Here is a 144,179-nt window from a genome sequence, read left to right on the forward strand (position 1 = left end):
TGCATGAAGAACTCACTGATTGAGTTGATTTGATGGGGGGAAAATCCCTTTCCTTCCCCATCTTCCAAGTTGAAGACACTTCAGTTCTGCTTACTTAAGTCTGAAAATCTGCTGCCATAGATTAATTTTTTGGGATCAAGATTAGGCTCCCTATATAGATTCCAAATGTCATCATGAGCCACTTAGCCGTTTTTACTGTAGTTGGCATAGGTTGAATGCGTAAACTAAATTCTTACCTGAGAGCAAGTTTTGATGAGAAACATAGATGGAAATAGCAGGAGAATCTTCGGTCCTCCACAAGGAAGGATATTTGTGGAGTGGAGAAATGTGGGCTATTCCCTGACATTGTTTTGCTGAGGGCCACCTTCAGTTCTGTCTCCAGACTTCCTTTCCTTTCCACTAGGAGGTATAATTCAGGTTAGTAATAAGGAGTTTAGCTCAATGGCCAAATCAGACACTTCTGAGTTCAAATTTCAGTCTCATTTACCTTGAACTTATTGAGCCTCAGTTTATTCATCTTTACAATGGAAATAAGGCTATCTCATAAGATTATGTAAGGATTCAAGGAAACAGTGTATATCAAGTCCTGTGGATAGCACCTGGTATACAGTAAACATTCAAAAACGGTTGGCATCGTTATCATCACCATCTGGTCCCAGTAGGTAGGGTCTCTCTCAGCAGAAATCATTTGTAACTAGTTAGGTGCTACCCCACCAGATTCAGCTCTGCTCTGTTCTGGGTTGTCATTTGTCCTTTCTTGAGCTGTGAAAAGTGAGGCACATAAAGCACACCACCCTATTTGACCTTGGGGATAGGATCAGACTAATAGGGATACTAATAGGGATACGTGCACATTTCTAGAATTTCTACTGATCTTAAACACCTCTCTGAAATTGTATCAGCATCTTATTTAAGATCCCCAAATCTTGAATAAGAAGATATAAGTAGCCTCGAGGAATTGTGGATAGATTTGGATGGACCTAGACATCAGGGGTGGCTTTTCAGGAGTACTAACTATCCTCCCCGCTCTGTTTTATGTATGTAAGTATGTATTTATGAAAGAGAGAGAGAGAGAATCTCAAGCAGGCTCCACACTGTCAGCACAGAGCCCGATGTGGGGCTCAAACTCACAAAACCTTGAGATCATGACCTGAGCCAAAATCAAAAGCTGGCCACTTAATCGACTGAGCCACCCAGGTGCCCCCTCCCTTATCTGTTTTAAAGTTGTGGATGTGCAGGTTGCATGGGGGTTGGGGGAAGAAAGGGTAAGTAGCAAAGTTTTTGGCCTACTTTCATATCCTATGGAATCTCTGGGGCGGGGTGGGGGTTCTTCAAGGTTTACCCAGCATGTGATTCTGACCCCATGATATAACATTTGTGAACAGCCCTGTGCAAACAATGCAATATTGTTTCTCTCCTGCCTTCCAATTCTCTGTGGAATTTTCAGGGAGGAGCTGAGCCTTTTCATCCTGAAAGCAAGCAGGAAGAAGTTAGTATCTTCTTTTTGCTGTCTTTCCTCCCCCACCATTTCCAAAATCTTCATTTAAGGATTTGTGGAGTGAACAAGACAGGTCCTGATTTGTTTGTTGTGTGCAGAAGTTGAAAGGAGCCAGAAAGAAAATGAACCATCCCAAACCTCAAGAGCTCTGGAAAACATATTTTAATCAAAGAAATTCATTCAAAGTCACATCTTCTGAGTGTATGTAAAATGAACTATTTAAAAAAAACCCATTGCCCTTTCAAGAGCCTCTTTGAGATTTATTTATAAGACCATTGAGAGTCAGTCTGAAAATGCAAATTGTAAGCCAGGAAGCTCAAGACATCACACATGGGCCTCATTTGCACAAGAGCTTTGTAACTCAGATGACAACTTAAGATATGACTTAGGTAACTAAGATATGACTGACTTGATTTCCCCTTTTATGTCCTGTGGAAAGTCCAATGCCTTCCTAAGATTTCTGCAAATCCCCAGGGGATTCACATGCTCAGGCTCATCTTTGAGCCGAGCAGTTTACACTGCATTTCACCCCCACGAATCCCAAGCTGGCCCCATTCTGAACCAGCCATGGAACACAGCATCTTTCCCTAAGTTTTACACAAATCCATTCCCATGAGCCTCCGTGGAAGGTTGGTGAAAGCAGAGAAATAAATATAAACCAACATAAACAACTTAAATTGCTTATTTGCCATATTTGTCTTTAGAGAAGTCCTTTAGAAACCCTCCAATGTGGGCATCAGCCTCCTCCCATGCCGCTGGGCTCTCTCCACCCTCCTACCCGTCTTATTCATTCCTGGCGGATAATTTATTTATCAAGCTCTCTTTCTCTCTCTCTTTTTCTTTCATTCTTTTTCTTCCTTCTTCTTTGGATTGTCTCCTGCTTATCTATACCCACAGGGTGCCACACTTTCAACCTTTCAACCCCAGTGACTTACTAAGGTATTTTTCCATATAAAAGCAGTTCCTTCCCCAAGAAGAATTTTGGACACAGCTGCTAAGATAATAATGGTTTTGAAACCTTCACAAATATGTTCTGGAGGTTTATGAAAGTTCACTGAAAAATGACTCCAATCTTAAATTAACTTGAAGAAAGTGCACTATGTAGAGGACTGATATGTTGAATTCACAGGCAATGTGAAAAATTCTTAGTTTGGATTTCCAGATTATTTTAATAAAAGAATTCAGAGTTGTTCTTCTTTCCACTTGGCACCAAGATGGACGGAAAGGGCTCTGCGATATTTCTTTCCATAGTGAGAAGAGTTATGGCCACACTTTATTAGCTTCTGAAGGAAGATGCATACCACATGCTTTTAAGCTGTATTCTGTTGTCAAGCGGTGGTGTCTAGGCCTGTTCCCACATGGAATGTGCACATAAACACCCACACCCATCACACATCTGGAAGAATCCCTCTCTTATGCATGGCGGGAGAGGCAGACACTTATATTGGCATAATTTAGAAACCTGGGTGAAGAGCCCTTTTCTTCCCAAAATAACTCCTCCAGTTTCATTCTGACTCCTGAAATGCCTTTAACAGAAGATTAAAGTCCTCTCATCTACAATTTGATATAGGGCTTAAAATGTAGTCCAAGAGGGGGAACATGGTAGTGCATATCATACCAAGATGTGAATTAATAGAAGATCTTTTTTCCTGACAGCTATTTTTTTTTCTGATAGAGAAAAGAAACCCCAAGAGCCTTGAAGTAAGGGGAGTTGAAAAATGAACAGAATGGAAATGTTGTTATATAGACAGTCTATTTACAGAGGGAGAAGATTGGAAGGGAAAGGAAACTGATGTTTATTGAGCACCTGCCTTTTGCCAGGCAGTGTTCTGGGGTTTTCCCTATGTAACATATCTTATATAATTCCAATACACTCTGAAGGATAAGAAAGATTGCCTCTTATACTCAGCCACATCTGTCCAACTCTTAGTCATCCTGTCACATTCTCCAACTGTAATGCATAATTCAACAAACATCTATGGATGCCCCACCCCCATCTGCACACACATAAGCACAACTCTGTGCAAAGCATCTGGTACAGATCAGAAGGAACTAAAAAGCAGCACTTCCCAACACATACTTACTCCAGTATTCTCTTGTCTCTATTTCGATGTCTGCAAGGAGAACCACTCTTTTATATACCTGGGGGAAGAGAAAGGAGTTTGAAGATTAAGGGGATAGAATAATGCCCATTTTCTTCCTCGGAATAAGGCAAGGCTGTGTGCATGTCTGTGTATGTGTTTGTATCTGTGTGTGTGTGTGTGTGTGTGTGTGTGTGTGTGTGTGTGTTTTCAATATATGAAAAAGCCCGGTAAACATGGTTAACAACACTGGTCACCTTAAAAGCATGTGGTGTGAGTCCACCAGTAGATCTTAATAATGACTTGACCATGAACCTCCTGACTAGAGAAAGAAACTTGATAGAGCCTTTTCCTTCCTTTTCCTTCCTTCCTTCTTATGCCTCGTAGCAAGGACGAACAATTCACAGTGCTATTACTTAAAAAGTCTAGCAGAAATAAACCAAGGAATAATTAGTCACATTGCCAATAGATTCAGCATAGCAGCCTTCTCAAAAAGGAGCTTTCCCCTGATTCACTTTGGTTGGTTTTAAGCCTCATGTGGAGAAGAACCAAAAGAAGAAACTCACTTAACTGCTCAAGAGCAATTTTACCCTGCAGCTGAGTCAAGGACAGCTGTTGTGGGGCCTGGGCAATAAACTGTGACACAGAATTTGGAAGGAACTTCTCCTATCCCACTGTCACTACTGTCTTCCCCTGGTACAAGAAGCTTTGAGAGCACCTGGACAAAGCAGCCCAGATGTGGATACTGGCATTCTCGGTGGCCCATGGGTGTGGGAAGCCATCTCCCTGAGGCTCTTCCAGCAGCTGATGAGGAGAAATGGGAGCTGGAGCAGGAGAGAGAGGACTGAGCTGATGCCATGGGATGACCACAGCTATCAGACTCGCTTAAGGAAAGTGACAAAAACTTCTTCAGGGAATCTCAGCTCTTACTGTGGGATGGGAGGAAGGACTCTCTGGAGGCTGGCTGGGGTCCAGCTCAAGTGGGAACTCTCAGGCTTGTAAATATTTGGACTGTGCAGCCTTCCTTACCTTGGCGAGGTAAGCTTCCTTCAGTAGAGGAAATATCCATCAGACATCCAACTACAATACATAACTCATTTTCCCCAGGTCTCACCTGTCATGGGAGAAAACAAGTCTGCCTCAGGACCAAGGTAATAATTAAAGACACTCAGCTTCAGTCTTATGGGGTTTGTTACCTGTACTCTGGCTCAAAAATCTCCCTCAACCTCAGCATCTGGTGCCAGACAATTTTCTTGGGGATGAGGACAGTTATGAGAGAAGAGTGACCTCAGCCCCCAGGCCTCAGTGCTACATGGCACTGCCACACCTCAAGCCTCTGTGCCCCAGTGCCTTGCAAAGTGTTTGTGAATCAGCTCTTCTTAATTCCACTAGCATCTGATATCCCTCTTCCCCCACAGAATTTGGAAAGGAACTGTGGGAACTGGGCCAGGAAACAAATCCTTATTAGAAATATGGCCCTGTTTTTAGAATTGTCTCCCTTCTCCACCCCTACGGCTTTAGGTTTAGTTTGTCAGCCTGGCTTTCCCTTGGCTTAAGTTCTCTCATGGTGTCTAATGCAAATCGACTGTTGGTGGTGCCATCCACCTAACCTACCAAATACGCTCTAACATGTCTTAGTCTTAGCAGACACAGTTCACGTCAGGGTTAAGGAGTTAGTTAGATTAGATGCAACCTCACTAGTATCCAAGGACCTGTGTGTCAGTTCCACAGTGCTTAAGCCATGTTGCTTTCTCTCAAGTGCCCCAAGGACCACCATTTAAATGGTCTGCTTTGACTTCTCAGATTTCTTTAGGTGGGTATGCAGACTGTGTTTCTCTGCACCTGATCTTTAATACAGGACATAATTTAAAAAGTAGTGGTGGAACCAGTATAAACAATGGCCTGGGCATAGCAGCAATGTAGGAGCAATTTAATCCAACCTAGAGAATCAGATAAGATTTCCTAAATCAGGTTACATTTGGATTTAGGCCTTTCAAAAGATAAGCAGAAATTCAACAGATGCAGAAAGCAATAAAGCCATTCATTCATTCACTCATCCACTCCATAAGCATTTACTGATATTCCATTATGTATATGGCTCTGTTTTGGCCCCAGGGACACACATGAATAGGAAGAACATCACTTCTGCCCTCAAACAGCATGCAGTATTTTCCTCTCAGGCTGAAGAGACAACGTGAGCAAAGGCACAGGACCCCCGGAAGGTATGTGGCAAGTTCAGTGAACAGTGAGGCTGAGACCTAAGGCTCACTGTGCAAGAGGACAGGTAAAACCACACAGGGGAGGATGATCAGGAAAAGAGGCTAGGGACCAAACACAGAGGATTTTAATACTGCCGTAAGAGATTTTAAGTTTGATCTGTAGGCTATGCTAGGTCATTAATAGTTTTGAGCTGAAAAAGAGCATGGGCCATCTGTATTTGGGCTGAAAACACTCCAGTGGCTGGCTTCCTATTGCCTAAAAGACCTCAAGGCCTCCTCATTACTCATGAGATAAAGACCAAAACTCTAAGCATGGACTCCAAGCCCTTGCAGCGTCTCACCCCTGTGTATCTCTTGAGCCTTATCTTGAACCACTCTCCCCTCTACTTGCTGTTTGCCAGCCTCACTGATCTGTTATCACACCATGCCCACCACAGGGCCTTTGTACAGACTGTATCCTCTTCCAAAAAACCCTTCCCCCTTTGCTTCATTAACTGCTCCTCCTTTAGATCTCAGCTGAGTCATTACTTCTTTGAGAAAGCTTTTCCTGACCCCCCTCCACTCCACCCCTAACACCTATCAGACCTAATCCCTTAGTGTATACACAAGCCTATTTGTGACACCTTACTATTTTCTGTCCCCTTCACTAGGCTACAATCAAGGGAAAGCACTCTATTTTGTTTGTCATTTTATCTTTAGTTTCTACTATAGTGCCTGGCACATTATAGACATGCAGTAAACATTTATTAAAAACAAAGAAAACTAGAAAATATTTTTTTTTTCTGTAACAACGTAGAGAATGGTTTGGGATGGGGGCTGGGTTGTAGGCAGGATGATTATGGAGGAAGATTGCACCCAGCATGCACTATAGTCAAGCATATAGTTGTAAATGAATAATTTCTCCTTGTGGCAGCTGAGGGCTCATCAGAGTGGTAAGTCTTCCTCTAGCAGTTGATTAGGCTGAATTCAGGGGCTGATTAACCTCTCTCTCCAGGAATCATGTCAGCCCAGCTCCTGGGTGAAAGAAAGCTCTGTTGTTTTCCATTGGTTAAGTGCCGTGGCTGGCCACAGATCAGAAGGGTGAAGGTATCATCTTGAAAAGAATGTGCAGAGAGTGGAAATACAGTAAATTTAGTTATGTATGAATAAAAGGGTTAACACTCAAATTACAGGAAAGGAGAATTGCTTTATCACAACCATTGCCGAAATTGTGAAGGGCTGGAATAAGTGGGCTGATGAATCAGTACTTCTCTCTTCCTGCTGATGACTGTGTGAGAGAAAATGGGCTCAATCCACAGGGAAAGAAATTTGAACAAATCATTTTTCAAAAAATTTCCGGAGGGTTCTTATAAAGTCTTTGTCTCTGGAGAAAGAGTAAGGTGGAACAGTGAGCCACTGCCCTGTTGCGGAGCATCTTAAGGTTCTGCCTTAAGATGGTGTGAGTGGTTGTGGGCAGGGGGTAGGTGGGGGCCACGGAGTTCCCCTAACCGTGTTTTCCACCATTAGGATTAGTTGCCACACAGAGTTCTGAAGCTATGGAATGACCGCTCTGCATGATGTTTCTTGTTTTAATCTGGTAATGCTTTGCGAACCCCATGAATCATCAAATATGCCATGCTCGAGAGATTTTGACAAGTTTTATGAGTCCACCTAGTGCTATTTATTTTTGTTCTCTCTGATTCCTTCTCTACAGGGAGGAACATTTTCAAGGGCATCCTTCACAGAATTGGCCGGGTGCCATAGTGGCAAATCTAACTCCATCATCCTGGGGCAAGGAGAAGCATGTTTTCGTCTCGCCAACTCTCTGGTATGGTGTTAACATGACTGATGGAGTCAGCTATTTGCACAACCAGTAACCAGAACAGATTCCAGGAACGAGGCATGAGCAAGTGAGATTCTATTTTTTAATGTAAATAAGCCATTCTGGGATGTCCAGATCCATATGTTTGTTGAAGACCTATCTGGTAGAATTTAAGATTCACCCACAGGCTCTGTCCCTAATATTTTTGGCATGGCACCGTGCCTGATTGATTCTGCATGATAACCCCACCTTTAGGACATGGCATAATCAATCAATCAATAAGCAAAATTACTATATGGAAGTAGCAAAACAGTGCTATTTTGATCTTTCTAACTTATTAGTTGACTCAGTTACCTGAATCACTGTTTTCTAATACAGTGGCCACTGATCACTTTTGATGTGACTAGTGACTAAACCATCACAGTCCATTTAATTCAACTTCATGAGATTTTGATTAGTATCAAACTTCAAAACAAAGTGGGAATCCATGGTCAGTGAGTTGGAGAACTCTGGCTTCAATAAATTAACACTTGTTTTTACTGCACAATTTGTAAGAGTTTTCAACATGACAATGTTCATTATGTCTTTCTTAGAAGGGAATGCTGTGGGTCAATTTAACAACGGTATCTAGAAAACCATAAGAGACTCTTAAATACTGAGAACAAACTGAGGGTTGATGGGGGGTGGGGGAGAGGGGAAAGTGGGTGATGGGCATTGAGGAGCGCACTTGTTGGGATGAGCACTGGGTGTTGCATGGAAACCAATTTCACAATAAATTATATATATATATATATATATATATATATATATATATATATGCAACGGTATCTAACCAGAGGAGACATTTTGTTTCCATAGCTTAACTGGAGGAATACCATTTGAGAAATGACTCTACCAAAATAGGACCCAGAAGGAATATGCCAGGCAGAGATCACTATGCCTTTCATAAGTGAAGATGTGTCTTTGGACCATGAACTGCAGGGAGTTCTGCATCCTTGCTATGCATTTATTAATGCTGTTTTTGTGAACTTTGATATCCTGGAACTTTGCTTATTGTTTTTGCCTTATCTTGACTTTAGTGACACTTCTTGTCCTTTGAAAAAGAGGGGATTGACAAGATGAGCTAAATGAACATTTCTAAGTTTAAAATTCTATGGCCCATTCATTTTGATTCTAATCCTTGAAAGTTTTTACTTTTGTAATTCTTTCAAGCTCTAGTTGGCTTGTGCCTGAGTAAGTCAGAAAATAAGCTGTGGTCTTGTCCTGTGGACTTAGAGTTCTACTTCCTTGACTAGCTCCTAACTGCAAGGAAGGAAAGCTAGCCATGAAGAAAAGCATACAGTCCTGAGGGGTGTGCATGATACCGAACCAGGAAGGTGAATGCAGATGCTGAAGGAAAGGTAAAGCCTTTTTTTTTTTTTTAAAGTAAATTAAGTGGCCTGCAAGGGCTTTAGACGATAGGAGTTTATCTTGATGATAATTGCAAGTTTCTGAAGACAGAGCAGTGACATTGTCAATGACAGACAGGGAATCAAGAGTGGCTGGTCAGGTATCTGTGTGTAATGGAAAGTGATGTGACTAAAATCAGACATACCAACAGGAAATCATAGCAGGTATCCCAGTGAGAGATTCTGGCCAAAGATTATGCCCAGGCTTTTAACTTGGACAACCAGATAGATGGGGGTGTTCATTCTAGGATATGGGAAGTATTGAAGGATGGGCAGGTTTGGGGGGCAAGATAATGATGGCTTCAAGTTGGGACATGTAAACTTTGGATGGATGTGACACTGTCCAAGGGGTGATGCACAGTAGGATGTTGGAATATAGATCTGGATCTTAACAGAGTAGATGCAACCACAGACAGTCAAGAGTTAGGATCAATGGCTAATGAAGAAGTGCTATAAAATAATGTTTAATGGAGGGACCTCAGGAGGTCCAACACTTCTCGGCTGGGTAACTTTGGGCAAGTTTCTTTACTTCCCAACACCTCTGCTTCGTCATCTGTAAAATACGGATAACTATAGTTTCTACCTAGTGGAGTTGTGGGGATTCAGTGAGTTGATACATGTAAAACATGTAAAAGAATGCATGACATACTTAATCAATATTATTATTACTAATCTCTCTTCTTCGGAGATAAACTAAAGCTAAGAGTGGATACATAATTGGCTGAATATGACACAGACAAAGTGGTAATGTCAAGATTCAAACCTGTTTCTTCCTGAGCTATATCTGGTGTTCTTTCCATTATATTACTGTGGCCAAAAGCTTTAAACATTCAGGGCATTAGTTTCTCATTTGTAAAATGGAATAATAATAGTACAAACTTTATAGGATTATTATAATATTTGTAAAGCATTTAAAACAGGGCCTGATATGAAGTGCTATAAAAGGTTTGCCACTACTAAATATAATGATAATGATAATGATAACAACAATAACAATAAAATTTTCCCCATGCCCTTCTGTCTGGAAGAATAAAAGTGCCTCCTTTTAGAACTAACTCAGGCAAGATTTATTGAGGCCAGAAGGGGGTAGGTGGGTTGCGGGAGTCAGTAGGGGTATGTCAGATGCTCCCTTTGCATAAGAAGAGAATGATCTTAGGACATCTGTGAACACACTGAGTGGATGTGGCAAAGCCAAATCACTATTATTCTTGGACCTGGGCAAATGCGCTTGGGAGGGGGTGGGCAGAGTAGAAATTTTTCAAATATCCCTAGATCTCCAGTGACCATGGCCACATCTGGTGTCAACAGATTCAAAAGAAATAAACGCCTCTACAAAATGAAGACAGGCAAATAAATGGCAGAAAAAGAAGGCCCTGGGCACAGAAAGTGCCGGTCAAGATAAATCTTGACTCCTGGTTTCCTACACTCTGATCCATTCATGTAGCTTCAGGATTTGTTTATGATTATTTGCATACTTGAGAATCTCTGGGGCTTTTCGATTGCTTTTTTATTTCAAAATCCAACACAGCAGGATACAAGTTTTACGCTTCTATTCCTGTTTTCTCAGGAAAGAAAAGAGTGAAAACTTTGTAATCTCCCCCCACCCCCGCCCCCACTCCCAACATTGCTGAGATGATTTAATGCCTCATAACAGAAGTAATTTTGTGATAATGACACAAAAGTAGCAATTAAAAAATATTGCTTGTTTCAGGGTCTATAAATCGGTTGTTGGTAATTGACAACAGAATGTGTTTTCTAATCCACTGAAATGATATCTTATTGCAAGCTGGCATGGTAATTACTGTATTTGTACAGTACCAGAGGAGTTCCAGCCCGAGTTTGACAGGGAGTTGATTAAATCACCCAGGTGTAATTGAAGGTTTTGATTGCATTGCCTCCAAGCTGATCAGCATTAGTAATAGCCCAGCTTTCCACTGTCATGTGTTTTTAGAGCTGCGGGTATATCAACCCTTTCAATCTTCCTCCCAGCCCTCAGCCTCTGTTGTGCTGATGTCAGGGGAACCAAGAGAGTGCCTCAGAGCAGGAAAAAATGAGAACAGACAGCGGATCCCTCATGCTGGACCTAAATGACATCATTTGAAACAAAAAGGAACCTGTTTCTAACTGCCTGCTTTGTTTCTTTGGATGAAGAGGGCAGGACTATTGTACCCAAAGATGTGCTTGCACACAGCTTATATCAGTGCAGCATACAGACATGTGTCCACGTTATGCAGAAAAAAGGGTTTCTACCCATTCTTTGCTCATTTGGTGATTTCAACATTTTTTCAAAAGGGAAAATTTAACTTGTCAATATTAAATGTGGGATTTCAGTTATCCAGAAAGATTTTGTGATTCTGTATTGTGAAGAGACTTTGAATTTGTTGCTATTATTCCATTTATTTATGTGGTATTTTCTGAGTGACTGTTTTGCATAAAAGCACATTACAAAAGAGAAGGAAGATAAAATGCATGAATAAATTCCAATACAAAGCTGAACATGATAAAGCCCTTACAAATAATTTAAACTAATTAGGTAGAAGTTCAGAAAACACTCAGTATCCCACAAGCAGTTTTTGACCACCAGCTAGGATTATCTCTGGATGATAGAAGGATAACTAAGAACAGGGAACTTACAGTCTAATCAAGAAAGCAGCAGTAACAACAATAAAAGGTTAACAGCTAATATTTTTTACTTTGCATACATTATCTCTTTGAATTTTCATAAGAATTTCTGTGCAAGATGCAATCTTTATTCCCATTTTAGAGATGAATAAAATGGGTGTAGATGTTACATAACATTTCCAAGACAAACTGGAAACTCATACTTTGAGTCCAGGTCTTTCACAATAATCAAGCAAAATAAGACTTATCCCCATTTACAAATAAGAAAACTGAGGCAGAGAGATTAAGCAAATTGCCCATGTTCAGCTGCTAGAAAGTGGTAAAGTGTAACCATAAGTCCATAATCCAAAAACTGTAAGGTAAAGCAGAAATAAATGTCTCAGCATGTCTAAGAAAAGTGCTGTGTGAGCACCACAGAAGGAGGAAGTAATTCAGATCCGAATTGAATAAGGAATCCTTTATAGACGATTCAGCTTTGAGTTGAGAACTGAGAGTAAGAAACAAAGGTGGAAATATTAGAAGGGCTTTTCCCACTGGGGAGGTCAAGTTCAAATCAGTCAGTTTTGTTTTGCCATCTATCATCAGATCCAACAAAGAGTTGGATAAAAAGGAGACAAAAAATTTTAAGTTTATTTATTTTCAGTAATCTCTACACCCAACGCAGGGCTTGAACTCACAACCCCAAGATCAAGAGTTACATGCTCTTTTGGTGGAGCCATCCAGGTGCCCCCAAAAGGAGACAATTTGAAAAAGCAAATCTGCTGGCACAACTGGAAACTTTGGAGTATCCATGGAATTCCTTTCTCCACCCCTCTCCTTATCAGCGTATGACCTGATCACCACTTACAAAATCTGGATCTCTTCCTTCAAATAATTAAGTGTAGTGAACAGTTTCTGAGCCAGCTCCAGCCCTGTCTTTTTTTCTGGAATGGGTGGAACCTTGCAAAAAAAGAGCCTCCTTTCAGGGTTCTGTCATTTTTTAGCTTCAAGGGGGGAAAACGGAGCCTTGGCTACCCATGTTCACCTGATGGAGGCATATGCAGACCAGGAGACATTGGGTCATTTCCAGGGAGATTCAGAAGGGTTTAATGGAGGTTTCAGGTAGACATTCCTATGTGTTTGTTGCCTGAGAGGAACCCTACAGAGGTGAAGGCTTAGGAGGGGTCCTCCTTCATCGGATAGCACCTGTGGGCAGATTTGCCTCTACTCAGGCTCTAGAAGCCAACTTTGCACATTTAGTTGTCTGGATTTATCTCCTTAATGTTTAAACCAGTGAGGCCATTTTACATTATTTCCTCTGGACCATATCTGGCTCCATCTATAGGGATTAAGCAGAGTTTTGAAACCCAATAGGAGCGGAATAGAGTTCACTGAGGGTTTAACACATTGAGTGAAGAATGACCCCTAGATGGACTTTGTTTCCCATGCAAACTATGTGGTGAGGGTCAGTTCAAGAACATGTTTTTGGAACTCTGCCATTGTCTGTGCTAATGTGGCCCAAATCATTCTTAATCCTCTTGCAGAAAGGCAGGGTGGGGACTAGGGTGAGGCAAGTGAGGCACTAGCTTTGGGAACAAAATATAAAGGGCACCTTGATTCAAAATCTAGATTAATATCCACACAAATTTATGATGAACATAAATAAAGACAGAATTAGTATTACAAATTTTTTCCTTTTGCTTTAGGTTCCAATATGGTTTAGCAGGACATTGCAGAGGAGTGAACCTTTGGTAGTACCCTGATGTGCATCTGCTAAAGAGAGAGAATAGAATCCACAACAGCAGTTGAGATCCTAAGGATAAAGTCTGGCTCTGGGGAGACCTGATGGACTAAGGTTTGATTAGTAACGAAGGTCTTGTTCTAGTACCCAAGTCATTGAAAGGATTCCAGGGTATTGCAGGCTTAGGACCTATTGCCACACAACTGTGGTAGGTGATCCCACATTGGTTGCACTTTTGTACTGGCAAGTGCTGCCAGATTGTACATATGTAGTCACAGTACATGTGTACCAACAGATGTACGAATGAGCATAGTGACTAGTTCATTCTCATTGCAGAATAGAAAAACGGTGGAATAATTGAATGAATGGATGTAATAGGACAAAGATATAGGACATTCCAGGAAACTCTGATGGCATAAATGTTGCTTTAGGCTCATCTGTATGCGTGTAATGAAAGCACTCAGTTCTCTACAAGTCTTAAGACAGTGAAGACACTGTTACAGTATAACATTAATCCCACATTTATTCAGCAGCTACTATGCTTACCTCTATAATGGGCATTTAAATTTATTTTGCCATTTTTAGAAGTTAGGTTTCTCATCTGTTAAAATAGAGAAAATTAGACCTACTCCCAAGGTTGTAGTGAGGATTAGAAATAAATTATGGCCATTTTTATTATTATTGAATTAAATTAAAATAGGAGTATGAAAGAAATATAAAATATAGTATCTACATAGTATCTTGCCCTGAAATTAAATGGAAGCTAATCTTCTATTTTTGCAAGAGATAAACTTGAAGTAACACGGAGTTTGGCACATTGTTAGTATTCAATAAATGTTCAATATGTAAGAAAATGCAAGATAAAAAACATTACATTAATTTAATATCTTCTGAAGGAATCATAAATTCTTTTTCAAAAAATTTTAAGAAATACATTGCACCTAGTAATTATGTGCATTACCTTATCAAGTGACAAGTTTTAACTTTTAATCAGGGTGCCAATTGGAAATAAGATTATATGTGTGTGCAGCCTATGTATAATCATAATACAGTTATAAAAACCACGGTTTGATCAAATGTCAAATTGATCCAGTTGATCTGGGCTGGAAGGTGCCATTGTTGGGGGGAGGGGGATTCACTTAAAAGAGTGCAGAAAAAAAGCCTCAATTTCATGACATGGTTTATACTGTGACACACAATCAGGAAATAGATCACATGATAACCAGCAGAGCAAAGAGTTGCTCATGTTCTAGGAAACAGATCCAGATGGGTGAAGTATTTCCCAAAGGCTACGTAGCAAGCAAGCAGTATCAGGTTTTCAAAATGGATCTTCTAATTCCAAATCCCATGAACATGCCACAGCATCACTGCATGAATAGTCTCTCCTTGTCACTTCCAGATAATTTCCCAACTTGCCCACCTCACCCCACTGTTCTGTCTGCTTCTATCTCCACCTATGGCAGGTATTTCTATAAAGCCATTCATTACCTCCTAATTTTCAAATCCAATTATCTTGATAGAATCTTTATTTTCCTTTTCTCTTTAGTATTCTACAATGCACTACTCCATCCTCCTTGAAACTGTTTTTTTTTTCTTGACCTCAATTATAAACAAAATGACCCATCCAGTTTTTCAAATTAGAAACCTAGGAGCATCACTGTCGTTAATGCCCTGCCTTCTCCATCTTCTCTGTCATTCTCTCTTAAACACACACACACACACACACACACACACACACACACACACACCACTGAATTTTGGAAGCCAATTCCTAGCAAATAAGTTTTCTAATTATCTTTCCAGTCCTCTACTTTTGATCATACCTGTCTCTGCCTTTGTTTCTCTTCTGCTAACTTGAATCTATTACAATCATGTTTCTGAGCCATCTTTCTCCATGCACCCAACCATTCCATTCTTCACTAGATCTAAAACCATGACTCAATAGGAAAGGCAAGCAACAGGGGAAAGGTATTTTATTATGTGGCAGTGTTTCCAACACATCTTCAATGTATCAACAGCTGTTAGGGGAGATTTTAAAGTACAGAGGTACCTCCTCATTTCTGGGCACTTTACGTACTTTCTCCCCTCTCCCAAGACCCTTACAACCTGCTGGGAGGTCCAAAGGGCCTATTGAGCATGTAGAGCTATGTGGAGGATATGAAAGTGAGCTGTGGGTAACAGATGCAGCATAGGGTGGCAGAAATAACACCAAGCTTGAGTTCTGTCTCAACCACTTCCTAACCATGTGACCTTGAGCCAGTCTCTGAATTTCTCTGAATTTTAGTTTTAGGGTAACAATAATTATACTTGCCTATAAGGTTGTTATGAGAGCTCAAATAAATATTAAATGTAATACATATAAAATAACTTTGTCAAACTTATAAAAACTACATACATACTAGTTATTACTAGTTTATAAATGGAAAGAAATTTGGGAACTGTAGCTTAGAGAAAGCAAAGGGAAGACAATAGTGGCAGTGAAATCAAGAAGATGGATATAAATTGGGATGCAGGAGAAATGGCTTAATGCAGATGTTTGCACTCAAAATGAGACTAATTACAGCCTAGAATTCACAAGCATAATTTTAGACTGTCCTGGGTTGGAATTCTAATTCTTCACTTAAAAGTTGGGTACATGGGGCACCTGGGTGGCTCAGTCGGTTAAGCGTCCAACTTCGGCTTGGGTCATGATCTCGCAGTCAATGAGTTTGAGCCCCACATTGGGCTCTGTGCTGACAGCTCAGAGCCTGGAGCCTGCTTCCGGCTCTGTGTCTCCCTCTCTCTCTGCACCTCCCTGGCTCATGCTGTGTCTCTCTTTGTCTCTCAAAAATGAATAAACGTTAAAAAAAATTTTTTTAAAAGTTGGGTCCATCAGACAAGTTAACAACCCTAAAGTAATTTAATTCATAATATTCCCAAACCTTCATTAGTATGTGTGCTAGGCATTGTTCTAAATGCTTACATGATTATTTCTGAGTTTCAATTTCTTCATGTATAAGTGGCAACAGTAACTATTGTACTTTTCTCATAGGATTACTGTGAGAATGAAATAAATTAGCATGGTCTAGAGACAACTCAGAACATAGCAGTCATTATCATTATTATTAGCTATGGAAATATTAAGGGCAAAAACAAGTGAGTGGGTAGACACACATTTCTATTTCCCCTGCTAAGTATAGTTACCACTCTAGACATTATATATAAAACAAACACAAGACTCAAAGGTGGAGCAAAGAAGGCAGACTGGCTACAAACCTTGGGTAGGAGGTATAACACTCAGTGAGTGTTTTTGGTTCTCCTTTTGCCTCATATATACCAAACATAAAGCTAAAGAAGCCAGCCACCTGGCAATGCCAATAGGAACTGACAAGAAAAGCCCCAAGAAAAACCTGCTGTCTCTAGTGAAAGAAACAGGGCACTCTGGAAAAACAGAGAACTTTACACAAAAACTATCCTCCCCCAGGCAAACACCATGGACAAAACTTCCAGCCTCACTTCCAACAGCAAAGGCTGAGTGGGGAACCTAGACTTCATCCTTGCTTACCTATAACAAGACACTTTTTTACCTCACCTCCCACCCTGTGCTGTGAGAGAAGACAGAGTGGGGGCCAGGATTTTCATATCCATCTAGTGATAATAAGCCCTTTCCCATCCTAGGTATCAGTGGAAGCCACAGGAGGATCTCAGCCAGCAGTATCAAGGCACTGCTACGTGTCCCTCGTAGGCTGGTGGAAGAGAAGGCCAAGGGGGAAACTTGGACTTTCATTTCCACAAGGCAGTAATGATGCAGCACCTCCCACCATCTCCTGCCAGTGTCAGAAGTGTCAGAAGAAGCCTGCTAAACCAGAAGATTTAAATAAGATACAGAATTTTATGAAAAATACTCAAAATATCCAGGTTTCAAAAAACAGACACTTATCATACCAAAACCTAGGAGAATCTCAATTTGAGTGAGAAAAAGCAATCAACATACCCCAACACTGAGGTGACCCAGATGTTGGAATTACCTAGCTAAAATTTTAAAGAAGCCATCATAAAAGTGCTTCGGTGAACAATTATGAACATGTTTGAAACAAAGGAAGGAAAAGAAAGTCTCAGCAAAGGAACAGAAGATATGTAGGAGAACCAAATGGAAATTTTAGAACTGCAAAATACAATAATCAGAATAAAAAGTCGGTGGATGGGCTGAACAGCTGAAGGGAGAGGATGGATAAATGAACCAATAACCTAGAAGATAAGACAATAGAAACTGCTCAAAATGAACAACAGAAAGAAAATAAACCAAGGAAAAAATGAAAAAGGAAAACCTTAGGAACTTGAGGGACTAAGACGTTTATGGTACAAGAAAGGCAAGAAGAGGTAGGGATGAAAAGGTTTTCAAAGAAATAATGGCTGCACTATAGTGGTAATCATATTGCAATATGTAAGTATATCAAATCAACTTACTGTACACCTTAAGGTTATGAAATATTATGTCAATTATATCTCAATAAAGATGGGAAAAACACATTAAGAGCCAAACTCATGGGGAAAAACACTAAAAGGTTAACTTAACAAAATTAAGATATTAAAAAAAAAAGAAATAATGGCTGAAATTTTCCCAAATTTGGCAAAAGATATAAACTTATAGACTCAGAAGCTGAGCAAATGCAAACAAAACATATTAAAAGAAATCAACATGGGGTGCCTGGGTGGCTCAGTCGGTTAAGCGGCCGACTTTGGCTCAGGTCATGATCTCGCGGTCTGTGAGTTCGAGCCCCACGTTGGGCGCTGTGCTGACAGCTCAGAGCCTGGAGCCTGTTTCAGATTCTGTGTCTCCCTCTCTCTGACCCTCCCCCGTTCATGCTCTGTCTCTCTCTGTCTCAAAAATAAATAAAACGTTAAAAAAAAAAAAGAAATCAACATCAAGACACATCATATCATGATTCTGAAAACTAAAAACAAGGAAAGCATATTAAAAGCACCCAGAGAGAAACAACACATTACCTGTAGGGGTAAAAAAAACCCAATGACAGTGGATTTCTCATAAGAAACTATGGGAGTTGGAAGAAAGTGACATAAAATTTTCTCAAGTGCTGAAATAAAAAAAATTTTAACACAGAATTTTATATCTAGTGAAATGTTTCAGGAATGAAGGAGAAATCAGTACTTTTTCAGATAAAGGATATCCAAAGAATTTCTCACCACAGACCTATCCACCCCCCCTCCCCAAAATGACTAAAAGAAGTTCTTGAAACAGAAAGGAAAAGATTTTTTCTTAAATCTTCAAACATTTGGAGGAAAGAAGAAATAATTACCAAAATATTTTAAATATGGATAAATTCAGTAGGCTTCCTTGAGTTTTCTAAATTGTGTTTGATGATTGAAGCAAAAAATTATAACATCATTTGATGTGGTTTTCAGTGTATGTCAAGAAAATATTTAAGACAAGTACATTGTAAATGGGGGAAAGTAAAAGGACTTAAAAGGAAGTAATATTTCTACACTTTATCCAGACTGGTAAAATGTCGACATCAGTAGTCTGTGATAAGTTATACATGTATAATGTAATGCTTATGGCCACTACTATGAAATCTATACAAAGAAATACGTCAAAAAATGCTATTGATAAATAAAAATAGAATTCTAAAATCTGTCAAGTAACCCACAGGAAGGATAAAAACATAGAGAAATGAAAAACAGAGGACACAAACAAACAAAAATAAATAAAAATGGCACACTTAAGCCCTAATATGCCAATAATTGTGTTAAATGTAAATGGTCTATGATTTCATTTATATAACATTCTCACAAGGACAAAATGAAAGACATGGAGAACAGATTCATGGCTGTCAGCGTTCAGGGGAAGTAGAGGGAGCTTAGTGGAAGTGACCATAAAGGGGTAGCTTCAAGAAGGCCTTTAAGGTGATGGAATAGTTCTGCATCTTGTTCACAGTGGTGGTTGTGTGAATCTACCTATGTGGTAAAATGACATAGATGTATACACACATTGTTCCAATGTGTCAGTTTCCTGGTTTTAATACTGTAATACAGTTACGTAAGATGTAACCAGTGGGGGAAAGTGGATGAAGGGTACAAAGGACTACCCTGTACTATCTTTGCAACTTACTGTAAAACTATACTCATTTCAAGTAAAGTTTGTTGTTTTGTTTTAAGTGAGTGCAGAAAGCAGCAAGAGAGGGAGCTTGTCTTAATACACTTGCTCAAAATCCAAAGACAAGTAAGTCTTGAGAGTCAAAATTTGAGCAATTGTTATTCCTTCTATGTTTTATTACCATTTATTTTTAAGACCTTTCACGGAGAATGGGGGACTCAATACCTTCTGTTGACTACTAAGTTTTTGAAGTTACTTGTAGCAAAAAAACAAAAAATTTTCGGAGCCCAGCAGGCCGCCTCCAGATTCAGCTGGATTAAGCCTCAAAACATCATAGTGTACAAAGATATAGCCACCAGCCAAATGCATCATCATATGCTATTCAATGCTGGGGTGGGGGAGAGGATGAAAAGGGAGATTAAGAGTGTGACACATTTTTCACACAAGAAATGTTTCCTTTTCTTGTGACTGAGCATGTTCTTATGCTCTGCCAACAATAATATTCAGTTTTGAGATCCAGTTTTGGATGGTAAAACCTTCAGCACTTTACAAAGCTGGTTTTCTCTTCATGAGAACATGGAAATTCAATTACCTTCTGAGAGTGAAACAAGAACGGTCTCAACTCTTGGCTGAGATTTTTTGAGAACATCCATGTGTGAACATAGATTCTTGTGGGGGATGGGGCATACCTACAATGCAATCATATCAAATTAATTATACTTGTTTCTGCTGAAGAAAGTTTGCTAATGAAATAAAAGGAAAACAATATAAAAAGAAAGCCCAATCAGCACAAATTTGTCAGTGTTTTCCCAGAACCCTGTGAGGGGTGGAGATGTTGGGTCTCCACCCGCCCTACCCCTGCCTGGTTCCCTCTGGATCTCTAGTACATTACGGTTTTTAGCCGTGGGAGATGATTCTCCTATTCCCACGTGTCTGTGTTTCCTCTAACAAACTGTCAGTACCTCCAAGAGAGACCTCAAGCTGATTACATTCTTTCTTACCCAAGTACAGGTGATGTAGGCTTTCCTTTATGTTTTAGGGTAAAAGCTAGGTTTCTATAAAAAAAAAAATAAGGCCAAAAACCATAATGATTTAAATCAGCAAGAAGGTAAAAGTCCAGCAGTGAAGATCTGTTTCTTCCTTCTTGTTGTTCTGCCATCCTCAGGTATTGCTGTATCCATAGGGCTGAATTTGGGTCTTGCCAAGTTAGTGTTATAGCCCGTGAAAAGGGAAAGATGAATGAAGGAGTATATGCCCAATGTTCTAAATCCATATCAAAGCCCTAAAATGGTACAACTTCTGCTCACATCCTAAACACATGGATTCATCTAGCTATAAGGGAATCTGTCAAATACAGTGCTCTAGCTGGACAATCATATTTGAAGATTACACTGAGGGCAGACGTATGTTGTGTGTGTGGTAGGGAGGGGGGTCAGGTATGGGTTTCTTTCCCTACAGGAAAAAGGAGACAAAAAGTACTGGGAGACAGCTTGAAGTCTTCCTACATTTTCTATATTACTGCCATTCTCCTAGATGTTGAGTCCCAGACTGCAACTCAAAAGTTTCTTTGTATCCTGAGATGTTGAAAAAAGGTCTCCATATGAGTAACTCAGCAGAGACAGAGCAGAGTCTCAGGACATAGGTGATATCAACCAGTCAACTAGCAATGCTCTGGATACTATTGTAACCTTCACAAGGCATTAATGAGAATAGCAACCAATAAGAGAGCTGAGGGATGGATAGACTTCCATCAAGTGAGTGCTCATTTGTTGTTTATCCCAAGTTATTCAATTCTCCTGATGCCTCATTTTCACAAATATAAAAGCTATTTTCTTCCTCTCTATGTTTCAGCTCTGACCTTCCTTCCATGAGGTAAGGAAGGCAGACTGCCACATTGACTAAAGGAAGGGAGGGCCAGAATATAGAATTAAATTGACAATAAATTAAGGAACATATTCTTTTTTTTTTTTTTTTTCAACATTTTTTATTTATTTTTGGGACAGAGAGAGACAGAGCATGAACGGGGGAGGGGCAGAGAGAGAGGGAGACACAGAATCGGAAACAGGCTCCAGGCTCCGAGCCATCAGCCCAGAGCCTGACACGGGGCTCGAACTCACGGACCGCGAGATCGTGACCTGGCTGAAGTCGGACACTTAACCGACTGCGCCACCCAGGCACCCCAGGAACATATTCTTTATTTACCTTTATACTCTCAGAACCTAGAACAGTGCCTGATGTATACTAAGTCTTTTTTTAATATAATTTATCATCAAATTGGCTAATATACAGTGAGTACAGTGTGCTCCTGGTTTTGGTGGTAGATTCCTAGAATTCATTGCTTACATACAACACCCAGTGCTCCTCCCAACAAGTGCCCTCCTCAATGCCCATCACCCATTTCCCCTCTCCCCCCGCATCAACCCTCAGTTTGTTTTCTGTATTTAATCTCTTATGGTTTGCCTCCCTCTCTCTCTATTTGCAGCTATTTTTTCCCTTCCCTCCCCCCATGGTCTTCTGTTAAGTTTCTCAAGTTCCACATATGAGTAACAATATATGATATCTGTCTTTCTCTGACTGACTTATTTCACTTAGCATAATGCTCTCCAGTTTATCCATGTTGCTTCAAACGGCAGGATTTCATTCTTTCTCATTACCAAGTAGTATTCTATTGTATATATAAACCACATCTTCTTTATCCATTCATCGGTTGATGGACATTTAGGTTCTTTCCATAATTTGGCTATTGTTGAAAGTGCTGCTATAAACATTGGGGCACAAGTGCCCCTATGCATCAACACTCTTGTGTCCTTCGGATAAATTCCTAGTAGTGTTATTGCTGGATCATAGGGTAGTTCTATTTTTAAATTTTTGAGGAACCTCCAGGCTGTTTGCCAGAGTGGCTGCACCAGTTTGCATTCCCACCAACAGTGCAAGAGGGTTCCCTTTTCTCCACATCTTCTCCAGCATCTATACTCTCCTGAGTTGTTCATTTTAGCCACTCTGACCCACGTGAGGTGGTATCTCAGTGTGGTTTTGATTTGTATTTCCCTGATGAGGAGTGACTTTGAGCATCTTTTCATGTGGCTGTTGGCCATCTGGATGTCTTCTTTAGAAAAGTGTCTGTTCATGTCTTCTGCCCATTTCTTCACTGGATTATTCGTTTTTCAGATGTGGAGTGTGGTAAGTTCTTTATAGATTATGGATACTAACCCTTTTTGATATGTCATTTGCAAATATCTTTTCCCATTCTGTCAGTTGCCTTTTAGTTTTGTTGATTGTTTCCTTTGCAGTGCAGAAGTTTCTTATCTTGAGGAGGTCCCAATAGTTCATTTTTGCTTTTAATTCCCTTGCCTTTGGAGATGTGTTGAGCAAGAAATTTCTGCAGCTGAGGTCAAAGGGGTTGTTTTCTCTTTTTTCCTCTAGGGTTTTGATGGTTTCCTGTCTCACATTTAGGTCTTTCATCCATTTTGAGTTTATTTTTGTGTATGGTGTAAGAAAATGGTCTAGTTTCATTCTTCTGAATGTTGCTGTCCTGTTCTCTGTTCTCATCCTGTTCTTTTGAATGTTGCTGCCTTTTTCTTTTTCTATTGGATACTCTTTCCTGCTTTGTTAAAGATTAGTTGGTCATACATTTGTGGGTACAATACTGGGTTCTCTATTCTATTCCATTGGTGCATGTATCTATTTTTGTGCCAGTACCATGCTGTCTTGATGATTACAGCTTTGTAGTAGAGGCTAAAGTCTAGGATTGTGATGCCTCCCACTTTGGTTTTGTTTTTCAACATTACTATGGCTATTTGGGGTCTTTTGTGGTTCCGTACAAATTTTAGGATTGTTTGCTCTAGCTTTGAGAAGAATGCCAGTGCAATTTTGATTGGGATTGCATTGAATGTGTAGATTGCTTTGGGAAGTATTGACATTTTAACAATGTTTATTCTTCCAATCCATGAGCATGGAATGTTTTTCCATTTCTTTTTGTCTTCTTCAATTTCCTATTGTTTTCTATAGTTTTCTGCATACAGATCTTTTACATCTTTGGTTGGGTTTATTCCTATTTTATGGTTCTTGGTGCAATTGTAAATGTGACTGATTTCTTGATTTCTCTTTCTGTTGCTCTGTTATTGGTGTATAGAAATGCAACCGATTCCTGTACATTGATTTTGTATCCTGTGACTTTGCTGAATTCATGTATCAGTTCTAGCAGAACTTTGGTGGAGTCTTTTAGAATTTTCATGTAGAGTATCATGTCATCTGCGAAAAGTCAATCTTTGCCAATTTTGATGCTTTTGGTTTCATTTTGTTGTCTGATTGCTGAGGCTAGGACTTTGAACACTATGTTAAATAACAGTGGTGAGAGTGGACATCCCTCTTGTGTTCCTGATCTCAAGGGGAAGGCTCTCAGTTTTTCCCCATTGATGATAATATTAGCTGTGTGCTTTTCATATATGGCTTTTATGATGTTTACATATATTCCTTCTATCCTGGCTTTCTCAAAGGCTTTTATCAAGAAAAGATGCTGTATTTTGTCAAATGCTTTTTCTGCATCTATTGACAGGATCATATGGTTCTTATCCTTTCTTTTATTAATGTGATGTATCACATTAATTGATTTGAGAATATTGAACCAGCCCTGCAGCCCAGGAATTAATCCCACTTGATCATGGTGAATAATCCTTTTTATATGCTGTTGAATTCGATTTATTAGTATACTAAGTCTTAATAAATGTTTCTTGAACTGAATTATATTTCTTGAGAGCAAAGGTAACTCTGAACTTACCTTCTGAAATACCAACCAGGAGATTTTACTCCACCTTTTGATCCCTGGGCCCCACAGTGGGATTGTGCCAGGTATTTAGTAACAACGTTTTTGCTCCGGAAACCTCAAGTACAAATCAACCAGACACTGAAATAACACAGATCAGGATTCAGCTTGCTTCTCTGTTCCAAACAAAAGATAAGTTGTTCCTTTCAGACAAATAAACCACATTAAATTTACTATATTACTGTATCAACAGCAAATACCATGCTGATGGCCAACAAGAAACATGTAACTCTTTTATTTAATCTATCCACTTTGCACAGATTCCTGATAAAATGTGAGACCTTTCTTTTTTTTTTCTCAATTTTTTTCCCTTATACTCTCTTCTAAAAATGTGTGCCCATTTCTACTTTAAGAGAATCTGGTGAGTTTTTCATACTAACTCAGATCATTTTCACCACTCAAATGCCTTCTTCCTTTTAAGGCCCTGAGTATACCAGGCCTTCATTAGGTCAGGACTCATCAGAAACCCCCTTTTATCTCACAAAATGATTATATCTAAATAGTGAAAACTTTCCAGTAAACCTTTACATAGCTTTTCTGGGCATGTAATACACAGTATGAAATATTACACCATGAATCAAAGCTAACTTTTTTCACACTTTACATTTTATAAATCACCTTTTACCTTTATTATCTCACAATTTTCACAACCTTATTAGACAATTATTTTTATTATAAAAATTTTATAGATAAGAAAATTAAGGCTTAGAAATTTGCCTAAGGTGAAACAATCAAGATCTAATTCAGGTCCTCTGACTCTAGATATTTCCACTACGTACTCAAATTTCCCCACTTTGTGCTTTGTTTACAAAACCTCAATATTCGTCATTAAAAGTCAAGGTTGGTCATGGACATCCTACCATAAACTGTTGTTAATCATGGAAATATATCAAGAACAAGAGGAGAGTCTGGGAAGATGGTGGTATAGGAGGACCTTAAGTTCCCCTTGTCCCATGGATACAAGTAGATACATCAATGTCAATATCTCAGAAAATGACCCCAAAACCAGCAGAACAAACTTCACATCTAAAGGTAGAGAAGAGGCCACATCAAAGAAAGGTAGGAAAGGTGGAGATGCAGTGGTGAGCTAAGAGAGTTGTGGCCATCTGTGGTGTGGTGGGAGGGAGATGGGGGTGTGAAAAAGGGTGACAAACACATGATTACGCTGGGGAGTGCCCATAAGAAAGACAAATCCCCATCACATTTGGCTTTGGAAGTGAGAAGGACTGAATTTCATGAGTTCTTATAACTAATGGGACTTAAAGCCTGGAATTTTATTTTATTTTTTACTGTTTATTTCTTTTTGAGAGAGAGACAGAGAGTGAGTGCCAGTGGGGGAGGGGCAGAGAGAGAGAGAGAGAGAGAGGGAGACACAGAATCTAAAGCAGGTTCCAGGTTCATAACTGTCAGCACAGAGCCCAATGCAGGGCTTGAACCCACAAGCTGTGGGACCATGACATGAGCTGAAGTCTGATGCTCAACCGACTGAGCCACCCAGGCCCCCATTAAAACTTGAAATTTTAAATATTAGTAGGCTCACATCTAGGAGAGCCTGGAGGGTGATAGGAAACTAGTCCCCATCCTTAAAGAGAAAGCATGACAGACCACTGAGATCCAGCCTAGAAGCAACAGTGAGAAAAACGCTTTGGGAAAAGGGGAGGGAGAGTTATTTGCTCATCTCAGAGCTGTCCCAGCTGAAGACCTCTCCAAGAACAAAGGAACTGGCAGATGCCATCTCCCTCCCCCAACCTTCAGCCTCAGCAGAGACACACAGGCACCTGCGGGAACAAGCGTGGCACCAACACTCACCATCTAACCTGCTTACACCAAGCCCCAATTACCCATACTGTAGCGGATCTGCCATTTCCAGTCACACTTGCCTCAGTCATGGTGCTGTGAGTTCCTTACCCCAGAAGACAGTTTTAAGCCTCACCAACCTCCTTTAAGCTCCTTTAAGCCTTTAAGGCTCACCAAGCCTCATTGCACCTCCTGACCCTCACATTTTGCAGGGCCTCACCTGGTATCAAGGGCTGGTCACCTCCCTGGGAGGAATGCCACACTTTGTTAAAACTGCATCTCCTAAAAACAAAAACAAAAGCAAACAAAAACAAACTAAAAAACAAAAACAAAAACTGCATCTCCTGCCCATACATGCTTTGTGAAGTGGCCTGGCCAGGTTTGGCCCCAGTCTCCACAGTCTAGAGGAAGCAAGGAAACAAGTTAACAACCTGAAAGACAGATAAATGAAAGTAATCAAGCTGAGCAGGTGAGAGGAAAAAATAAATGCAAAATGAGAATAGACTTAGGGAACTCAGCAACTCCATCAAGCATAATAACATTTCCATAATAGAGATACCAGAAGAAGAAGAGAGAGAAAAGAGGGAAGAAAATTTATTCAAAGAAATAATAGCTGAAAACTTCCCTAATCTGGGGAAAGAAGCAGTTATCCAGATCCAGGAGGCACAGAGATTCCCCAACAAAATCAACCCAGGGAGATCTACACCAAGACACATGGTAATTAAAATGGCAAAAAGTACTAATAAAGAAAAAAATTTTAAAGTGCCAGAGAAAAGAGGAAAATGGACAGTTACATATAAGAAAAGAAACCTATAAGCCTCTCAGCAGATTTTTCAACAGAAATCTTGCAGGCCAGAAGGGAGTGGTGGGATATACTCAAAGTGCTGAAAGCAAAAAAAAAAAAAAATCTGCAGCTCAGAATTCCCTATCCAGCAAGGCTATCATTCAAAATAGAGGGAGAGAGGGATACCTGGGTGTCTCAGTTGGTTGAGCATCTGGTTTTTGATCTGAGCTCAGGTCATGATCTCATAGTTCATGGGATCAAGTCCTGCATCAGGCTCTGCACTGACTGTGTGGAGTCTGCTTGTGATTCCCTCTTTCCTCTCTCTTTGCCCTTCTCCTGCTCATGCTCTCACTCTCAAAATAAATAAATAAGAATAGAAGAAGAGATGAAGAGTTTCTCAGACAAACAAAAGCTAAAGGGGTTCATGACCACTAAACCAGCTCTACAAGAAATGTTAAAGGGGACTCTCTGGGTGGAAAGGAAAGACATTGAGTAAAAACGAGATAAGCAGGAAACACAAAAGCAGTAAAAATAAGTATATCTCTAAAAATCAGTCAAGGGATTCACAAAATAAAATAATACAAATAGCTCTATACAGAAGTTGTTGCATATAAATTGCCTGGCAACCACAGATCAAAAAGCAGCAATAGATATGCAAAAAATAAAGAGAAAGAAATCCAAGTGTATCACTAAAGCCAGAAAACCATGAAAGAGCAAGAGAAGAAAGGATCAGAGAAAAACTACAAAACAACTACAAAAACAACCACAAACAGATAAAAAAATGGCAATCAATACATATTTACCAATAATTATTTTGGACATAAATGGACAAAACTCTCCAATTAAAAGATATAGAGTGATGAAATAAATTAAAAAACCAAGATCCATTTATATACTGCCTACAAGAAACTCATTTCAGACCTAAAGACACCTACAGATTAAAAGTGAGGAGACAGAGAAAGATTTACCATGCAAATGGATGTCAAAAGAAAACCAGAATAGCATACTTATATTGGACAAAACAGACTTTATTTATTTATTTATTGGACAAAACAGACTTTAAAACAAAGACTGTAACAAGAGACAAAGGACGCTATATAATGATAATCACAAGGGGGACAATCCAACAAGAAGATATAACAATTGTAAATATTTATGCACTCAACATAGAAACACCCAAATACACAAAACAGCTAATAACCAACATAAAGGAAATAATCAATAGTAATACAAAAATAGTTGGGGACTTTAACACCCACTTACATCAATGGACAGATAATTCAAGTAGAAAATCACAAGAAAACAATGGCTTTAAATGACACACTGGACCAGATGGATCTAACAGATATATTCAGAACATTACATCCTAAAACACCAGAATAGACATTGTTTTCAAGTGCACATGGAACGTTCTTCAGAACAGATCACATGTTAGGCCACAAAACAAGTCTTAACAAATTCACAGATTAGAGTCATACCATGCATCTTTTCTGACCACAATGCTACGAAATTAGAAATCAACCACAAGAAAAAATCTGAAAAGACCACAAACACATGGAGGTTAAATAATGCTACTAAACAATGAAATGATCAACTAAGAAATCAAAGAAGAAATCAAAAAGTACCTAGAAACAAACACAAATAAATACACAATGGTCCAAAACTTTGGGATGCAGCAAAAGCAGTTCTAAGAGGGAAGTTTATAGCAATACAGTTCTACATCAAGAAGTAAGGAAAACCCCAAACAACCTAACCTTACTCCTAAAGGAGCAAAGAAAAAGAACAACAAACAAAACCCAAGATCAGCAGAAGGAAGGAAATAATAAATAATAATAAATATTAGAGTAGAAGTAAATGATACAGAAACTAAAAAACTAAAACTACTATAGAACAGATTAATGAAAATGAAACCAGGAGCTGGTTCTTTGAAAAGATCCACAAAATTGATAAACCTCTAGCCAAACTCACCAAAAAAAAAAAAAAAGAAAGAAAAAAAAGAAAAGAAAAAGAAAAAAGAAAGAAAAGGAGAGAGAGAACTCAAATAAACAAAATCACAAGTGAAAGAGGAGAAATAACAACTGACATCACAGAAATACAAATGATTTTAAGAGAATATTGTGAAAACTTACATTCCAAAGAATTCGATGACCTAGAAGTAGATAAATTTTTAGAAACATGTAACCTCCCAAAACTTGATCAGGAAGAAATAGAAAATTTGAACAGACTGATCACCAGCAAGGAAATAATTTAGTAATCAAAAAATTCCCAACGAACAGAAGTCCAGGACCCAACAGCTTAGCCAGCAAATTCTACCAATCTAACCAAAATAGTTGGGCAAGTTCTACAAAACTAAATTTAATAAGAGTTAATACCTATTCTTCTCAAACTTTTCCAAAAAATAGAAGAGGAAGGAAAACTTCCAAATTCATTCTATGAGGCCAGCACTACCTTGATACCAAAACTGATAAAGACTCCACAAAAAAAGAGAACCACAGGTCAGTATCTCTGATGAACATAGATGTAAAGATACTCAACAAGGGGCGCCTGGGTGGCTCAGTCAGTTAAGCATCTGACATCAGCTCAGGTCATGATCTTGTGGTTCATGGGTTCAAGCCCCACATCAGACTCTGTGCTGACAGTGCGGAGACTAAAGCCTGCTTCAGATTCTGTGTCTCCCTTTCTCTGACCCTCCCCCACTCTCACTCTGTCTCTCTCTCTCTCTCTCTCTCAAAAATAAATTAACAGTAAAACAAAAAAGGATCCTCAACAAAATACTAGCAAGCTGAATAGAATAATCCTTAAAAAAAATCATTTACCACCATCAGGTGATATTTATTCCCAGGATCCAAGGGTGGTTCATTATTCTCTAATCAATCAACATGATATATCACGTCAATAAGAGAAAGGATAAAAGCCATATGATCATTTCAATAGATGCAGAGAAAGCATTTGACAAAGTACAGTATCCCTTCATGAAAAAAATTCTCAACAAAGTAGGTTTAGAAGGAACATACCTTAAAATAATAAAGTTCTTATATGAAAAACCCATAGCTAACATCATAGTCAATGGGGAAAAACTGAGAGCTTTTCCCCTAAGGTCAGGAAAAAGATAAGGATGTCCAGTCTCATCATTTTATTCAACATGGTACTGGAAGTCCTAGCCACAGTAATCAGACAAGAAAAAGAAATAAAAGGCATTTAAATTGGTAAGGAAGTAGTAAAACTTTCACTATTTGCAGGCAACATGATTATACAGAAGACCTCAATGACTCCACCAAAAAAAAAAAAAAAAAAAAAAAAAAAAAAAACTACTAAAACTGATAAATAAATTCAATAATTTGCAGGACACAAAATCAATGTACATAAATCTATTGCATTCCTATACACTAATAATGAAGTAGGAGAAAGAGAAATTATGAAAATAATCCCATTTACAATTGCAACAAAAATAAAATACCTAGGAAGAAACTTAATGAAAGAGGTGTAAGACCTGTACTCTGAAAACTATAAAACACTGGTTAAAGAAATTGAAGATGACACAAAGAAATGGAAAAAAAACATTCCATGCTCATGGATTGGAAGAACAAATATTGTTAAAATGTTTATACTACCCAAAGCAATCTCCAGAATCAATGTAATCCCTATCAAAAATACTAACCACATTTTTCACAGAACTAGAACAAACAATCCTAAAATTTGTATGGAATCACAGATGATCCCAAATAGCCAAAACAATCTTGAAAAAGAAAAACAAAACTGGAGGCATCACAATCCTAGACTTCAAGTGATATTACCAAGCTGTAGTAATCAAAACAGTATGGCATTGGCACAAAAATACACACATAGATCAATGGAGCAGAATAGAAAGCACAGAAAGAAACCCACAGTTATATAGTTAATTAATCTTTGACAAATCAGGAAACAATATCCAATGGAAAACAGTTTCTTCAACGAATGATGCTGGGAAGACCAGATAGCTACATGCAAAAAAATGAAACTAAACCACTTTCTTATACCATACAGAAAAATAAACTCAAAATGGATTAAGGACATAAATGTGAGACATGAAACCATAAAAAATACTGGAAGAAAGCACAGGAAATAGATTCTCTGACATTGGCTATAGAAAATTTTTTTTCTAGATATGTCTAGATATGAGGTAAGGGAAACAAAAGCAAAAATAAACTATTGGGAATACATCAAAATAAAAATCTTCTGCACAGCAAACAATCAACAAAACTGAAAGGCAACCTAGGGAATGGGAGAAAATATTTACAAACGACCTGTCTGATAAGAGTTAGTATCCAAAATATATAAAGACCTTATACAACTCAACACAAAACCCCCCAAATAATCAAATTAAAAATGGGCAGAGGGCATGAATAGACATTTATCCAAAAAAGACATCCAAATAGCCAACAGACACATGAAAAGATGCTCAACATCACTCATCATCAAAGAAATGCAAATCCAAACTACAGTGAGATATTGTCTCACACCTGTCAGAATGGCTAAAATAAAAACACAAGAAACAAGTGTTGGAGAGGATGTGGAGGAAGAGGAACCCCCATGCACTGTTGGTGAGAATGCTAACTGGTGCAACCACTGTGAAGACAGCATGGAGGTTCCTCAAAAAGTTAAAAATAGAATTACCATATGATCTAGTAATCACACTCCTGGATACTTACCCAAAAAAATACAAAAACACTAATCCAAAGGGATACATGCACTCTTATGTTTATAGCAGCATTATTTACAATAGCCAAGATATAGAAGCAGCCCAGTGCTCATCAGTAGATGAATAGATAAAGAAGATGTGGTATACATGTATATATATATATATATATATACATATATATATGTATATATATAGACAAATACCATATGATTTCACTCATATGGAAAATTTAAGAAACAAAACAAATGGGCAAAGGGAAAGAGAGAGAGAGACAGAGAGGCAAACAAAGAAAGACTCTTAACTATATAGAACAGACTGATTGGTACCAGAGGGGAAGTGGGTGGGAGGATGGGTGAAATAGGTGATGGAGATTAACGAATACACCTGTTGTGATGGGCACAGGGTACTGTATGGAAGTGCTGAATCACTATACTGTATACCTGAAACTAATATAACACTGTATGTTAACCATACTGAAATTAAAAAAAAACCATAATTAAAAAAAGAACAAAAGGACTGTTCCAAAGCCAGTCCAGAGACAGTTGTGAATGTAAAATCCACAGAGCATTGTCAGCATAAAAGATAATAAGCTTCGCATGGTATGACAGGTAATAGGAACTATCATTAGTGAGAAGAGCTGAGTTTGGTCTTCTCCAGAGCGTGTCAGCCCCTGTTGCCAGATAAACAATGAAGCCATGCTTCTTTTTCATCTAAATCTCTGATTCCAGAGATATACACCATTACTGTGCTATCTCCCTAATTGCACTTACAGTCTTCAAAACTATGCTAACGTAATCACAGGTAGAGGTGATATTCCAAGAATTAAAAACTAAAAGACAAGAGTGACAGTTTATAATGGAGATTATGTCAGAATACAATCCAAACCTTTCATCCCCAACATTACAAATTGTTTGTTCCTACAATTCATAGTGATGGACAGGAAGAGGTTGCATGGTTAAAATTTCTAAAGATTTGAAAAATTCTTCATTAGGAAGGCCATGAATTTTATATACTGGCAGCTTTACAGGAATATTTTGATCTCTGTCAGACAGTTACAGAAGGAGGTATGGAAAGGTATGGAAAACATAATTTCCATAAGGAATTATCATGGAGAAGGGTTTTTTGTTTTCCAGGAGGTTTTTTTGTTTTGTTTTGTTTTGTTTCCTATTGGGTGGTCTTTGTCAAGAAATGCGTTCTTCCTTAGGAAATCATTGAAATATATGCCTTGTCCCTCCTGCCATTGTTCCATTTGTTTATTGATTTATCAAATATTTTTTTTTATCATCTCTTGTATGCTGGACTGTGTGCTACATGATGGGGATACAATGATAAATAAAATATGTCTCCTGCCCTCAAAGATTTTTGATCCCTGGGGGAATGTGGAGGGAATGATCACAGTCCCTGAGAGAGTGAGAGATGCAGGTTAAGACATAAAATTGAACAGGCAATTTCAGTATATTGTCATAATGGAAAGAATGTTGTTCACAGCCCCTATGGGAGGAAACCCACACAGGCTTTGAGGATCAGAAAAGACGTCTCAAAAAACTAACACTCAGAGTGGGTCCTGAATTAGGAATCAGGAAACTGAACAGATTGGATACATCAAACATATTTCCAGAGAATAGTGGGCTCACAGGAAGATGAGGAAACTCAAGGTCAGGACACCTAAATTGTACCGGCTTCTTCCAAGGTGGAGGGGTGGCTGTGGAGAGGTCCTCGAAATGTGTTCTGTGGTCATTTGACTTTGTAAAATTTTAGAAAGTAAGACATCATAGCTCCCACAGATTAAGAATCCTGTCCGTTTCCACTATGACTTCCCCTCCATCACGTGTCTCCTTCAGTTGAGTGCTGTGGGGTGTAGATTTCAGAGATCTCGTGTAGCATAGTTGGGAATACCTTTAGTTTGCATTTGGTGGGATAAATTTATATGATTTACAATCTCGTTCTTGTATCTTTTCTGCCCACATACTTCCATTATGTTTTACAGCAATATGACCTTGGGCTTTCCCAACTGCTTATTCCTTCCCTCCCAAACCATCCTAAGCAAACTCTGCTACAGGAGAGGCTGAGCTATTTTTCTATTATTTTTATAGAAAATAATATTACGCAATTGTTGTCTCATTAAGAGGCAGTTAGAGAGGATGTAGCCAAATATGTAAAAAATATATATACATGTATGTATATATGATGGAGGGTGTGTTCATAATATAATCATAAAACGAGTATGCTTTTTTATGTTTGATGCTCATATTTGTCAGTTTTTTTAAATTGCAAGTTGTTGTAGGTTTTGTCTTATTCTAAATAGATATTCACAAACTGTACCTAATTTTGTATTTGTAATCTTCTTTCCTTCTTTCTTTCTTTCTTGCTTGCTTGCTTTCTTGCTTTCTTGCTTTCCCTAAAGAGGACCCCTCAAATTCTATAATCTTTAGGCTGTACAAAATCTGGATCTGCCCACACTAGAAATAAAGCTTTCTGTATATGATCCAATAGGCTGATTAGAATAGGGGCACCATGTCATCAGGGGTTATGATGGCAGTCAACATGAGAGACAAAGAGGTATCCCTTAGGGTCTTTGATCCTAGTGAAAGACATCATAGGTTTGGGCCTTCAGTGTGTAATTTTCTCTTTTCCTCTTTATCTCTCACCTGAAGAGGTAACCAAACATGTAACTTTTGGGATTCTGGGACTGTAGCCAAAGCAGCCAGCCCCATGCCTTAAATTCCTTTGAAGGCAAATTCTCTTATCAGAGACCTTTGAGAAAATTCTGAGACTCTCCAACCTCATTGAATAACGACATGTTTTGTTTTGTTTTTATAAGAAAAAAATGAGGTCCATAGATTATAGCCATTGTCCTTAAGTAATTATACAAGAGAAACAATTTTTATATTAAAAATGTTAGTTTCTCCTTCACTTTTGTTCAGTATCCATCTACTTGGGAGGTTAGGATTTGCTAGAGTAGGAATACAAAAGATAAACATTAAGTTCATATTCAGTTTCTAACATTCAAAAATAGGACTGAACAGCAAAAGTAGAAAAACTTGGAAGCAAGCTGTTGAGAGATGACTTCCAAATTTCTTTAGCTTGAACTTTAAGCCATCAGAGCTCAATCCTGGAGGCATCAGTGCATAGAGTTTTCCTGGCCTGATTGCCACCAAAATCTTAGCCAGACAGATGAAAGCAGGAAGAGGGAAAATATAACTTTGTGGAAAATTCCTTCTGGAGGGATGATAGAAAGAGAGAAGGTAGAAGTCCAGTGGCATCTATATATGTCTTGTGGATGGAGGATGGTGGAGGAGAGGGAGTGCTATAGATAAGTGAGGGTAATACTGAGGGCAGTGCTGTTTATCACCAGCCTGGGTTACAGCCCCTTCAAAATCAAGTGGGTAGTGCAGGATGGTGAGGCAGAGAGAGGCCCTGAGGTTTCTTGGCCATCCATGGCTGTCTTTGAAGGAGCCTTGGGCAGACAGTAGCCAAGGGCTTTGATTTTTAGGGATTGCTCTGATAGGAGGGTAAGTGATGCTCACAAATCCTCAGATCAATCTCTGCAGGAGCCATGGAGAGGCCAAGGTAACCTTGGAGCACCACCTTTAGGAGAGAGACTTCAGACTAGAAGTTAATCCAATCCAGCCTCAGGCTCCATCCCCAGATGCCAGTAGCATAGGGAGTGCCAAGGTGGGTAAGAGACATCACTTTGGAGGCCAGAGAAGGGCCCTGGAGCATGAGATGTCAACTTTTCCCCATCACTGCATGGATCCTTGGGCATGTGAGGTAGAGGCTATTTTTGTTGCAGAAAGACTGAATACTATTGAAAGGTACTTCTTTAAATTATTGAATTAGACTAGACTTAAACCAGATTATATACTTAGCTAATAATTTTTCCCAGTCATCAATGATTGGGGGCTCAGGAAAAAGCCAAATTAATTACAGGCAAAATAAAGTTCTGTTTTCCCTGCACATCCAAGTCGGGGTTTATAGTTTGCTGCCCTAGAACATAAATTACTCCAAGATTTTGTGAACATGTAGAAACAATTTCTGATGCACTGCTCATACCTTTGGAACCTTTCCTGAAAGTCACAGGCAAACAGTCTCCAAGAATATGGACATCTTTTGTGTGTGTCTTTGAGCATACCAGCATGCTTAGTCTGAAAGAAGGACACGCCGAGCTGGTACCTCAGGAACAACCCTGAGGTAGTTAGGGACTAGAGTTGGTGTAAAATACCCCAGCTTTTTCTCCCTTCATGGGAAAATTCTGAATTATGTTCTTGTGGCAAGCATGAAAATATATCCCCTTGCATATCCTTTTTTGTGACAGAGACCCCTGGATGGGTGCTGTGCTCCATGGGTGTCCATGCCTATGGATCACGTGTTCCATAAGCCCTGGTTAGCAGCGCTAGCTGAGACTCTGGGTCAGAAAGACAAATCCATACTTAGAAAATGCATCTATCCCTGTGAGGAAGAACCACTGGTCCCTTCAGAATAAAAAGGTCCCATAGAATCATCTTGACACTAAGGTGGTCTCCTCAAGCAATAAGGCCATATCAGGAGCTCAGTGCTGTTTACTCTTGCTGGCAGGTTGCTCATTCAGAGGCAGTACAAGCTAATAGTCTCAGTGAGTATCCACATTGTTGGCTTCATATGTAGCTTTGTCTGCCTGACTGGGCACTCCATTCATGTGTACAAAGTGCCAGTTCTGGAGTGACTGATAGTGAAGGCTGGCTAATGTCAAATAGCTGGGTCATTTTATCAACTTGATTGTTCAGTACATCTTTCATAGTGGATGGTTTCTGGGAGAGGTCAACATGTAAAACAAAATCTTCATGCTGCTTGCCCACTGCATCTACCCAGACGTCCTTATCTCCAATCTTCCAGTCCTTTTTATTCCAGACCCCTGATCAAATGAGGAGGTCATTTATTACTGCCTAAAAATCTCTTCATGTTCTTACCTTTCACATGTCCTTTCACACAAAGTGGAAGACCAGATGTATTCCTCTCAGCTTCAACCACTGAGATTTTTCTGCCCTCCACTATCCTTCAAGGCCACCCCTGAATGGGGCTATAATGCAGCTTCCATTCATTTTTGGCTTGTACTTATGTGCCAAGCTGACCCTTCCATATACTAGATTTGGGATTTTTCCTCCTCAGAAGCTGATTGTATGGGATACCCCTGCTTCAATATGGACATAGGTGGGAGTTAATGCAATTGAGATCGGTGACATGGGAGTCTGCCCTACCTACTAATGTAGCCCCTCATGTCCCCTGATCTTGCTCAGGTTTAATTCTGTATGTATCAATTCCATTTTCCAATGAAATATTGCTGTGCCTATATCACTTTACCACTTGGTAGGTCCGGCCAAACTCAACTCATAATAGACAGTTCCAGTGGCATGGTCACTTGGCACCTCATAGTCATGTATTCTGTCTTTACCAGAGCAATATTCCAGACTCTGTTTCTCAAAAGGCCTATAATTCTCAGCTGCAGATGGCGTGGCCTTGCTCCAGAATCCCTGGGATCTGTGTTGTGATTCTTGCCCTGAGGCTGCCATAAGCTCATACTAGGCCTTTTCCCAACACAGACATCTCTACAACCATTAGGCCTACTTGATCATATGGCTGGAGTGGTGGGACCTCTGGAGCTGCAGTTGGGACTGGCTGCCGAGCCTCTTCTTACCCCAGGCCCCACTCAAAACTGGTACCCTCAGTAAGAGGGCTGGAGCAATATTCCAGGTGTGAAATGTGATGCCTCCAGATTTCAAAGAGATCTAACAGTGCCAAGCTGCCTTCTTTGTGGTAGAGAACAGGAGCATCGATTTACTTTTACTTTGGAGGTTACATACCTTACCCCTAGACCACTAAAAACTTTACTGAAGTTTGCCTGAATCTTCATAAGTTTTATCTCCTATCCTCTGGAGTTTGTGTCTTATAAGCAAATTAAGCATTTGCTCATCCTACTTGAACAATATGAGCTCATCAATATATTACACCAGTGATAATCTACAGGATGGATATTCAGATCATACAGCTCTCTTATGAATGTATCATGACAGAGGATGGCAGAGTTAACATAGCCCTGAGGCAAAAATCCTGCCCCTTCAGCCAGATGACCTAATAGACCTTTTGATTATTGCTGTCTGTCCTTCATGAATGCAAAGTCTTTCTAATCCTGTTTTCTAATTGGAATGGAAAATAATACATCTGCCAAATCAATCTTACATGCCATGGATTTGAAGGCTTATTAAATCTACTTTAGCTAATAACACATGCCTAGCAGAGCAGCAGCATTTGAGGCTACTACTTGGTTGTACCTTCAGTGAATTGGTTATGCCAATGAAACCATTCATTCTCCACAATCCATCTGTTTTCAGCAGGAGCCAGACAGGCATATTAAATAGAGATACGATTACCACCACCCCTGCATCCTGTACGTCTTTAATAGTGGCACAAATATCTACCATGCTACCAGGGATGCATTATCGCTTCTGATTTACTATCTTGGCCAATTTCAGAGGTATCTAGTTATTCTTCTCCATTTTAATAGCTCTTACCCTACAAGCTAAAGACCCAGTATAGGAGTTATTCCAACCATCAATTATATAACTTTTTTTTTAATTTTAATTTTTTATTTTTGAGAGCGAGAGAGACCAAGCACGAGCAGGGGAGGGCAGGCAGAAAGAGAGACACAGAATCTGAAGTAGGCTCCAGGCTCTGAGTTTGTCTGCACAGAACCTGATGAGGGGCTCAAACTCACTAACCACGAGATCATGACCTGAGCCGAAATTGGATGCTCAACCAACTGAGCCACCCAGGCACCCCTATATAACTTTCAATTACACACTCTAGGACTCAGAAAATGACCATTGGTTGGGTTCCTGAATCCATTGAGTCCACTGGGAGGAAGACTTTAGCCAGAGCTCCACATTACCTGGCTCTCATAAGCCCCCTTCCTAACAGAGGCATTAGGATGCACGTTGTGCCTCCAACTACAAATGTCAACTCAGACTCTGTGTCTAGTGGTTTTCAAAATGTCTGAGTATTTCCATTTCCCCAATGTATGGTCACTTAAGTAAATAACCATAAGTCTCTTTGGGAGCAGACTCAGAGAATCATCATAATTTATATTTGTCATGGTATAACAGGGTACTGCTTCCTGGGGACTCAGCCTCCTCTTCAACTAATGAGCTTCTGATATGAAAATTGGCTCAGCATTGGGAAAATAAATTTTGATTTGGGTGAACAACTTCAGTCTCCTTCCTTCCTTCCTTCCTTCCTTCCTTCCTTCCTTCCTTCCTTCCATGTTTTTGGTTGAAGATGTTTACCAGAATCTTTGTTGACTGCCCATGTATTTTGTCCCTAAGGATGCCAAGCTCTTTTAACCATCTCAACACTCCTTGTATATCAACCCCCCCTGGCTTGTCATTATGATATTTGTGGCCTCCTGGCTTCTGGTCATTAACCGCTACCACTTGGTCCTTATTAACCTGGGACCACATGATTTCCATAGCTCTTTAAACTCTGTGATTTCTTCTCCTACCATCAGCCCATACCTGCAAAGGACAGCCAGTACCAGTGACTGATGGCCCTCTCACCTGTGCATTCCTGATGGCCTTGGTGAAACATGTGTCTTCCAGGTCCTCATGTGAAGCATAATCCTTTGGTGGTTTTTCCAGCCTACCAAACATATCCAGACCAGGCTTCTCACTTTTCTTTATTCCTGTCTCTGCCCTTTACTAGGGCAAATCAAACACTTGTACTTCACTTAGCATTAGTCATCACTTTTTTTCTAAGCTTCTAAGAGTCATTGAAGAAGCAAGTTTGTCCCATTCTCTGAGGTCCTTGCCAGGTGTTAAATCCCATGTCCCAAGAAGGTGCCCCCAGATCAGTGAATTATTTTTCAGTCTTATATTCCATCCCTCTTAATCAAGTACTTTCAAAATTCTATCCTAGAGGTACTGCATTTGTTCCTGCTGCTACATACTAGCTAATTCAAGACACTTTTTGGGTAAAGAATTTCTGACCATCCTTATGAGCCCCAACATGTCCCCAGTTGGGTTATACTGGAATTTAATCCTAGATATATGTCTGACAGCCAGAATAGGAGGCAGGACCAACTCTTGAGGGGAGTGCCTATTGCCTTGCAAGGAAGAGGCCTTTGTAGCATCTTACGGTGCAGTGGAAATGACAGCTCTTGTTAGGGAAGAAGAAACTACCTCTGTAGGTTCTTAGGGCTTACAGGAGTCTGCAGAATGGATATCCTCAGGTACATTTATCCAGATATCCTTATTCCATGTTTCAGGCTCCCAACAGTGTCCTTAAACTAACAAAGGTGCTTGATTGAGCATACAGGTATTCTTTGAGCTCTGTGACTCTATCAGATCTTTACTCTGCTGCTCAGTTATGTCTACTTTTCTACTGCAGGAGATGAATGCTTCTTTCTGAGTTACCAAAGAGGCCCTCTGGATCTCACATTTGGCTTTTAACTGCTTGTCAATGACCTTCAGTTTCTCATTATCCTTCTCAATACAATTTAGCAGTAACCAGCCAACTCTTCTGTCTTTGCAAAAAATTTTCTCCAGAAAATACCTGAATCATTGTACCCACAATACTAACCTCTTCCACTAGAACATTCTCCCATGTCATCACTGGCGAAATTACTAGCTGCCACCTTGTGCCAGGTATCCATGGGGGATCCATGCCTTGCCTATCACTCAGGATGGCAGCTTTTGCCTGGTGAACAATGAATATGCCTATCTCAAATCCTCATTTTACTGCCTATTTTCTTTGACAACTCTCAGTACCACTTGTATTTACTTAGGTCCTTTAAGAAGCAAGCATTAAGACAAGATAAAACTTGTAAGAGATTTGCTGGGGGAAGTGAAAAGGCTGCATTCATGTTGAAATCACAATTCACACACAGTAGATCCCAGCCAATGACTAGGGAGATCAGGGATCCTAAAGCCAGGCTCCTTTCGGAGAGATATGGATCTCCTCTGATGGATGACTTTGACTTCAGAATCCCCATCGGCTGGCTGAAATTGTATATACTACAGTACTATAGTCTGAGATTCATCTTACCTAACACTCTTTTGTCTCATCTGTCCTTCACAAGGGTGAGAACTCCACTGTGGTTTGACAGCTGTCTCTACCTCTTCCAGCTCCCTCTCCTTTGTCCCTTTTAGGCATCATGTCCACTAAATCTCTTGCACATCTAATTCCATCATGGGATCTGCTTCTTACAAGACCAAACTAACACATAGTTTCTTAGAGTCTCCCCCAGTGGGTTTGAGTCCCAGAGGCCCTAATTGTAACTTGCTCATTGGCACACCCTTTCTTGACTTTTCTATCCTCACTGACTAGCTCTCTCTCTTAATGTTTCCTAGGATCTCCCTTGAGATAAACTATCTCGTTTTATTTAAAAAAAAAAAAATTTAACGTTTATTTATTTTTGAGAGAGAGACAGAGCATGAACAGGGGAGGGGCAGAGAGAGAGGGAGACACAGAATCTGAAACAGGCTCCAGGCTCTGAGCGGTCAGCACAGAGCCCTATGCGGGGCTCGAACTCATGGACCGTGAGATCATGACCTGAGCCGAAGTCGGATGCTTAACCAACCAAGCCACCCAGGCACCCTTATCTCCTTTTAAATAAACCACTAGCATCTAAATACTGGTGTAAAAGATGGCTTTGGAAGGAACCCAAACTAAGAAAATCTTTCTCTTAAAGGATAGCTACATAAAGAGAATAGATAACTTCTGCAAATGATTATTAAAATCCTTATTTTAGAGGGGCGCCTGGGTGGCTCGGTCGGTTAAACGTCCGACTTAGGCTCAGGTCATGATCTGACAGTCCATGAGTTCGAGCCCCGCATCGGGATATGTGCTGACCACTTAGAGCCTGGAGCCTGTTTCAGATTCTGTGTCTCCCTCTCTCTCTGTCCCTCCCCTGTTCATGCTCTGTCTCTCTCTGCCTCAAAAATAAATAAATGTTAAAAAAAAATAAAAAATAAAAAAAATAAAATCCTTATTTTAGAGATTACCTTTGTTTCCTGATTTGTGTCTTTGTTGGAGTTATGGTCATAAGCTATGACTGGATGTTAAGATGACCTCATCTGCATTATGAAAAGTTCAACAAGGGATTAGGATCCCTCTGTTCTTTAAAGCCATTGTCTAGTCATACCCATGGTGTTTGCGTGCCAGTTGTGGCAAACCCTTTCGAGCTCTTCCAAAGACCAAGGGAACTATCTCATCTCAGAACTTTGACTTCCAAAGAAATCCGACATTTGGTAAAGGGCAGAGTTGATTTGTATCCCTTGAGATCATGGAGCTTCTACTTTATTGTGAATAAAAGAACATAAATTGAGGTAGTTTGAAGATGCGGGGGATAAATGGTCTTTATTCTTCACAAGCGCTATTAACTTTCACATTTATTCTTTGAAATTCTTGAAAATCTTTCATCTTAACATATATTTTAATAAGAAGTACTATCCTCAAAATCATCAAAATTGACATGCCAAAAAATATGCCTTATTTTCATAAAACTTCATGTTTTTTCCTTGAACACTGCAGCATATTCCAGCTTGAGAATTGTGATTTCACACTGGGAAGATCCTCTGCCCCAGCACCTTTTCTTTGAGGTCCAAAGAGAAAATGGATTCTTGACAGTAGCTATAAGAATGTACATATAAATTTAAATATATGCATGATATAAACTCTGCTATGTTCAAGCACTTCCCAAAGATATACATATAAAAGCAAAATAGAAAAATTATAAAAAGAGAAAATAGGGGTAGCAAGATATAATAAAACCAGCAGTGAGGCTAGTCCATGAAATGTATATCCCCACGTTTTATGCACTGTCGTGAACAGCAATGGAAAAAGAGAGAACTTAATCAAACCCAGTGCAATGCAATACAATACATGAAAGGATAATAGGAAAATAGAGAAGAGATTCCAGTAACTGCAGCTTAGAGAAAAAGTACATCTATGAACAACAGCAACACCAAAAAACAGTCAAGAAATCTAAAAACTTTCCACAATTAAGAAAACAAATTCCATCTGATAAAATGCCTTAATGCTAAATACATGTAAGGGGCCCTGAAAGTCTGTATTAGTCAATCAGTCTAATGAAATCTCAATTAAAATACTACTTCCCACTACTGTCCTTAGAAGAAACATTTGAATCAGACTGAACCAATTAATCATCTGTTCTTTTATTGGTGCCTGATGTAAGATGGGTCCCTGATTGGAATAAGCATTTTCCAGTTTTGGATCTTGAAACTGTCATACTTGGTTGGTCTACTTGTCCCCCACCCATCAGGATGAGTAGTGGGAGACAGTTACATCTTGGTAGTTGAACAGCCAGCATTACAAAGAACTGGCACCTGTACAGGGATGCTGAGCTCATAGTAGTGCCAATTTTGCATGCCCCACTACCCTTGTCCCTAATTACACTTTGCCTTTAGCTACTCATTTATAATAAAGTGTCCTGGAACACTGAAGCATAACAAATGTGGGGAGAGATTCTGGCAGGAGTGCAGACTGGCTCTCCATGGTATATATAATACCACAGGGTATCAGGTGAGGCTGTTAGAAGGATGAAAAATCCAGCAGTGTCTCTGTCAGTCCTTCTGTCAGGAAAAGACAGTGGCTGCTCAAGGCGAAAGACATTTAATCATTTATATGAGTACTCAAATGCAGTCTTCTCATCTCAGAAAATGGCATCAGAACCCACCCAACTGCTCAGGATGAAAATGTAGGAGTCATGATTCTTTTTTATTTTTTCTCTTTCATATATACTGCATCTAAACTGCTAGCATGCCCTGCCTTTTGAATCTCCAAAATCATCCTGACCCCAAGCACTTGTCTTAATCTTTGCATATCTTATCATGGTCCAAACACCATCCTTTCATTCTGGGTTCCAGGAACGATAACCTCCTCGTTGGTTACTTTGATACATTCTTGCTCTCTTACAATACATCTTCCTCACAAAAGCTGGTTATCTTTTTGAAATGTAAATCAGATCAAGTCTTCTCTCTGCTTAAGACTCTTTAGTGATCTCCTCTTAACCTTCAAACAAAATCCAGAATTTTCACCATGACTTTAGAGTGGCCCTAGATAATTTCAGTTGGCCCTCTTCACTTATATCTCATCTTAGTCTCCAACTCCCGCCATATTCTAAGCATACTGGTCTTTTTTTTCTTTATGTTTGGCCCCACCTTCAGGCCTTTGCTCTTCCTATTGCTTCTGCCCAGACCTTCCCACTTGCGTCTTTACTCAGATACTGCCTCTTCATTCTTGGCTTCACTGATGATTATATCTCAAGTACCTCTCCCTACAGTCTACCCTTGCTGAGAATAATTTTCTATCACATTGCCCTCTTATATTATCTTCATAGAATGTATCACTAATTCAAATCATCTTATTTGTTTACATGTATTTTCTGTCTCCTCCTATCTAAAAAGTTGACTCCAAGAGACTAAGGCTTTTGGTCCCCACAGCCTGGGTCAGTGTTGTCCAAAACACTTTTGTTGAATGAATGAATGAATGAATGAATGAGTGAATGATTAAAAAGAAAACTACAGGCTCAAGGTGGAGTCACTTGCTCCTAGGACACCAAACCAAGGTTTAGTTGCAGTTTCAACCTCTCCGGGGATGGAACTTTAAGCCAACCAATCTGGAATTTTCTGGTCAGCACCAATGAGGTAATCTGTCACTGGGCCTTCTCCTTCCCTCCAAGGGAGATGAGGTAATCTGCATGATAAGACCCTTGCACTTCCCCAAATGGAAGATGACCTTGCCAGAAAGAATCCTGCCTTTTCTTTTGTTAATAAACTTGCCCCACCTTGCTTCTGATAAAAATCTTCCTTTTTGTACATCTCCTCAGAGCTTCCCTCTACTTATTAGATGGGATGCTGCATGATTCATGAATTACTTAATCAATTAGATTTTAAATTTACTCATTTGAATTGTTGTGGTTTTTTTTTAAGAAAATCAACCAACCAATGAATCAATCAATGGAAATGTTTTTATCCTGATTAAAAAGGAACCCTGCCATCTTTAATTTAGTAGGTCTAACAAGTACCTGATTATCTTTCTAGGAAATCTGCACAGTGACTGGGATGGCAGGGTAAAATTTGGAGGGAAAGTCTTTTAGGGTAAGATTTTCAGTGACAGATGGTATCATTCACATAATTTGATGTTAGGAATGATATTTCAGTCAAACTCCCCCAGTAGACTTGATAGGGAAAAATCTGCTATAAGATGGTCAACAGGACTGATAGGGGGACTCCAGTTCCTGCCTGAAGACTCCTCTTCCGGATTCTTCTTCCCACCCTGCTTGGAAGTAGCAGACTATATATTGTCCCCTCTTCTTATGCTCAAGACTCAGACCTCTGGAGAGTGATCTCCTCTGAGCCCACCAGTGTAAAGTAAATCTCCTGCCTTCCAAGATCTCCGAGTTCTTCTGCCATCGGGTGATCCAGACCAGTTTCTGTAATAGAATAGAGCCTTTAATAGGCCAATAGAAACAAGCTCATGTATTTCCAGGATCAGGGCCTGATGTGGGAAAAAATAATATAAATGAGTCCCTTTCTCCTTTCCCTTGACTTAACCTCTCCTGACTACACAAAAGAGGAGCGATGGGTGGATTCCCCAAGAAACAGATTCTGAGATGGAGGCTAGCCTGTGGGAAGGTTATTAGGGAATACTGTTGGGATCAACATCTAGGGGAGGGAAGAGGAGGAAGATCTGAATACAGGGAGAAATTGAGCTGTGATTCAGTCTCCTTGGAGGCTTCAGCCAATTCTAAAGGGAGTTGTGAAACTGGAACCACCCTTCATTTATCCCAGGTTGGATCAGGGAGGCTAAGCCTTTATATTCCCATTAGGATCTGTCATTGGATATGAGTTGCTCTAGAAGGGGAACAGCCTTCAGCCAGCCAGCCCTCCTGGACAGAGGTGATCCCCATAAGGGAACAAGGGACACAGGGCTCTAGTCATTCCCATTGGGGAATCTGGGTGATGCATCACAGCATCCACCACAGACCCCAAGTCCAAGAAGGACTGAAGTTAATTCTTCTCCATCAAGCAGAGAGAGAATGGAGAACTTATACTCCCTGCTTTGAACCAACTCCACAGAGAGGGCAGTCTGGGAAGTCCTTAGGCACAGCATTCAGCAGCTGCTTTTAAAAGAGAGGCTTTGTTTTTGTTCTTGGTTTTTTGTTTTTGTTTTTCTTTGTTTTAGTTTGTTTATTTCCCACTTAGGAAATGAAAAGTCTTTCCTCTTTGCTCAGAATCAGACTGTGGCTCAGCACTTTTCAATCTGAATTCCTGCCTTTACAATGGAGCCTCCTCATTTAAGTGACTCTCTTCAATCCATACAAGGATAGGTTATTCCAGGTTCTAGGACACAGAAGTGTGCATCTAAAAGAAATACTTTCTCTGACCCAAAACTAGTTGTAGAAGTTGACCTGAGAAAATCTATGATGAGTGTACTTGTAAAGTTCAGACAAGAAGGAAAAATTATGCCAAACTCACTTACTCATGTCCTTCGTTTTGTTTTCAATTCACTCTAACGTCCCTGGTGTTAATTTCTATTTCTTTGGACCTCAAACTCTAATGTGACTTAGAATAAACTGGTGTGATTAGGAAAGCTTGTTGGTTTCCATCCCCACAGACTCAGAAGATCCAAGTGGAATCCAAGAATCTAGATTTTAAAAAAGCATTCCATGGGGCTCCTGGGTGGCTCAGTCGGTTAGGCATCTGACTTCAGCTCAGGTCATGATCTCACATCTCTTGAGTCTAAGCCCCGCATCAGGCTCTGTGCTGACAGCTTGGAGCCTGGAGCCTGCTTCGGATTCTGTGTCTATCTCTTTCTCTCTCTGTCCCTCCCCCGCTCATTCTCTGTCTATCTCTCTCTCAAAAATAAATAAGCATTAAAAAAAAAAAAAGCATTCCAGATGATTTCTGATACAGGTGGCTCAGACACCACACTTTTAGAATTGCTAGTTCATTTCATGACAAACACCATTTAACTAAGAAAACAACACTCCCTGTGACTGATTCTTATGAGCAATACAAATAATGTAATTTGAGCAGGAGCCTAAAGACAGGCTGCTGCCTTGCACAACTCCAGGGAACTCTACTCACATAAAACAAAATAAAATTATGCTCCAAGGGCTCCATTCATGTTGTATTCTCCTCTCTGTCAAAGGTGCTTCCAGACTGGTATGAGAGATGGTTTTGTTAAAGAAAATGCAAACATCTCAGTCTAAGTGAGATACCTAGGTATACATTCAGCTGCCACAAACTTGGGTTCCTTTTACTTAGAAAACGGCAATAATGGTTCTCACTCATCAGTAAAGGTATGAGCCTTTCTCCGGGTCTAGTCATGTGTGCTTTCATCCATTCCCAAATACCATTCAGAGAAACAAAGTCTCTTCCTCCCACTGCGTCCACATCATGTTACCCAAAACACAAACTTCCTAATTTCTCTTGAAGCCACCTTGAATGCCTGCTGCCATCTCTTTCTCGTGATGTTCAACTTCCCCTTTACTTTATTTTCCCCTTAGTGTTGCTTTTCTCTTAAACCATTCATCAGCCTTCTCTCAGTTACAGAGTGTGTCCACTAATTGGTAACCTAGATTCTTTGATGGGTCAGACTCTTTTCTTTCTAATATTTTAAAACCACCCAACAAAACACAACATGTTATGAATAAGCTTATACAGATTTACTATAATTACAATCTGCCCAACCTAAAGAAGCTGTTTCCTGCCAAGAGTTAGGTCAGAAAAGGAATCAAATTCACATTTGCTATCAAAAACTCCCTTCTAAAGAGCAGTTGTGTAAATTAATCCCTCTTTAGGTCATACAAAGAGACTTCATATTTGTTTAAGCAGATTTTTGGAATGTATGATTGTGCACTTGAAACATACTAGATACTATACCAAATATGCTATCTATATTAACTCATTTAATCCTCATTAAAAACCCAAGATGAGAAATAGTATTAGTCTCCCTGTTTTATGGATGAGGAAGTTGAGGAACACCTACTTTCTGAAAATCACACAGTAAGAATTGTCAGAACCAAGGTTCTGTGCCCAGGTTTATGTGATTCTAGAATCACACTTAGTCACACACACACAAAAAATTCCTAGAACAGGGCTGCAGCTTATCTTATAAAATTTTGCAGGTATCACAAAGTCTTAACTGCACCTAAGGTATCTTTCCTTATTCCTATTATTAGATAAAATATTTAAATTGAGACCATATTTCCAGAAAATAATAATTAAAACAGGAATATAGCCTGAGAACAACAGGCTTTTCCCCACTGCCTTTACACACAAGTGCCACTAGAAAACATTCCCAGAATATTTTAGGAGATAAATCTGTTCTAATCCTAAAACACAGAGAACCAACCAGAGGCCTCAGGGAAGGGGATTTAGGACTGGTAAATTCTGAAGGGGGAGGGAATAAAAAGGAAGTTTTGGAGATTAAATCACTTACTAAATCTCATTGCATATCTCTGGGCAGCTATGATTACCAGATGTGCTTTAACAAGTAGAATTAAAGAGAAGGGGTAGATAAAATAAAGTCAGGAGATGTGCTGCCCAGGACAGATTTATCCAACTTTACCATTTTGTTTCAATTCTTCATAGTCTTCTAATTTGATATTCAGAAATGAACTTGCTGTGCACAGCTTCAAGGTTTCCAATGAATGGTCAGTGAACCTCTTTCACAATATCTGACAATAATGTGCTTATTGACCACTCACAGTAAGCTCCTACCCTCTGGCCCACCCTGCTACCCCATCACACTTTGTCCTTTATCCTGCTTATTTTTCAAAACTCACATCATAACCTGAAATGTTATGTTATATTTTGCTATATTAATGTTATATTATTTGCTTATCATCTGTGTTTCTGTCTAAATAGTAATGAGGGTTAATTTTGTCAATCTTATTCACCCCTGCATTACTAACATCTAAAATAGCTCCTGAAATACAGTAGGTACATAATAGATACTTCTTAAATTAATGAATTGATTGTGGTATAGACTGCTACAGGAGGTATTAAGTTGATATATAACATTCTTTAATGTTTACTATTTCCCAGGCCTGTTCCAAATCTTGCACATCTGATTCTCTCATTCTCTCCTTAAATACTCATGATACTTCCGTAAGGTAGATACTATTATTTCCTCATTTTATAAATAAGAAAAGTGAGGCACAGAAGATTAGGTTAAGTAGCTCAACATCATGCCTAGCAAGTGACAGAACCACATTGGAGTCCAGATTGTCTGTTCCACAGTTCCCCTAAACACCATACTAAAATAAAACAAGATACTACCAGTTTGTTTGGGAAGAAAAGTCTTGCCCACATGAAAAATAAGTTCATAGTGAATAACAAATGAAGATATAATCAAGTTTTCTAAGAGCCAAAAGGAAAGAAGGCTCCCAGAGGACTGCAGTGGTCAAGGAAAGTCTCACAAAGAATCTGAAATTTGGACTGGTTCTTGAGTAATGGTTTGGTTGGCAACAGAGGTCTCTGATCACTGAAGTCCCAGTGATTACAGTAAAAAAAGGCCTGCTCCAGTAAAGATGTAAAGGACCAATGATCACATGTCACACAGACTTTTTTTGTTTGAAGGGTCTGTTTGCTTTGGCAACCATTACTGTTGCTTATGTGGGAGCAGGGAAGAGGGAGAACAAAGGGTAAGGGACTGAAGATGTCAGTTCCTTGAGATGATTCTGAAGGAGAAAGAATTGCTTTTGGGACACTAGTGGTCCAGGAGTCAGGAAAAGAAGACAGTCATACTCACCCTCCTTACCCCACTCTGTCTTCTATTATTGCAACAAGAACTAGTATTATTTTTACCAGAGTGTTTAGAAAGTTAGACTTTTGTTAATAAGGACTTATCCATACCACTTGGTGATTTCCCAACTGAAGTAAAAATTTCTATACATTGATTCATCACTGATTGTGGTGGTGAGTATTGAGATGTCAAAAGATAGGCATTGCTGTCAAAGAGAAATGAGGCTGTTCATTTTCTTCTGGTGAGGATCTGAGAAAGAGTCCTTAAGCACTGCAGGGTTCCAGCAAGGTGGGGAATGTGTTAGAAAACAACATGCAAGACATAGCCCCCACGTTTTTACTTCCTCATCCAAGACTAGACCACAAGATTCCATTGGTGGCACTTTCAACTCCTTCTATTCATCAGGGCAGCAGGATTCACGATTCAATGAGCTAAGAATTAGAATCCTTTTCTTGAAAATTGGTTTTTGAAAGTGCCTGGTGGGTATGACTAAGGTTTTGTGCACTGGGGTTTTAGTTGATGTTTGTATTTTTTCTTATTATGACTTAAAGGAAAAAACCAAAATCTAAAATTAGCACTTGTTTTTTTCAACTGGGAACTTAGTAAACACACCAGCAATGGGGTGTGTGTGTGTGTGTGTGTGTGTGTGTGTGTGTTGCAATAAGCAATATTATAATTTCTTGACATTTTTATTGCTGTTTATGGACATATATAGGGAGGTTTTAAAGAGTTCTTCAGAGAGAGAGAGAGAAAAAGAAAGATGAAAAAAATGGCTGGCTTCCAAATCACCATATGTTTCCAATTGCAAATTCAAAAGCAGAAGACAGGACTTAAGCTGTACAGACTTTTGTGGGAGTTGTAGAACTAGGGAGGTTGGTCCTGTTTTTAAATTTACTTATTAGAATTTCAGTGTTATCCAATAACAAATGACTGGGAGGAGAAAAAAAAGCAAATATTTATTGAATATCATCTATGTGTAAGACGCCGAGTAGGGGAGAATATAAAAAGGCTTAGATAGGACATAGTTGGGGAAATAAGATAGTGAATACGTTCAGCCAGAAATTCTCCAGGTGATCAGAGTATAAAGCTGACCTGGTAAAAGAAGGATTTACAGAAGAGGTAAATTTGAACTGAGTCTTGAAGATGGACAGTAAGACATTCTAAGTGAAAGGAACCATAGAGCCAAAGACACAATGATGGCAGCTGTGCAAAGCACATTCAAATATGGTGACTGAGTCTATATGGATGGAACTGAGTTTGTATGGGTTGGGGAGAGGACAATGGAAAAAAGACTGGAAAAGTAAGTGAAAGTCAGATTATTGTGAATTTGAATGACAGGCTTGATACACTGTTGTCATCATTGTTGTTTAAATATTATTTAATACAAACAATTTCATGAATTGGGTATTGATTATTAGCTTCATTTTATGTGAGGTGAGGAAACTGAAGCTCACAGAGGCTAAGTAATTGTCCAATATCAAAAAACAAATATTTGGTGAAGCCAGACTTGAACTGAGGTCTGTTTGATTCCAAAGCCTCCTAATCTCTTTAGCTTCCATGGTTGAACAGACTGGAATGGTAACTGCCGTCAGCCAATGGGTGAGGCATTCCAGCAGGGATAGTGGTGTTTTATGGCAGGACCAGGAAATTAGAGACCTAGACCTATGGGGACCCACCACAGGGCATGGTAGAAGTAGCAGGACCAATCAAGCTACCTACCTATCAAGTGCTCTGGATGAATCTTCAAGAGGGACCCCATCATTTAAGATAGACTTTCTAGCTCAGAGTTGGACAATTCTCCTTCCATATGAGTGTGCCTGGAAAACATTTATTAAAAAGCATATGTAGGGTGGGGAGTCAGAGTGGTTAAGGGTATTTGGAGCCATGGCAGCCCAACATTTCCTCTCTGAAAAACAGTACTCCTTGGAGCAGGTAAGGATTTCTTAGACTCAGATCCTTAAATCAAATTCAGTTAAAAATGCCCCAAAGCACTGTGAGTAACCGAAGTGACAAGAGCTAGGGCCTCAGAAGCCACTCTCCAAATAACATGTATCTAATTGTAAAAATGGCTTATTGTTTATGTTACTGTAAAAACAAGGAGCCGAAGTGATTTCAAGCACAGCAAGATCCATGTGCTCAAAAAATATATGTAGTTCGTCTTTCTCCATTTCTCCTCTCTGTCATCCTCAATATTGGTTCATTCTCCGGTCACTTCTCTGAGTGGTGGTAAACATGACTAACAGCAGTTCCAGACTCTCATCTGTCAGTTCACATACTCAATGGGATGAGGGTAGTGTGACTTTCAGATTGCTTCTTTCTCCATCAATGCAGCAAAATTGCTAGCACTAGGTCTTAATGATCCAGCTTTGAGTCACAGACTCATTCTTAAACCAGTTACAATGGCCAGAAAATGTCATGTTCTCATTGGCTAGTTCCAGGTCACAAGCCTCCCTCACATAGCTAGGAGATAGGCACAGCTGTACCCAAACCATGCTGTAGGAGAGTGAGAAACGGATGGTTCTACAGGGAAAATTGGGTTGCTGTTATTCAAAAAAGAACAAGGATTGCTAGGTAGTTGTCATTATAATGTTGAAAGCACTACTGATAGAAGGAGTGGAGGCAGGACAAGGGGAATGAAAGAAAAAGAGCCATCTACCACTACGGCGAAATGCAATGGCTTCTAGGGTTCCCACTTTCTATGGGAGGCCTGTGCCTCCCATCCCTCACAACTTTCCGCTACCACTTTTGCCTCCACACTTGCCAAACAAGCTCCGTCATGCATCCAGGCCTTTGTATGGGGTGCTCCTCTGTCTGGAACGTAGACCCGCCCTATCCCAACATCCACTTGGTAAATTTGTACTTTCACATGTTTGAGCATACCTCTCAGCAGAACATCAGACATTCTTTTCTGTCTGTTCCCATAGCAATTCAGCATTTTTTTCTTTTTTTTGGACAATGACCATTACTTTTTATGGATTTACCTTGGGGATGGTGACATGTAGTAGGCCGCCTTGATAGTTGCCAATAGTGTGTTGAATAAATTGTTTACTGATTGCTGTTTGTGAGGAGGCAAGTGGAACGTAGTCTTTTCCTTGTACCTGATGTGTTGTAGACCCTACACATAGGTTATACATACATGTATTAATTAATGAAAGCTCTTTGCAAAGTCATGTAGCAAGGTCTGTGACCTCATTTTCTGCTGAGTTTTCTCAGAAGGTCAACTGTCTTCCTCACAGAACGTAAGTATCTTTTTTTAAATAATTTTTTAAAAGTTTTTTTTTTCAGAGAGAGGGAGACAGAGTCTGAGGGGTGAGGGGCAGAAAAAGAGGGAAACACAGAATCTGAAGAAGGGTCCAGGCTCTGAGCTGTCAACACAGAGCCTGACGTGGGGCTGAAACCCACAAACTACGAGATCATGAACTGAGCCGAAGTTGGATGCTTCACCAACTGAGCCACCCAGGCGCCCCAGAACGTAAGTATCTTTCAAGAAAATATCAAACTAGAAAATCTTCTAGAACTTTTAAAAAAGATTAATTTAGATCCTCCCTTTACTGCTGTGGCTCGGTGCTAAATAAGACTTTGAGATACCTTCTGGCTGTGTGTGTGGTGGCCTGATCCTCCTCACAAAGGCTTCCTAATCAATATCATGATTTGGGAGATGGTTAAGACAGAATTTAAAAGATGGCAGAATATCTGGGCTTCCAGGGCTGTCAGCGTGGAGTTTTGATGACAGTCATCATCTGCCTTTAGGTAACCCAGTTTATTTCACATGAGGAGCTCCAAGGAAGCCTTCTTGGGATTAATATTCTTGCCATCATTTTTCACAACGTGGCATATTTAGGACAGGAATCGTCAGACACTCTATAATGTTGCTTCCCAAGAGGCCACTGACAAACTTACAAGCCTTAGCTTTTCACCAGGCAGAACTCTCGCCTTTTGTAAGTTGCAAGAACTGTGACAGCAAGCTTGCCAAGCTTCCAGAATGCAGCAAGTCCTGCCCAACCAGCCTGTCAGAGAATGAGGTGATTTATAAGCCAGAGTCTAAGGGTACCAAAAATAATAAAAGATGGAAAAGCCCTGAAGGGGACAGCTAAGAATAGTTTTCTTTCTTCACCGTTCTGCAATGCTCTGGGGCAATCTTGGTAAATCTTGGTAAATAGGCCTCTGCATCGGTTCTTGGGGAAGCCCACTGCAGAGTCACAGTAGGCATTAATAATCCATCAGGGTCTGAGCTGGGCCTCACCATTCTTCTCATCGCAGCCAAATATGTAGAAGAGGCATGGCATGTGAAATGAAACTCATTCTTCTCTTAGGATACTCTTCCATGGTTTCCCACTGAGTTCTAGTGCCATCTTTTCCTACTCTAGCCAAATCTCACTGACTCTCCATTATTTCTCTTCCCTAAATTCTATTTGAGACTCTTCAGCATTCCCTTCAGATTAGCATTTATTTGTCCTCTATTTACCCTAAAACTTGCCAGTAAGATTGTAAGGATCTTGATGGGCTCCTCTGCATCCGTAACTTCCATAATGCCCATCAAAGTAAATATTCACAAGTAGCTTCATGATTGGTTAATGAGTTTTGGACCAATGCTTTAGCTGTTGAGTATGGGGAAAGGGACTTGCATTTGTTTAGCGATGGCTGTGTGCCAGGCACTGTGCCAAATGCTGCACATACATTATCTAATTTAATATTCACTGCAGAAATTTGAGGTAATCCACATTTTATAGGTTAAGAAACTGAAGTTCAGAGAAGTTATAAAACATATTAGTAATAAATATTCCCAGAAGAATTAATAAATTCTAGGAATGACAGTGCTTAGAGAAGTTCCACAGAAGAAATCGAGATATAAAAAACACCATGTTTTCTGAATTCCTGTATTTGATACATGATCTATATCTGTATGTATATATGTATCTATATCTGTATGTATATACATGTAAATCGGTATCTGTATCTATATTTATACGTGTGTATGTGTGTGTGTGTGTATATATACACTTATATCTATATCTATATATAGATAGATAGGTATTTCTATTTGTTCATCAGTGGACACTTAGGTTGTTTTCATTTGTGAGATACACATTTTTATATTTTTATTCATTGTTCTTACCTAATGCCTAAAAGATTTTCACTGTTGATGATTAAAATTGTGTGTTTTCATATGTTTACATTAAAAAAAAATAAAGATAAATAATGCACAGTTCTCAGTTTCAAAGAGCTCAAGGTCTACTGGATGGGACCAAAACATAAAACAGATAATTACATAGGAGAAGTGAAGGATATATTAATGAAAGGGACATTAAGGGACCTCAAAGAAAGAAAACCTAATCCTGTCTGCAGAGTCTGTAAGTTTTCTTAGAGGAACTGAAACTGCTTGCCTTGCCACTACTGTTTCACCAACACTTAGCATAATGCCTGATGCCTACTACAAACTTGGCAAGCATTTGTGGAATAAATGAATAAATGCATGAATGACTGAGCTCTCAATTTGACAGTCGCTGAGGATTTAAGCAGACAAAGAGGAAAAGTTTGGAAGGTGGGCTCATAGCAGGAAGTTAGAGCATAGAGGATTATCATTCAAAGCAGAGGACACTGCAGAAGTAATGGCACACAGGAAGGAAACCAGATAACTTGGGCGGAATATAACTAGCCTGACATTGGTGGAGCATAAAATATGCAGATGAGAGTGAATCAAGACGGAGCTACAGAAATAAGCTTGAGCCATATTCAGGGGTAATATTGGAAATAGTTAACAACTCATATAGTATGGGTACCAAGCTGTCAGAATAGATGCTGGCCCAGAAGGCAGCCTGAGCTGAAAAGCTTCACCCCTTTAGATGCTTGATTTTGGAAGAAAGCCCAAGAAGCTTGAAGGTGGATCTGGGTTGGGTGGAATGGGGTCTTGAACTCAAGACAGGGAGTTGGACGGGAACCCAGACAGTTCATCTAGAGTAACCAGAGAGTTGGTATATATGCCAGTAGGGAGATGTGGTCTGGAGCTTGTGGAAATTCTTTTCTAATTGCTTCTCTTTCCCCAGTGAAACATGAAGCCAGGTCATCAGCAGAGAGTGAGAGTGGAGGAGGAGGGGCCGGAGGTTTGTGGAGGGATGAGAAGGCATGGAATAGTCATGTGTAAGAAAGGGAGAGCGAATCAAGTGGGGCATGCAGAGCAGCACTAAGAACCCACTCGAGGTTAATATTCATGAGACTAAAGTGAAACCCATCACAATGATTCTGTGTTTTTCTATGGCAGTGTTGAACTCCATGAATGCTGGTGTGAAAAAAGTGGAGTGTCAAAATATACCTCTTATGTCTTACTCCTCCCCTTCACAATAAAAGCTTTGAAAATGTCTGCACCAACTGGCTTCATTTTCCCATTTCCCATTGAATTTTCACCCTACTGAATGTTCTCTGGATGTTCTTGCCCATCTTGTGAATTCCTTTCCACTTGTTCATCTCCACATCTTTCCCTACCCTCCCCATTACCTCTGGGCTACCCTCTACCCCTATGGTTTTCATCGTGTAAGCTTGTAGAGGACTTCCCAATCTGTCTCCAGTTATCCTCTGTCTCCTGAGCTCCAACTAGCTTGTCCAGTCCTCACTGGATCTCGCATTCTATGGTTGGGATCACAAGGGAAAATTTAAAGCAAAACTGTGGGGCTTTTATCTTACAGTGCCAGAGTCTTCCACGGGCTCATGAGGCTGGAGTGTACCTTTCCATTTAGAGCTGCTATACATCATGACTTCTAGAAGCAAAGCAAATTGAGCTATTTTCTTGGGAAATTATGGGTAGCTGGGACATATCAAAGGGAATTTGGAATGGTTTATGTGGTTTGAAAATTCTTGGGGTAAAATTGCCTTCCTGTTGCCTTTGGAAACTACAGTCCAGAATTGGAAAGGAGGTAAACAACAGGAACTCCCTCACTATTTGGTTTGCTTCCCATTTATACTTAGCTAATTGTTTTGTGCTAACAAGAGAGAATGTTTCTCTACAATCTTTCTGTTTTTTGTCCCTAAGGCTTGCTGCAACCATGGGACACTTGGAAGTTGGAAGCCTAATCAGTTCACTTTCAGTTTACACACAAATGGAGCCATGTGCATTCTGCCATGCAATCCAGTGAGTGAACTTTCTCATCTGCCTCCCTACTGCCTCTGCTCCATTGTGCCTAGAAAGGATTGAATTCATTTGGTGTGTTATTAGCCATCGTCCAAGGCTAACAGTATTGAAAATTTCAAAGTGGTGGTTGGTGGTCATGAATTTAAAGTAGGGTTGGTGGTCAAGTGCAGTGTTCCCACCTCCCAACCCTCAAAATGCATGAGTCACAACCTGCAGACAGACCTCTCCCTTCCTTCTGTATCCCCTCAGCAAACCCTTGGGCTGTCATTTCCTCTATTCCTCTCAAAGTGCTACTTCTCTCCAGTCTGCTTTCTTTATTCCAAGAATTTTCTCACTTGCCTTTGTCTCTTCTGTTGTTTCTGTCCCTGTGGATTGATACCTCTTTGTACCCCTTTACTATCATTGCAGCAGGAGTTGAAGAAAGAGGGGAGATAAATCGGTAGCATCAGTTACTAATTTTTATCCAGAACACTTAATTATTTTGGTATTTATCTTTTTGCCCCTAAATTCCTTCAGGGTAGAACTGAGCTGATTAATTTCTGTCCCAGCTACCTTGCATAATGCCTGGCATTTTCAGTAATTCTTACTGGGGAAAAAGAAAAGATGGAATGAATTTCTCTAAGAGTCCTTTTGCTAAGCTAATGCCTAGAACAGCATATAAGCTGTATATAAAAGTTCAGACAGATAATGATTACAAAAGCAGATAACGATGTTAGGAATTAGGTCAAATATGCATTTGGATTTTCAGAAAAGTCAAAATGCATTTTTCTAAGTTCTATTTTCAGAAATTTGATGCCTATCTTTGACTCATATGTATTCAGATCTCCAAGAAAAGTTTTCCCATTGCCCAAGTGTGGGGGCATGTTTTTATGCAACAAACATCAGCCCCTCACTGCCCTGCTACCCCTACCAACAACCCCTACCATAGTTGCATCTTCTCTGAGTTGTTCTCTGAGGCAGGGAGGTGGTACATGCCAGCCTGAACTCCTGGCTCAGGCAGTTGAGTAGGAGAAGAGGTGGGTGGTTCAGTAATTTATTTTTGCATGCCTGATTTAAACCATCCCCTTCTCACCAAATGGGAGCTTTCAGCTATTAGAGAAGACGTGAGGCCTCTTTTGTCTCTCTGCCTTTCAAGCTGCAAAGATGCCTTTCACCAGATCAAAAGATTAAGGCTCCTTCCAGAATTCCAAACCAGCTGGTTCTGAGAATTTTAAATGTGCCTGAAGAAAGCATCTGTTCTTTCCATGTTGCTTCTATCTTCCTTTTATACTAAATACCTATTCATTTATGTCTGCTAAGGCTAATAAGTGGGGAATCTACAGTTTGGAAATCCAAAAACAGAACCCTCTACCGTGCATGTATTATTTTCCTAATTTTGCTGGTTCCATAAAGACTCTAAAATAAGGCTTTCAATCCCTGCTTTTGACAGGCCGCCAGCCTGACATACCCAATGTTGACTGCAGCTATCTTTCTCAGGGTAGAACATGGCATTCACACAAAAACTTGGCTTATGTATTTTGAGAAACTTAAAGCCTTGAGAGGCTTTCTTGAACTGGTGTTTTGAAACTTCCTAATGCCCCAATTAAAGAGACTTGCAGTTTTCTCTGAGTTTCACAGCTCAGCCTGGTATAATCTGGATTGGGACGGTTCCAGGAGAGGAGGTCAAAAAAAGTGCAGATTCATACATAATGTATGTAGCATTTTAATAAGCATCCTTTCATACTACAGCTTCTCTTCATGGCTTCCCATAAAACTTCAGAAGCCACAGGCATTATGACTATTATTTTATAAAAGAGTAACAGAAGGGAATGTTCAACCTCTTGTGATCTAAGTTCCTCCAGGAATTAAAATGTCTTTACACAGATGCCTCACAACAAAAATTTGTACTCTATGGTAGTAATTCTCACCAAAATCAGATAAACCCAAGCTATATCAAGCTTGAAATTTTCAACACTTATTTCCCATTTATAATGTGAAGATAGATTAATGTCCAGTGGTAAAGGGGGATTGAGCAAGCACCTACTAACCTTAGAGCTAGAACAAGCAAAAAGATTTAATTTAAGCAAAATAAACTGGGAAAAATATTTTTTAAGTTCATTTTGTTCTACTTTTATTTCATAGCGAAAGGGCATACCAGGTTTGAATTGGACCCTAAAAAATATGTAAGATACTCTCTATAAGCATCTCTGCTTAGTGGCATGGCACACATTATTGATTATTTACCCAAGGATCATTCCCATCCACTCTTTCTCATTTAGGAACCCTTGGAAATACATCTCTGAACACCAAGGGGAGCCATATTGGGCCTTGATGGAAAATGGCACAACACTTAGAACTAGATACAGTACTGGGTGAGATTTTGATTTGTTCCCCTTTCAGTAGTCAGCAAATGCATTTGCAAAAATAGGCCACTCCATTCTTGTCCAACTCTGAATGTCAGGAAATATTTCCTGTATGAGAAGCTGAGTATTCGTCACGAATCTGTCAGTTGCAAGTCATAGCTCCCCAACTCAAACTCTCTTGATTTTTAAGAATGGATTAATTGAGAAGTCCCCCAGATTTTTTTAGACATAGCTGAGTCCAGTGGTTCCAAGGCCCTATGGAGACCGATAGAGTTGATGTATCCTCACGGACATCTATTGTACCAGTCACAGTGGCTGTGAGCATGGAGGATTCTGGTCCATCAATTCTAAGTCAAACAACCATCCCTAGGGACTGAGGGTATGGAGGAAGAGAAATCAGTCCCCCTTGAACCACGTGGGCTGAAAAGAACTACTATGCCATGAGGGAAGGATAATTACCCAAAAGAAGGGTTGTAGAATGATACTACACAGACAAAAATATTTTACTCACTCCATTTTTGGTGCACAACTTAGGATCTACCTTCTTCTCTCACATTATGTCAATTCTTTTGTATAAAAAAGGAAAGAAAGGACATACTTCCTCTGCCATAGGAAATACTCAGTTACCGCTAGTTCCTATCTAGCTGTAAATTGAGATTTTCCAACTAACGAACATTCTTTTAGGCAGGGCTAGATGTGGCTTCTCATGGACTCATCACCCATCACTAAGAAACATATTAAAGCATTCCCCCTCAAAAAAAAGAGTGTGCAGTATGGAGGGAAAATAGAATATTTACAATTCAAATTCCCAGTTGGAAAAGGAGAGAAATTAAGACAATATGCAAGAGTTTCTAGTCCACGACATATCCCACACATTTAGACAGAATTAGCAAGGAATCCCTGCATGCAGTGATGTGAGAGGGTGAAACCTTGGACAGCCTAGCTGGTACCAGGTTCTGCTCTAGGGGGATCCTTTTTATTCTTTGTCCTCTGTGACCCCATCTGAGATCAGTGTTATCTGATTCATCATTGGGGAGCTCTCATGGATCTATTAAATCTAACAGACTTAACAGGGCACAGTCAAGATCTTTGATTTCATAATTCTTTTCTTGTATTGCTTAAATGTAGAAGTTTATTTTTTTAACATGCATTTCATGAAATTGGGCTCATTGTTTTACATTATTAAGATCTTTCTGGGTCTGGATATTGTTCATAAACATTTTAGCTTTCCCTCCAGCTTTGTGCCAGTGACACAAGGCTGTAGTTTTAATAATTATGTTTATAAAACTTAGGTTTCAAAACTTAGAGGTACATGGTGTCCTAACTTTAAAAAGGAGGAGAAAGATCTCAGAAAAGGTAGGCCACTGAGATTGCTACTTATTCCTGGCAAAATTCTAAAATAAACTACTAAATAGATGTTGTGACAGCATGGAGCAAAGAAAATGCTGATTGCTTGAAAGTGGCATAAGCCTACTAAGAAAAAATATATTACACTAATTTAATTTCTTCCCTTCATGGTACTGCTTGATCAGGAGAGGGGAGGAGTGCTATAGACACATGCTATATGAATTTCAGCAGGGAATTTAACAAATCCAGTCCCTGCAGATGAGATGGATTGAAATACAACAGAAATGCCATCCCAACCAAGGAGATATGGTGTAGCTGAAAGAGCATGAACCAAGGTTTATTGTCAAATTAATGTTATGAATGCCTTTCCATGCTCAAACACAGCAAAGAAAAATAAAATATAGGATGGAAGGTAAAAAGCCGTAGCCGTGATCAAAAAGAAGATAACTTCTCTGTCCACCAAGGAAAGTACAGAAACTTTCAAAGTCAAATGTGGTCCAAAGGCCAGAACTCCAAAAAATAGGGGGAGTTAGTAGAAAGTTTTGAGTCCTACAAGGTGAAGGGGTCCCAAAGCAGTCTATCCATACATTTGGACGGGCCATGTTTGATCATTATTTGAAAGGGCTGGATTTATGGGTTCTCTTAAAAGAAAAAAAAAAAAAAAAAAGAAGCTCAGACAATGATAAGCCTGTAACGATAACCTATTGGAAGTGTAAGCTCTCTATTTAAGATGGATTTTGCTCATCTCACCTACAATGTTTTGTTGTTGTTGTTGTTTTTATGTAACTTACCTGGCATCTATAGCCTTTTGAGTTTGCTATCTCTACCAAGTGCAAAAGTAAAAACAAACAAATGTTATTAGTCTAGAACTCAAAGCACAGATCCAGAAGTAAGCTGATTACTCAGTTTACTGCATCCATGTCACGGCTACTCGACTTGGCATAGACTCATGCTTCTTTAGGAAAGACTGTGAACATTAACCACCACTTCTCATATGGAAACCTCACATATCAATGGTGCAGACTAGTGAAGACCTGTCTCTTCTGTGCCAGTTCCAATGTCTATTGCTTTTCATATCGTGGCTTTTCTGGGTAATTCCTGACCTTCACAGCATACAATGCGTTCCAAGAGGATTCTTTCCTATTCACTAAAGTGGTGTCTGAATCTTGCCATATACGAGAAAAAAATGCATAAATTTTAGGGTATCTATTCTTCCTCCATAATCATATGCCCCAGTGAGTTGCCACTGAAGGTTTGAGTATCCCGTCTACCCTCCAAGTTCAGCAGAACCCTGCCCGGATTCTGTGGTAAACAGAATTGTGTGGCAAGCTAAGAATTCTATAACAACGTGACATGCCTTGCAAACTTGTAGCACACACATATTGTCCATAGACGACCCCAGAAAATTATTTAAATGAATACCAACCAGTGCTGTGATCATTTAATAAAAACCTGGTTTGAATGCTTATATATGTTTCCCATCAGGGTACAATTTTCAATTTGCTGCAGTGGAAGGTAGCCGGCTGCTGAATGCCAGGGTGTGGGAAAGAGCAAACAATTCTGCTGTTTTGCAGCAGGAACTCACCAGGGAAAACTGATACCCTGCAAAACACACCCAGCTCCTGCTTCTCTAAGCCAGAGAAGATGACCTCTGATCTCTCTCTCTGTGAACCTCAGTGCCAGAGAGTTAGGGGAAGATAGAGATTCATGACCACAAGGAAAAACAAGCAACTTGAATATGGATCATATAATACCCTCTTTCCTTTCCTCTTTGCTCCGATTTCAACCCTTGTTTCTTTCCCTTTTTCAGCAAATCATCTGAAAATATAAGGCTTCCATGTACCCTGATTGATCAAACACTTCCAGGAGAAAGTTTCCTTCTCAATTTCTTCCACATTGTTCTTATGGTATCTCCTCGTTCACAGTTTATTAGTCTTTGCCCACAATTTTTTGGTCCTGACCCAAACTAGCCAATGAATCTTTTCCCTGTGCTTTTGGACTTGAGGTAGTAGAATAGTCTGGCAGGCCTCCCTAGAGGTAGAAGCTGTAAGATACAAAAACTGCAAGTACCAATCCCACTCCATCTCATGTTTCCAGATAAACTAATTTGAGTGACACAGAATGAGGTCTCTGTGAGGAAAGAAGCCCAGGTAAGAGTTGAAAAGAGAGGGGGAGAAAATAGAAAGGAGAGCCAGAGAGAAGAAGAGAGAGTTCTGACATCACATATGTCTCTGGTTCTAGCTGTTTCCTTGTCCAGTAGCATCCCTGTCCTTCCCATAACTTGATTGTTAAACAATTTCTTTGGTTTAATGAACAAAATTGACTCCCTTTAAAAAAAATGAGTTCAAGAGTTAGTGCTATCATTGCAGCCAAAGGGGTCAACTGATACAGCATTAAAAATCTTGCAGCAGGCAAATCTCTTTTACCTATGATTAGATTATTCTAAGATGCAATATTCAGACCCAACAGGATAGGCTGATTTCCCAGTACCACACCTAGATGACAATGTTCGTCTTGACTTTGGGAAGGTCACATCCTACAAAATCTCCAAGTAGAACACCTTTCCTGGAGGAGATAATCGCAAGTTACCATCCATGTGCTGCAACTCACCTACCCTTCGGTCCTCTTATTTGATCACACATATCCCAACCTGAAATCCCTCTTGGCCTTCCTCAAAGCTGAAGACATAAGTAGCTGAGTTGGCTAGGCTTTCGGACCGCAGATGTTGGCCTGAGAGAACAGAAAGTCCCGTTTAGAGTATTGCAGTGGTTTAGAGTCAGGGGCTATGGGAGAAGGTACCTCTGGGGAAAAAGTATCAGAATCTCTGGATAGAGGTGGCATGGGGATGGATAAGAAGTATTTAGTTACACTTACTCAGCCTTCTTAAAGCTTAAGCTACTCCCTTCTCTAAATGAAGACCTAATTCTGTCTATAGCTTACACTTTACTACCATGAGTCCATTGATTCTGAAAGACAGAAATCATAGCTAAATATGGTCTTCAATGAGAAAATGCATGCCCAGCCACTTAGGGAGTACAAGGTGCTTGCTAAGACCAGCTAAACAGTGCTTCTCCAATTAGGTGACACAATCAACTTTAAGATATGCTTGAAATAAATTATTACTACTAATAAAGTACTGACATTTAAACTGATATTTTATAAAATATAGTGGACTCATGGAAATACCTTACATCATTTTTGCTCTTCCTTCCTTTCTTGAGGGGAAGAAAAATGTCAAGGTATTACATTTAATTAAAACACAAAAAATCAGATATGTGCTTAGGTAAGTGTAAGACATAACTCTATGAGAAGTGTCATATATGAATACCATCAGTCATGTCTGTGAAAGGAAAAACAAAGCTGAGAAACACCAAGCAAAGAATGTGCTAAAAGAGGTATAGGTCATGGAATGATTAGGCACAAAAGTGAACACCACATTTATAATGGTGAAAATCTGAAATTAATCTAAATATCCAACAGCAGAAGATTGCTTAAATACACTATATTATGTACATTTTATTTTATTTTATTTTATTGCTGTGATTAAAATCTATGCCCTCAAACACTAATAACATGGGAGAATCCTTATGATATGCTTTCAGTAAAAAAAAAGAAACTTTTTATAGTTTCAATTTTGCAATACAAGAGAAATTTGCAAAACAAACTAGAAATATGTCAAAATGTTAACAATGTCAGGATGGTGAGATTGTGTGAGATTTTATTTCCATCTTTTGACTTTTCTATATGCTCCATGTTTACTCTGATGAGCATGCAGTGAACCTCTATAGTTACCTCTATAATGGGTGTTGGTTGAGAAAATAAGAAGTAAGAACCTTGAAGTCAAAATGAACCAGGGGCATACTGTTTCCTCCAACCTTCCTCCACACCAAGTCCAATGTACTTGAGCAACTGGAATGTTGGAGAAGGTAAATCAGAAAATGTGTGATAGTTCTAGAATCCCAACTTGAAATTATTTAAGATTTTAACTTCTAATGCCTTTCTCTTTTTCTCATGGATAGCAGAATCAAGTACTCTGCTTCTTAGACCAAAATCACAGTTACTTTCCCTTCTGACATGTACTCTTTTTTATTTATTTTATTTTTATTTATTTTTATTTTTTTAATTTAGTTTAATTTTTAAAATTTTTTTTTACATTTATTTATTTTTGAGAAACAGAGTGAGACAAAGCGTGAGCGGGGAAGGGCAAAGAGAGAAGGAGACACAGAATCCGAAGCAGGCCCCACCCAGGCTCTGAGCAAGTGGTCAGCACAGAGCTTGATACGGGGCTCAAACCCACAAACTGTGAGATCATTACCTAAGCCAAAGTTGGACGCTCAACCGACTGAGCCACCCAGCCTCCCTGACATCTACTCTTTTGATATCAATTTTTTTTTTTTTGCTTCTTGGTTCTATACTGTGTTTCTACTTCAAAAATCAAAATAGTGGGGCGCCTGGGTGGCTCAGTAGGTTAAGCATCTGACTTTGGCTCAGGTCATGATCTCACTGGGTTTGTGAGTTTGAGCCCCACGTCGGGCTCTGTGCTAACAGCTCAGAGCCTGGAGCCTCCTTCAGATTCTGTGTCTCCTCCTCTCTCTGCCCATCCCATGCTCCTGCTCTGTCTCTCTCTGTCTCTCAATAATAAATAAATGTTAAAAAAAATTTTTTTAAAAAGCAACTTGAGGCCTTTTCTAAAAAATATTCTTGGTTAAAATGCAGATCATTTAAAATGACAATGGCCTTCTAAGGTGCTAAGACTTAAGTAATATGGAGATGGAATCCAGTGTTCCTTTCCCTAATTTTCTGTTTCTTTCACTCTCCCCTATACTCATCAGCTCTATTCCTATGACCCACCAAAGATAAACTCATTCATTCTAAGGGATAGACCTCTGTGAAGGGATTATACTCCTCCTTTCCTGCCTGCTTTCTTCATTCAATATCCTCCCTGTGCTCAAGTTTCTAGACACACTCCATTTTGTACTTCTGCTACCAGATGCAGTATTTTGAACCTGAAATCAAATAACAACAACAAGAGGAGTGATTTGATTCCTGGCTCCCTCCACCCATGACAAATCAGATGACCTTGGGAAAGTTTCTTAACCTCTTGGTATTTCACCTTCAAACAGTGATGGCATTTCCTATCTCATGGGGTTGTTGTGAGGATATGAAATAGTTTACTAAATATTTTAGCACAGCACCTGGTAGATGCTCAGTATATGTTCATTTAATCTAAATCTCATTTCTGAAAGGCAGTCTGTGAGATATAATACACAGATTGGGGAAAATTTGTAAGTCAGATATTTTGGGGTTCAAATCTCTGTTCTAGCACTTACTAATTGTGTGAACTTGGACAAGTTTCCTATGCTCTCCAATCACTGGAGACAATGACATCTACAAGTTATATTCATATTTAGTGCAAGTTCATATTTAGTTCATATATATGATAAGTGCCCATTACCAGAATGTGTTTAATAATAGAACTTTATTATTAGTGTTATTGTTATTCTGAGGATTATTATTTAGTGATGGACCAGGTGGAAAAGCTGTAGAAGACTCTCTAAATGGAAAAAAGGGGGTGGGGGGCAGGTCTTAAGAATAAACTAAAAAAAGTTTTCCAATTTCCTTTGCTCCTAAAATCCACCCAAAAAAGAATTCCTTGCTAACATGAGTGAACATGAAGGTGTTTTCTTTCCCTCATCCCCAGAGATGGTAGCAGAAATGGAATTGGTGAACAGGCCCAATTCAAACAAAGATATCTACAGGAATAACATTGGGAGAGACACAAGATTTGTTTTGGCAAATAGAAGAGGTTTCTGATTGTTTTGGTTTTCTTCTCTTGGAGCCAGTCGGCATCTGGCTTTGAGAACTATGGGTATGCTCACCATATGTCCTACATTTTGTCTAGAGAAGTCCCAATTTAAAATATTGAGTCATGTTGCCCCTTAAAAACTCTTGTATTTGTGGCATCATGGATTCTTCTTTGTAGTTTAGAAAATATGGTCCTGTAACTACAGAACTCTGTATCTGCCAGGGTAAAAGTAGGAATCACAGGAAAATGGGACAGGTCATGAACTAGAGAAAAATAAACTGGGATATGTATCTTTTTCCTCTATGATATTGATCCCCTCACAGTTTATGCTGGGTGCTGGTTTGGCACTTTCCTCTAAAGAAAAGAAACAGGATAATACGTTTCCAGTGTGATCATGACCAATCCAATGTCTCTGAACAGAGTCAGGCAATCTGGAGGAGATTTCAGTCCTTCCAGTCTGACAATCTTCTATTGACAGAGCAGAGAAGGGGAGGATATAATAATAATAGGAACAACCAGTCTTCATTAATACATTGAGAGCTTGTGTGGCTGAATGTTTACATGCATCAGTTTGTCCAATGCTTGCAACAATCCTGTAAGCAGACAGTAGTATTAATTTCCTTTTACTTATATGAAAACAGGCTCAGACAGATTAAGTAATTTGGTGACAATCACATGGCTGGTAAGTGACAGAGCTGGGATTCAAGCCTGGCTGATCTCTGGATTTCTCAGTAGGTGGACTCATCGTACATTTAAATATTTTTGAAACAGGAAGGTTGAGGGTCAGGTCTGAAATTTCTGGGGTGACTGTGAAGTTGTGGGAGTATCAGGCAGGCTGCTGCTCACAGAAGAGCAATTCTCTCTAGGAGTTGTGTTCATCCCAGAAAACTTTGGGAACCAGAAATCCATTATGTGAAAGTCAGCATATCTGGATGGGATTACTAGAGGTGTGTAACCCCAGGAGTGTTGGAAGTTTGGCTACATACTGTGTCCTATTTTTCAAAGGTTCTGGAAGAGGCAAAACTCAAAACATGTTTCTGCACAACAATTGTCCACTTTGGTTTCAAATCCATGTGTATTTCTAGGGGAACCAACTACCTTGTACCTGTTTCTGATTTTAGTGTGAGTCCCTCATACAAATATCCACTGGCAGATCAGGCCTACCCTAGTGAGACCAGAACAACAGCAAAGAAACATGTTTAAGAATCTCTATCTACTCTACCCTTGGATATTTGTTTGTTTTTTTGTTTATAACAAATCTTTGGTAGGAAAAGTAAAAGAAAAAAATACCATACTGGGTACCTCTTATGCAAGCCATGGTTCTTGATGCTGGGAACACCATCCCCATCCTCAAGGAAGTTTCTTCAGGAAGGTAATAAAGAGAAGTGGACAGATAATTATATTACAGTATGGTTAAAGGACAGAGTTCTGTGCATGGAGAGTCAGGGAATTTAGAGCCAGTCTTGAGTGATGTTCCAGTTATGTATTGCTGTGTAGCAAACTATCCTAAAATTTAGTGGTTTAATACAACAGCCACTTATTTACACTATCTTAGTTGGAGGGTCAGGAATTTGGGCAAGGATCAGTTAGGCTAGTCTTTTCTTTCATACCGTATTGATGGAGGTCACTTGGTAATATTCAGCTTGGGGACTGATTAGTTTATAAGATCCAAGATGGCTTCACTAACTTGTCTGTTACCTTGCTAGGTTCAAGGGGAGAGGAGATAGAGTCCTTTTCTCAAAAAGGTTGTTAAAGGATCTGTAGCTGTATTTTAAAACCCAGTCATCTATATTACCATAAAGTACTTATATTTCTTATATATGCAAAATACACTCACTTTCTTCTCCTTTAAAAATCTCATCCCATATGGCATTGGGTTCAGGCCTGTTGAACAGGATTTCATTTTCCAAATGAGATCCAGAAACAGAAGTTTCCTTGGGTCCAGTTCCCTGGATTCCTTTTGGTCTGAAGACCTATGAACTTAAAGGGGAATTTTTCAATCCCTACTCTCACGGTGGTGTGAAGGAATATGAAAACTGCAATATATAGTCCTGTTAAAAAAAAATGTCACAGAGAGCAGTCACTGGTTCAAAGCAATTCTGAAATTCAATCAGAAACTTGTTATCTATTCTTTGATTAAGCCTTCATCCTGCTCCTGTGAATTCCCCGGGACTCTCAGGTCCATTCTCTTCTCTCTTGGGTGTGCCCACTGAGTCACTTTTGCCTATGTTTGCAGCTGAGTAATTTCCTCAGTGTGCTTCCTGCTCGCAGAGATTCAGAGATCAAAATATTTTTTTTTGTAACATTGTTGTCTCTTTCTTGGAGCCAGTTGGCATCTCGCATTGTGGGTATATTCCTTTAAAAACGTTGTGGGTTTCTTGTGTACCTGTCAATAAAATTTACTTCAGTAAACAAAAATCCACAGTCACATATCTCTTAAACATTAGCTCTTTTCAACCGTGGGCTGCCTGTGGGGCTATGGTGGGAACACGCCCTACAGTCTTAGAAACATAATAGTTTAAGTGAGAGGGCCTATAAATCACATCTTTAAGATACTTAGAGAATTTTTCATTAAGCTAAAAGTATATGAGAGGCATGAGATAATGTCATGTGGTGGTATTCATCTGGTGGATAACCCTAGGATGTAGGATCCAAGGTGGCTTCATTCACATGTAACTGACATCATAGAGATTACTGGAAGGTTAGGCTTAACTGGGACTAATCATCTGAAATGTCTACACACGGCCTCTCCATCAGGGAGCCTTCAGAGTACCCAGATTTCTTACATGTATTGTCAGAGCTCCAAGAGGAAATATTACAGTAAACAAAGTAGAAGATGCTTGGCTTTTAATGACCTAAACTCACAAATCACATGGTGTCACTTCCACCATTTTCTATTGGCCAGAGCTGTCGCAAAATGCTCATATTTAAAAGGAGGGGACTTGGACACCACTTCTCAACGGCAGTGTCAAAGAATTTGTACACATGTTTAAAACTACCACAGGATGCCACAGGGAAGGACATCCACAGAAAGGGATATTTAAGCTGAAATTCAAAAATTCAGGAATTAATGATGCAGTGGGGTGATTGGGGAAGGATGCTCAGGGCAGAGATGAAGGCACAGGTAAAGCATGAACCCTGGGCTATTTGAAACACTGTGGAGATACATACAGTACGTGAGACTGACATGGAAGGGTAAGCAACAGCTGTAAGGTAAAGGCTCAGCACAATTGCACTTAGATTTGAACAAGCAGAGACCTTCCCTTGGGTGGCATATTTTATTTTATTTTATTTTATTTTATTTTATTTTATTTTATATTTCATTTTTTTTTTGATATTTGAAAATTTAATACTATGCTTCTCTTTTTTTTAATATAATTTATTGTCACATTGGCTTCTATACAACACCCAATGCTCATCCCAACAAGTGCCTTCCTCAATGCCCATTACCCACTTTCCCCTCTCTCCCACCCCCCATCAACCCTCAGTTTGTTCTCTGCATCCAAGAGTCTCTTATGGTTTGCCTCCCTCCTTCTCTGTAACTTTTTTTTCCCCTTCCCTTCCCCCATGGTCTTCTGTAAAGGGTCACATATGTCTAAAGGGCACTTTTGGACTCTTATTCATCCATGGCTATCCCCCAATGGTGTGAGGCATCTTATATGAGAGTCAAGAGAGTCAAAAGAGCTTGTCTGTCTAAAAGACATGTCCCATTCTAGACCAGGCTTTAAATATCTGATACCTTGAGACTTCCAGGGACTGTGCATGCCTGAGAGATGGACATGAGACAGCTGTCCTGGGGGACAGTGGATAGACATTGGACATGAGAGCTTGAGTGTCCACATGCTAGTGTACAAGGCTCTCTCCATGCTGGTGTTGGAGCTGGGGGTGGGTAGAGAAAAGGAACAGGGAGAGACCTTCAGGAATTCCAGTACCACAATGTTCTGGTCCCAAACTCTGAGATGTCCAAGAGTTCCCAATTTGAACTTGGCCTTCCAGGCCCTTATGTAGTTCTATTTTTAAGACATTCAGGAAGAGCATATTTAAGAACAGTTTGAGAGCTTGATTTCTAACTTTAAAAATGGTATTTAGCCTTCATTTGTACTATTTTTCTGGGCCCTTCAAGAGGCCTTAGGACTGTATAGACCAAACTAAGGAGTTTATATTATGTTCTGGGAGCTGCATGGAACAGTGCAGAAAGGAGTTTTGTCATTTGTTTATGGATCTTTCATAAGTTCTTACTAGGGAACCTGACACACTGTAGATACATATTACATATTTTTTAATGAATTAATTCACATTTTAATTTTAGGAAGATCACTCTGGTGCAGTATGGTGAAGGCTTTGGAGAAGAGCAGAACTGCAAGTAGAGGGATTAGTTAGAAAGCTCTAGAAGTAATTCATGTAAAGGTGCTGGTGGCCCTAATTCAGTTGCAGATTTTAGGATGGAGGGAATAAGAAAGAAGTACACACATCTACTGTTGCATTTGTCATACTATAATTTTTTTTGCCTTTTGGTCCATCTTTCATACCAACTATGATGTCCTTGAGAACAAGTCTGCCTTCCTCACCACTTTATTCTCATTGTCTGGCCTAGGCATATGGTAGTCACTTAAACTAAGGTTCATTGCATTGATTAATATAGGAAAGGACTACAACCTGTAAACCTCTTATAACAACCTTGTAAGATTTCTTTACGTAGCTGAGGAAACTAAGCTTCAGACAGATTAAACAACTCAAAATAAAATCTGAGTATTTTTTCATGGCCTACAAAACCCACACAGTCTCCTCCTCTCTCTGCCTCTCTCTCTCTCTCTCTCTCTCAAAAATAAATAAATAAACTTTTTTTTTTTTTTTTTTTAAGTGGGGGACTCCTGGGTGGCTCAGTCAGTTGAGCATCTGACTCTTGCTTTTGGCTCAGGTCATGATCTCACAGTTCTTGACTTTGAGCCCTATGTCAGGCTCTGCACTGACAGGGTGGAGCCTGCTTGGGATTCTTTTTCTCCCTTTCTCTCTTCTCTCTCTCTCTTTCTCCTTCTCTCTCAAAAATAAATAAACATTAAAAAAAAAGAAATAATCTGGTCCTTATCTACCTCTCCAAAATCTGTGTAACCATCTCTGTCATTCACTCTATTCCAGCTACACTGGTTTTCCTTCTTTTTATTCAATGTCTATGGGTTTTAGCTTACTTTTTTTTTTTTTTTTTTTTTTTTTTTTTTTTTTTTTAGCACTTATTGTTCTCTCTGCTCTTGCTTCTAGCTCTTTGCTTTTATTGGTGACTTTTAGCTCAAATGCCATTTTCCAGAAAGGTCTTCTCTGACCATTTAATCTAAAGTAGATCCCCCTAAACAAGAGTCAGAGTAGATCATAATTGTATCACATTATTTTACTTTCTTCATATATATTACATCATCTGAACTTATCTTGTTTATGATGTACATGTATATTTATTCCTTCCCCACAAGAATAGAAGCTCCTTGAGGGCAGGGCTTTGTCTGTATCCCCAGCAACTCAAATACCACCTGATCCATAGTTGACATTCAATAAGTATTTATTAAAAAGGGTGATTGGATGGATTAATGAATGAGTGAATGAATAAATGAATAGACTTCACAAACTTATAAAGGAGGGGGAAATATTTGAATACAGTATTATCTGATCCCAGGGTCCTTGCATTTGTCCATGTCTGTCAGTGCAGCCTCATGAAATCTCATAACCGTAGGAATGTCTTTGTCTTCTTCACTACTGTATTCCCACTCCAGATCAGTCCTGGAACATAAGAGATGCTTAATAAATATTTACTGAATGAATTAAATGTGACATAACATGATTATCTTGAAGAACTTCTCTTATTTATAGTCACATGTTAAACAGTGCTGTTATTAACCTGGCCTGGACACCAGGAGTATAACATGGTTTTATGACTGTTGACAAAATATACAAGATCCAAATGTTTCTAACTGTCCCAAAACTATCAAGCAGCATTACATGGAAATGACTAGAAACTTTTATAGTTGTCCATGCAAGAGATGATGAGAACCTGAATTAAGACAGTGGCAGAAAAAAGGCAAGAAAGGGCTATGAATTCAAGAAAGCATTAGGAGTAAAATGGGCTGGCTGTAAGTTTTATTGAGTATCATAGGCGAGGAAATAGAGTAGTTGTCAAGTTTTACACTGGGTGTGCAAGCTGGATTACAGTGAGCTGAGGAGTAGCTCTATCCTGGAACTCTGGATGAGAAAGTAGAGTAGCAGTTAGAAAGTAGCTAGAGGATTCAAGGGAACACTGACTCAGGATGGTTATACTAGAGCATATTTGTAAGTTTTATATAATCAGATGACAATGAGAGCAGGAAGATACAGGAAGAAGGACTGAATGATGGAGCAAAGTGCACAAATGTTTTGAAGCTGTTTAACAATCCCTATGTGTATTCCTGTGGGTGCATGTTTGGATTTAACTCTATCCAGGAGAAATGGTCTTGAAAATAAAGTTGTCATTTCTTGTCCTTCCTAGTCTGCAAAGAGCACACAAGCTGACAAGTGACATAGAATCTGAAGCTTAGAGACTAAGTCTGCTGTAGCAGTCACTATTCTTAAATGCCTTTCTCAAGGAGAAAAATTACTTGATTATAAAGAATGTAGTATTCATGAGAAAGAATAGCATGGTTCTTTAAAATGAAATAATCCTTTAATTTTAATAATTCCATGGCAATATTAAAATGTCTGATCTTACTTAATCAAACTAAAAACATTAATGACCATATACCTTCATCTATCCCGGGCTCTCTCTTTGCCTTTCAACAGACCTACTTTGAATAGATCATGTCTAGATGGACATGTCTGGATTGTCAGCCTGACTATCTCAGATACACCAGCATATTCTCCAATTAAGAAACCAGCGCATGTTTACTACTGCCTGTGATTGTCTGGTACTGTACTTGGGCTTGGGTATGAGAGTGGGTGCTGGAGAAAAAAGCCCTAAGCAAACTGCTCAGGAGCCATGCGACTTTGGACAAATCTCTTAATCTCTGCACTAGAATATCCTCCTAGTAAAAAGCTGTTCTTTGGGATTGCTGTTTTGTAAATTGCCCCCAAATTGTAGGGATTACATATAGAGGCGTACAAAACACATTCCTCTCTATAACATTTTCAATGTCACTGGGGTATAGAGATAATATTGAAAAGGTTCAGACATACAGTTGAGGACAGAAAGAAGCAAGGTATGTCTGATGAGAATCATAAAATAGTAGATGTACTTATGATTGGGGTTCAAGGAAAGGAAACATGTAAGAAAAGTTGAGTATATGGATTTTGGTCTAATATCTTTATTGTAATCTTTGATAATGTGTTATAACACAGATTTTCTTAGTAAATAAGATTATCCAAGAAAATTATGCATAAATTAAAGTTAACCCAGTCCAGATTAGCCATGCCTCTTCTGACTTCAGCCTTTTCAACATTACCTTACTGGTTCCCAGTGTGCTTCATTCATACATGACCACCTATCTTGTTTTCCAAAGGAACCAGGTTCTTTCTAGACTGTAAGTTCTTTGTAACTCTTCTGTCCCTGCTTCTTGACTAGCTAACTCACTTGTCCATGAGAATTTAGTGTCAATACCAATTTCATAAAGATGCCTTTCCTGAATGTCTTCCTACCCAAGCCTGCATTATTGGCCATTCCAAGTGCTATTATTACTTGTACTTCTCCTTTCATAGTCCCTTTAATATTACATTGTAATTTCCCCTTTATTGTCTGGGGTTCCCACTAATGTTAGGTTCTTCAAAGGCAGAAATTGTGCCATAGTTGTCCGCAGTATCCAACTTGGTGCATGGCATAAGCCACTGATATACATATATACACACATATAGTAGGATTTTATACATATATATATATATATATATATAGTAAATATTCATATATAAAATATGAATCCACTCAAAATAAAAGAACTCTAAATTTAGTATAGTTAATTGGATGGACCACTCCTATTTTCATTCTGCAGATAAGAAAATTAAGCCTCTGAATAATGACTGTTCTCCCAGATACAGGGTAAGGTGGGCCAGGACAGAGTCAGAGCCTCTCCAAGGTTAATATCTGCCTTCCCTAGGCATGTGGCTGTGTCAGCTTGGAGCTGCGTCAGGCCTTTCCCCTGAACTTTCATAGGAGATTAGCTCTTGCTTTTTGGAGAACTGAATTGAATAAGTGGAAAGAAAAGATGTTTGTAACTAACACCAAAGAAAAGTCTGTTTGTTCTCAAGACACTGAGCATGTTGTTCAACCCAGTGAGTTCATCCATGCATTTTCTTGGATCCTACAAGGGTCAAAATGGCAGCAGAGTGACAAGCTACTGGTTCAGATCAGGTTCATTGAGGCTGCCCGCAGGGCTGTATTAATTTGGCAATTGCTTTTCTTTCCTTCCTTGGGTTAAAAAAAAAAAAAAGTCTCAGAAGAAGCTCAAATAAGCAAACTGCTTATTTGCTCACTTGGGCTTTCTCTCCCCAACCCCCCCCCCCCACCCCCCCACTACTGCCTTGGGGGCAAAGATGACCTCTGCTTGTCCCATTCTCAATACTAACTCTTCTTCCTTAGTTTGGCATTGTGGCACAGGGGTGGTGGTTCTGGCACAGATAAGGGATTCAACTTGAAAACAGGGAGGCCTCTAGCCCTCCCTGGAGCTCAGCTCTCAGGATGCCACAAGAAAATGGGGAAAGCAATGAAGGAGTGCCAAGCAGCCAAATCTAATCTAGATATTCAGGAGTCAGAAATTTTAATCCTTGCTTCAATCTGATTACTGCTGAGGGTCAAAGTCCTATAAGCACTTTAAAATGAAGGCCCAGTTCTGGGGAGTTCTTATCCAAATGAGGCCTGGCACAGCATATGACCAATTAGAAAAGGAAAAAAACAAAAAAACAAGAAAACCCCACAAAACTCCATAATCAGTCATGTGTGCAAAGATTAATGTCCAAGAGTAAGTACTGCCATATTATTTATAGAATCTGAAACTGGAAAAAAAAAAAAAAACTAAATACCTACAATAATAAATTAATTGGATGTATTTATGGAACATACATAGAGTGAATCTATGCCGTTGTGTAATAGAGAATATTTAATGACATAGGAAAATTCTCAATAAATTAAGTAAATAAAGAACATGTAGTGATTGGTCCTAAGTTAGGGAAAATGTATAATTATTTGTAAAAGACAAAAAGCATATGTGATGAGGTATGAACTTTTTTCTGCATGATTTAAATATTATTTTTTTTCAAAATTCACAATAAATATGTCTAATTTTTATAAGCAAAAAACAATTAATACTATTTAAAATAAATAAATAATTTATTAATAGGGTGGTTCTCAGGAAAAAGAACAAAGCACGGCAGGGGTGGGGGGACGGAGTGCTATTCTTATGTAACTACTTGGGAACCAAATAATCAGCAAGCGTTTACTATGGGAAACTGAGACTGACAAAAAGTGGTTTGTAAACTTGCATGACTAGAAGAGTAAGTTCAGTGTCTCTTCAAGTCAGAATTTATTTCTAGGTGATCATTTGGCATCAGTATTTAATACTTTAGTGTTACCAGACGTCAGTCTAGTGTGTCTTCTCTCTTTCTGTTACTTACATTTTAAGTCTTATCTCCAGTAAAACTAAAGGTACTATCATTTGTTAAGGAATTTCAGACATCCAGGAGTATATTGAAATGTAATTGGTTTTATAATAAGAGCATTAGATCCAGATTAGAATCATGGGCCTTGAACCACAGCTTCACCAGCCATTCTGTGCCTTAATAAGCTTACGAAATCCCCTGATATTCAATAGACTCATCTATAAAATGAGGATGATAATAATTTCTTCCACGTATGGTCATGAAGATGTCTTCATTTAATCAAAGAGTATTTACTTTGTACTGTGCTAGACACTTAGGATATAGCAGTGTCAATCTCTTTCTTGACAAAGTTTATAATCTAGAGAGAGATATGGGCAAATACACAGAAAATCACAAAAGAGTATGGTAATTGTTATGAGGAGGACAGTATATAACACTGTAGGAGCCCACAGGAATGGTACCCAACCTGAAACAAGAGGTGGCGATTAAAGCACAAAGGATGAGCAGAAATTTTCCAGGCAAACCTGGAAGAAGATGGTCCCAGGAGAGCCAGAAAATATGCTGTAAGGCCTAGAAATAAAAACAAAGATATATAGACCAGTTCAATGGAAATAAGGTAGTTTCAAACTTGTTGAACAAAAGGTACCACTTAGTGAAGCCCTAATGTTGTAAGACTTTGTGTTGGGATATAATATATTCAATATTTTTATTGATGATTTGTATGGAGGTGTGAAAAGCTTACTCATCAACATGTACTAATGATGTGTAGTTAGTTGAAAAAGCCCATTAATACACTGTATAATGTAGTAAAATATATCTTGGTATTTCAGATTATAAAGGAAAAAAAGAAAATAATTTTTAAATTTTTCTCATGTCATCCTCTGGGTCACTTTCTTCACTTTTATTCTCCTCAGCTCTCCAAACTCAGAAAATACATGGGCCATGCCCACTTTAGGGCATTGCCTGGGTCCAGGTAAAAGTGTACACACAAAAGCATAAGTAAGTTGTGCACAAGGACCGCATTTTGGTGTTTTACAGCCAAGTCACTCGGTACAGTCAGCACCGAGTTGTGATCATGGTGCAGTAGAAGCATAATATGAAAAACCAAGAGTTCAGGGTTTCTCTCTATTTGGAGCAGACCCACACATGGATACTATGTTTAACTCTGGGTATCACACTTTAAGAATGACGTTGATAATCTGGAACCTGTTTACAAGACAAGATGTTGAAAAGAGTTGAAACTATCAGGAGTAATGATAGAAGCAATAAGGCAGTTTATTTAGAGAAGATTGACTTAACAAGACATGCTAGCCGTCTTCAAATATAAAAGCAGCCATATGAATACAATCAGATTTGCTCTTTCTGGCTCAAAATTGTAGAACCACGAGAGAAATACTAATGGGACAATTTCTAGCTCAATAAAAAGGATAATTTTATAATAATAACAATAATAATAATAATAATAAAAGATGGCTAGATATGGAATAATTTCCTTCAGAGGGGGTGCATTCCTTATTACTGTGTAAAGAGATATTGAATGACCTCTTCTAGGGGATATTTTAGAAAGGATTCAAGCATCAAATGGATAACAAAACTATGCAAATTTTAACTTCCCTTCCCAAGAAAAGATGTCATGTGTCTGGTATATTCAGACTTAATAATAATTACAATTTTATCAACAACAACAAAAAATCTATTCTTACTCTCTGGAGATATACTAATACTGTAGTCACTAGCTACATGTGGCTCCTGGAAATGTAGCTGGTCTAATTTGAGATATGCTGTAAGCATAAAATACAGACCATATTTAATAGTTCTTTATGTAGATTTCATGTTGAAATAATTTTGGGTATATAGCATTAAATAAAATCTATTATTAATAGCCAAATCATGGAAAGATCCCAAATATCCATGAACTGATGAATGGATAGAGAAGATGTGGTTTATATATACAATGGAATTCTACTTAGCAATGAGAAAGAATGAAATCCTGCCATTTGCAACAATGTGGATAGAACTGGAGGGTATTATGCTAAGTGAAATAGGTCAATCAGAGAACAACAGTTATCATATGTTTTCACTCATATGTGGAACTTGAGAAACTTAACAGAAGACCATGGGGGAAGGGAAGGGGAAAAATGGTTTCAAACAGAGAGGGAGGCAAACTCATAAGAGACTCTTAAATACAGAGAACAAACTGAGAGTTGATGGGTGGGGAGAGAGGGGAAAATGGGTGATTGGCATTGAGGAGGACACTTGAGATGAGCACTGGGTGTTGTATATAAGCGATGAAACACAGGAATCTACCCCCAAAACCAAGAGCACGGTAACATTGTATGTTAGTTAACTTGACAATAAATTACATTTAAAAACATAATAAAATAAAATCTATCATTAAAATTAATGTCACCTGTTTCTTTTTAGTTTTTTAATGTGGTTGCTAGAAACATTAAAATTACATATGTGGCCAGCCAGAAAGAAGGCTATCCATTCCTGGATTGACCCAGGTTAAGATCACTTCCACACACACAGTCTTGGGCAGAGCTTTCCTGGGGCTTCTCCACATTCACTAGGATAGGCTATAGGCCTACAGGAAACCAGACCATGGAACCCAGAGCCAGGGCCTTGCCCCAAACCTAACTATAAACCATGACAGGGAACACACTGTGCTGAACTCGGAAACAAACCCAAATGGATCCAAAGGTTTATATTTCCTCAAACACTCAGCTGAAACATGACCAAGAAATGTCTTCACATTGGAATTGAACCTACCTACATATTTCCTAAAACTAGTGAACAACCATATCACACTGAGCCAACATTAATTGGATTTGGTCCTTGCTTATAACCAAGTACAAAATATTTACCAACCCTGTGTATTCTGGCTTGTGGCACAGAGACTGCTTTTATAGCAAAATGAGTAAAGTCAGCGCTCTTTTCAACCAAGCAAGCATAAATGGATGTTCACTGTTCACAAGTAGGTGGAACTGCCATCTCCACATTAAGGCAGCCTGAACAGATGGGGTGACTTTTTCACATGCTGTCAGACTGCAAGGTCACAGAGCTCAAGGTTGAAGAGCATGGCTCTGGAGTCAGAAGACACGTTCTTGAGTTGCAGCTCTAGTCAGCTGTAATCTGGTCAGCTGTAATCTTCTGTAGGTTATGAGATACTTCTAAAGCCTCTGTCTCCTTAACTATAAAACAGACATAATACCACCTACTTCTTAACTTCATACAGTTATTGGGAAGATTAAATGACTACATACCTATGTATATATACAGCACTTAGTTTTGTTTTCTTTTTTTTTAAGTCCATTTAAGTAATCTCTACACCCAACTCGAACTCATGACCCCAAGATCAAGACTTGCATGCTCTTCCGACTGAGCCAGCAAGGTGCCCCTATATACAGCACTTAGTATTCTGTACCATCATCATCACTATCCCCAGTTAGACCCTGAGCTCTTTAGGGACAGGGTTGTGCCTTTATTCACTCATCATTCAACAAATATTCATTGAGGGCTGACTGTGTTCTGGGTCCTGGAGATACAGAAGGGATAAGACTGACAAAGTCCTTAAGCTCTTGGAGTCTACTAGAAATCATACACAAATGTGTTTGCAAACAAATACATAATTTCAACAGTGATAATGCTAAGAAGGAAGACAGCAAGATAAAGGATAGAAGATGGTACAGGAGATGGTGAAGAATGTTATTTTCTGCTGGGATGACAGGGTGGATTCTCTAAGCAGAGATTCAACTGAAGTAAAGGAGATAGTCTCGTGAAGGTCTGAAGGAAGCAGTTTTCATGAAAGAAAGCAGCAAGTGTGAGGGGGGAGAGAGCTTTGAAGAACAGTAAAAATTAACAGAGTGGTTAATAAAGTGGGAAATGTATGACATGATCAGATTGTTGGTTTTAGCAAGAAGGAGATCATTGGTGACCTTAACCAGAGCATTTTCAATAGAGTTTGGAAAACAAATGTTAAAGAGAATACATAGGAGGTTAGGATATAGAGATATAACAATATAATATAATATAATATAATATAATATAATATAATATATATAATATAATATAATTAATATATAATACTCTTTTTGAATAACTTTGCTATAAACAAAAACAAATAAATGGGTCAACAGCTAAGATTGGAGATAATAAAGCAATTTCTATGTGGATGAGAATGATTCTTTAGAGGGAGAGAAACTGTCCATGTAGGATAAAGGAGGGATAATTTCAGGATGTTTCCAGGAAGAAAGTCCTTGAGTAAATGAAAAAAGAGAGGAAACAGTGCCCAGAGTAGGCCCAGGCTCGGTAGCAACAGGAATCATTTCTGCATGTAACAGGAAAGTGGGCAGAATATGTGGGTCTGTATGCAAGCAGCATGGTGGTGGATAGATGAGAGAGGTCTCATGGCTTCCATTTGCTCAGGAAATAAGTGCCAAGAAGGAGGAGGAAGTTAATGGGGTCACATTTACCATCTTATCTCCTGCACCTAAATCAGAGCCTACGCAAAGGTTCTCAGAAGTCTTTGTTGACTACCCAGAGAGTTCAGCTGCAAGGCCTGCAGGAAGAGAAAATACCCACTTCCCCTCCAGCCTCATCCCCATCTCTCCCCTGTCATATTCTCTCTTGTACCTGCTGAGCTTTGCTTATGCTGACATTTCAGATCAGGTCAACAGGCATTAAGTCAGTGATATACTTGTGCTGGTAAGGTCATATGAAGTTGAGTTGGTAAGGCTGAGAAGTTCACCTTTCTGTCTAGATGTCTGAAAGGTACACAGCAGATTACAGTCCTGAGGACAAGTGCTTCGACCAGAGTCCCCATGTGGGGCGCTTTAGTCAGGTGGAAGATCACGGAAGATTGCTCCTGACCTGAGTCTCCATCCCTATCCAAGTGTTTCTTCCCTTATCTTCTCCAGCCATTTTAATCATCTCACTTTTAATGCCCTTCAGGTCCCATCTCCCCAATCAGACATGATCTTTCACTATCTTGACTTTTTAAAGGACACATAATGGTGTCTATTCCAGCAGCCCAATGCCAAGTGATTCCAAGTGCTTCCCTCAGGAGAGATGTCACTGGTGTCAGAAACTTGATTCCAGGCCAGAACTGTGAATAAAGGAGAGTTCATAGCTCCCATTGGGCATTTCCATTGCAGCTGCCAGTGGGGAGGGGTGAGCGTGGGGAGCTGAAGGAGGAGCTAGGCTAGGACCCCATCCAGAATGCTCTTGTGCTGCTCTGTGGGACTCTGCTGAGTGCTCGAGTTTCATTTAAGTCGCTCGAATTGAGCAAAGAACCAGAGCTGCTGTCCTGTGGGGAGACCGTGGGCAAAGCAAACATGCTGTCTGGCACATTTGCTTGAGGGAGAACAAGGGTGAGGGTTGTAGGGCTGTTATGCAGGACAAACTGCCAACTCCAGCAAGTGAAACAGCAGGCTGGAGATTCTGCAGAGGGTCCTGAAGCACAGGGAACATCATTAAAAGGGCTCTGGCTTGTGTTTTGCTCAAGGCCATAGCAAATATTTGCTGTCTTCTCTTATGGATATAATACAAAAAAATATGCTTGTGGGAAGGTCCACACATGCCCATACAGTATTGTCCAATGGGTCTTGCCTGTCTCAGACCCCACAGGAAAAAGGCAGTCTCATCTGAGTATGTTAGGGCAGATTTTAATTTCTTCTCCTTCTTCCCCTTTTCCTCTCCTCTCTTGCCCTCCCTGACCCAACAAAAGAAATGCCTCAGAGGAAGGTCCACTAGTTAGAAAGGTTAACAATAAAAATATGGAAAGGATATAATATAGAAAAAGAAATTTTTCTGAGTCCAGTTGATTTTAAGATTAGAATAAAGATAAAGACATTTGGTGTGCTGACTCTACTATCATAGATTTACTGGCATGATAGCCCAGGGCTGGGGGCCAAGGGTGAGCTCATGCCGTAATTTCTTTACCTACACAAGAGTGGAGCTAAAAGCAAAATGCAGTCCAAATTGCTTCACTAAATAGGCTGAGAGAGCATGAGGGGGAGCAATTCCTTCTTTAAAACTATTATTGTTTCTCAAATTCCAACCCCGCCCCCCACCCCCAACACATTTCAGACCAAAAATATTTCAAATGTTGTAAATGTGCTGGAGCCATCCAAGAGACAAGAAAATAGGTATGTAATTTATGAATTTCACTTCTATCTTGTTCTGAAACAATATAAAAATCAAATTTCTTATCTAGATAGAAAATAAAAACTACTATTGCTATAAAATGCAAATAGCCTGTGGTCCCCCAACATTTCAGTCCTGTTAAGTATGTGAAAAGCCCCATTCAGAGGTACTAGTTCCCAGCGAGTATTGAAAGGAGTATATGATACTACCTGCTTCAAGCAACCATCTCCACACCAAAACTGGACATGTTTCTGTGATCTAAGTACCCAGAAAAACAGGAACACAAAATGGAAATCATGTCTTTTTCATATTCTTTTCTCTGGGAATTCTTTGCTTATCCTAAAATTTGTGACCTTGCTTGTCATGCTTCCCACACCCACCTTTCTGCAGCTTGAGTAAACACTTTTGTTTTTCTGAGACATCTCCCTCCTGCCACCTCCCAAGGGGACTAGAAATGTTAAGAACTTGGTGATTTAAGCTCAGGTACCTGATATATGACAAGTACTGCATAAATATTTGTTGAATAAATGGATTTATGGATGCACGAATTGACCATCTTGAATATTTTAAGATAATGATTTCCTATAGTTATGCATTCTTATAGATTATATGCATTCATATAGATTCATATGCATTCTTAATAGATCAATTCTAGGCCATGAAGAGCAGCCCATAAGGATGTCCACGGTATGGGAAGCCATGTAGAAGAAGCCTTGGCCAGGCCCACACTCTTTCTTTTGGTGATTTTTTTAGAGGTCCCAACATAGCTTTGAGCATTGGCCTGACTTAGTATGCCCAGTTTTCTGTTATCAGGGGAGACATCTGAGGTCTGCTGGGAGTCAAACTTTTTAAGATGAATTAAACTTCCAATAATTACCTCAGTCCAAAAGCTTGGAGCTACTTGTTTCCCTTTTCATAGTCCCATGGTCTTCCCAAGTGTCCATCATAGATTCTGCCCCATCTACCATGGCAGAGCAACCTCAGATAGGCTGACTCAAGGTTGTGCCTTTCAGGAAGAGGCATAGGTATCAGCTACCCACCTCTGCCTCCAGCCCTATAAGATGCTGATTCCCATCCCTGGGACATCCAGTCTCTCTGTAGGACATGTAGCCTGTTTCTTCCAATTGTTTAACAGACACAGGGATCATGCTCAGTCTCTCCGCTGTCAATGATGAATGAGAAAGGTCTTACAAAGTCAGTTCAACGAGGTTATGGAATCCATCCACTGGAGATGTTTAGAGTCTGACTCATGATGCCATTGAGGCTCTACTGAAACTTGGTCTAAGCTTTCCACAGCCACTGTGCCTTGACCTTAGGTTGCTTCAATATCTGGTTTGGGAAGGGACCATAGGATGAATCCTAGAGAAAATAACAACTGTCAGCTTTCAACCTTGAGATGAAAAAGTACTGCTATGGTAGCAGGCATTGGGATTGGAATTAGTATTCTTCTAAGGACAACAGAAGTAAAATGAGAAGCACCTGATGATGGGAAGGTCAGACCATGATTGGATATCTGAGTTGGTAGATGACAAATATATCTCGTCCACTGAACCATCTCATAAAACAGTTTTATATCTTTCTGTCACTATCTGAGCTCTTGGGATTCTCCCTTTCCCTTCCCTTAATGATTCCCTGAGCAGATTCCAAAATTTTCCAGTCCCAAAACAATTCTTCTGTTCTTTACCAAAAAAAAAATCTATGTAGTCCAATTTAAAATACCCAACTCAAACTAATGTACTCATTATCTCTTCCCCAATCTCTTGCATGCTTGAATGATTAGAGTGGGAGGGGGCAGGTTCTTCCATGTTTTTTTCCTACTTTCTGGAGAGTGGGGGAGAATACAGCCCATGCCTGTGTCTGAAATACTTTTCTCTACTTCTTTTTCTCTACTACTCTACTAACTCTTCCGCTGTTTGAGGCTGGTTGTGAGAGTGGGGTAGCTGGGCCCCAGGGTGGTGGCCTCCTGCCTGGAGGATGCTCCCGATTCTTTGGCTAACACTAATTATGTAGCTAGCATTCACTGTTCTCTGGGGGACACAATCCTCAGAGGGTCTGATTGGACCTCCCCAAAGCCCAGTTTCATTATGCAGTTCAGGTCTAGACACTGCTCCAACCAGGAAAGAGTCCCGTGGAGAGAGAAATGAGCTCCAGATATGTTCCCAGTGTTGGGAGTTGTGAAGTGTAGTGGCTAAGGCAACCAGCACTGGAGTCGGAGACTGAGGTCAATTCCAGCTTCACTACTCACTACTCCACTACTCTGAGCCTTAGTTTTCCCATCTACACATCAAGGATAGTGATGCATATCTCATAGAGTAATAGTGAAAACCTGGGTTTAAATCCCAGATCTACTAGTTAGTTCCTACACGTGTGATATTAGGCAAACCTTACTTCTGAGACTCAGTTTCTTATCTGTAACTTGAAAATAGTATTTTTAATTCACTCATAGGGTAGATGTAAGAATTAATTGAATAATGATATAGAATGTATCTAGAACAGTATAAAAGGCAAAGCAAGAACTCAGCATATGTCAGTTACTGTAATTTTTCTACAAGGAAAGTACTTAGCTCAAAGCCTGACACCTGATAGCCAAAGTTAGCAAACTGAGGAGGGAATATCAAGTACTAAAGCTCTGCTCTAAGGTTAATATTGATATAAGACATTCCCTGCCTTACTACACTGCTTGGTTTCAGACATGCCCTTGGCCTTGACAGTGCTATTCCCACCACGTTTGTGCCTCTTTGGATTTGTCACCTTCTTGTGGTCTGCCTGTGAACTCAGGAGGCTGCACAAGCCTAAGGTGTATTTCTGCCTTGGAAGCCAACACCATCTACCTCCAGCTGGGCTACCTTCCCTCAGAAACAGACCAGTGTTTCCCCAGAGGATAGAGCTCTGAGCAAAGCTGTTTATCCCATAGTCAGACTCCAAAGGCTTCCACTCAGCAGATTTCCTCACTGTCTGAGAGCTTAGGCCGAGTCAGTCATTGGTATTTTTGCATCACCCCTGATGTGGGATCAGATACAAATCTGAGGCAACTGATTTGTCAGCAACCAGCCTTGTACTTTGAGTTGTTTTTCCAGTGTGGATATGAATTAATACCTCACCCACGCTCTCCCAGTTAGACTCCCTTGTGACCAAGAAGCCTAATAGCTTTTCATGGCCTGAACCCTGCCTACCTGTCCTGTCTTATCTCCCCTGAGTTCCAGTCAAAACAAATTACAGATACCAGAGACACTATACTCACCACATTTCCAAGCCTTCACAAGCACTTCCCCTCCCTCTGCTGGGAACCTCCTTCCTTGCCATTACTTCCAGCCCTGATAAACTTATACTCATGTTTCAGAATTTAGTCAAGTATCACCCTCCCTGGGACCCTTTCATAGTCTTGTCCATTTATCCCTTTACCAGTTGGATAAAGAATACCTAATTTTAGATTTCCCCACACCCTGTGGCTTAAATCAATTACTAAATCATTTTTAACATATATGTTGTCTTCCCTACAAAACTAGTAATTTCATGATATTTCATTTTATATTTCATGTAACTCTATCCATTGTATAGAATCCATTGAGTTATACAGAGTTGATACCAAGAAAACAGTAAACTCTGAATTTTCAAGACTGCTGCCTAGGGTAGTTCTATTGACTGGTTTGCTTAAAAAGCAAAAAACAAATAAGAGTGAAAAAGGAAACTATCATGGAACTCATTAAGGTACCCTGTAAAGTCAGGGAAAACAGACTGAACTCTCCAGCCATAGAGAAGGCTCTGTGAAGGGATACAAACCTATGAAAAAGTCTATCTTAAACAATAAAACTCCCTCCAGTAGATGCCATCTTGATCATTACCACCATGTGGATTGTTGGAAGAGGGCAACAGTTTTTTTTCCACACTATACTCATGTCAAAATGCTAAATTTATATTAAGAAAATAATCAAAAACTACAGCTGCTCAGATATATCCAGGCAATACCAGGCATATTTTTGAAGGAGCAGGGCACTAATGCTTTTTATTTCCTGTCGAGGAGCCCCTGCAAGGAATGTCCCTTATGTCTTCATGCTTCCTGATTTACAAGAGCCTTCCAATGAGGGGTCTTTCTCCACCCCACACCTATCCAAATACATAAAATTAGCTCTGCTATTGCTGGGCTGTGTTCTGACATAAAATCAAACTCCTTATTTCAACTGCAGCAAAAATAACTTCAGAGGAAAAGTACGTTTCATATACAATGCTGTGAAGTAGGTCATGATGTCTAATTCTATAGACATGGAAACAGGTTTACAAAAATAAAATGCTTGTTCAAGTTTAATCAGTTAATAGGAAGTTAATATTGAATAGAATAGTAATCATGAGGAAAGATTTGGAAATTAAATAATCTTGGGTTCTAATTTCTACTTTTCTACTTATTAGCTATATGACCTTGGGAAAATTAATTTGACTTTCTGAGCTTTAGTTTCCTTAATTGTACAATAGGAATAATAATGGCCACTTAAGTAAAAATTTATTAGTTGCTCATGTGAAGCATCTAACCAAATTACTAAAAAAGCACCTGAAAAGATCTATTGTAAATACTACATTAGCTCAAGGATTTAAAGGAAAACATGAATGTAATGAGAAGAGAAATGATACATATTAATAAAATGCAAATGAAACATCTAGAAATGAAGCATACAATATGTGAAATGAAATACACACTGGATGATGGAATTAACAGCAGATTAGAAACTGAAAAAGAAAAACATAGTAAACTTGAGAAGAAAGGTATAAAAACTATGCTACATGAAACGCAGACATAAAAATAACCTAAAATTAACAGACCTCAGTAAGCTGGGGGACAGTATTCAGCAATCATACAATATAATACATACAGTTGTGGTTCCAGAAAAGGAGAGATACTTGAAGAAGTAACTTAAATCTTTCCTACTAAGATCAGGTACAAGGCAAAGATACATTCTCTCACCATTTCTTTACAACACCATATTGGAAGTTCTAGTTAATCCAATAAGGAGAGAAAGGGAATGCGAAGGAGAAAGAGAAGGAAAAGGAGAAGGAGAAGTAGAAGGAGAAGGAGAAGGAGAGGGAGGGGGAGGGGGAGGGGGAGGGGATAGGGAGGGGGAAGGGAAGGGGAAGGGAGCGGGAAGGGAAGGGGAAGAAGAGGAGGAGAAGATGAAGAAGAAGGAGGAGAAGAGGAAGGAAGAGGAGGAAGGGGAGGAGAAGAAAAGAAAAGAAAAAGGAAACAAGAAATAAAATGTATACATATTAGGAAGGAAGAAATAACTCTGTTTACAGATGACATGATCACCTACGTAGAAAATCCAAATGAATTGACAAAAAAAAAAAAAACCTCCTGGAAATAGAAAACAATTATAGCAAATTTGCAGGATACAGGGTTGATATTTATGTCAATCAGTTTCTTAACATACCAACAATAAACAAGTATAATTTGAAATAACAAACATAATATAATTTATATTAGTACCCAAAACTATGAAATACTTAGGTATAAACCTATCAAAACATGTTCAAATTCTATATGAGGAAAACTACAAAATTCTTATGTACAAAATCAAAGGAGAACTAAATAAACAGAGAAATATTCCATGTATATGTATGGGAGGAGTTGATACTGTCAGAACATGAGCTCTTCTCGACTTGATCTAGAGATGCAATCCCAATCAAAATCTGAGAAAGTTATTTTGTGGATTACCAACAAACTGATTCTACAATTTACTGGTAGAAGCAAAAGACCCAGAATAGCCAACACAATGTTGAAGAAGAACAAAGTTGGAGGACTGAAACAATACTTGACTTTGAGGCTTACTATAAAGCTATAGTATTCAAGACAGTGAAGTATTGGTCAAAGAATAGATCAGTGGAACAAAAAAGAGATCCAAATTTAGACCCACATAATTTGGTCAAATGATGTTTGACAAAGGAACAAAGGCAATGCAACAGAGCAAAGATAGTCTTTTCAACCATATGGAACAACTGGACAGCTACATGCAAAAATATACATATATGAATCTATACATAGACTTCATACCCTTCACAAAAATTAACTTAAAATGAACCATAGACCTAAATGTAAAACACAAACACTATAAAACTCCTATAAGATAACAGAGGAGAAAACCTAGAGGGTTTTGGCTGTGGTGATGACTTTTTAGATACACCACCAAAGGCACCAGCCATAAATGAAATAATTGATAAGTTGGATTTTATTAAAATTAAAAACTTCCGCTCTTGCAAAAAACAATGTCAAGAGAATGAAAAGAGAAGCTGAAGACTGAGGGAAAATATATGCAAAAGATACATCTGATAAAGGAGTGTTATCCAAAATATACAAAGCATTCTTAATAAGAAAACAAACAACTCAATTAACAAATGAGCCAAAGACTTTAAATACACCTCAACAAAGAAAATAGACAAATGGTAAGTAAGCATTTAAAAAGATGCTCTACATCATATGTCATCCGGGAAATGCAAAGTAAAGCAACAATGAAATACCACTACAGAGAAATACCACTATAGAATGACCAAAAGCCAGAACAGCAATAACACCAAATGCAAGGATGTTGAACAACAGGAATTCTCATACATTGCTGGAGGGCATGTACATGGTGCAGCCACTTTGGAAGACAGTTTGGAAGTTGTTTTTTGTTTTTTGTTGTTTTTTTTTTTTTTTTTTTTTTTTTTTTTTTTACAAAATCAAGTATACTCTAACCATACAATCAAGCAATCACACTGCTTGGTATTTACCCAAAGAAGTTGAAAACTTATGTCCATACAAAAACCTGCACCTGGAGGTTTATAGCAGCTTTATTTACAATTGCCAAAACTTGGAAGCAACCAAGCTATCTTTCGATAGGTGACTGAATAAATAAACTGTGGTACATGCACACAATGCAATGTTATTCAATGCTAAAAAGACATGAGCCATATAACCATATAAAGGCAGAGGTAACTTAAATGTAGATGACTAAGTGAAAGACAGCAATTGGAAAGGGCTACATACTGCATGATTCCAACTAGATGGCATTCTGGAAAAGATAAAACTGTGGAGACAGTAAGAAGATTGAGAAGTGGGATGAATAGGCAGAACACATAAGGATTTTTAGCGGCCATGAAAATTTTGACATTTTTTGAAAATCTTGACAGATTTTGAGACTTTTTGAAAATTTTGATGATTTTGAGAAGGGCCAGATGAATAGGCAGAGAACATAGGATTTTTAGGGCCATGAAAAAATTGTTATGATACCATTACATATTTGTCCAAGTGAACTGTAATGGGAACTATGGACTTTAGGTGATTAGGATGTGTCAATGTAGGCTCATCAATTATAACAAAAATACCACTCCAGTGGGGATGTAGGGGCAGGAAGCATATGGAGAAGCTCTATAACTTTTCCTCAATTTGGCCATGAACCTGAAATTGCTCTAATAATAGTCTTAATTTTTTTTTTAAAAAGACAGTTTCCTCTTAAGTTCTTTAAAATACATATAACTGAGGCAACAATTATAACATTGTCTGATGGGGTGTTCGATCTATGTAGAGGTGATACATACGACATCTGTAACATGAAGGCCAGTGGGGGGATATAAAGGAACGTATAGGATTGCCAAGTTTCTATAGTTTATATGATGTAATGTAATATTAACTCTAAGCAGATGTGGAAGTTTAGGTATGGATACTGTAATCCCTAGAGCAACCACTAAAAATTTACACGGAAAAAAATAGCCTAAAAGTCAAGATATAAATTAATAAGGAATACTAAAAAATTTAAATAATCCAAGAGAAAGAAGAAAACATGAAATTAGAGAAACAAACAATGAGATGATAAACAAAAAAGGCTAAAAGGGCAGACCTAAGTCGAACCACATAAAAACATATTAAATGTTAATGATAGAGTCCATAAAGAAGTGTGACTCACATATGCTTCCCAAAATAGACACATTTTTAAATGTGAAGACACAGATGGGAAGTAAATAGATAGAAAAACGTAGGTCATGTGACCTAACCTACCAAGCTTGGAGTGGCTGTATTAATGTTATATACAACAGAGTTTAAGACAAAAAGTATTACTAAAAATAGATATTTCAAAATTATAAAAGGGCCTATTTGTGAGGATGATATAAGAAGTATAAAATTATGCACCTAATAGTGGACTCTCAGAATACATGAAGCAATACTTGACAGAATTTGAGGGAGATATAGAATATTAACACAATAGTAAGATATAGTTAACACCACTGTCACAGCAATTTTTATGTTAGCTAAACAAAATAATCTGTAATGATCAAGATCTGAACATCACTGTGAATTATCCTCATCAAATTCGTATTTATAGAACACTACATCCAGCAACAGCTGACTATACCTACTTTTCAGGAGTACTCTTCAGGGAAGAGTTATGTTACAGTCTCAAGTCTGAAGGCCATCTGGAGGCAGAATCTTTCTTACTTAGAGGACCTCTCAGTGTTTTCTCTTAAGACCTTCAACTGATTAGATGACGTCTACCCATATTATGAGGGTAATCTGTTTTACTTGAAGTTAAATGATTTAAATATTAACACATCTAAAAAAATACTCTTATAGCAATGTCTGGACTGACATTTGATCAAAAACTGGGTACTATGGTATAGACAAATGGACACATCAAATCAGCCACCACAACCTACAACAGAATTAAATGGGAAAGCAACAGCAATAAGGCATTCAGGAAACTCCAAATATCTGGAAATCAAACAACACAGTTGTAAACAAGTTACAGGCAAAAGACAAAATTATGAATGAAACTAGAAAATATTTTTAAGTGACTGGCAATAATAATAAAAAATCCAAATTTATGGGACACAGTTAAAGCACGGGGGTAACAGAAAACTTACAGCTTTAAATGTTTACATTAAAACTAGAATAAATGAACGAAGTTTCCATCTTAGAAAACTAGAAAAAAAAAGAGAGCAAAATAAATAAAAGGAAAGAAAGGGTAAGAGTACCTATTAATGGAATAGAAAGCAGACATTACAGAAAACTAACAAAATCAATGCTATTCTTTTAAAATAGCAATAAAATGTTTATACACCTAGTTAGATGATGAAATAAGAAAGACAACTGAAAGAAAGAAAGAAAGAAAGAAAGAAAGAAAGAAAGAAAAAAGGAAAAAGGAAGAAAAAAGAAAGAAAGAAAGAAAAGTAAAGAAAAAAAGAAAGAGAAAGAGAGGAAAGGAGGGAAAGAGGGAAGGAAGGAAGGTAGGGGGGCAGGAGGAAAAGAAAGAAAAAGGAAGAGGATGCGAATCGCCAATATCAGGAATCAGAATGGGATTATCACTCCAGTTGCTATAGACATTACAAGGATGATAAGACAATACATCAAAATAAATGGAGAGATATACCAGATAATAGATTAGAAGGCACAAATTATTAAAATGTCAATTCTTACATCATGGTATATAGGCTCAGGCCAAATCAGTCCAAATATTTCAGCAAAGATTTGTAGAAATTTGCATGTTGATCTAGTAAAAAGTCTAGAAAAAAGCAATTTTTAAAAAGGGGAACAAAGTTGGAGGACTTACCCAACCTGATTTTAAGATTTACTATAAAGTTCTAACAATCAAGACAGTTTGGTATTGGTGTAAGCATAGACCGATTGATCAATGGAACGGGATGGAGAATCCAGAAAGAGACCTACACATATATTAGCAATTGATTTTTTCTTTTTTTTTCCTTGGCAGTTGATTTTTAATAGCAATGTCAAGCAATTTGAGCATGGTCATGGTGAATTAAAATCAATTGCATTTCTATATCCTAGGAAAAAAATTATTTGGAAATTGAAATAAAAACTATTATTTTTAATAGCACCCCACACACATGAGAAATATTTACAGATAAATTAACGAAGTATACCAAAAATTACAAAATATTACTAACAAAAATTTTGGTCAATAGATTGTCAACAAAGCTGCCAAGGCAATTCAATGGGGGAAAGGACAATCTTTGTAATAAATGGTGCTGGAAAAACTGGATATTCATATGGAAAGAAGAAGGCTATAATTATTTCCTCACATCATATACAAAATTAACTTAAAATGAAACATGAAGCTAAACAGAAGAGCAAAAACTATAAAATTGCAAGAAGAAAAGTAAAAGAAAATCTTGTAACCTCGGGTTAGACAAAGATTTCTTAGGACACACAAAAAAAGGTTATGAGTAATAAAAGAAAAGAAAGGTTTGAATTGCCCTTCAACAATACTTAAGTTTTGCCTTGATAGATACTAAAGAGACTTGGCAAACAAACAAACTAACTAACTAAAAATAATGTCGATAAAGTATACCCAGAATATTTTTTTTTAATTTTTTTAACGTTTTTTTAATTTATTTTTGAGACAGAGAGAGACAGAGCATGAACAGGGGAGGGTCAGCGAGAGGGAGACACAGAATCTGAAACAGGCTCCAGGCTCTGAGCTGTCAGCACAGAGCCCAATGCGGGGCTCGAACTCACGGACCGCGAGATTAAGACCTGAGCTGAAGTCGGCCGCCCAACCGACTGAGCCACCCAGGCGCCCCAGAATATTTTTTTTAAAAGCCCTCTGTAACTCAAAGAAGACAAACCACCTGCTTTAAAAGGGGCAAAATATTTTAATAGACACAACAACAAGAAGAGAGAGAGAGAGAGAAAGAAAGAGAGAGAGAAAGGCAAATCAGTACAATAAACCATATTCAATATACGTTCATAACTAAGGTAATGTCTCAGTAACAATCCTGGCTTGGTCACTTATTTCTCATGTGAACGTGGACAGCTTTACCTTCTTTGCCTCGATTTCTTCATAGATAAAATATCACTAACAATAGAACCTAACTTCATAGAACTAAGTTGAAGATTAAAGAGTTTCAATGATGTGAAGTACTCAGAAAAACGTGTCACACATTAAGTGTGCAATAAGTATTGGTTGTAGTTGTAATTATTCAGACCTCTCTGCCTGGAAATTTCTGGGAGAACTTCTGACAATGATGTTTTTTTGATGGCCACACTAATTCATACTTTTTAACCTCCTTTCCCAGGAAAGAGGAAGGCGATGCGTTGGGAAGGATTTGACCAGTTGAGTTTTGACATTCTCTTTTGAGCATTAAATGAAATAATCCTTATAAAGCTCTTAGCTCCATGCTTGGTACACCGGCCATATTCAATAAGTGTTAATTAATGTATCCTGTTTTCTTCTAGATGCCCAGCACAGAACTGGGTCTATACATGATACTGTAAAGCCATTGCTTAATAAATATATGGGTATTTGGGCTTAAACTTCTATGCACAAATGTTTGTATCTCTGGCCCTTTTGCCATAGAATCGTAGGATCTCCAATTCACTAGATGAAGAAATATCCTTAGTTTCCTCTAAAGAGGAGAAAGAAGAGAAGAATATTAGCTGTTTGCAGCTCCTTGCTTGCAAATTTTCCACAGGAGCTGAGGTTAGGGATTTAATGGGAGTAACATTAAATGTTTTAAGCATTCTTGGAAAACCACAATTACGATGATCGTGCACTGTCAGTGGAGCACTCACTGGGAGCTGTACCCCTCAGAGGCGCTGAGCGGGAATGAGTTTTCTCTAATCTGTCCAAAAGTTCTCATCAGGTCTCTCCTGCCAGCAACTGGCATTTGAGAAAGCAAAGCCCTCTGGGGTGAGGGGTGCTGTCTGTGCCTACAGAACAGAGCAAAGCTAAGAGGCCCATAAGGGGATTAAACCTATGACCTGCTCCTCATTAGCGCAATGTTCTAGCCGACGAGGAAATAATGCAGACTCCTTGAGTGTTAGCAAATACTGACCTACTTAGATATGGGGGATAAAAGCACACATTTTCCCTGCGACATCAGCACAATCTGTCTCTGGGAATTGAAAGGACAGAGAAAGCCCTTTTACAGGAATTTCTGGGTCAATAACTCTCATCTCATGCTCCTACAGTAATTACTGAATTATGTTCCCCAATTATTCTTCCATCCAATAACTGCTCCTCTGTCTACCCACCCATGTTCCAACAAGTATTCGACAGCATGTCAGGCCATTGGAGACTGCTGCTGCATCAGTCATCTCTGCACAACTATGTCTCTCTGCCCAGAACACTTCCATCACGCCCGTCTCCATGTTCACCCCCTCTTCTCCCCCTCCCCTCATCCTTCCCATGTCAGCAAGCTGTCCTGGATGCCTTCACGAATTCTGACTCTTGGGACACACGCAGTCCTGTGTCTTGTGCAGAGCTGGATTCTGTCAACTCTGCCTGACATAAAATAAAAATGAAGTAAGCATTTTTTTGAAATGAATGATTGATTGAAGGGAATTCCAATATTCCTGTTATATATATGAAATACCCTAAATTATGTTAAATAATATTCAAAAGTCCTCAGTACTTACATCTAACCATTCTTAAATAGGTACTTCTCAGGTCTTAGCTTCCGCTGATTAAGGATGAGAAAGTGTCTTGGAATCATATAGATCTAAATTTAAATTCCCGGGAGATAATTAGCTACCTATGTTTCAATGTTTCTAAATGAGGATAATTAATACCTGCCTTGTGGAATTATTGAGAAGGTCAAACAAAATACATATATGAAGTTCTTGCTGCTTAATAAACATTAATATGTTCTCTCTTTCCATTCACAGATTAATAAGCTTTCTCCTGAATTTCTGTCTGGTATTGCATTAGGTAATAAATAGTATTTTTTTAAAAGACATACATTTTTTAAAAGACATACATATGTGTGGGTGTGTATATATATATGTGTGTGTATATATATATATACACACATGTATGTATACATATATACACTATACATATGTATACATGTATGTATACATATATACATGTATACTATATATGTATATATTCTTTCAATTGGAAAAGTATAAAAAATTTAGAAATAAAATACATTTGTGTATATATATTTGCTTTTTTTATACTTTTTCAAATATCACACACACATATATATAGATCAATTAATTGGGAAAGGTGAAAAGTATAAAGAATCAAATAAAATATATATTTTCCTTTTTATATTTTTTTCAATAACGTGGAATATATGTATGTGTGCATGTGTGTAGACATATAGGTATATGTCTGTATACACATAGTTTTTATATTTTTCGATTAACTTGGAAGAATGCTAGGCATTCAATTCAATAGGACCTTTCTGAAGATTTATACACTCCAATTCTTCAAAACTTTCTTCTATTATTTCTCCCATAATATCCTTTCTACTTTCTTTGTCTTCTCTCAGACTGCTGATAGTTGAAATACCTCCTGAATTGATTTTTTACTTAGTTTTATTTCTCACTTTTCTCACTTAGTTTCCTTTTTTTTTACCTTTATATTTGTTTCCTGAAAGATTTCATCAATTTTATTTTCTAACCTTCCTATGTATATTTAACACACTTATTTGTTTTTCTAGATTTTTTTTAAATTTTTTGTTTTACACAGGAAAACAATCATACCTTCTGTGAATAGGAATAATTTTATTTCTTCCTTAGTAATCTTTCTTTCTTTCTTCCTTCCTTTTCTTTTTTCTTTTCCTTCCCTTATTAATGCTTTATGATTGCATTTGACAAAAGGAGGAAAAGAAGAGCAAATTAAGATTAGTAAAAAGAAATAAATAATAAAGATAACAGCATAAACCAATGAAATAAAAAATAGTTTAACAATGGAGAAAATTAACAAAGCCAAAAATAAGTTTTTCAAAAGAAATTAATGCAATTAATAAGCATCTAACAAGACTAACAAAAGATAGAAAATATAATGTATTAATAGCAACAGTGAATGAAAGTACATATATTGCACTACAAATCATTCACATATTAAAAGAAAAATAAAGGACTATTCTGAAGAGCTGAAGGCCAACAAATTTGACAATATAGTTGAAATGGGCACAGTAATTACATAACACAATTTTCCAAACTGGCATAAAATGGAACAGAAAATCTGAATAACCCTATTTCCATTAAGCAAATTGAATTGATTTTCAAAAATATCCACAAAAGAAGCTCCAGGTCCATAATTTGTCAATCCATAATTTTTAAATCAGTAGTCCTCTGGTGTTTCTATATATTTAAAAAATGTATACAGCTTTGATTAGGAATAGAAGGTAAAAGATATTATTTTTGGCTCAAATTGTAGTTGTCCTTGGAAAACTATGGATAGAATAATTTAAGAACCAATGAAATTAGATTAAAAATATCTTTTTGTTTTTATATTTTTTATTTATTTTTTATTTATTTTTGAGGCAGAGAGAGACAGAGCATGAGCAGGGGAGGGGCAGAGAGAAAGGGAGACACAGAATCCAAAGCAGGTTCCAGGCTCTGAGCTGTCAGCACAGAGCCTGATGCGGGGCTCGAACTCACAGACTGTGAGATCATGACCTGAGCTGAAGTCGGACGCTTAACCGACTGAGCCACCCAGGCACTCCCAAAATATCTTTTTGTTTTTAAAAAAGAATATCATGTTTGCTGAAACTTAAAGATGAAAAAATCAAAATTTCATAAAATGCATAAAACTTAAATTATTTATGCTTAAGATGAGCCTTCACGACTTGCTGCATACCTTTTTTTAGCTTCTGTTTCCTAGGTTAGTAAATACAGATGATTATGCCTTTCAAGGTTACTGGGAGGTTTACAGCTGGTGTATATCAAGTTCCTCAAGCCAGAGGAAGCCCTGAAAAATAATAGTTAATTCTCTTTGAATATCGATAATGTCCTCTGAAAAGTACCCAGCTTCCTATACACAGTAAGGCAAGTCACAAATACTAACTCAAAACTTAACGCAATGTCTAATGTCACAAATACTAACACAAACACAATGCAATGTCTAATGGGTTGTTTTGCTTTTCACAATCTCCTCTATCCTCCCTTCCACATTTTCACCATCATCAGGTAGCATTAGAGTAGTCATGGGTATTTTTACTAGCCAGAAAGAGGGAAGTTGAATTAGCAATATATTTCAGTATTTATGTAATTCACAGTCTTTTCCATATACACATACTTCTAACTGTGTTGCGTTCCAGAAATACCCGTGCACCCACTGTGCCAACCCATCTGGCATCATGATACAAAGGTGCAGGATGTATTGTACTATGAAACATATCTTACAGTGCCTGATGTCAAGAATAAGTGTAGAGTGGAAGAGAAACAAAGTTGGAAATGTATGGAACAGAAGCTAGTCTGTGGAAGTTTCTTCCAGTTATCAAAGACTTGTAAGTAAACAAATCTAATTCTCCCTAATACCTGGTAAAAATGTAAACTCTCCTGTGGAGAATATACTCAATAAGACAGCATTTACAATTATAAATGTACGTTAGTTGGTTTTTTTTCATTTTTGATGGTACTTGAAAAAATAAAATTTATTAAAATTTTTGTCATTATCATAATTCCTCATAGACCATGAACACAAACGTAAGCTATATTCTGACACATAAAACAGATCCCTACAAGTTATCTAAATGTATAAAAGAAGTGAAATCTTACTGACTACATGATTTTTTTTTTTTGCTCTCTCAACAGAATTACATCAGAACTCTAAAAAAAATAGATATTGGGAAGATTTATAAAAGAAAATTAAGTAACACACATCTAAGCGACCTTTGGGTAAAACCAAAAGTGACAAGGGAAAATTGAAAACACTCTGAATTCAATTAAGATTAAAACACAACAGAAAATTGGTAGGGTGCTTACAGTGACATTTATAACTTTAAAAGCTTATATTAGAAAACACAAATGATCTTAAATCAGTGAGCTAAGCTTCCATCATAAAAAATTTGAAAAATAGAAGCAAATAACATAAAATAAGCAGAAAGAATAAATATAAAACAAATATCAAAGAAATAGAAAACAGAAAACAATAGAGGAAGCCCTCACAACTGCTATTCAGTGTTGTACTGGTATTCCTAACGAGTAAAATAAGGTATATAAAAATAAGGGAGTAGGATTCAAAAAATGGAGTACTATCCAACTTTGCGTAGCCAGAAGATGAAAGAGCCCTGTATCCCTGTCTCTTGTCTGCTCTGACAACACTTGGTTCTTGGAGTGTCACCTCCTGCTCTAATAAAGCAATGGGAAAAATATTTTATTCCACGTTTGTTAGGATAGTTATTTCATAAATTCAGTTCAAGAAGAAAACAGTTCTCCCGCACTGGGCAGAATCATGGATGCCATGTCATTCTCTGTGTAACGCTACTAAAGGTCCCGCTCTGATTAGGCAGCCAACTTTACATCGACTATTCTGGACATGAGGGTTTTGTAGGAAGCTCTAAAAGAACATGCAGCAAAAACCTATACAATACAATAAGCAACGTACATGGCATGAGCATATCTTGCAAGAAAACAAAAATGCCTCTGCAGAAATCTCTTACTTTGAACTTCTAGAGGAAAGCCTTGAAATTCACAACATCTCAGTAATTACCTTAAAGCTACAAATCAGGTTAGGGAGAAGATAGTGGGTTTTGAAAGAAATTCTGTAATTCCATTAATGGTTTTGTGTTCTGACCGCAAAACTTCTATACCCCTGTCACCCCAGCCATAGAAATATTCCTCTGCTTGCTATTTGATGGTCTGGGCCAGTTGTACACAGCCTTCTTGAAGGGCTATAGAGATTTCCTTTTAGGACTCCATATTCCTTTCTGAGAACAAGTTGGCTTGTTAGAGGCCAGGTGGGAGTTCCGCAAGCAAACAAAAGAAATAGTTGGAAGGACCTTCACCAAGGCCACAAAACAGGCCCTCCAGAAAATCAGTCTTTATCTCTAACTGCCTGTTGGAGGTTGGCAAGAATATATAGCGCTCCTTGAGAGAAATGATGTGGGTGGTGGCTCCAGTGGCAGCAGAGTGCATGCCATCCTTCTGACTCAATGGAAGCACACAAGCTTTGCCAAGGCCAAGCAGATAGAATGCCCACTGCCGTGTCCAGGGGGAAGCTGGCATCAGGTGCTGGGGATTTTTTTTCTACTTCTTTATGAGACAAGAAACTAGCGTTTGCTTTCTTCTTTGAATAACCACTTAAGTTCTTCCGCGGATGAGATGAATAGGTCTCTATGTGGCTTTATTTTCACTGAGCAAAGAATCATCCAGACTGTTGTTTTCCCAATGGTGAAGGCAAAGGCAGGGAAGAAATGTGGGCAGGCACTGAAACAAGTAGAGATAACTGGCTTTTTCAGTTAAGTTGTAGACATTTAGTGAGTGTGCTAATATGCAAACAAGCACACCACACTAGGATTCGAGGACAAAACCAGCAGCCATTATTAATGGCTAAATTTTTTTGCATGCCCGCACCATATGAGGCACTGTGCTAATCATCTTATAAGCATTACCTTTCAAAAAATGTCAGCGCAATCTTGTAAGGTAAGTGTTATTGTTTGCATTTCCCAGATGAGGAATCAAGGTTTGGAAGGGTTAGTAGCTTGCTTGCTGACAAAAAGATAAAGGTAAGCAACTGCAGATAAAGCCAGGATTTGAAACTAGTTTTATTTAATTCCAATGTCTGTCTAAACATTATTCCATTTTAAAATAGACAAGGTACAGGCGCCTAGGTGGCTCAGTTGGTTGAGCGTCTGACTTCGGCTCAGGTCATGATCTCACGGTTCATGAGTCTGAGCCCCACATCGGGCTCTGTGCTGACAGCTCGGAGCCTGGAGCCTGCTTCAGATTCTGTGTCTCCCTCTCTCTCTCTGCGCCTCCCTCACTCACACTCTGTCTCTCTCCCTCTCAAAAATAAATAAATATTTAAAAATAAAAATAAAATAAAAGAGACGAGGTAGCTCCTGATTTGAAAGCAACATATTTTTCTACTTAGCTATAACACAGATTGCCAGCCAGTCAAAATTAGCTGTACGCTCAGAACCTGACCTGGCAGAAATCTGAAACTCTTATTATTTCCCTATCTCCTCTTTCTCCCAAGCTTTGCATAGCTCCTTAATTGTAAGGGGAGTACCACTGGCTGGAACTCTCATTTCTTCACTTCTACTCCACTCAGTGATTTCACATTCAGCAGCGTGCCCTCCTCTCAGTTCACAGAAGCAGAGCTATGGGAAGTCCCAGGAATAACATTTATGCAGGTAAGTGACTCACCGCCTAGACTAAGAAGGTCAAGTTTAGATTTCAGAATCTGAAATGAGTTACCTCCAATCAAGGTTGCTCAAGTATGTTCCTGTCTGTTAATATTAAGGGGCCACCTGATAATGCATCAGAGTGGGCAGGCACTAAAATTGGAGGGGGGAGTCCTAGAATTTAGCACTTAATAGTTTATCAGAGATGTGCTAGGCTGAGCGATAACTGGGACTATGTTAGAATGTTAAAATTACTCGGGGCGCCTGGGTGGCTCAGTCAGTTGAGCATCCAACTTCGGCTCAGGTCATGATCTCATGGTCCGTGAGTTCGAGCCCCGCATCGGGCTCTGTGCTGACAGCTCAGAGCCTGGAGCCTGCTTCCGATTCTGTGTCTCCCTTTCTCTCTGACCCTCCCCCATTCATGCTCTGTCTCTCTCTGTCTCAAAAATAAACATAAAAAAAAAAGAATGTTAAAATTACTTAGTATAATACCCATGATATACATATATATAGTATAGTATATAGTATATATATTATATACTATATTATATATAGTATATATATAGTATAGTATATAGTATACATATATATATACTATACTATATAGTATATATATAATATAGTATATATATAGTATAGTATATAGTATATATATATATACTATAGTATATAGTATATATATAATATATATATATAATATAGTATATATATATAATATATATTATAATATATATATAATATAATATATATATTATATACTATATTATATATAGTATTATATATATGTATATATTGGTATCTGAATATTTGGGAATCTGTTAAGCATATATTCATATATATTTAATGATGGGTTATACTGATCAAGCCATATGAAGGCCCCAATGCAATATAAATGCTTATATATTATTCATTCATTATTTATGGAGCCCTTATTACATCTTAGGCATAGTAGTCAGCTCTACAGACACAAATAAAAACATAGTGTTTCTGTCCTCAGAGCGGTCATTTGCCACTTTTATTTAATGACATCTTTTAGTGAAAATGACTACCTTTTCTACTTTTCTTTTAAATATAATTTGCAACGTATCTTCAGTTTACCTTGGGGCTTATATTCTCTGCAATACGTCAGACTAGATAATCCAGTATCCTGAACAATCTTTCTCCTATTAAAGTAGCTAAAATACCTATGTGTGTATTTAAAATACTTTAAGTGCATCACTACACTGGCAAGAAAGTATGTAATACGTCAAGGCCAAAAATAAAGTAATGTGGGGAGGGGGAGGGCAAGCAAGTGCAGAATCCAGCTTTGACCCTGCTGAACTTGAACATATGTTTTGAAGACTCTATAAGGCACAGAAGAAAGTAAACAAACCCTAGGGCACACCTGAAGTAGAGAGTCTAATTGTAGGCCCTCATATAAAGCCAAGACCTCCTTAGGATACAATTTCCTTTAAGAAGTAGACAGCAAGGAAACACCTCTTTTCACTTTGGCACTGACTGTAGAGGGAAAAAGTCTCTTAAGAATTTGCAACTATTAGCCAGCCCCCACACAGGTTTCTGACACAAGTTAAAACTTTCTGGGTGGTCAAAATTTTTTTTAAAAAATTTGTAATATAAAATGGTGCTAGATTGTGGTACCTGCCCCCAGGTGATAAAAAGAAGCAAAATAAAATCCTGGCTGAAGGAATTTAATTTCACCACGACCTGAAAGAATTCTCTCATATAATGACGATCTAATGGATCCAAGTTGGAAGTGAAAAGTTGCAAATACACAAGTAAACAAAGAACCATAAGTAAGAGCCAGGAGAAACAACACTGCAGAATCAGGCAAAACTGTAGATACTGGAATTACTAGATGTTGGATATAAAATAAGAATGTTTGATATGCTTCAAACAGTGAGGTCTGAAAATATAAGCAAGAAATAAGAGACTATAAAAAAAAAATATCTGAAGAAAGAAAACTTGAAAACTAAAATGTCAATAAAGTAGGTGAAATTAAAAAATGAATGACTTCATTAGCATGTTAGAAATAAGTGAGACTAATTGAAAAGAAGACAGGCTCAAAGAACTTGTACAGAATGTTTCTGCAAAGAGACCCATTGAAAATGTGAGATTAATAAATTTAGAGAACAGAACAAGTCCAGTATACCAGTTCCAGAAGGAAATAATAGTGAGAATAAGGAAGAAGCAACATTTGAAGAGATAACCGTGAAGAATTTTCTGGAAAGACAACAACTCAGACACAAGCAGGATAAAAACAAACCCATACCTAGACATAGCATAATGAAACTATAAGACACCGAAGACAAAGTGAAGTTTTAAAAAGCAGCCAGAGAGAAAAGTTTAACGTGAGTTGGGTTTGTCATCTCAAAACAAACTGATAGCCAATGTATGTTTTCAAAAGAAAAAAATTATTGCCATTTTTAATGGATGTTTTAGAAATACTTCTGAATAAATGAATAAATGATAAGCAGGAGACCCGAGACGAAACCCTCTGATTCCAAAATATGGGTTTTTAAGCATCAGATATGCAAACAAGACATCCAGTCTTCACGAGATTTCTGATGGAGGCGTTTGACATGTTACTCACTTTGAAAGTGAGTAATGTACAAAGCTCTGTCCCTGAAATTTTGATCATGCCAATATTGCTATAATAGATCCGTATCTTCTCAGACTTTAAGCTCTGCACAATTGTACCAGAATAATACATCCCAATTATCACTTTTTCTTGCTATATCACTGAACAGACACTTTGAAAGATTGTGTTATTTCCTAAAGTATCACATCAAACACTCAGAGCTACGGCACAGCAGTGCTGGCTAGTGGCCACACTAGTGGCTGGGTGTGGACTTAAATGTATAGATATATGACCTGAAACATGTCCAAATGTATTTAATCCTTGGTTTTCTCAGCCACAAACTGGAAAAATAATAGCATCTATCATTTGTGGCAAGGATTAAAACAGACAATCTATGTAAGGGCCATGCATTGTACTGACTCAGAAACAAATTGTAACTGAATTCGGCTGTTACTATTAGATAATATTTTCTTTCTTTGTTTTTATCTTCTAGTGCCCTCAGCCCACACCTTTCTCCTTTCTCTCATGTCTTGTTGGTTTCTGCTTCAAGGCCAATGGTTCTCAAAGCAAGGTCCATACAGTGTCCGCATTACCTAGGAATGTGTTAGAAGTACAAATTCTTAGGCGTCATCCCCAAACCTATGAAGCAGAAACTCTGGAGGTGGAGCCCAACAGGCTGTGTTTTACAAGCCCTTCAGGTGATTCTGATTCTCATGAAGTCTACTGATGTATACCATTGTACATGTAGCTGAGCTGTTCTAAACAAGTAGGCTTTTGCAAACGTGGGAAGCTTTTGGTTTGTCACAATTCCCAAGGATCCCTACTGCCAATTAGTGGGGCAGGGATGCTAATTTTCCCCCAAACACTCCCCAAACTTTCACCTCCCCATGCAGCTATTGAAATCCTACACGATTTCCAAGGATGTCTCCTTCACACTTCATCTTCTGTATCCATTTCAGCCCAGACCATGATCTCTCTTAGGACATAACTGTGTAATCATGTGAAGTACCCATGAAGGAGAATCCTTTCCTCTGTTTCTTCTGTATGGAGGCAGTATTAATTTAAGACTGTAGACTCGGGAGCCAGAATGCCTGGATCTGAATCCTAGCTCTGTGGCTCCCCTAGCAATTTTGTTACTTACTCTCTCTGTGGCCCAGTTTCCTCACCTGTAAAATAGGGACAGCAATAGGGACAGGAATAGTACATACATCAAAGGTTTATGGTGAAGATTAAGCCAGTAGAGCATTGCGTGGCTATACAAAGTAAGCATTGTGCAAGTGTTGGCTATTATTTACCTGTATCCCTCTTGGTATGCTGGGAACTTACCTCATGCCTCATACATTTCATTGATTCATTGATTGGCCAAAGGACGCCAGAACTCATTCCCAATTCAATCTTCAAATATTCATTAGAAGACTGAAGGAGGTGATGATCACCAACTTTAAATTCATACATTCCTGCCATTTAGAAATAAGAATTGGCTTAGTCTTGGTTGTTTCTGAACATAGGACTTGGAACTAGTTTTAAGATAGGTAGCAGAGCACATTTGCCCTAACTGTCCCTGTTGTATCTCTTCCTTCTGTTCCTGTAAGAGTAGAGGTCATGGACTTGGGAATTTGGGATCCCAGCCACTTTTCTAAATTTCTTTCTACTTGTGAGATATAAATGAGGACACAATCATATTTTCAGAGCCTCTAAAATTCTTTACACTTGATTCATGTTCTTCTTAATGGCTTTGCTCAAAAAGAGCCTTATATCCTGCCAATTTCTGATGACTGTCCTCCATCACCTGCCCACAGGCCATTAGCCTAAGTACACATCACTGGCAGTGACCTTACATTTGGTGGCACTAAGCACAGCATGGCCTGATGAAATGCTCCTTGGAGACTGCTCATCCAAACATGGAATATGTCCAAAGCTGGAGGTGATGACATCTCAGGCTGAGGTGGTGGGAGTACATAGGGTTCTGGATGGTTATGTAATAAGGGCAAGAGGAAGAGGTGGTACATGAATTTTGAAAGAGAACATCCCAGGGGTAGGCTCTGGTTTTGTGAGGAGGCCTGAGAGTAAGGAAGGTGATTAGGTTCCATTTTGCATGTGATGTTCTACCAGCAAACATGGCTGAAAGCCCCTATAAAGGGAAAATACTAATCATATAGCTCTTGTCATTGGAATGAAGGAAAAGAGTAGAAGGGCTGTGTCTTTGTCCTTTGGTCTGTGAGACCCCCTAAAATTAAACTCTTACTTCACTAAGTAGTCTTCTCAGGCAGCAAATTAGTTCATAAAATAATTCAATAAATCAACATCTTGGACAACATTTATGACAACATATATGAAACTATGGTATTAAAGGAAAAAATTCTAGTTATGGCTAACCTGCCTGTTGATTCTGTAGTTTAAAAGAAGGAAGAGGCTGGGGCGCCTGGGTGGCGCAGTCGGTTAAGCGTCCGACTTCAGCCAGGTCACGATCTCGCGGTCCGTGAGTTCGAGCCCCGCATGGGGCTCTGGGCTGATGGCTCAGAGCCTGGAGCCTGCTTCCGACTCTGTGTCTCCCTCTCTCTCTGACCCTCCCCCGTTCATGCTCTGTCTCTCTCTATCCCAAAAAAAATTAAATAAATAAATAAATAAATAAAAGAAGGAAGAGGAAGAAGAGGAGGAAGGATTGCAATGTTCTCAGCCAAGACTTACCTTGGTAGGACCATCAGGCCTCTAACCCCATTCTTAGTTTGACCAGTTTGTAGCTTCCATTTGATCAATTTAACCAGGAAACCCCAACTAGTGAGTTCACTCACACTAATGAAGCTCACAAGAGAGAGATGAACAAAACCAGATTATTTCTTTATTAGTTGAAGCTGAAAGATGAAATTTCTAAAGAAATTCATAATCACAGGAGCTGATGGTATCACTTTCTACCTAATTGCAAAAACTGAGCAAGAGACTTGAATATAGTCTTTCACAAAAGAAGATATGAAAAAGACCAACAATCAAAGTGTGCTTAATCTTATTAATCATTTGGGAATTGTAAACAATCACCACAATGAAATAAGACTATATATCCACGAGAATAGCAAAAAAAAAAAAAAAAAAAAAAAGAAAGAAAGAAAAAAAAAAAGGAAATGCCAAGGAATCAGCAATGATGGATCAAGTGGATTTTCAAACACTACTGCTAGGAATAAAAATTGGTAGCACAACTTTGGGAATCTTTGACAATATCTATTAAAACTAGAAGTACACACACCCAATCCAAGCATCACTTTGAGGCATATACAGTACAGAAATGTACCAAAGGTACATATATGAATGTTCACAGCAGCATTATTCATGATAGACGAACATTGAAATCATTCAAATGTTTCTTAAAAGCAGAAGGGATAAATACATTGAAGTATGACCACAATGAAACTGTATAAAGCAATGAAAATAAACAAACCATTATAGCATGCAGCACAAGGGATGAACCTCACAGACCTAAAGAGAATATATACTATATGATTGCATTTACATGAAGTCTAAAAACAGGCAAAAGTAACTGATAGCAATAGAAGTCTGAGGAGTGATTATCTTTTGGTTTAAAAAAAAAATCAAAAGAGGTTAAAAGGAGAGGTTCTTGGGTGTTCGTAATGTTCTATTTCATGAATGTATTCACTTCATAAAAATTAGTCATGCTGTAGACTTGTGATTTATGTGTATTTCTGTTTGTATGCTAGTCATCAGTGGTTCTCAGGTAGGATTGATTCTTGTCTTCCAGGACACATTCAGCATTTTGTGGAGAAATTTTTGTTGTCCCAACTGAAAGCATGTATTGGCATTTCATGGGTATAGACCAGGGTTGCTGCTAACCATCCTACAACACACAGCATTGCCTCCTACAACAACGAATTGTCTATATGTCAGTAAAAGCAAGTGTTCAAAGTGAAATACCAGCAAAATAATAATCATGACAACAACAATAATAACTTGTATGGCATACACAATACTGATGTAAGCTAAGGTGGCCTTATACTGTATCCACTTAAACTACACAAGTCAGTCCATGATGTTCTGTGACAAGCCTGTAACCAAGAATCAAGTTCTATGCAACTGTGGAGCAGCTACATGCTAAGTGAAGGAACAAGGACTTAAACCCAGGGACATGGAAAAATAAATGCATTCACCTTCATGGTATCCCACTGGGTGCCCTGACACTAATGCCTGGGAGGGAAGCTACTGGATATTTTGTTCACTTTTGAAACTCTACCCTATTGCACTGGAGCACTATTTGTTGAGCTTATGAATGAAGGGGACTCCCTGAGGCCCTCCCAACTTGTTCATTGTCCTCTAATGAAGTAGCCCCTCCTACCCTGTACACCCATGTCTCCCCAAGGTCCCAAGACCCAAATTCTTTCTTTGTTTTCCCTCAACTCAGAATATATCTACTTTACATGTCCTGCCTCCTACCAAGTAACCAGGTAATTGCTAGAAATTCCACGTGTTTGTAGCAGATCTGAGAGGCAGAAAAACAAAGAAGGGCAAGGGGATGTATCAGTGACTCCCAAATCAAGCCTTTGGTAGCAGGGCACCTTACTGTGGTCCTTACTCTGGTAGAAAGAAACCTTGTGAGGCAATTCATGCACACTTATCACACATTGATGGGGTTTTCATACATACAGATACATCAGTCCACCTATTTAGGTAGGGTGTGAAAGCAGGAGTCCTCATACTGAAATTTTTAGAGACTGTTTTGACTTCCCATGTGTGATAGGCTAAACAATGTCCCCCAGGAAAGATGGTCAGGACATCATTCATTTACATGGCAATGCATTCGTTTACATGGCAAAAGGGCAATTAAGATTGTAGATGGAATTAATGTTGTAGATTGAATTAAGATTGCTAATCAGCTGACTTTAAAATGGGTATATGATCCCACATTATCCAAGTGGATCCAATGCAATCATAAAGGTCTTTAAAAGGGAAGGAGGGAGACAGAAAAGAGTCACAGAGATGACAACATTAGAAGGATTCAACGTAACATAGCCGACTTTTAAATTGGAGGAAGAGGGATGTGAGCCAAGTAATGTGTGCACCTTCTAGAAGGTGGAAAAATCAAGGAAATGGATTCTCCCCTAGAGCCTTAGGAATGCAGGCTTACCTGCCAAACCTTTTAATCCAGTGAGAACCATTTTGGATTTCTGTGGTTCAGAATTGTTAGATAATAAATTTGTGTTATTTTAAGCCACTAAATTCATCGCAATTTGTTACAGCAGCAATAGGAACTCATATACTGTGTTAATGGGTTGAAGAAAAACCATGGATCTCCCAAACAACTATTAATATAATTTCTATTTGGCTTTGAGTATAATTAAAAGGAACATACAAGCATTCAATGCTCCTGCCTCCCCATCCCAATACATGCTCCAATCTTTAGTCATTTACATTTCTTTCCATGACATTCCCCTTCTAATTTGATCTTGTTATCAGAATTCAGTGAGAAACCTGGGCAGGGACTGGTTGCAGTTATCATGAGTAAATTGAGAGATACCTGAATGGCTGCACAGACATTGTCTACATTGCCTGGGGTTAAAATCGAATTGTGCCGATGTGGAGAGAAAATCTTGTTTACTCTCTGGTTAAGAGGATATCTGCAAAAGAAAGTTGTCCTTTTGCTGACAGTTAGTGATTTGCAGATTTGCAAAAGTAGGGCATAAAGTACACACAGGTGCAAATAGATGTCTGTAAATATAAAAGTGAAACAAGTAACTTGAGTTTTCTGGATGAGAGCCAATTAATTAACTTCATCTCCAGGAATACTGCAGAGCCAGCCTCTGATCCAGATTGAGGAGCTAAACCATGCACTGAGTAGCAACCAAGGGGTGGCTTAGGGAAGCAAAAATACCCACAATCCTCATCAACCCCATCACCCAAATCATTCTAAATAAACATCCAACCCAAGTAAAGACATGATTACTATGTAAACACAGCTTCCAGCTACCACAAAATAAAAGCGTTTTCTATGTAAAAGTAATGTGCTTATCCTTCAAAAGCAGCTTCAGGAGAGTCCTCTACTCATCACCCGCATGTGATCACAGACCACATGTCCTCCTATATGGAAATTCTGAAGATGCCATAGCATGCAGGTAGCAAGGGTGGTCTTCTTGGTTTTTAATAAGCACAAAGTAAGAAAGAAAGAAAGAAAGAAAGAGAGAGAGAGAGAGAGAGAGGGAGAGAGAGAGAGAGAGAGAGAGAGAGAGAGAAAGAAAGAAAGAAGCGATATGTCTAAATAACAGATGCCAAGAACTTGAAGATAATGTTAACAAGATAAACTTCTGAGAGAAAAATAAAATCAACACACTGTGGCTCAATGCTGACTTCTAGTTGCCTTAAAAATGAAGACAGGCCAGTGAGCCTTGGTTATAAGCCAATTTAGGGTATAGGCACATTTAAAGAAATAATGCATTATCCAGAAAGGGACTATCCAAAAATAAAAGAATCAAAAATAACAGAAGAAAATGCTGGTTGGACTCACTCAACCAGCTGTTCAGGAGGGAGGGTCTATGAAGCCTGTGTGTCAAACTTGCTTCCCTGGGATAGAGATGACTGTGTCATCTCCACCAGATCTCCACCAGATCTCCACCAGATCATGTTCTGATCAAACTAGACAGAAAATCCAGCTAACTCCCCTGGTTCTGATTAAATGTTCACCAGATAATCTTTCTATGATTGTCTTAGTCTCTCTGGGCCGGTATAACAAAATATCATAGGTTGGGTACCTTATAAACAATAGAAATTTATTTCTTACCAATCCGGATGCTGGGAGATCCAAAATCAAGGCACCCACATGGTCACATTCTGATAAAGACCATCTACCTGTTGCCTTCTCATTGTGTATCACATGGTGGAAGGGACAAGGGATGTCTATGGGTTCTCTTTCATAAGGGCACTAATCCCATTCGTGAGAATTCTACCCTTATGACCTATGCAGCTCCCAAAGAGCCAACCTCCCATCATTACATGCAGGACTTAAGATTTCAACATATGAATAAGGAGTTATGGGGGACAAACAGACCACAGCAATTATGATATGACTACAGGGAGAGAATGCACTAATCAGTAAACAGAAGTTTACCTGCTTAAAATGGTTATGTTCTTATCATAAATTCATATATTGTTTTTCCAATATAATTCAAACTCTATGCACCACCTTTCCACCTGATTAACACCCCATAAGAGCTCAAAGAACCCTGAGCTCTTTGCTTAAAGGGAAGAATTTTGCCAGCTCACAGTTGGGTGAGAGTAGTCATAATTTCCACCGGAGCACTAGTCTTGCCCACAGGGTGGTTGGGATTATTCTAAAGTCTTCTTAGATTTTCTGAGGTAGTGTTTACATTCCACCAGGGCTACCTTGTTTTGAGCTAACTACAAGCTAGCTGCCACCAAAGACCTTTCTTCAGGGGAAACCTCAAGCCCTGCTCTTCCTGAACATCTCATTTTCTCATCTGCTGAGAAGTATGCACAACCAAGCAAACCCCAAAGGAAAGAGAGACTTATTCACAAACAGAAAATTAAAACATGAAAAAGGACTGGCTAGAAACTGAAGGGGACACCCTAGAGGGGCTTGGTTCAGGAAGAAACACGGACGCCAAGTCACATGGGCCCTTGATCTTCTTCCAATTCAACCACGTGCAGCAACCTTTGTGGCCGGGAGCAACCACTAGGATCAGCCAGCTTGGATCACATTTGATGTGAGTTTCCTGGCTAAGAAAACACTCGTACCCATGACTCCTAACTTTTACTTCGAATTAAATTATTTTTATTGGAATGCTATTTAAATATGTACAAACGTAAACCTGGGTATAAATTCCTTATGCTCACACTATAGCCTTACAGAACCAATATAATTCAAATTAACTCTATTAATTTAATATGACAGATGATGTTACTTTGTTGAAGTAAAAGCACCCTTTACTCTGTGACCAGGGTAGTGAATGCCAGAGCACAATCTTTTAGGTTTGGCAGCCTGAGCTATTATGCACTCGGAGAGAACTTTATGTTCCCGACATAGTTCTTTATTTAAGCTACTATGAAACTTTTGTTCACAGCCTGCATCTTGATGTGGTCTTCATAAATACTTTATTTATTTATTTTTTCCCTCCGTTCTCTTTCTTTCTCCTTGAGGCCAATAAAGTTAAAAGCACAAAAGCCAACTTGAACACAGAAGTTGTGTGGCAGTAGTTAGGTAGTTCTTTGATGGCTCAGAATGTCTTTATATTCATGTAGTTAGATTATTTTCAAATTAAACACAACTTTTTTTAATTGCTGTGGAAAACATACACTCTCTAATTTGAGAAACGAGTGGGATCAAGTCCCTTGACTGAGCGCTGCTCCTCACCTCTCCTTCCAATGTGTGGGAAATCATAAGACCAAAAAAAAAAAAAAAAAAAAAAAAAAAAAAAAAAATCAGTCTCCTCTCCGTTCTCAGCTCACAAAATGGTGGAGGCAACCATATGCCCTTCTTTGATTTTGCGCCCAGGGATCTCCGAGCTTCTAAGTAAGGTTATGTAAGTTGCCTGAAGGAATATTCAGGGAGCCAGACTCATCTTCTCAAGGAGAGATTAAAACTAGAAAAGAAGGAGAGTTGAGTCTTAGTGCCTGTTCTTTCGCAGTTCTGTAGAAGAGCAACAGCCTTTCTTCACCAGAGCAAGATGGGAAAACTCCCCAGACTGGTTATTTTGTCTCTGCTCGCACCTGCTAGAGCACACCTGCCTTCCCCTTCTACCTCATTTCCCTCTTCCCTCAGGAGATGAAATATACTTTTAGGATGGAAGGAAATAAACATGAAGGTTTTACAAATTTGAAATACTAGTCATGAGACCTTCCAGCAGATCTGCATCAGTTCCGCATTTAATCAAATAATTTCGGAATAAAGCAGGAGACCTGACAATGCTCCCAGAGGCCAGTGAACCCTTCCCCCCAAATGCCCACTGATTTCAAATGCCCCGTTTATCATATTTAAATTTCCATATAAATGCAGGTCAATTGCTGAACTCTATGCAGCGGCACTAATCTGTCCGCCTCTTCCCAGGAGCATCAAACTGTTTTAAATACTATAAATAGTTAAAGAGCTTCTGCACCTGACCTCTGACCTTCTACTGTTTCTTTCCTGATTTTTTTTTTCTTTTTTCGTTACATTTTTGATTTTTCCATCTTCATCTTGGTCTTCAAGTCTTCTGTTGAAAGACATTTAGCAATTGTGATTTGTATTTTATAAGAGATGGTTTTTATTTTTTCCTCTTCAGTGTAGCCTGTTTTTGTTTTAAGGCTGAAATATTCTCCTAAATGTCTCTAGTGATAATAGATTAGAATGTTCTAAAGTTCTTTGTTTCCTGAATCAGTGGTTCTGATTTTTTCCTCCACTTCTAGATTCCTTTTTGCTGCTTTTCCTAAAACATCCCAGTGTTTTTGGTTGTCTCGATTAACTCAACCCCATTTTCTTTCTATTATGCATTAATTTTTTTTTTAAGTTTCTATTCCATACAGCCCTCTTTTTTCAACATTTGTTATGGATGTACTGATTTTAAAGTGTCTTTTATGTGATTTCACTGAGAATTTGGGAAGAAGATCCAATTCACTATGACATGTAATTTAGTAAAATTTTAAAACAAAAATCAGGGTCCTTCTTTAAATAATGTTGGCAGAAAATGTGGAGATTTCATACTTCATGCAAGGCATATTTTCATCCAAGTTCCCACCAATCTGAAAGTCATCTTTATCATATACTAAACTTCTTCATAAATGTAAGATGGTTTCTCAACCTCATGCCATCTCATTGATCTATCAGTCTATTCCTGTCAGTAACATATTGTTTTAATTAGTTACTGCTTTAACTACTTCTAGTGGCCCAGCAGATATCCACTTATAAGTTGGAAGGAATTGTGACATTTATATATTTAAATAATGCAAATCTGTAGCAAAGCTTGAAATTTCATTTCCTCCCTGTAAACATTCTTGAGGAACAGAAAAACAAATGGTTAGATGAAATTTGTAACAGTTCCTCAGCATTTGTGATAATCTGTATCTTGTGGCAAGATGTATATAATATATATCTTTGTTGATATTATATTCATATAATAACCTCAAAAATAATGATTAATATTTCTATTAATATCTCCACTTTACAAAAGAAGAAACTAAAACCTGGAGAACTTAACTGGCTTCCTCAAGGTTTACCCAACTGGTGAATGGCAGAACTTGAACTCGGATCTCACACTCTCACTGCTATACCATAGGTAGACTTTTCATTCACACAATGGATGTTCTTTGTTTGTTTATTGGAATGTCTTTTATTAAGTAGCTTGTCCTTCTGCTCTAAATGAAGTAGAAAACAAGTCTGTTGCTGATTGTCTACTTGTGGAGGCAGAACTTTATCGGTTTAACTACATGTTCAGAGCACAGTAATTCAAAGACTGACGTGCTGCATGTGGATGGACATAGCTTCCTGAAGGTTGATCTCTGTTTCCACAAAAGGCTTTAAATTGCTAACCTTTGACTACTCCTTACTACACCTGCAAGCTACGCTCACACATCTATGCCACAGCTTAAAGAGGTTATTTTTTAAATATGTGTACATGATGAATATTTTTTTTTATAATCATCAGAAGACAAAGAAGGAAAATATAGAAGTGGAAATATTTATATTAATTAGGTGGTCTTATGAAAAAATTAGTTCTTTTAAAATGTATGGTAGTATAAAATGTAAAAAAAAAAAAAAAAAAAAATTTATAAAGAAGGGGCGCCTGGGTGGCTCAGTCGGTTGAGCGTCCGACTTCGGCTCAGGTCATGATCTCACGGTTTGTGGGTTCGAGCCCCGCATCGGGCTCTGTGCTGACTGCTTGCTCAGAGCCTGGAGCCTGCTTCAGATTCTGTCTCCTTCTCTCTCTGCCCCTCCCCCGCTCAAGCTTTGTCTCACTCTGTTTCTCAAAAATAAATAAAATGTAAAAAAAAAAAAAAAAATGTATGGTAGTATCATTGTCTTTACAGTTTTTTGTTTCGTTTCTTTTTTTTTTTTTGTCCACACAGTTTTAAAAGTAATTTTTATTTATTGAATGTATTAAATGTGACCAAGAAGGCATTCTAGAATAAAGGATAATTAAAGAATCTTCTCTAAAATGGATGTTGATTTATCTTAAGAATTTTGCTGCTTATTTTGTCCTCCCTCTAACTAAGACCTAAGAATGTGTAAAGTGGCCAACAGGAGAAACTAGGGGGCAAAGGGCCTGGGTACTGATAATCAAAGAAACAGCTGGGGAGTAGGGGAGTAGATGTCATGAAAGCAAACTAAAGAAAGGAATCAGAGAGAGAGAGAGGGAGAAAATAAAACATCTTTTCTGCTTGCAACCACTCCAAGAGAGTAGGGCCATAAAGAAAAAGAGGGAAAACTACTTGAAATTATAAATTACTTTTTATAATTTTAAATTACATAAATTATAATTATGTAAATTATATAATTTATAATTACATATAATATATACAATTTTATAATATATAATACATAATATATATTATATAATAAACAATATATAACAGGTATATTATAATTATATAATATATATAATAATATACAATTATATAAATTATATACATTTTTAATTTTATAATTAAAAGGGAGGAGGGGAAGATTAGCAAAAGAGATAAAGAAGAAGGGAAATGAATGGACTGATAAAACAAACAGGAAATTGGTCTGAAGAGGACAGAGAGTGTAAGGAATATGTTGGTCAGATATAAGTATACTTATTTTCTGCTTTCAGGCAGATGGCTGCTACAAATCTAAAGCATATCCCATTTCTAAAATACCCAGGAAGAAGAGGTCCCACCCGACGTGAAAATGAAAATGAAATCCATTTCATCTTCAAGCTCCTGTTTCTTTTCCCTCCCTCCTTTCCCAACCTCCTTACAAGTTTCAAATATAAAGATATTCTTATGCTGATTTCATTTGGTTACAAAGGCTCAAAGGGTGAGAAAATTCCACTTGACCACCAAAGTCCAGGTCCCAGAAGGCCATAGTCCCAGACTGGACAATGATTCATTGACCAAACCCAAAACAGAAAGAAGTACCCAACACTTAGAAATAAAGGCAGAAGACCCCTACCAGGTCGTTCATGATCACCTTAGAGCAGTTTCTAACAAGACTGCTGTGAGTCTCCTGTCCTTTAGTCCAACTTAATATTTAGCATTAATGAGGGCTCAGAGTCTGTGTAAACTTAAGGGCTAACTTACAGAGGCTGATAGGTTATGTGGTATCTATGCTTAGTGGAGATAAAACAATAAATGCCCAGTAAAAAAAAAAAAAAAAAAAAGATAACCTCAGAGTTAAGCATTTTATTGGCCTCCAAGGACATTAACACTTTTGTAAAACTTGTTTCTCATTTCATTATTACCTGTTTCGCGAACTACATAGACTTCTTTCTGTCAGAGTCCCCTTGACTTCAGCTGCTTCCCTCATTGATGAGCTAAACAAATCTTTGACATGTGCTCAATATATATTTGTATATGTTTCTAACTGTTTAAAATGTATACTTTGACATTATTAACACAAACAGTAATAATGCATATTCAACTATCTCTTACTCTGGGTCAGATTTGTATGAAGTATTTTGTGAGTGTTACCTCATTTGATCGTCACAACCACCCTGTGCAATTGGGTAAACAGAGGCCCAGAAAAGGAAAATGATTTTGGAAGGTCATCCACAACCAGAGGAAGGATTAGAACTCTGGACTGATTTACTAAGAATCTTGCATTTTTGCTATTGCATTGAATTTTTCTGCTAAAGTAAAGTAGCCATGCCTGTCATGGGCAGGGTTCTAACAAGGACAGGAGGTCCTAGAGAGAAACTGAGGCTGGGTGCTAAGAGTGGGAAGCAGTTGGCAGAGCAAGTAAAGCTGTTAGAGAATGAATATGTTGACCTTGGAATGAAGGGGGGAAGGGCATCATTATTTCCATTTAATGGATGAGAAGACTTGAATTGGGACAGAACAGGTTACCTTTCCTAAACAAGGATGTGAAAGCCCATCACCAGACCCCAAGCCCAGGGCACTGTGTGAGGCTCCCCCTACTTCTGAACAGATGGTCAGCAAGTGCAGCCTCATTTGTTCCACTTCTTAGTTCCAAACTAAGGTTACAACTGCCATTATTTCCCCTTTGTCCTGCATCTATTTGGCTTTGAGATTTTTATCTTCCTGCTTTTGTCTTTGACATAATGATCAGGCAATATTTAATTTGGTCTCTGGTTCTCATTTATTTTTCTGGCACTGATCCCAGAGATCAACTCAAAGGAACAACACACAGTCATAAGATACCAACGGCCTGATTTCTATCAGAACTGTCTGACACTAGAGTCCATCATTCCTTTCCTAACCACCCCCGCCCACCACCCCCGCCCCAGCCACAGCACAACATAAGGACTAAAATTTTGTAGATCTGTTGCCCACTTGTCTGCAATACCAGTTTACACCATAGAATTAGCCACTGTTAATGGTAAGGATTAAGCAGATGGGCTCCTCAAAACAGTAAACACACAGCAAGAATTCCATCAAAATCAATGCTTGTCTGAACTTTATACCACAAGTCACAGATTTTTTAGAAACAAGAAAAAATATAGAATTGGCCTCAACATCTGCATTTTTGTTTGCCAGTTCCAGCTCCATCAGTACTATCTAACAAGATTCAACAGAAGACTATATTTTAAAACATCAATTGATGAATCAGAGAACCAACAAACCTGTAAATTTAGTCACCTTGAGCTACTTCTTTCCAAGGCACCTCACAAGTTCTCTTCAGGGGTCTGGCCAGCTCACCTTTCAGCTCACAGTTCTCCAGTTCTGATTCTTTGTGATTCTGTTACTTGTATGTTTTTCAGAATTCCTGCCTATAACCTAGGGAAAACAACTTTTTCTGTTATGTCATTTCTCACTATAGATAGTATTGATGATGCACTCAGGAGTCTCAGGACGGGGAAAGATAATTAGAAGAAAGCAGTAGAAGGGAGAGGAAAGTGGCACAATCATGAAGAGAGAAGGTAACATATATGGAACGTCTACTATATTTTGTACTAGAGACATCTGCTTGTTTGTTTGTTTATTTGTTTATTATTTTAACTTGAGAGAGAGAGCGTGCACAAGCAGGGGAGATGGGCAGAGGGAGAGAGAAAGAATCTTAAACAGGCTCCATGCTCAGCACAGAGCCAGATGAGGGACTCAGTCCCATGACCCTGAGTTCATGAGCTGGACCAAAAGCAAGAGTTGGACCACTTGAGGCCCCTGGGTGGCTCAGTCGATTAAGTGTCTGACTTCGGCTCAGGTCATGATCTCCTGGTTCGTGAGTTTGAGCCCTGTGTCAGGGCTCCCTGGTGGTGTGGAGCCTCTTTGGGATTCTCTCTTTCCACCTCTGTTCCTCTGCTCCTTCCCCACTAGCACACATTCTCTCCCTCTCTCTCTCAAAATAAATAAATAAATAAATAGATAAGTAAATAAATAAATAAAATAAAAAGATAAATAAATAAAGAGTTGGACGCTTAACCAACTAAGTCACCTAGGTGCCCCCTCTGCTAGAGACTTTTAGATAGCTTCACTTAACTGTCATACGAATTCTAAGAAGCTATGGACTCAGTGGAAACAAACTAGGCACTGGATATACATTTTATTAAGAGAAGTCAATGTCCCTCCCCTCCTTAGAGTTCATAGTCTAAAAGGGAAAGATAAACTGTAAGTAAGAAATAACAAGTTGTATAGGAAGAAAGCTGCTAAGATCAAAACTGGGTCTAGAAATTTGAAAGAATGTTTGTTGAGAAAGTGGTATTTAAACTAATATTTAAGAATGAGAAATTAACTAAAAAAATATGAGATGTCATTTCAGACATGGAGAACAGCATGTGTAAAGATTTGGAGGTAAGAGAGTGGTAGATTCAATCAACTCCAATATCAAATTGCTATAGGGATTGGTTGTTAGGGACAGCAAGGCATGTGTTCACTGAAGAGTTCAAATTTGTGAGTGTATGTGCATGTGTCCACCCACACATGCACATAGAAAAATTAAAAACTGACTGGAAAGGTAATTCTTCTTCCAAGTACATTTCTTTCCATTATTTTTCAAGAAGTAATCCATCATTTAAGCCAACAAATAAAATCTATGCATTAGTTATTATCATCATGATCATGATCAACTGCGTTACTGATGGGTTACGCACTCAATTCTCTGTATGAACAGACGTATTTCCTAACTATAGAAATTTAAAAGCCAATAGTTACTTCTTAGGGGTTATGTGGATAAGATACTATCTGTGAGATGAATTATGAGGAGCTTTCCAGAGCATAGTCCGTGGTTCTATAAAGAAACACCAGTGTCCTAGGAAGAATTTGTATAACATTCACATACTGAATGAATTTAAAAATCAGGTTAATATATTTAATGCTATTTAAAAAAAAAAAAAAGGTAAATTCTCTCTGAGAGTGATCACCCACTGAGAAGTAAAAAACACAGAGAAGAAAACACAGAGATAAGTGTAGAAAAATAGGGCAAAATGGACAGCAATGGGGGCACTAAAACTCTTGAAAATTTAAGGAAAATTTGTGTATTAGGATTAAAGGAAAATTTCCATTTCCAGTCCACATGTAGTCACAGGAATAGGATTTACCCCTCCCCCCCCCCACTCTTGAAACAATTATTGATAAAATATAAATGTATATATCCTTTTTTGTTTATTTTTGAGAGAGAGAGAGCACACTCATCGGAGGGGAAGAGAGAGAAAGGGACAGAGGATCTGAAGCAGGTTCTGCACTGACAGCAGAGAGCCGGATGTGGGGCTCAAATTCACAAACCATGAGATCATGACCCGAGCTGAAGTTGGACGCTTAACCAACTGAGCCACCCAGGTGCCCCTAAATGTATATATTCTTAAGAAGGCATATAAGCTTTTGACATTAGACAACAGTGATTCCCCAAGACACAGTAAATAAATGAGGATAAACCTATAGCTGCCCAGGCTTACTTCCTGGAGATCATTTCCAGGTGGAGGACCAGGTAAACCTAGGCAGAGTCCATTGGTCTCCCTGAGATAAGTGATGAAGCTGAGAGTCTGAGGAAGACAAGATAGGTACAGTTCTCAGAACTCAGGAAAGTCAAGGACAGAGTTGCACAGGAAGGAGCTCCAGAGATCTACAGAGCCTCCTCTAGTACTCAGCACAGTGCTTTCTTTAAGTGCATGTGAAGAATCCATCCAAAGCTGAAGAAAGAACCATTAAGAAGGTTTAGAGGAAATTGCCTGGGAATTGTACCTGTTCTTACCAGCAAGGCTGGAAAAACTCATAATTCATGGGGTACTGAGTAAAGTACTCAGGAAGGTGTTTCCTCAGTAGTGGGGAATAATTAGCTTTTGACCAATCTCTGCTCCTGACCCACCTACCAAATCATACAAGCAAGATTCCAAAAGATCAGATTCTTTACAAGTAACTTGACTACATCTCAAAGTAAAACTTCGGCTCAGGTCATGATTTCATGGTTTTCAGTTCGAGCCCCACATCGGGATCTGTGCTAACAGCTCAGAGCCTGGAGCCTGCTTCGGATTCTGTGTCTCCCTCTCTCTCTGCCCCTCCCCTGCTCATGCTCTGTCTCTCTCTGTATCTCAATAATAAATAAACATTAAACATATTTTTTTGAGGGGGAGCCTGGGTGGCTCAGTCTGTAAGCGCCTGACTTTGGCTCAGTCTGTAAGCGCCTGACTTTGGCTCAGGTCATGATCTCGCAGTTCGGGAGTTCGAGCCCCACATCAGGCTCTGGGCTGACAGCTCAGAGCCCGGAGCCTGCTTCAGACTGTGTCTCCCTCTCTCTCTGGCCCTTCCTCTCTCTCTCTCTCTCTCTCTCTCTCTCTCTCTCAAAAATAAACATTAAAAAAAATAAAAAAAAATTTTTTTTTAAATAATGAGACTCCAACAAGACAACATTCATAATATCTGGCATCTAATCAGAGATCACCAGCCATACAAAGGAGGAAAATATGATCCATGATTTGAAGAAAATGCAATCAAAACTGATCTAAAATGATGTAGATATTAGAATTATCAGAGAAAGACATTAAAGAGATTATTATAACTGTATTCCATATGTTTAAAACTTAATATGTTAAAAAGATCCCAATTAAACTTTTTTAAAAATCAAGACGTTTTTTAGAGCAAGTCACTTATGGACTGATTGACATGGCGTAAGTTATTTGCTTTCACTGAGCCTATGTATAATGTTTTTTATCTAAAAAAATGTAGCGGTTTTATTTATAATTGCCCAAAAAACTAGAAACAATTCAAATATCTACACACAGGTGAATGAATAAACAAATGAAGGTATTTCCATACAATGGAATACTACTTCAAAGTGAAAAGAAATAAACTATTCATAATTGGAACGTTATGGATGAATTTCAAAATGATTATGCGAAGTGAGTGAAACCCATACAAAAAGAGCACTTACTACATAATTCTACTAATATAAAATTCTAGCAAATGTAAACTAATCTACAGTAACCAAAAGCAGACTGGTGGTTGGTGATAGGAGGTAGGTAGGAAGGGGGAGGAAAAGAGGTGACCAAGGGTCACAGGAAAGTTTTGGGGGTGATAAATGTCTTCATGGTCTTGATTGTGATGATGTTTTTGTGGGTTTAACATGTCAAAACATGTCAAATAATACATGAGCATACTTAAAACATGAGCAATTTATGCTACGTATATCTCAATAAAGCTATTTTAAAAAGGAAGATTAATCTCAACAAAGTGCGTTTAGAAAGAACATACCCCAACATAATAAAAACCATATATGACAAACCCACAGCTAACATCATAGTCAGTGGTAAAAAACTGAGAGCTCTTTCTCTAAGATCAGGAACAAGACAAGGATGTTTACTCTTGCCACTTTTATTCAACAGTAATGGAAGTCTTACAGCAATCAGACAAGTAAAAGAAACAAAAAACATGGAAATTGGTAAGGAACAAGTAAAACTGTCATTATATACAATTTACATAATACTACCCATAGAAAATCCTAAATATTCCACACAAAAAAACCCAAAAAACTATTAGAAGTAATAAGTCAGTAAAGTTGCAGGATACAAAATTAATATACAAAATCTGTTGTATTTCTTTTAAAAAATATTTTTAAATGTTTACTTATATTTGATAGAGACAAAGCATGAGTGGGGGAGGGGCAGAGAAAGAGGGAGACAGAATCCAAAGCAGACTCCAGGCTCCTATCCATCAGCGCAGAGCCCGATGGAGGGCTTGAACCTACGAACTGTGAGATCATGACCTGAGCCAAAGTCGGATGCTTAACCAACTGAGCCACCCAGGCATCCCTGTTATGTTTATATACACTAATGACAAAGTGGCAGAAAGAGAAATTAAGAAAACAATTCCATTTTAAACTGCACCAAAAAGAATGAAATACCTAGGAATAAACTTAACTAAGAAGGTGAAAGACCTGTACTCTGAAAACTATTAAACATTGATGGAAGAAATCGAAGATGATGCAATCAAATGGAAAAGTCATACCTGCTCATGGATTGGAAGAATTAATATTGTTAAAATGTCCAAACTACCCAAAGCAATCTACAGAATCAGTGCAATCCCTATCAAAATGCCAATAGTATTTTTCACAGAACTAGAACAAATAATCCTAAAATTTGTATGGAATCACAGAAGACCCTTCATAGCCAAAGCAATCTTGAGAAAGAGAAACAAAGCTGGAGGTATCACAATCCCAGATTTCAAGATATACTGCAAAGCTGTAGTAATCAAAACAGTATGGTACTCACATAAAAATATACATCTGTCAATGCAGCAGAATAGAGAGCCCAGAAGAAAACTGACACATATATGGTCAATTAATCTATGATAAAGGAAGCAAGAATGTACAATGGAGAAAAGAGTCTCTACAATAAATGGTACTGGGAAAACCGAGCAGCTAGCTACATGCAAAAGAATGAAACTGGATCAGTTTCTTACACCTTACACAAAATAAACACAAAATGGATGAATGATCTAAATGGGAGACCTGAAACCATTAAACTGCTAGAAGAAAACATAGGCAGTAATCTCTTGGAAGCTGGCCTTAGCAACATTTTCCTATAAATGTCTCCTCAGGCAAGGGAAACAAAAGCAAAAAAAAAAAAAAAAAAAAAAAAAAAAAAAAAAAATTATCAGGACTACACCAAATAAAAAGCTTTTGCATAGTGAAGGAAACCATCAACAAAATGAAAAGGCAACCTACTAAATGGGATAAAATATTTGCAAATGATATATCTGATAAGGGATTAACAGCCAAAATATATAAAGAACTTAAGCAAGTCAACACCAAAAAACCCCAAACAATTTGATTACAAAATGGGCAGAGAACTCAGATAGACATTTTCTCAAATAAGACATACAGATGGCCAATAGATACATGAAAAGACGCTCAACATTACTCAACATTAGGGAAATGCAAATCAAAATCACAATGAGATATTACTTTACTCCTGTCAGAATGGCTCGAGTCAAGAAGACAAGAAATAACAAGTGTTGATGAGGACATGGAGAAAAAGGAACATTTGTGCGCTGTTGATAGGAATGTAAATTGGAGCAGCCACTATAGAAAACAGTATGAGGGGTCCTCAGAAAATTAAAAACAGAAATACCATACTATCCAGTAATTCCACTTCTGGATATTTGCCCAAGGAAAATGAAAACACTAATTTGAAAAGATACATGCACCCCTATGTTTATTGCAGCATTATTTATAATAGCCATGATATGGAAGAAACCTAACGTCCATTGGTAGATAAAATGGATAAAGATGTGGAATATATATATATATATATATATATATATATAATGGAATATTATTCAGCCATAAAAAGAATGAGCTCTTGCCATTTGTGACAACATGGACGGGCCTAGAGGGTAGTATGCTAAGTGCAATAAGTCAAAGAAAGACAAGTATCATAGGATTTCACTGATATGTGGAATCTAAAAACCAAAACGAATGAACAAACGAACAGAAAGCAGAAACAGACCCATAGATACAGAGAACAAACTGATGGTTTGCCAGAGGGGAGGGGGATGGGAGATGGGCAAAACAGATGAAGGAAAGTAGGAGGTACAAGCTCCAGTTACTAAATAAATAAGTCACAGAGATGAAAGGTGCAGCATAGGGATTATAGCAAATGGTACTGTAATAGCTTGTATGGTGGTCCTAGCATATGTATAGTGTTGTCCAATCACTATGTTATACACCTGAAACTAATGTAACATTGTGTGTGGACCCTACTTCAATAAAAGAAAAGAGGCTTGGGGCACCTGGGTGGCTCAGTTGGTTAGGTGCCCTACTTCAGCTCGGGTCATGTTCTCACGGTTGGTGGTTCAAACCCCACATCGGGCTCTGTGCTGACAGCTCAGAGCCTGGAGCTTGCTTCCGATTCTGTGTCTCCCTCTCTCTGGCCCTCCCCCGCTCATGCTCTGTCTATCTCTCTCAAAAATAAACAAACATTAAAAAAAATTTTTTTTAATAAAAAAAGGAAAAGAGGCTTATATCAAAAGCAAGATTATAGGTATCATGCACATACACAAAATTAAACTGAATGTCTTTGGATTTTGCATCTTTAATCAGAGAAAATATGTGTGCAGTGAATGTATCTAATTTACAAAAAAAGCAGCCATTGTCTTTGGCTCCTTAATATTTGGAAGGTTGAAGTTTTAATATATTTCTTCTTAAATGGTTTTAAGCAGCATGCAATGTTTGGTATTTTTTAAATCACCACTGCTTTTAGACTTTCTAAAACTGATTCATGATATTTTCTTATTTCATTCTTAAAATTTAGCAGTGGCTTGCATTTATTATTATTGTCCTTTAACATTTGTTAATGATTAATTGCTTGTGTAGATTTCTGCAAAAGATATTTCAATGAGTTAATATTTAAAAATATTTAATATTGTCACTGTGTTAGGAGACAACGTCAAACAAGACAATATTCTCATTTGAAAACAAAATAAGTGTAGAAGTATATGTTAAATACATTATAAGATATTTCTTAACTGAAAACTAGAAAAATAGAATTATAATAAATTGTGATTTTGACACCCTTAAAATACTGAAACTTAAATGTGTCTTCATTAACATCCTTTTCATGTATCCAATATTTTTTCAGATACTTTCACTTTATAGGAAAGATTAACCATTAAAAATTAATGAAACTCTGTATATAAATTTAAATTTTTTCTCTTATACCTTGGGGTTCTGTATGTCCTGGCCAGGCATGTCCTATGTCCCCCAACTCATTGGACTGGATGGTCCCCATATCCTGTCTAATCCCTTTCACTATTGTTCACATGTTTCTCTCTCTGCGAATCTGTGCAGGAATTTCTTGCACAAAACAACAGTTCGTAACAAACAAGACAGCACAATTTCCATCCACCAAGCACCTTAAAGATCAGATCCTGTTGTAAAATAATCCTTGTTAAAATATTACCTGGGGAGGTAGAGAAGAAACCAAAAGGGAATGGTCCAGAAAATGAAGATTCTGTGCTGATTATTTATGGATAAGTTCCCTGAGGCCCTGCAACACAGGCCCCTCCTCAGCTGTTGGGGCAAGGACAGAGACCCTTCTCCTCCTGTGGACTGGGGCCTCCCAAAGCCAAAGCCAAGGGGCGTCTCCTAGGTCAAGTCCTGAGGGAGTGAAGCCCCTAAGCTCTTTTCCTCACTAAGGGTGAGCTGACAGCTGCAGAAGGAACAAGTCTGAGCAGCCTTAAAAAAAAAAAGAAGAAGAAGAAGAAGAAGGTTAAAATAAGACACATAGAAGAATAGTTCATAGAAATAGACTGGAGGAAGGTTCCTAATTGATTCAGTCCTTGTGGTCTAGTTAGAATGTTTTCCCTGGGTGAGTTGAACATTTTTGCTTTCCTGAAACATACTATTTTTAGCTTGAGAGGATTAATAGGTAACCTGGTTTAAAGGGGCAAATAATTATAAATGGTTAACGCATGTCATTCTTACCCAAGTAAGAACCATTTTAATATGATCAATTTTCCTGATTCTTGGGAAATAGGAAATGCGCACTACAGAAAATGCTACTATTTCTGAGTCCTTATCATCACAGGAGCACTAACAATAAATTGCATTTATTGAGAATTTACCAGAGATCAAACGCTGTGCTAATCATGCAGAGTATCGTATTTGATTCTGGAAACCCTCTGAACCAGGCACATTTACCAACCCCATCTGAAAGGGGGTTAGAAAGTAAAGCTTGGAAGAAATACCAAGTAACATACACAAAGTCAAATGGCTGGTAAGTTACAGGGCAAGCACTTCAATCGTATGTCCGTTTCATTCTTTCCACCACTCTGCCACAAACCCTGCGGTGATTCCAATCTCCCTCAACGTAAAAGTCAAGATCTTAAGGTCAAGACATACATGCCTCTCTGCCCGCATCACCTCTCTTCCCATTTCCTCTTGACCACACTCCCTCTCGTTCACTCTGCTCCAACTCACAGAGCTCGGCTGTTTTTCAGACAGGCTAGTGAAATTCCTCAGGGCCTTTACAGAGGCTATCCCCTTGGGTGCTGGCATCACAGACACTCGTGCAGTGTGGGCTCTGCAAGGCTCTCAGGGTTGCTGTTCTGAGCCCTGACTCTATCTTCCTGCAGTGCTTCTCTCTCAGATATACAGATCACTTGCTCCTTCACCTCCTGGGGGTCTTAGCTCAATGTCTCACTGAAGCTCACATCCTAATCTCAGCCCCTCTTTGCTCTTTTTCTCCCTAGCAATTAATGCCATTCTAAATAAAGATTTTAGATTTTAAATTTTAAATTAATAGCATGTGTGTGTGTGTGTGTGTGTGTGTATGGCAAAGCAGGTTTAAAGTACAGAATAAAAGCATTTAACTTGTATGCAAAATCACCAAAATTAAACAGTTCATAGTTCATAGTTTATATGTATGTATTTCATTCTTATCAGGATAGTGGAAACATTGCACAAAGCTAACTCAGCTGTTTTTATTTCATTTCTTGATACGTGCACATTCTGCCAGTGCTCTCTACCTTTCGTTTACTGATGAGTAAGGAGGAATGGAAAAGAGAAGGAACCGTGGACTGCCGCATCTTCTCTGTTTCTTTGTCATCATTTTCAGTGTAAGTGTTTGGCTAATACCAGGAAGTAACACAATTAAGAGAGGATATAATAGAGTTCCTTGATAGTTCATGTTTCTTAGAACACCGCTGCCTTCTCTCTTCCTTTGAAGTAACTTCTGGCTCAAATGGAAAGCTTGGTTCAAACAGAAAGCTTTGTAGTCAGCGCCCCAGCTTACTCAGTCTTACATGTGACATACTTACCCTGTATTTGCTCTGAGTCTTGCTGAACTCCCATGTATTGTGAGCCCACCAGAATTTTGTGCTCATGGACTATGGCAAATTCGGTAGGCAAATGCAACAGCAAACAGTGATGGACACACATAGGGCATGTATCTCCTCTGCTCATGTGCGTGGTCCATTGTCCCATTAAACTTTCACTTATAAAAGTCAAGTTCAAAGATAAAGTATGAAGAATTTCAAGATGTCAGTATCAGAACTTCTACCCTGGTCCAGGTTACCATCAGTCTCTTCCTGGAAAACTGCAAGAGCCTCTAAACGGGTCTGTTTCCACTCTTCCCAGCCCAAACCTTCATTCAAGTCTTCGCATAGCTATTGGATTGGTTGGAAATGAAATAAATAAACATATCATGCCATTCTTTCCCTCAGTATCTTCTGTCCTCTGTTATGTTCTCCTTACCCAGGACTCACACTAGCTCTCTTCTGGTCCCCTGAAAGAGTTCATTCCCATATTACAGCATCAAAAATTGCTATTCTTTCTGCTTTTAGCTTCATGTGACAGCCTCTTTTTCACCATGTAGGAATCAGCTCAAAACTATACCCTCACTGTTAGTTAAATAAATTATGAAACATCCATAAAAGTGAATATTATACAGAAATTTCAAACGAATACTCACAGCATATTAATAAGCGTAAGGAACAGTTTGTAAAACATTATATGTACTATATCCTATATGCATATTGTACCCTATATATAAATATACAGTGTCCTATTTTTTAAATAAATAACAATCAACAAGTACGCAGATACACACAAAATCTGAAAGCATGTAGAGCAAAACATTAATAGGAATTATTTTTTAGAAGTGATGTTTCACATGACTTTTCTTCCTTCCTTGTTTTATATTTTATGATTTTTCTACAATGAATGTGCATATTTCATGTGATTTTGAAGACATAAATGAGTGGAAATTTAATATGATGAGAAGTAACCCTTTGAAGAGCCTTTCTTGAACCACTTCAGTTAAACTGATTAATCTCCTCTCCCATAGCTCTTCTTTCCAGAGGGAGTAATCATATATTGATTGCAATAACAACAATAGTTGTTAATATTAATGAGCATCTACTTGGTGTTGGGCATCTTGTTAGGTACTTTAAACTGATTATTTAATCCTCACAACTAATCTATAAGTTAGTTACTATCATCATCATCATTTTTGTCATTATTGTTTTCCTTTTACAGTGAAATATTCAGGATATCCAAGGCCTAGATTATTTAGATAATTGGCCCAAAGTTGCACAGACCATAAATTGCAGAATGGGAATCAAACCTCTATCTGTGTCAAAAATCTATCCTACATCATCTGTCCCCATTTCAAGACAGTGTTCTTGATTTGGGTTAGCACATATTCTCTTAATAAATTGATATGAAATGGAGCAGTTATAAAACTTTAACCCATGAAATTCAGTCCCCAAATTTTGTTGTAGTCCAAGGAATAAAGTCAAGCAAAATTATATCAGACCTTTATTAGAATTTCTTGAATAGCATAAATAAGATTTAAGTCTGAAGCTGTACTTCTTAAACATTTTTAGTCCTTGCATCCACTACTCTTATCCTTCCAAATACACACTTTCCTCCTCCAAGACCTAGGCTAAGTGCCCTTGTTTCTTATCCTCTCCTCTCCTCTTCTGGATTTGAAAAAGCCCAGAAGAACTTATCTGGCAACTTGGAGAGTTGGGGAGAGAAAGTGTTCAAACAAAGTCACAATTCTTCTGGATAGATACAAGAATGTAAAAGACTAGGAACATTCATTCTATGAATTTTTTCCATCACATAATTTACAATCATTATACTGTGAGAGTTTCTGACTTTTTATATTACCTAAAAGTATCATTTTACTCAGAAATGCAGGGGACCATGGAACATCCTTGAACACTGTGTTTGGACTGTAAAAGGAAGATAGATACATAAAAGACAGATACAGAATTGCCTTCACAGAGGAAGTACAATTGGAGTTAGATCTTGGCAGTTAAGTGGCATTTAGAAGGACCCCAGAGTGAAATGAGGACCTCTAAAAGAAGAACAAAGGTACCAACATAAAAACAGATGGGCACAAACAGGTGCTAGGTTACCTGCCTTAGAGGAGTTTCTACAAAAAGAAAAGACAGGAGATGGGGTTCATTCTTTTTTTCTGGACATAGAACTGAGGGACCCATTAAGCATTATCTTGGAAAAAGACGAATGTGTCTTTCACATTTAACTTTCTTCTAAATTTGTTCTCATTTTAGAAAACTAAAACTGGCACTAAGTCCATTGATTTTCACTTAGAAAAATAATAATTAGATATTTACCCAGACTTCTGGTCACAGTTAGACAGCCAAATGGACAGTGGATAGAGAAAATATTTTTAAAATGGCTCTCAAAGCTCCTTTGGGAACAAATGAGTTTCCTTAAAATGAATGAGCAGTCCATGTGGCTTTATTTAACAGTAATTTTTTAACCATGGCTTTTCCCCTTCCTTTTTCAGAGTAATTTTCAAGTTGACACTAACATAGTGAATAAACCACTCTTCGAGATTGTTCAAAAGAACTACAATCAATAGAAATACTCCTGTCTGCCTGCTGTTGAACGGCTCCCTTTTGAAATATTTTTAATCTCTGTAATGCTCATAGGTTACCACTAAGTAAGGTTACCTCTCAGTCTTCCTTGGCTAATATATTTATAATTATTTTTCCAACGAATCCAAAATTGTTTTCACAAACTATAAGTACAATGGCCCCAATGTCATTACTTTCTTTCTTTTTCTTTGACTTTCCACTTTCTTAACCAGTAATTCTCCCAACCCATTTCATACTTGAGGCTTCAGTACTTTTGTTATTCCTTAGAGTCTTTATCTTTTTATTATTTAGGACTCTGTTATCTTTCTTGATTGACACAGCTTACTCACTGTTTTCCCAAGATTTCCTGTTTCCCTTCTTCAGAAATGTCACCCCATATTTGCATTTTTGTCATTAATGGGTGGTTTCTTCTCCTATCAGCTTGCATTGAGCCCTTCGCTTTTAGCTTTAGGCCAAGAGTAGGACTTGGAGGAGAAATAGCAAAGAAGGATAACCTTAGAGTTTTGGAGGAGAGAATGAGAACAAGCACTTGTAGCCACCAATGCTGCAAGGAAAAGACTCATAAATGTGGTCTTTCCAGGATGAGCTGACCTTAGCCCCATGAGCAGCACTTATCAAACCTTAGTGGATGCTTGATTCAGGATTTCCAGGACTATTTTAATTCAGAAGGGGACAATTCTATGAAAGTAGACAGTAGGTGACCCAAGATGCAGCAGAATGTGAATAAGTTACTTAGGACTGAATAAAATCAATGAGGAAATCCTGTGTGTGGTTATTTGTTTTAAAATGTTTTTGGTATGTCTTCTCTAAGGGGCACCTGGGTTGCTCAGTTAGTTGAGCACTTGACTCCTAATTTTGCCTCTGGTCATGATCTCATGGTTCGTGGGATAGAGCCCCACATTGGGCTCTGTGCTGACAATGCAGAGCCTGCTTGGGATTCTCTGTTTCCCTCTTTCTCTGCCCCTCCCTCTCAATCTCTCTTTCTCTCTCTCTCAACATAAATAAATGAACTTAAAAATGTTGTTGGTAGTATTTTTAAGGTTCTGTTTTGTGATGGACTTACAAGATTTCCCTTTTCCTTGCTTCTTTTTCTGTCACAAATGCTCAGTTTAATAGGCTATACTTGCAAAAACTAAAAGGAAACACTTTTTGAATGTACTTTATTCCCAATTATCCTTCAAAATTAAGCAAAAGTATTCTCTGGGAAATTCCAATATAGGTTGTAAACTAATGAGTCATCAAGGGAACTGAAGGATGATGATGCATCTGATTATCAGAATCCAAAAGAATGTTTTTATGTTTAGTTATGCTTATAAAGATCACAAGTGACCTTTGAAAAGAAAAAAATAAGACCCTACTAAGTTCAGATTGTACTATTTCTAATTATAATTCACATATAAATATGTAAACTATACTTACAGATGTTATCTCTGGCATAATCTATGATGATTCTATAGAAAATATATAAGATAGTGATTGCCTTGTTTACAAAATACTTAGGATAGTTAACAGCTATTATTACAATTACTGGAACGGAGACTCTTCACCTTTAATGGTGTTGTGATTATGCACAATTTTTAAGAATCAGTCCTTATGCAAGGATATAGTGGACAGATCTATTGTGCAACCAAAGCCATGCTGGTGATGTCATGTTGAAGAATAAATTCCACTTAATCATGCATGAAAGGGCCCACCATTAAGGAGCAAGAGTTGTACTTCCTATGTGGAATCAATATCTCTGAAGCCCTCTTAGGACATCTAAGGCTTGCAGCTGGTAGTAAAGACGACCTCTTCCTGGTAGACCAGGAGTCTCATTGAACTGGGGAAAGCCTGAAGCAGGAGGAACTCATTTGCAATTATAGGTACTGCAGGTAAAACCTGATGAAGATTAATTTCTTAGTTTCAGTTTCTTAGCCTTTGAATAGATAGGCTAATAAAAGTGGTAGAAAAAAAAATCTCTGAAATAATAATGGCTGCTGAAACTAACTCTATGCTCTAGATAACTTCCAGACAAAAATTAATTAGGTGAGCTTCTCTCTAGTTTTCCTGACAAGTCAACAAAAAGACTATGATACAACACTTCTTGCTTCACTTATTTAAGTGAATCAGGCCAAGTAGAACAGAATTTACACAGTGTGAAGACATAGTTTCTGAGACTATATGTAATAGCTCCCACTGAGTTGGTATAGTATTATAAATTATTGTGCCATTAAGGTATGAGTCATGGCTCTACATGTATGCTATATATTAAGTCTATGTCTAATTTCAATTACCTTAAAAAACTACAGAAGGCAGTTAACTATGCAACAAGTACAATTAATCTTAGCACAAAAATATGAAACCAGCTTTTTTGTGTGTGTGAGGACATGTGTGTGCATGCATTAGAAGAATAACTTTCAGTCTATTCCTGATGGCAGAGGCAATGTTGAGGAAAATGTATCCAGAACTTGAAAATAAGGCAAAAAGATGATTGTGTGATTTTTTAATGTCATATGAAGACCCATCTGAGACTCATGTGAGCCTCTTGACAAATGTCACTTTGGCTAACAATTGATTAGCCAAACAGATGTTTTTCACTTAACTTTAGTAACCTTATCTCACTATTCTTTTTTTCCACTGACTATGTAAGTTTGAGTTTCTCATACCCTCATTGAACTAGCTTTGTCATTCTGATGATCCCTCCATTAATTACTTAAATGAAACTTTGACACATGCCAAAGTTTCTTTGTTTGTTTTTGTTTTATTGTACTAAGAGGGTCCAACATGAAATCTATCCTCAACAAAATTTAAATGTACAATATAGTGTGTTGTTAACTATAGACAATGTTTCACAACAGATCTCTAGAATTTATTCATCTTGGACAACTGAAACTATATGCCAGTTGAATAGCCACTACACATTGTCCCCTCCACTCAGTCCCTGGCAACCACCATTCTACTCTCTGCTTCTTTAAGTCTGACTATTTTAGAGATCTCACATCACATAAGTGGAATTATGCAATACTCACACTTCTGTGACTGGCTTGTTTCACTTAGCATAACTTTCTCCAGGTACATTCATGTTGTCACATATAGCAGGATTTCCTTCTCTTTCAAGGCTGACTAATATTCCAGTGTATATATGTACCACATTTTTAAGTCCACTGATGGACACTTAGGTTATTTCCACATATTGGCTATTATGAATGATGCTTCAGTGAACATGGGAGGGCAAATATTCCTTCAAGATTCTAATTTCAACTCTTCTGGATAAATGCCCAGAAGAGAGAGAGAGAGAGAGAGAGAGAGAGAGAGAGAGAGAAGGGCAGAGGAAAAGGGAGAGAGAATCCCAAGCAGTCTCCACCCCCAGTGTAGAGCCCGATGCAGGACTTATTCTCAGCACTGTGAGATCATGACCTGAGCCAAAACCAAGAGTCAGATGCTTAACCCACTGAGCCACCTAGTTTTAATTTCTCAAGGAACCTCCATACTATTTTCCACAGTGGCTGCACCATTTTACCTTCCAACAACAGTGCACAGGATCTGGTTTCTCCACATCCTCAGCAACCCTTATGTTTTTATCTAGGCATTTCATAGTTTCAGGTCTTAAGTTTAGGTGTTCAATCCATTTTGAGTCAATTTTTGCATATGGTATAACATGAGGGTCCAATTTCATTCTTTTGCAGTTTTCTCAACACCATTTGTTGAAGAGACTGTCCTTCCTCTATTGTATATTCATAGCACCCTGTTGAATTTCAGTTAATCATATATGCATGGGTTTATTTCTGGGTTCTCTATTTCATTCTATTGGTCTATATGTCTATCTTTATGCTAGTACCATATGGTTTTAATTATTGTTGTTATGTAATATATTTTGAACTCAAAAAGTGTGATGCCTCTAGTCCTGTTCTTTCTTAAGGTTGTTTTGGCTATTCAGGGTCCTTTCTGGTTCCATACAAATTGTAAGTTTTTTTTTTTTCCTATCTCCATAAAACATGTCCTTGGGATTTGATAGGAATTGCATTGAATCTGTGAATTGTCTTGAGTAGTTTGGACATTTTAACAACATTAAATCATAAAACCATAAACACAGGATGTTTTCTCATTTGCATATTTTAAAATCTCATTCATCATTGTTTTATAGTTTTCAGCGTACAAGTCTTTAATCTTCTTGGTTAAATTTTTTCCTAAGTAGTTTTATGCTATTAGAAATGGGATTTTTTATTAATTTCCTTTTCAGAACTCCCATAAGACTACCAGCACATTGCTCAGCAGAAACCTTACAGGCCAGAAGGAAGTTGTATAATATATTTAAAGTTCTGACAGAAAAAAAACAAAAACAAAACAAATAAAAACCTTACACCAATAGTACGATACCCAGCAAAACTCTCCTTCAAAAATTAAAGATATATAAAGACTTTCCCAGGCAAACAAAAGCTGAGGGAGTTCATCACCACTAGAACTGTCTCAGAAGAAATGTTAAGAGTTCTCCAACTTGAAATAAAAGGATGCTGAACAGAATCATGAAGCATATGAAAGCATTAAACTCACTGGTAAATGTAAATATATATACAATTATACAATACTGTTAATACTGTTATGGTGGTGTGAAAATCACTTTTAATTCTACTATAAAAGCTAGTAGAAAATTATTTAAAATAACTGTAAGTATTAAAATATGCTAAATGCATACACAGTATGAAAAGATGTCAATTGTGACATTAATAACACAGAGAGTGGGGAGAAGTAAAAGTGGAGCATTATTATGTGCAATTGAAGTTATCAGCTTAAAATAGACTGTTGCAAATGTTTTATGTAAATCCCATGGTAACTACAAAGAAAATATCTGTTTTTAAGAGAAGTTTGTATTTAATAATCTAAAAATTATGATTTGCCACCTTTGAATTCATATACCATTTGCTAGCTGTACTTATAACTTGGTATTTAGAATGTAGCACATGTCATTACCAGTTTGCTTACTTGATTTATTTCTGATGGCCCATTTGCAATTTATACCCTAAGCTTCTTAAAAGCAGGACCATGTCTTCTATGTCCCCATACACCTCAGCTTCATGTGAGCTTTAAGTCTTGTAGCCATTTGCTTTAGTTACACCCTATAGGTCAAGAGGAACAAAGTTTTGCTCAAAGCAAAGATTAAGAGAATGCAGTTAGAGAAATACGTGTGTCTTCATCCTAGAAAACTGCTGACATCTCACTACCAAGTCTTTTTGTATATTTTCTCAGTAGTTTGAAATATTCTTTCACTATCTCTGTTTTCTCATCAGAATTACCCCTACTTGTCCATAGGCCACACTTGATTTTAAATTGCAAGTTTCCATTTTTGCTTTGTTTTGTTTTTGAGAGACAGAGAGAGAGGGAGAGAGAGGGAGTGCATGTGCATGCCCATGCAAGGGAGGGGTAGAGGAAGAGAGAGAGGATTTTAAGCAGGCTCTACACTCAGTGTGGAGCCCAGCTCAGGACTTGACCCCAAGACCCTGGGATCATGACCTGAGCTGAAATCAAGAGTCAGACGCTTAACTGACTGAGCTACCCAGGAACCCCTAGGAAATCTTTCTTGAACTGCCCAGACAAACTTAGTGCTCCTACTGTACCCCCATTTATTCTCTGTCAGAGTACTTAGGGCATCTTTTTTTAAAAATAATTGACTGTTCAGTTGTTGGCTCCATGAAGACAGAACTGTGTCTGGGTTGCTAGTGGATTCCAATGCCCAGCATTGCACAATAGGCACCCAGCTAAGTTTTGCTGGGTAAGTGGTATCTCCTGGTTTCCATTTCCCTCTGCAACATACACTATTTTCCTCTTGCTACCAAGTTAACCTTTTCATCCTTTCCCTGTAGTTTTTACTGAACTCAGTATGTGCTGCCTTATAAAATTGACTTTACCATTATCCTGATTCTTCCTCTGCTGCTTGCAACCCCCACAGTCTCCTTTGGCTCTGACCCCACCTCATGACTATTCTCTACCTATACTCTCAGTTTTGGATCCTAACTCTAACAATTTTCCAAGGAAAATTCCAGATAAAGAGAATCTGATTTGTCTATCTCCTCTTCTGATCAGGCTGGATTATAGAATTTTTACATGTAGCTAATGGCAGAGGCAGGGTGACAGAGCATTAAATATGGCTACCTATGTTCCCTCTTTAGCAGGAGGCATATTTTCTTAGAAGCATTATGAGTCTAGCAACCATCATAATTGAAATATATTGCACAACTGATTATGAGACATAACTCTATTATTAGTTTTGCTAGTTGGTTTCTAAAAATGCATAGTCTTGAGATATTAAGAAATCATATATTTTATCCTCACAATGTACACTCTGCCTTGCACTTCCTTCCTTTCAGCACTTTAGGAAACTGGCACAGAGAATTTGACTGACTAGCTACAGATGACACAGTCAAGAACCAGTTTACCATGATGGGGCAGGGATCCTAATCCAGGGCTCTTGCCATCTGGGGCCTCTTTCATGTTCTCAGTCAGGTTCTTTTTCACTTCTTGGTACCCAGAATACCTATCCAAGTGAGCCCCAGAAGAGTTCCATTATCATGCACTTTAAGGAGAGGATAAGGAACAAATGGGGAAGAATGGAGATTGCTGATTGGGAGTCTTAAATATTTGGCTTCAGATGTCTGTGGTTAGCCTCAAGTAATACAATACAATTCTTCCTACTCCCTTTGCTCTCAATAATGAATAACCAAGGCTATTAAAATTGAACAGAAATTTCTTTGCATTTATTTTTCTTTTGACCATGAAAAGTCTCATTGGGGTGTTGCCATGGAGACGATGATGTCATAAGCAACACAATGTACTGCACTGAAACCCCAGAGAATCAAACACAGAGCTTGATGGAAGCAATTTCTGGGCTGGTTTATTGCACTTAACAAGAAAATGGAAACTTGACTTGAGAGAGAAAAACATTTCTAAACACTGCACACTGCTGGAGATCAGTTGATGTGGTCACTGAAAACTCCACAAAAGAAAGTGTCTCTACAGTCCAGACACACTAAGAGGTCAGAGTGAGGGGGTGAACAGAGTGTGTGAGCAAGCTGGCTACACTTTGGACAGACTGTGCCCAAGCCGAGAATGGTCCAGTTCCGGCTTGTGTACCAAGATCTCTGTACTGGATTTTTCAGTCACGTTGAAAATTCACTGTGGGATTTAATAGAAATAAAGAGCTCTTAGACTAAGTAAATCAGAATAGGTGGTGCTTAGCAGAGTTTTATAGGCATAGGACCACCTGAGCTATGGCCTTCTTCAATGTCAAGTGTTGGACACTGTTCCACGTGCTTTCCAACTCCAATTCCCTTCCTTTTACTCAGGCCTCTCCACCCAAGCTATTTTCTGGCTCACCATCAGAGGTGTTTTTGTTTGGTTGGTTGATTTGGTGGGTTTTGTTTTGTTTTGTTTTGTTTTGTTTTTTGCTCCAGTCATCATACAAACCACAACTTTCCACAGAAGGAAAATACAAACCAAACCAAACAAAAAATGTAACCCTGAAGGAAAAAGAAGGATGAAGAAATGAAAGGGAACTGAAGACACACCACAGGGAGTGATAGAATTGAAGAGCTGCAGGCTTGGTTACAAAAATAGTGTTGAAAATGATAGATGTATATGATGAGTGGGTATGTACCTGTCAAGGAATCAGCACGTCCCTGATATATTCTGAGATTATCTCAGATATATGGAGTGGTGCTTTCAGTTTAAGAGTTTCAACATCTTTTGAGTTCCTGAAATTCTACCATCGAAGGGATTTTAAAGCATGTGAGATGATATCAAAGCAGGCTTGCTATACTAAAGAACTCCCTGTTTGAAGACATGTTCATTTCTTACCTGTTTTTTGGGGGAGGGGAGAGGTGAAATTCATATAACATAAAATTTATCATTTTTAAGTGAACAGTTCAGCAGCATTTAGTACATTCACAATGTTGTATAGACACCACCCCTACTTATTTCCAAAACGTTTTTATTGTCCCCAAATAAAGCCTTGTATCTTTTAAGCCGTTACTCCCCAATCCTCCCTCCCTCCAGCCCCTGGAAACTACCAATCTGTTTTCTGTTTCTATGTATTTACTTTTTCTGGATATTTCACATAAATGGAAGCATACAGTATGTAACCTTTTCTTTGCAACTTCTACTTTGCATAATGTTTTTGAGGTTCTTCCTCATTGTAGCATAATATCAACACTTCATTCTTTCTGTGGCTGAATAATATTTCATTGTAGGTATAAACCACAATTTGTCCAGCCATTCACTCATTTATGAACATTTGGTTTTTTTCTACTTTTTAGCTATTATGAATAGTGGTGTTATGAACATTCATGTACAAGTATTTGTTTGAGTATCTGTTTTTTGTTCTATGGATATATACCTAGAAGTGGAATTGCAGGGTCATATGATAATTCTTTCTGAAAAATTGCCAAACTGTTTTTCACAGTGATTCCCATCAGCAATGTATGAAGGAAGATGCCAGTGTATCCTTCTCTCCACCAACATTTGCTATTTTCCACTTTTTATACCCATCCAAGTGGGTGTGGAATAGTAATTCATTGTAGTTTTGATTTGCATATCCCTAATGAGTAATGATGTTGACCATTTTTCATGGGTTTGTTAGCCATTTATATATCTTTTTTTGAGAAATGTCTATTCATATTCTCTTATCTTATTGAAGTTCTACCTTAATTGCTTGTTTTGTTTTTTTTTAATCTCTATTAAACATCCAGAGTAAGAGATTTCCTTGTCATCTCCTCTTCCCACATCCTTTTAGCTTTATTCCTTAATAACTTAGTAACTGGTCTCAAACTGTGCAAAGGGTAGGGAGCAATCAGCAAAATAATTCTTGGGTGTGCCCTTGGCAAGGAAAGAAATGACTTTACCACTGTCTCCTGTTTTGTTTCCTGTGCAAACCATTCAGCCATGTTCAAATCCCTTCTATCTGGGCATCTTTCTTATTGGATGAGGTCACCTAAACTCCGTTTCAGTTTCTACACCATTGAATATTGGTGCTGGTTCTAATAGAAAAATTCTCCCATTGGACAATGAGGTAATGGAGGTCAGAGAATCAATAGTTATTTTCCTAAAATTATATAACTGTTGCAAGCAAGCTAGGACTAGAATCCAGGCCTCCTAATTCCTTTATCTGTGTTTATTTTACTGCACATCTCTGCCTCCACCCTGCATCAGGAAGGGCAGGAAAAGTCTTCACTGGGGAGTGTTGGTAAAAAGTGAGAAAAACTCTAAACAAGAAATATCTTTCATGTCATTATTTTTCATAAGTTACTGGCAGGGGCCAAGAGGTGACAGTGAGGATTAAACAGAATTTTTGCAGTTTTGTGGGTTTTGTCTTGGAATGCCTTGATGAACTCCAGCTGTTTCATCATCTGAACATGTTGAGATTATTTTTTTTCTTTTCTGCTCACTGTTTATTGCATGCATACAATATAGAAGGGGATGTTGTATTCTGTTGCCTCACTGCCTTCACTGGAGTTAAACTAATAATTTCTCATTGCAAATACAGTACACTTGGGTTATACTTTCTGCCAGCAGAAACTTGTAGCTAAAAAACACAGGACAGGCCACAGGGAAGCATTCAGAAACATGTTTCCCTTCTCTTTTCTGCACTGCAGAAGGCAAGATGGCTACCCTGCTGAGGGGGCGTGGCCTATGCAATTGCTGCCTGGGAGGCCCTTGTCCCCTCAGCATCCACTCTGAGGAAGGCCTAAGAAGAGCACAGGCTTAGGAGTAAGATAAGTGACGTCAGTGTTTGAATCTCAACTGTGCTAGTGACTAGGCATTTGACCTGGGACAAGTCACTCAAACTCCATGATCTTCACTTTTCTGACCTATAAAAAGAGAATGGCATTATGTATCATCTCTTGTAAAAGTAAGATGAGATATTGTAAGTAAAATATTAACCATATATTGTACTGTGTCTAGAACATAGTATACCCACCATAAGTGGTAATTTTGCTTTCACTTCCTTTCATTTCAGCCCCTGACTGCCTGACCAACTTGAGCGGAGAGCACACCTGAGCTCTAAGTATGTAACATGAAGGGCTCACAAGGCATGGCCTGCGTTGTTTGAGCCACAGGAGAGCAGCCTCTCCCCAGGATGGCCTGGGTCCTGGGCAACTACTTCCTAGTTCTCAGCTGCCATCACCCATCAGGAAAATTGACTAAACCAACCCTTCCCCTGCCCAGACTCACTTTATTCAGAGTCCCATTGGACTAGTGAACTTTCATGCCACTGGTCATGGAAAACATTTGCTTTTGCCAGAAAAGTGAAAACCTACCTCCCAATAATAAGGTCAGGAGAGTTCCCCCAATTGCATTCCATGGTTTAGTATTTTAGTCTAGACTTTATACTATTCTGTATCTTAACTTCAGGGTTCCCATCTCATCACCTTCAATTAGACTGTAAACCCCCCAGAAGGAAGAGGTGCCTTATGTTACAATATGCTCACTTTGTGCCTAGCACAGTGTATTCAAGAATTGATCTTTTACTTCACTGAGAGCCAGCTTGGCTCAAACTAAAACCCAAACTAAAGAATTCATTGGATAGTAGCAAAAACTTGAAGGTGAAGCTGTAAGGATAGGCTTGATCCAAATAGGTAAGATTGGATAGGTTTTTAACTTATAGGTGATGGAAATAACTTTAAGGAGTTAAATGAGAAGAAACAGTAGCTTATCTTTACTGAAATCTTGGCAACCCACAAGTTTCCTCCACAGAACTTCAGTGCTTCCTGTCTATGGCCCTGATTTGGCATAAGCTCATTAGACTAGTTATCATTTTAGGCATATGCACCTTAGCTTTAAGTTGTTGGAAACCAAGAACCATATCCTTTTGATCTTTGCACCTTGTATGTCTAGCCCAGTACTGGCTACATTCAAAGTGCTCAATAAATGTGGTAGTTGATGGTGATTGGCATGTTCTATCCTCAAGGTTGAGGTGACATTGAGATGTCCACTAGAGCTTGTAAATAAGGCTTCTCTCTGAAGGTTACAGCAATAAATTAATTTTTAATGGGTATGATCTGTTATCTCTAAAAAACACTTTGTAAAACATTATGTTCTGCAGGCAAAAGATCAGGAACAAGAAAGTGAATGACTACATTCACAGAAGAAAAGAAAAAACCTGAAGTCTAATCAATGCTATTATTTTTATTTGTTTTAAAGAGAGAGAATGTATAGACACAAAATGGTGCATGGGGAGCCTAGAAAGAGGAAGGCCACAGTGAGACCTTGTCAGTGTTAGTCCCACATTGTTCTGAGTGGAGAAACTGACAGGGCCACTAGAATATTCTTTGACATGGTGGTGTCACTGTTCTTTGAGCTGCCCCAGGGCCTGGAATAGAGTATCTCAGTTTTTACCACTTGGCTGTCAGTTCCATGCAGGAAGAGGCTGTCTAGTTTATCATGGTGTCCTCAGTATCTATCATGATGCCTGGCATGTGACAGGTACTCAAATATTTATTGAATTAATAAATATTTCTTATTTTTTAAATATTAAAACTTCACTCTCTTTTAGGGTAATTTGCAATTAAAACTAAATTTTATATATATATATATATATATATATATATATATATATATATATATACATATATATATATATGACTAGAATTGAATCTAAATAATTATAAATTGAATATGTTCTTTCAATAGTAGGCATCCTACCTCTTCCTGGAAAGTCTTACCTGCTGTCTCAGGAGGGCAGGCCTCTCCTTCCCCTTTCCAAATGCCACTACAGCTCCTTTGATTTGGGAACCACCTTTGAGTTTATATGTCTGCCTGCTTTCCTCTGAACCTCTATTCGTAAGGAAGCTCTGGATCATTACAGTATTTTGTCATTTCTAACAGGTGATGTATGTATTTCCACACTTTTATGACATTTGTAAGTGTCTTCTTATGTGCATATTTAATGTGGTACTGGTTGTTCAAAATACGGCTGTTTTCCCCCAAAATGGTAATCAATCCATGGCTTAATCTAATTATCAGTAACATTAAAAAATTACAGCAATATAATAATTCAGCTTCTTTTGTACTACCAGGAACAGGGGGCATAGATGATAGTTCTATAAAATCCAGAAATTGGAAAGAAATGGTTACTTTATAAATGAATAATTAAAATTCCAATTTACATATCCACCTCTGAGAATTCTGTTATCTTTAATGTTTATTTATTTTTGAGAGAGAGAGAGACAGAGCGTGAGCAGGGGAGGGTCAGAGAGAGAGGGAGACACAGAATCCAAGCAAGCTCTAGGCTCTGAGCTGTCAGCACGGAGCTGACATGGGGCTCGAACACAAAAGCCACAAGATCTGAGGCAAAGTCTGAGGCGAAGTCTGAGGTGAGGCCTGATGCTTAACCAACTGAGCCACCCAGGTGCCCCTTGAGAGTTCTGTTATCTTGATTAGGCCCCTGAGAGCTGGTCCAATCTGACTGAGACACTGAGCAAACTGAATTCCTAGTGACACAGTCTGTCCCCCCACTGACCCTCTCTAGGCACTCAGGCTTCTTCCTTCCTCCTTGTACCTGCCTTCTCTAACCAAAGCATGGTAATTTGATTTGGGCCTAAAACTCTTCTATCATAAATAGACAAAGTAATAGGTATTCCCAGGGCCATCATTCTGGAGTACAAGTGGTGTCATAAAATCAACAATATCGTATTTTTTCCCCAAAATATGTTCAATGAATATCCAAACCACACCCTCCTACTCAAAATAAACCATCTCCAAATATGCCGCCATCTGCCACCGGCTTCTTCTACATTTCCACCTGGTTCCTGATGCCAGCTCACCAAGGTTATACCTCCAACTGCTCCTATGTTATCTAGGTGCCAATACTGTCCCATGGAGAATGCACATGCCACTTTCACTAGGAAATGCTTCCTCTGCATCCAGAGACCACAGAGCAATACATAGCAACTTGCATCCTTTTAGGTTCATACTGTGACTCTCAGTGTCACAGATTTTATTTCACTCACTCCTTGTTCTTGAATCCCTCTTCTAAAAACTGTCAAACTCACCTGAAAAGTACAGTCCTGGGATTCTGTCTCCTCATCCCCTGAAGCTCCCTGTCTTAGTTTGGATGCAGCCTGCACTCATCGAGAAACAAATGGTGGCTTAAATAGGATAAAAGTTTATTCCTGTCATTGCACAGTGAAATAGGCGGTTGTGCCATCTTGAAATCCCGGGTTCATATCAGGGTCCCAGGCATTTGTTCCAGTTGTTACCATCAACTAACCATTGGGAAGAAGTGCCAGTAGAGTGATGGTGGCCAGTCCCTTTCCTCCTTCTCAGTACAAAGCTTATGCATCCTGACTTTGTATCCAATCAGGCAAGTTCCCTCCCCATCCAGTATATCACCAAAATAGTTAAATGTCAGCTATTGTTCTCTAAGGAGTGGAGATATTTTTCTAGTTTTGTCCCTGATGTCACTGCCCTCTACCCCTTCCAGTTCTCATTCCTTAAGCAAAGAGATTCCTGGAAGGCCCAGATACTTAAAGCTGCTCAGACTAACCTGAATTAGGCAAATCTCCATAGCATCCACTTAAAAGTAGTGAGAATTGGAGAGACAAAGTGGAATAAGACACATACTAGGAAACAAATCCACTTTATTTATTATTCATTTATTTGTATGACAGAGGTTCTGCCCTTGGCACTGGGCATACTGGTGAATTAGGCAGGCATGGGTTCTGTGTTGGACATCCCCATTCACTCTCCACTTTTCTCCACACTTCCCTTGCCAGATGACATCATGAGTATCCTCATCCTTGGATTCCCAGCAGAAATTTGGAGGGAGAAGGGAGAAAGAAGTAGGGGACGTCTATGACCCTGGTTCTCTTCCTGTTGAGTTGGTGTGTCCTTCAATCAAAGTGGACTTCTGCTCAGGGGGTTCCCCTGCACATGATTCTTTCCTCCAGCTGCAGTGACTTCTCCCTTCTCTGAAAGGGTGAGAGAAGGGAACCCCAGGCTCTAATGTATAAATAAGGTGATTGCATCATCTAAGATCTCTAAGATTCCTTCCAGCTCAAATACTTCCCAGCTCTAATGTTCTGATTCTACACAAGAAAAATATCATGAATATATTGTATTTCCTGAGAAGCAACAGAGCACATTTTGGTAAAACAAAATAGTCACTATTTGTACAGCCCTGTGTGGTCTTCGAAGGCATTTCTTCCTATTGTGACTCAACTCACATGACCCTGAGACACAGCAATATTTATTGTGTTTCTTTTACAGGTGAGGAAATCTTCTAACAAGCTTCCCAAGACAGTGCTCCTTTCAGAGTGTTTTCTACATGTCATCAGAGTGACCTTTCTAAAAATAAAGTCTGCCCCTATCTATCTCTTACTCAAAACTTTCAATGGTTCCCCATTGCTTATATAATAAGGTACAAGGACCTTACCAAGTCATGCAAGGCCCTACTGCCTCCCCAGCCTCATTACCCACTGCTCCCTCCTTATACTCTCTGGCTCAGCAACCCTGACCCATTTGTAACTGCCCCCAACACATTCTGTTGTAGGAGGAGAGAGAGAAAAGAGAGGTGTTACTGCAAACAGAAGTAAAAAACATTTGCGATTGAGGAAGACTTCAGCAGGGTCAAGAAAGATCTGAAAATGCTTTCATAGTTAGGGGGCACCGAGGACTTTAGAGAGAGCAACTCTGGGAGGAATGGGACAGAAGTGAGGAGTGGGGACAGCTGGACAGACGGCTCTGTCAAGGAACTTGATCTTTAGAGGAAAAGAGGCAATACAAACATAGTCAAAGAGAAAGCCAGGGTAGACAGCAGACCTTTTTAAGTTACAGATTTAGGATCGATCATATTGACAGGTCGATAGGGAAAAACAACAGAGAAGGGTACACTGACAATACAGGCAAGAGAAAAGGCACCTTTATGAGCAAGCTCACTTCCCCCATAAAGCCATCTTTGAGCAGCCCTGCCACGTAACCCCAGACTAGGCGAGGGGCATTGCTTCTTCCCCAGGACACTGTGTACACCCTGTTGTAGCTCTATCATACCAAATTAAAATTCTCTGTGGATTTCTTCATCTCATACCCTGTAAGCCACTTCAATGAGTTGACTGTTGCTGCCCCGTAAACTTGGGGCGCTGGGTGGCTCAGTGGTTTGAGTGTCTGACTTCAGCTCAGGTCATGATCTCTTGGTTTTTGAGCTCAAACCCTGTGTTGGGCTCTGTGCTGACAGTTCAGAGCCTGGAGCCTGCTTGGATTCTGTGTCTCCCTCTCTGTCTCTCCCCCACTTGTACTCTCTGTCTCAAAAATAAATAAACATTAAAAAAAATTTAATAAATGCCCACAAACTTCGTGGCTTAAAACAACAAAAATGTATTATCTCAGAGTGCTGGATATCAGAAGTTTAATATGGGTCTTATGGGTCTAAAATCAAGGTGTTGGTAAAACTGTGTCCCTTCTGGAGGCTCTAGGGGTGAATCCATTTCCTTCCCTTTTCCGGCTTCTAGAGGCTGCCCGCTTTTCTTGAGTTAAGGCTCCTTCTTCAAATCACTCAGACCTCTGCTTCCATTATCACATCACCTTCTCTCTGACTCTGATTTTACTGCCTCCCTCTTTCTCTTATAAGGACCCTTGTAATTACAGTAGACATACCAGATAATTCATGATAACCTTCTTATCTTAAGATCCTTAACTTAACCACACCTACAAAATCTCTTGCCAGGCAAGGTAACATATTCACAGATTGGGAGGATTAGGATGTGGACTTTGGGGGGACCTTCAATCTGTTTATCACACCCTTCAAGGGCAGGTCCTCTATTAGTCATTCCTATATCCCAAATGCCTGGATAGTAGTATATTCTCAATAAATG

The sequence above is a fragment of the Panthera pardus genome, unplaced genomic scaffold (genome assembly GCF_024362965.1).
Source record: "Panthera pardus isolate Hobbes unplaced genomic scaffold, ASM2436296v1 HiC_scaffold_12, whole genome shotgun sequence".
In the NCBI taxonomy this organism is placed as follows: domain Eukaryota; kingdom Metazoa; phylum Chordata; class Mammalia; order Carnivora; family Felidae; genus Panthera; species Panthera pardus.